Raw genomic sequence first — 131,522 nt, forward strand, 5'->3', positions numbered from 1 at the left:
AGCATTCACCACCAACTTTTGGAATACTCTTTGTTCGATTTAATAGTGAAATTTGTTTTTCATGTGTATAAAGCTACCATGATCTCAAACTACATAGCTCAGTTATTTATTTTTCTTCTTGCGGTAACAGGACACGTAAGATGGACCCGCAGACCCATAGTCCAGCACCATAACCACTGGACCACACTTGGCCTTGTCGTAATGACAACATGAAGAACAACATACCATTGGTCACAAGACACCATTATGTGTGGTATTTTATAATGACCAAAAATTATCCAAGTTACACTTTAAATGTAATACATATGCTTGCATTGCAATTTATTTTATCATGTGAATCACCTGAAACACCTTAACACCAGGTCTATTACAGTGTCTTAAGTGGTGATTGTTGTACATTAACACAAGGTTTATTGCAGTGCGTTAAGTAGTGACTGTCGTACATTAACACCAGAGTTATTGCAGCACTTTAATGATGGTTGTCGTACTTTAACATCAGGTTTATTATAATGCCTTAAGCGGTGATTGTCATACATTAACATCAGGTTTATTACAGTGCGTTAAGCGGTGTTTGTCCTAAATTAACATTAGATTTATTGAAGCACTTTAAGCAATAGAAATCGTAAATTAACACCAGGTTTATTACATAATAGAAGCGATTGTTAAGCAGACGTTCTCATACGTTTACGCTAGGTTTATTTAACTTTTTAAGCAGTAGGTGTCAAGTTTATATCTGTGTCGTTTTGATTTTGAAAAAGTGGTGAACATTTGGATTCTCATTGGTCTCTGTAACATTTTATTTACTTCGAGTTATAGTCACATCATGCTTCGTTTAAAATGGTATTTGTGAACTAGTTTTCTCTAATGACATTTTTATACAATATTCTTGTGCGACTGGACCGCCACTTGTTTTTAAGATTACTAGTAAAATTTCTAACACAATTTGATTCACGTTATTAATGAAAACCAATTTAGAACTGATGAAAAGTTTAGTGAGAAACCCACTATATATTGGGTTGAACCACTAACTATCACATTAATACTAATCGATACAGTAGCCAAATATTAAATAAAATATGGAGTATTAGTAGTAATACATAATCTCTAGTAAACCATGAGATACTTTTTGGGAAATTATGCTGAGTTTGAAAACCGAAAAACCTATTGGCGCTACAAATAATAATATGTTATCAATAATTTATCTAATGATATTTCAGAATGTAAAATGATTATGAATAAACAAAGAAGGCGTGAAAAGAGTCATTAGTCCACTTGTGTATTGTGCTAACAGTGTTGAACTCGACCGTAAAAATGGATAAGAGCTATTACCAATTTTCGTTTGAAGAACATGGCGTTTGCCCACCTTCGAATTGTGTATTGTGACGTTTGTTATTTTCTTTTGGAAACTCAGGTGTTTATCACTTCTCACGTGGATAATATCGTATTTGGAAAACATTTCATTTGGAGAATATGGCGTTTATCATTTCCCGTATTATGCCTTATGCCTACCAAGCCACTCCCACTACCAAAACTATTTACTTATCCACGTGTTTTCCACAACTACAGTGTTGTTTGCATCGCTTATAATTTGAACTAAAGATAAAACATAAAGTATTAACAGGAGCTTCTATAAGGTGATATATAGGTAACTGTTTTACAGCTTGTTTCTGTAACAAAATATACTTAAGAAAATGTACGCAAATTAATATCGTATAATAAACAATAGAAAATGGGCCCAATAGCTGACTTATTGTATTGCCTGTAGCACATATATCAAAGTTAAACTAGGAATAAAGCACGCATACTTCTGGATTTAAAAAAAAAACACCTCCCAGGGGCAAGGGCGCTTTCACTAGTATATTTTGCATTGAAGAGTTTTTCTACAGTAACAGTTTCACTGGATGAAATCGTCCGATAGAGAAGTCCTTGATCCATTACCATGCTAGTTTGTATTCCATCTTGCCATCTACCCAATAGTTAAGACGCTCCTTTAACTACTGACCAATAACAGAGAAGCAGTGTGACATCATTCCTTCCCGCCCTTCATATAAAACGGTGTAGGGTAAAATGGCTGAGCATTGGTCCAGGAAAAGGAAGAAGTAACTTTACTAACGTAGTGCGAGGAGCGTGTGAGTCAGAGACACAAGCTTATAGTCAGTGCACGAGATCTGAGAATACACACTGTGCATACTCTAAGCAAACATTGTGTCACCGGAGCTGGCACGAGAAGAGACAGTTCAAGTAAGTCTGTTATGACAATGACAGAAAGCTTTCTTAGTTTCAATAATTTTAAAAACATGTAATTTTGTCGTGAATGAAATCTTTAAATGTTTGTTTGTGACGTGGTGTCAGTTTCTCGTTATGTAAATAACTGCTCATTTAAAAGGCTTCAGTTAAAATATCATATCTTAAGAGTTGATCAAAAACAAGAAAGGGACGTCGTTCAGTTTTGACTATTCCATTTGAATGTCTTATTATAAAACATACAAAACTGTTTAGTTTTTATTGAGATTCTCACCACACTTGCTACTGTAAAAAATGTAACTTGTTTATCACAATAGAGATAAACCTTTCCCGTAACCTGTTTCTTAGCTCATTAGAATCGTTTTGAGAAAATTTCCCTCAGACGTTTCAAGTTATTATAATAGGCATAATTGCTGAACATGATCGCTTTCACCTGATTTTCAAGCATTAACACTATATGTATTTTCTTGAAATGAAAAATATTCTCTGATTTTTTAAAGCTTAACAGAATAATTTTCATTTGAATACTGTTGGTTTCAGCTTTCGGATATCTCATGCAGTACGTAAAATTCAGACCCTTAAAACGCCCGTTTTTCTTGTAGATTATTTACATGTTTTTAAAGCAATCTTTAGTGAATGGATAACAATCTTCTTCAAGAGCTCTTTTCAAAGTTTTTTGGGTTGTTTTACAACTTTCAGTATTTTATTTTTCAAAGCAATCGAAGTATAAAGCCTTTAGATTTGCTAGACGTATTTTATAGTAAAATGCATACGCAGTTTTGCAGCAAGTACAAACAAGTAATCATTTTAGGTTTATAAGTTTATCGGAAATATATTTTTCATATATTAAATTAGGAGAAGTAAAACACCTCATACAAATATGATATATATACAACTTTACGTATCTGGTATAATAAATAACAATATTTTTAAACGTTTTAGATAAATATACACAGTTATACTTTGTATTCATTACTATACCTTTGTACCAGAAATTACGTATATACAATGTGTTCAGAACAGTACCTATGTACTAGAAATTATGTATAGTGTGTGCTCACGATAATACCTTTGTGGAAGAAATTATGTAGACTGTCTATTCACCATGGTACCCTTGTGGTGGAGATTATATAGACTGTATATTAACGATGATACCTTTGTGGTAGTGGTTATGTAGACTGTGTATTGACCATGTTACCTCTTTGAGAGAGATTATGTTTAATGTGTGTTCACGAGAGTAACTTTCTACCATATATTATGTTTAATGTGTGTTCACGAGAGTAACTTTCTACCATATATTATGTATAATGTGTGTTCCCGACAGTTCTTTCATACTAGATATTATGTATAGTGTATACTCACGATGATACCTTTGTGGTAGAGATCATGTAGACTGTGTTTTAATGATGGCACCCTTGTGGTAGAGACCATGCAGACTGTGTTTTAATGATGGCACCCTTGTGGTAGAGACCATGCAGACTGTGTATTCACCATGGTATATTTGTGATAGAGATCGTGTACATATTTTTGTCTAAGTATTCAATTTTAAGATTTGCACTATTAGCGAAGTTCTTTTATACTGAATGTTGTTTTAAAAGATAATTATTTGCTAAATGGGGTTTGAAATTCGTTTTTATATATGTACACTAATCCTTGAGTTTTTCTATGATGAGTGTAGAATTAGAATTTAAGAAATGTTCAATGGGTTTGCAGAGATTCGTGTTTACTCAAAGAAATATTTTAAAAATTACCGACAATATATAATGAAGCCTAATAATAACGTATATTATAAATAAAATTATGGTTTTTCCTACTGCAGTCCACTGAGACTAAAGAAAAATATCTCCTTTTAGTTACTCTTATCAATCAAATGAAGGATAGTCAGATGATTTTAATATAAAGATTCAGTGTTAATATATTTGTAAAACATTTCCATCCCTTAAATCTTGTTAAAACTAAAGATATGCATCACCAGTTTCAGGTTTATACAACAAACTTTGCAATAAATAAGTATTAATAATCTCTGTAATCATTAGAGGCAGTTTTCAGAAATAAATTTATAGGCCTGAAATTTGCATTATAGGAGATTCGCCGTTTTTATTGTGCTTATGATTTTAGACTGTGACAGTTATTAAGCAAAGGAAAACAAAAGAGTTAAAATTGTTCCTTTGCAGTTTGTCTAAACACTGGGATTTGGTAAGTAACCTGCAACGTAAACAGGTTAATTAAACGCTCCACAGCCTGAGAAGTATTCTTGTGTATAGTCAGAAGGTATGTTATATGTATGCTGTTTTTAGATGTGTTTCAATCGCCACAGCGTGTATGTAGGCCGTGAAGAATGTGTAACAGTAGCGTTTCTAATTTATTTTTCTGAGTTTTTAAGGAGATAATTTAGAAGTTACGTTATCCAAATGTTTTAAAAATTAATTCAAAGTTTCAGTGTATCCGAATTATTTGTGAATGTCATGTATTTGTTTGCGTGATATAAAAACTAACAAGTATGTTATCATTCCGTGAACACCTGTTCCCCTTGTTCTGTCTCGCACAGAATGTCTTCTAAGAACAGGGATTAAAATATACTAAGACAAGAGGAGTCAGAAAGAGTTTGTCACCATGGTTACAGTAAACACATTCTGCAAAACAATAGTTAGTTTAATGAGAGCTAACTGTTTTCAAGGGGTGTTAAATGTTGAGCATTTTTGGTTGGCTAGAAAAATTGCATATAACTTGGCTGGAAAATTGTAACAAACCCATCGAGTCGATTATACACATAAATATAATTGTATACAATACCTGTGATGTTTATTATACATACTATAGGCAATGCGCGGCGTAGCTTGAGTGATTAACGGATCCGGACGAGGATTCATGGCTCACATCCCGTTGTCGCTTAAACGAGCGTTACAATTTGTGATCATGGATGTACTGTAAAGATTACAGTGAAACTCAAATATTCGGTTATACAAGATTAACCCACGTACAGTGGAGTTAAAATTATGGTTGAACGATCCAAAAATTAAATCATTTTAATTTTCAAGTCTCTCTGTTAAATAGTTTAATTAGACAATACAGCTGGCATACCCTGGCGTTGTCAGGCTTTTACTTAATTAGACAGTACAGCTGGCATGCCCTGGGGTTGTCAGGCTTTTACTTAATTAGACAATACAGCTGGCATGCCCTGGCGTTGTCAGGCTTTTACTTAATTAGACAATACAGCTGGCATGCCCTGGCGTTGTCAGGCTTTTACTTAATTAGACAATACAGCTGGCATGCCCTGGCGTTGTCAGACTTTTACTTAATTAGACAATACAACTGGCATGCCATGGCGTTGTCAGGCTTTTACAAAATAAGGCGTTCACAGTCCAATTGCTAATGAAAGTTTGAAATATAGTTTAAAAGACTCTAACAAATTAGACTGTATTTTTTTAAGTATTAACAACGTTCTACTGGCAAACCAGGCAAAATTAAGGTTAAATTTGCGATCACGTAGGAAGGCACTAGACGGTGTTACTTATACAGATTTACAATTAGTATAGATATATATAGCTTTCTGAATTCGAATCAACATCTATCCCTGTAGTCATTCTATTACATACTCCACGTGTACTAAACGTACTTTGGTTGAACATTTCCCACCTTGTATTTTTCATACATTACTGATATGACTTACACAGCTGGGAAGTAATAGTTTTATTGTTATTAACATTTTTTTAAACAAAATGCCTGCTGAATACGTATGAATAAGTTTCTCATGGAAAGTTAATACCGTTAAAAGAAAACACTCATTTCAAGCAAAGCTGCACAATAGGTTGTCTAACTAAATTCAATAAAACAACCGTCTTTAAGGCTGAAAACGAAGCAAGAATACCGACATAATCCAAGTCATTTTTCTCAATTTTGTATTATTTAAAGATGTGAAATAGATTTATTAGAACATTCTTAAATAACTATTCATGTTTAATTATACCCAGATATATAATATTTAATTATTACAAATAACTAGACGTTGACTGAATAATTTACGCTGTTAACTCAACTATACGTGTTTTGAAACTATTTTTTTTTTAAATGAATTATGTAAAAACCAGTAGTTGGTTGTTACTAGTCCAATGGATTAAGAGCCAAAACTCGGTAGGCCATTTTACATGAGAGATGTTTCTTATCCTTCTCTTCTTCTCTCACATATTACCATTTCCAAGTGAGCCTTTTTTGTGGTAATCTTACCGGGAAGCTTAAGTAAAACATTCAAACTTGTATTTTGTGATAAAATAGTCTGAGTCTGTTGGCATTTATATATATATATATCCGATGCAATTCTCTGGTCTGCACTGTTGTATCGATAATGCTTTTCGCTTTCATTTTCTTTACTGAAGTTTTATGAAACTCACTCTGTGAAACTCCGACTAGATGAGTTATTTTCCTCAGTCTTCTCTATGCTATACACTCCCAATGGCACAGTGGTAAGTGTGAAGAATTATGACGCTAAAAACCGGGATTCGATACTTGTGGTAGACCCAACACGGACAGTTCATTGTGTAGGTTTGCGTTTAACTACAAACAAATAAAATTCCCCTGTGCTTAAATTATCAGAAACATCGGTTTGTTTACTATATTTAATAGGAGTACAACTTGTTATTCCACTGCCTTCGCCGATATTGTCTTGTTCTTCCTTGTTTATTTTACGAAACGTTCTACTCTTCCTATGTAATATTCAGACAAATGTTACTACAGAATATCCAATAAAAAAGAGACGGAGGTTAAACAAAATTTCAATTTAAGAAGAAAGAGTGATTTTGAAAGACTTGATAATATCAGTTTTCATTTCTGAAATATTAAAAATCATTTTCTTATATCGGCAATATTATTCTTTCGTCAGATGATCCCATAACGTTTTGGTCACTAGAATGTATAAGTCAAGATATGGAATTACAGCTCGTGAATTAGTAAAATGCTCAAGTTTCTAATAAATGGAAAATAAAAGTATCGTTGCAACAACTTATTTTAAAGCAGGGCAAACGTGTTTACGATGAAAGGTAACATTCAATCCATTTTAGGATTATTAAAGAAGCTTATGTAATGTAATGCGACGGTCCCTAAGTTTGGACCTGAGAGCTGATTTATGAATGAGACGATGAAATAACTCATGGCTAAATTTATTGGACAAAGTGTAAGACAGATCATAGAAATTATGAAGTTGTTAAGTTCTGAAAAGAAAAACATGAAAAACAGATAAACGACTTGAAAGTGTTAGTAGATTACGGTGGGTAAGACTTGATATGTGTGGACCCATTGTGACGGCGAATGTGGTAATCACGTGGAAAATGATCAAACAAAATATGAAATGGAAGATGAATGGAGTGGTTAACATATAAGAGGAGTCGAAGAAGGAAAATGGAGAGGAATAATTGAAGGAAAGAGACTTGTGGAGAAGTACAGATTAACAAGAACTCACATGATAGAACTAATTCACGAAGGCATTAGTTTGATCAACCCACGATTTAAATGGGTTGTTTCAAACCGTGAAATATTTCATGACATATGTTGTGTCCTATCTGTAGCTGTGTAATAACATTTTTAGCAGTAATGTTTACAGCGGGTCTAACATTTAACATCCTGAATACTTCGTACAGGAGATAAATGCAGTGTAGGCTTAGTCTAAGTAACTCTTTATAAACATTCATGTACACCATAACGTTCTCGAAACATTATGGGTTCTGAAAACTAGTTTAATACGAATATACATTTATTATGGTCGTACAACCAACATTTCCTTTCATGTACAGCTTTTTAGTTTCAATATACATGTTATGACTACTTTAATTGACAAATAACTTAACTCTTTCTAAACTTTTCCTTTTTTCGTTTTAATACACAGACAAAATAGAACAAACTGATTGAAACACGGAAATGGCAAACAAATTAGCGTTATGAACCCTGTTACATCCGGTGGTTGACTCATACCACAGACCGGAGGTGATAATCAGGTTAACGCTATACAGTCTGCGTAAAACACTAGGCACAAATTTTGTTCCTTATCAATGTAGCAGTTTCTCTGCTTCAATAAATAAAGTATAACACGAGACTGCGCCTGACAAAGACAAGACGAAACAAAAAAAATCATTCTCTTTTAAATTGTAATTAATTATAATCCACACAATACAAGAGACTTTGATTTAATTAGGCTTAAAAACTTGAAGTGTTTTAGTTGTTTTTTTTCATACGATACTGGGCTTAAGCTACATCTTATTTAACATATATTTTGTAAAACTAGGAATCAGATTACCAGAGCGCATTCAGGAGATGCTGTTGTAATGGTTTTTTTGATGTTGGGTGAATTCTTGTGGGTTATTCGGTAATTTGAAATAATGCAAAGTTCAACTCACCTAACGGGAGCAAAACATTTCATTTATTCTATTACAATATATTCGGTTAGCTTAACTAATGGTCACCGATAGACCTGAGTTTAAAAGTAATACTAATACAACACTTTCACTTAATGATTTTTCTATACGCGGTGTTCCTCTTATTACTTCGTCGAGAACATAAACTCATTCTTGATAGTACTGAACTGACCAACAAACTATATAACTCTACAAATTAATTCACTCTAACAAACTCAATACAATTTACTAATATATTCAAAAATAACATCCTCTACACTTGTTCTTGTTTTATATTGCTTATGTCGTTCTTAAACTGTGGAAAAATTCCAGTCGTTACGCCATCATGCTGCGTCAGACCATTAGAAGTTTCTTGAATAAAAACAGCCAAACTGTGACAATATAACTCCTTTTGCTTGTTATATGCCCATTATATAGCATTTAGTTGTCTTCATTTCAAAATCATTAATATATTTTGTTAAACATCTTAAAACTTTTCAAACACTAATTTCAGAAAGTCATTCATATTAAATAAGAACATATAAGTTGCACTTCTGAATGAAAAGGGATTATAAATATATATATACTAAGTATATGCTGAATTAACAAATATTACTTTTATATAGCCATTTATATTAAACGATAACATACAAGCTGTACTACTTTTCATAGTACAGCTACACAATAGACTATCTGCCCACCACGGGTATGGAAATCCAGTTTTTTTTAGCAATGTGAATCCACAGACATGCCGCTGTGCCATTGGAGGGCACTTTATTACTAAATAAAATGGAGGGGTTATAAATATATACATGTACTATAGCATTATAACCATAAATTTTAAAGCCATAAACAAAACACATTAACACGAAACAAAATACGCTGCATATATATATTTAAAAATCCTAAGGTACAAGCTACAACGTAGAATTATAAAATATATTCTGGGTTCTGGAGGTGACTTAAGAAGTAGGACCCACGTTGCGGTAGGGATACACCGTCTATCAGTCTTTTTTTGGGAAAGGTCTTACTACCGCAGTCACCTCCAAAACCTAGGATACATTTTTAAATCCCACGTTGTAGCTTGTATCCTAGGTTTCTTTTTAGAAATATGCAACGTATTTTGTTTCATGTTAATGTGTTTTGTTTATGGCTTTAAAATGTATTGTTATAATATAATTAATCAGAGGTTGGGATTTTCTGTTTTTTACGTAGTCCTTCCTCATGATTTTGTTTATTCATTTGGCTTCATTTGGATATAATAATTTAATTTCACTAAAAAAATATGTACTGCTGTATATACTGTATTAAAAACATTAATTTTAGATAGTTATATATATTAAATGAGAATATGTAAGGGTTAATAAATATATATGTCTCTTGCAGTATATACTTTATTAATTAGTACACAGGGTTATGAAATTTCAGGCGGGAAGCTTATCTTGATATCGTCGATTTCATTAAACTGATGGTTTACGTTTTTTTGACCAATGAATCCTTGCAAATATGACACAATAAAACTATTGCTGTTCTAAAAGTTCTTGTATAGTTTCTATAGCGTATAATTATATATATATATTTGCAAATCGAATTATTTTTTGTTATTGTATGTAAAACTCGCTAAAACTTCTTACTTTTCTCATATTAACACACGTTCTACCTCTGTTTACTTAGGTGTAAAATAAAAACAAGCCTAAAATGGCAAAGTAAGTTTTCTGAAAGATATTTACCAAGCTCGTCTGTGCACGATGTGACTCTCCGGCGATAGTAGTAAACACTTCTGGTACCAAACGGGCATAGATTAGGACTAAAATGACATTGTTAGAATTTGATTGTACTTAAAATATATTTCTTAAGTAAACCCAAGTCCTTGAACCATAATGGACTTTTTATCTTTCATTTAAAGGGTTCTTAAGTAATCCGAATTGTTTAATCAAAATGTTTTTTGGATTTTTTAACGTGCAATTACAAATGTCGGACGCATGTTGGGTTTATTAATAAGGTCGAAGTGTTTGAACCATAACAGTCTTTTTTTAACATAAAGTTACGGATAAAGGATTTCTTAAGTAGACCAAAGTGCTCAAACCATAATGGTCTTTTCTGTTTAACACAAACTTATAAATAACACCTTTCTTAAGAAGGCTTGTTTGTTTGTTTTTGAATTTCGCATAAAGCTACTCGAGGGCTATCTGTGCTAGCCGTCCCTAATTTAGCAGTGTAAGACTAGAGGGAAGGCAGCTAGTCATCACCACCCACCGCTGACTCGTGGGCTACTCTTTTACCAACGAATAGTGGGATTGACCGTCACATTATAACGCCCCCACGGCTGAAAGGGCGAGCATGTTTGGCGCGACGAGGATGCGAACCCGCGACTCTCAGATTACGAGTCGCACGCCTTAGCACGCTTAGCCATGCCGGGCCGTTAAGAAGGCAGAAATGCTCCAAATATAATGAAATTTTAAATTACAGTTAAAAACAGAGTTTCTTAAGAAGAGCGAAGTGTTTGAGCAATAACGATCTTTCTTTAAAGAAAAGTTCAAAACAGTAGGTTTGTAAGAAAACAGAAATACTCCAACCATAACGCTCTTTTTAACGTAAAGCTAGTAATAACGTTTCTTAAGAAGCTCGAAATGTTCGAACCATAATGGTCTTTTTTTAACATACATTTAAAAATATTATATTTCCAGAAGAACCCAAAAGCTTTTACCATAGTGGTCTTTTTTTAACATACATTTAAAAATATTATATTTCCTGAAGAACCCAAAAGCTCTTACCATAGTGGTCTTTTTTTAACATACATTTAAAAATATTATATTTCCTGAAGAACCCAAAAGCTTTTACCATAGTGGTCTTTTTTAACATACATTTAAAAATATTATATTTCCTGAAGAACCCAAAAGCTCTTACCATAGTGGTTTTTTTTCCACATAAGGTTTCGATGTGTTCGAAAAATAATGGTCTATTTTAACATACAGTTAGAAAGAGTGGATTTCTTAACAAAGCTAAACTGTTCGAACCATAATGGAATCTTTTCGACATAAAGTTAAAAATAGCAGGTTTCTAAGGAGACAGAAGTACTCGAACCATAATGGACTTTTTCTAACAAAGAGTTACAAATAGTGGGTTTGTAAGAAAACAGAAGTGTTCGATGTCTTTTTTAACATAAAAATTAAAGATACCAGGTTTGCAAGAAGACCAAAATATTCAAACTATTATAACATTTTTATAACATAAAGTTACAAATAACGGATTTCTTAAGAAGACAGAAGTGTTCTAGCAATAATGGTCTTCTTAACGTAGAGTAATAAATAACGGAGTTCTTTAAAAAAACGGATGTGTTCGAACCATAGTAATCATTTTTTTTAGCATAAAGTTACAATTAGCAGGTTTCTAAGATTACCGGGTGCGTGTGTTTCTTATATCAAAGCCGCATTGGGCTATATGCTGAGTCCACCGAGAGGAAATCGAACCATTGTAAATCCGTAGACTTACCGCTGTACCAGCGTTCGACCTAAGAAGACTTACGTATTCAAATTTTTAGCATAAGGTTGCAAATAACAGGTTTCTAAAAAGGCAGAAATACTCGAACCATAATAGTGTTTTTTAACGTAAAGCTACAAATAGCAGACTTCTTTAGAAGACCAAAGGACTGCAACCATAAAGTGTTCTTTTTTTTAACATGAAGTTAAATATAGCATCTGACTTAAGAAAACCGAACTGCTAGAACCATAACGGCTTTTTTTTTTTTAAATATAAAGTTACAAATAATACCTTTCTCATGAAGGCCGAAGTACTCGAACCACATTGGTCTCTTTTTAACATGAAGTTAGAAATAGCATCTTTTTTTAAAAAGATCAAAGTGTTTGAACCATATTGGTCTCTTTTTAACATGAAGTTAGAAATAGCACCTTTCTTAAGAAGGCCGAAGTGTATAACCTTAACTGTCTTTTTTTTAAACAAAAAGTTACAAATAATGGAATTCTTTATAAGAACGAAGTGCTCGAACCATAATGGTCTTTTTTTAAAAAAAGTTTCAAATAGCATCTTTTTAAGTAGTTCGAAGGGCTTGAACCTTAGGGTTTTTTTGTTTTAACACAAAGCTAAAAATACTACCTTTTTAAAAAAATCGATGTATTTGAACCATAATGGTCTTTTTTAAACATGGTTACAAACAACACCTTTCATAAGAAGGCTGAAGTGTCGAAACCATAATAGTAATTTTTTAACATACATTTACAAATAGAAGATTTAAGTACTCCATTCGAAAGTTCTTTTTTAACATAAAGTTAGAAATATAGGACTTCTCAAGAAGATCGAAGCTGTTCAACCAAATTTGTTTTTCTTAACGCACAGATAGGAATGTTGAGCAGATATAGGGTTTCTTAAGAAGGACGTTTTTATTATATTTCCTTGTTTTGAAGCACAAAATGACCAACCACGGCTGTCAGTACTCAGAATATTGTGTTCGGACCATAATGAGGTTTTTAACAGACAGTTGTAAATAATCGTGTCCTGAGAAGACCGAAGTGTTCCAATCATATGTTTTTCCGTTTGATGTATGTTTGTGTTATACAATTACAAATAGGGAGCTTTCTAAGAAGATAGAAGTGCTCGAATCATAATATCACACAGTTACGTAACGCGGATTTCTTAAGAAGACCGAGATTTTCGAACCACAACAGTACAAATAATGTACAGTTGGAAGCAGCAAGAGGGTTTCATAAGAAGTTATCGAATTCAGGTAGTCTTTTTAACGTGCAGTTACAAACAAGTTATCTTTTTAATTCACAGTTACAAATATTAGGTTTGTTCAAAAGACCGAAATTGTCGAACCGTAATGATTGTTATAATACGCAGTTACAAATAATGGTTCTGTTAAGACAACCAAAGCTATTACACCAGAATGATCTTTTTAGTATACAGTTATAAATAGTTGTTTTCATAAAAAGATTGAGATTAGCTAACCATAATGGTGTTTTAGCAGGTTTCTAGTGTGTTCCGTGATCTGGTAGGGTAATGTTAAATCTAGGGCTCTTCTTCTTCACCAAGGTTCCTTCCGTGGTATGGATCTGGAAGGGTCAGTTTGACCGTTGACATTTTCTTCCCTCACAGGAGCTGTTATTTTGTTTTTATTGTAACAGGTAATAACCCTTGTTATGTTGTTACATTACTCACAGTATGTTAAATTTTGTCTGTGTTTTGCAGTTTTAATTAATTTGTCCTTTTCTTGTCACGTCCAATTCACAAGGCAATATTAATTCGTATATTTTCACTTATGCATGATCGCACTAATAGTCCGTGTTCACAATACAGTTCTACTTAGCAGTCATACATACACACATACATAATATTGTTTTTGCATATAAAACCCTTTCAAAATAGAGCTGGGATTCAGTAAGCCTTGCACTGTTTAGCCTATAAGCTTATGGTTCATGATCTTTAGAGCGGAGAGGTATTATATTTGTTTGTTTGTTTTGAATTTTCGCGCAGAAATGCACGAAAGCTGTCTGAGTGTTCCCAAATAATATTTCAAACATATATAAGTAAGTCATTGTCGATGGAGCGTTTTGTTCTGTAGAAGAGTTCATCGAGCTATAACAAGCTGAGATTCAAAGGAACTATTACCAAGTAAACATGCAGTAGGCTTGTGTTTTTGTAAACAAAAGTATAGGTATTGGTTCTATAACAGAATACAACGTATTTAGTTCTATGATGTGTCCATGTTTCATACATAAACCCTATATCAACATCCATAGATGAAAAACAACAACATTCCAACGTTCGTATTTTGAATGTCCTAATTACAAATACAACAAGCTCCCTCATTTCTCTTCCACATAACTTCATAGAAAAGTTTGTCCAAGTTAGAGGTAGTTATCTCTCTTAAACAAGTAAAAGCGTTTTTTCCCCTTAAGACAACTTTAACCCTCTTAAAGAACTCCAGGTGACATCCCAATATAAACATTCGTTGAAACCTTTCATACCTGAAAACTATTGTTTGGCCTAAAACCATGTTGACTTCAACGTTTCCTTGGCCCGGTTCTCAACACCATTACTATGGTATTGGTGTATATTTGCTTTCCATGTGCTTGATAATTCTTAAACACATATATTTAACTTCCTTGCACTTTTTCTCTGCTTTCAAATTCATTATTGAAACTTCCCCAGAGCTTAGTTCTCTTCCTTATTAATTTTTTTACCATTCTCTCTGGTCTTGTATGTGTCCTCATTTTAACTCAATATTTTCTCATATTTCTTCTAGTTGAATGTATCTTTGTTCTTTTTCATCTTTTTTCTTTGCCATAAATATGTTCTTTTTCCTACATACGTATTCCTACATCTATTCCTAACCATCCTTACCTTTTGTTTTCTCACTTGCCACTTTTATTTTGCCGATATTTTTGCTTGTTTTGTTTCAAATAGTGTTTTAACTTGTCTGTTTCTTTTTTAATTAAGTATCTTCAATTCTTCTGTTTCCCTAAAGTTTTATCTACGTCCCTCTCTTCTTGTTGCCTAAGTGACTTTATTCTAGTTTCACTATAATATTATATAGATGTCTGATTCTCCATCCCCAGAGAATCAACAAGTAATTGAACAGTTTTAACCTCCATTACTTTAGATAATAATTATGTATTTAATTAAACCACTAACTTGAGTAATATTCAAGGTTGTTTAAGTTTTTAGCTGTCACATAATATATGCGAAAATGACCTTTTATGAAGCTAGGCTTAAGACAGACGTGAAGCGGAAGACCTTGTACTAATATAATCACATCGAACTTCCTCGTGTTCAGTATAAACCCAATTTTCCTGTACCTGCTTTTGAATCTTTCCGACGTATAATAAGTGATAAATCATTTTGCACTGCATGCTTTGATAGCATAACTGTAATAATATGCTTAAATGTAACACGAATTTGATGTAAACGTTATTTATAAATGTATATAAGAAGAAAAAACCAGCAACGGCTTTGGGTTAAACCAGGTAGTGCCTTTTTGTTACACGTTGATTAGGGCATGCACCATGTATATTATTGGCTGACGAGTTACAAATAGAAAATTGGCAGACCAAAGTAAAAACTCTCACCTTCGATGCGACTTGTTTTGTTTGTTTCTTTCACAAAATTATGGTTTGGTTTGTTTTAAATTTCTTGCAAAACTACTCGAGGGCTATCTGCACTAGCCGTCCCTAATTTAGCAGTGTAAGACTAGAGGGAAGATAGCTAATCATCACCACCTACTGCCAACTCTTGGGCTGCTCTTTTACCAACGAATAGTGGGATTGAACGTCACATTATAACGCCCTCTCGGCTTAAAGGGCGAGCATGTTTGGTGTAACGGGGATTTGAACCCGCGACCCTCAGGTTACGAGTCGAGTGCCTTAACCACCTGGCCATGCCGGGCCAGGTTCACAAAAGAATACTTAGATATCGATCGCATTATTCGCTTTGTGATAATATTACGGTGGCTTACTAATTACCGTGAAATCAATTTACTTAACGAGTCAGAGCATTTAACGCGCGTGTGCTTTGAGGGGATTTTGTCACAGGAGTTATTTTATCTTCACTTTGTATTCAATGAAGTTTTCTATCCTCGAAGATAATTATCATTTTTCTTGGATATTTAAGAGAAATTTCTGTCTATCGAATTCTTTGCTTATCTTTATTTTTCCACCTTTTTCGGATCTCTTTTAGCCTACGTAAGGTAGAAGGCTGGTTACGAAATTTCTTTTTCAATCAGTTAACCAAGTTGCTGTCTTTCATGTTGCTTTATAAGCCGATTTTGTTTTTGTTTTTCTGTATTTTTTGTCTGTAAAGTAACTCCTATAAAATGTATTAATTTGATTCATGTTTAGCTTATTTTCTGCTATCTTTTCGTTCTTTAAACTTCATCCCGCTCTATGCGATGTCCACATTTTCAATTTATCATACTTCTGGTTTAGCCCCATAAACCTAGCCCAACTTGTTAACAAGAAAGAGCAAATGGAAAAAAATAAATTATGATGTTCAACTGAAATAGATGATGAAATAAACAAACTATTCATCATATACAATAATGCTTTAAATGATCCATAGCTATATATTATCAGCTTTAAAATTTTCCGAAATACTGAGAATGTACTTTAGTTGTTGTTGTTTTTTATTATTATTTTCAGAACTTTCCAGTAAAACTGCATAAAGGCTATTAACTTCCCCTAATTGTGAACTGATAGACTAGAAGGAACACAGTTACTTAATAGAACTCACTGCAAACTCTTGGTATAGTCTTGTTTGATCTAATACTGGAATTTTATAGTCGTTTTTATAGTATACCCACATTTCCAAAAGTGCGGATTGCATTTTTGTATGTTTTATTTCATTTTATTCTTTTTTTTTTTTGGTACAAACTACTGAAGTCTTTGTCAAAGAATTTTTTTGTTTTCTATCCAGTTTTTATTGGAATGCTTTTTACATAACAGCTATTCATAATAAAGATAAATAGTGAACATATTCGAGTAATTCTAGATAAAATAAATGAAAGCAAAGTGAAGTGACGTTATTTTTATGGCATTTAAAATAGTAAACAATATGTAGCCGCGCCTGGACTTTGTCATTTGTCCTAGTTCTAACAGACACCAGATTTCGCATGCTAATTTCTTATGTTACTTTAAAATTTTTGGTTTTCTGGGCATAAGTGCCCCTATGTTTTATCTGATAGATTGGAAAGCGGGCAAATATTCAGCAGCACCTATCGCCAATTTTTGTAATACCTAATCTTGGGATTTGACAGTCACACATAACCCCAAATAATAGAGCACGGTTCTGCGGCGACCAAAGAGAACCATGAACTCTTATTGTCCAAGCATGCTAACTAACCACTAGGCCACGCACGACTCTGTTCATTTGGAGATGTTATTTTGAAGAACATGTGGATATTTTCTTACTGAAATAGATACTATGAACTTGATTCATTAACCTAGCGGCAACGAAGAAGCTTCAGTATATCATGCGTGAATCGCTAGAGGTCGCACAATATGATCTTCATCGTCTAACAAAGAGACAAGGGTGTTTGCACTTTATTCTGTCATTCGTTTAATACCGAAAATTCACATCTTATCAGAAGTGTTTAATGAGAAAGACAAACAAAGTATTGGAGAACATTTCTGAGAATAGATACAATATGTGAAATATTCAACATTTCGGAACTTGGTTTTAGTATTACAGAAACTCAATACTTAAAACCAAATTATTTTTTTCTTTACTATGTTTTCTTAACATGTCCCATGAAAGGGCCCGGCATGGCCAGGTGGTTAAGGAGCTCGACTTATCATCCGAAGGTTACAGGTTCGAATCCTCTCACACCAAACATGCTTGCCCTTTAAGCCATAGAAATTTGTAATGCTACGGCCAATCCCACTATTCGTTGGTAAAAATAGTATCCCAAGAGTTGGCGATGGGTAGTGATGACTAGCTGCCTTCCCTCTAGTCCAGTGGTTCTTAACCTTTTTCAGTGTTTGCACCCCTTTCAAATCAGTAATCATTTCTCGCACCCCCCGGAGAAATATAAAGCATACTCTTATGTAAAAATATAGATTTGCTTTAATTATTCATGGGCATCCTCGCACCCCTTGTGAATCATCTTCGCACTCCCTAGGGGTGCGGGCACCCCTGGTTAAGAACCCCTGCTCTAGTCTAAAACTGAAAAATTAGGGACGGCTAGCAAAGATAGCCCTCGTGTAGCTTTGGGCAAAATTCAAAAACAAATAAGCAATCTCATGAAATATAAAAGAAATAACAGAGTTATATTGATCTAATATCATGACGGAAACTGACAATTAGCGTGTTATATTTAGTCAGTACTGTAACAGAAAAAGTTATATTGTTATATCTATCCAGTATCGTGACTGAAAAAGTTACAATACTATATTTAGTTAGTATTATGACAGAAAAATTATATTCTTATATTTAGTCATGATCGTGGCAGAAAAAATCTTATTGTTATATCTATCCAGTATCGTGACTGAAAAAGTTACAATACTATATTTAGTTAGTATTATGACAGAAAAATTATATTCTTATATTTAGTCATGATCGTGGCAGAAAAAATCTTATTGTTATATCTATCCAGTATCGTGACTGAAAAAGTTACAATACTATATTTAGTTAGTATTATGACAGAAAAATTATATTCTTATATTTAGTCATGATCGTGGCAGAAAAAATCTTATTGTTATATCTATCCAGTATCGTGACTGAAAAAGTTACAATACTATATTTAGTTAGTATTATGACAGAAAAATTATATTCTTATATTTAGTCATGATCGTGGCAGAAAAAATCTTATTGTTATATCTATCCAGTATCGTGACTGAAAAAGTTACAATACTATATTTAGTTAGTATTATGACAGAAAAATTATATTCTTATATTTAGTCATGATCGTGGCAGAAAAAATCTTATTGTTATATTTAGCCTGTATCTTGACAGAAGAGTTACACTGCTATATTTAGTTAGTACCATGACAGAAAAAGTTATATTGCTATATTCAGTCAGTATCTTTGCAGGAAAACAAACGTTAACAATGAATGAAAAAGAAAAATGCATTAAATATAATTAGCACCATTACAAAAACGTTACATTTTTATACGCAGTAGTTTTGTGGCATAATATTTCGTTGTTGTTTTTTGTCTGTGTTATTAAATGCAAAACTACACTGTGCGCTAGTCATACTTTGCCTGTTGCGAATATAAAAATTCGATTTATGATAAGGCCTCAGACGTACCGTTGAACCATTGGAGGGGAGAAAGAAAATTATATTACAATCGGTCAGTAAGTCACGCAAAATACAAAAGCAAAAAATACATACACTATCATATATAGTAACATGTAAGAAAAAAAATACAACTGTGGAAACGAATGTATATTCAGAAAGAATAGTAAGATTGTTATTAAAGCATAACAAGTAAGTTTTCTAGCACGTTATTTTTGTCAATTGTCAATTTCAAAATCCTGAAAAAGGAAAAGTTGCAGTCTTGTTTTGTTGTTTTTTGTCGAACCATCAACACAACACTGTAGCTACAGCTGTTATATTTTATATTTTCGGCAGTGAATATCTTGATATTATATCTTCTGCCTTCAGTAGTTTTTGTAATTGTTATGGATATTTTACTAATATAATTTCTACCTCTACATTAAATAGTAATTATCTTGATATCATTTATATTTTCAGCAATGCATATCATAATATCGTAAATTCTATCATAAATAAAGTCCTTAGCGGTAAGTCTAAGGGATTATAAAACAGAAATTCGAGGTTCGCTCCCTGTAGTGGACATAACAAAAACAGCCTTGTGCATCTTTTTTATTTAACAAAACAAATACAATGAATGAATGTTTTGATGTTTCAGTTTACGATAATAGTTTTCATTCTTTATTATCGCTGTTCGTACAAAATGAAAAAAAGGAAGCAAAAACAATCATTGTTTTAGTACCACCAAAGGGCCCAGCATGGCCAGGTGGTTAATGCACTCGACTCATAATCCAAGGATCCTGGGTTCGAATCTCGGTCACACATAACATGCTTGACCTTTCAGCCGTGGGAGCGTTAAAAAGTGACGGTCAATTCCACTATCAGTTGGTAAAAGAGTAGCCCAAGAGTTGGCGGTGGATAGTGATGACTAGCTGCCTTCCCTCTAGTCTTACACTGCTAAAGTAGGGACGGCTAGCGCAGATAGCCTTCATGTAGGTTTGCGCGAAATTCGAAAACAAACAAATAAACCACCACCAAAGAATAACCTAAATGCACTCGTTTTGTAAAGGCAGTTGTTGATAATATACACCAATCTTTCAAAACACTTCCGTATGATTGTTCTTCCTTACAATGAATCAAGCTTTAGTACAAATATGTTCCGTGTGATACGGTACACAACTGAGAACAACTATGAAGTAATGTATTTGCCAGTAGAAATGCACACAAATTTAGTATATTTTATTTCGAGTTAATGCGTGTCACACATGTGGTGATAATTTAAAGTTGTTGGTATTTCTGTGAATTTCGACACAAACAAACGTGTGCACATTGGTTAATAAATTTTAAAACAATATTATAAAGCAATGAGTATAACAAAGCACGTCAAAAGTGCTTTCCAAATTAATCTATCTTCACTATGACATAAGAACGCTTCTAGTCAGTAATTAGTGAATTAATCCCTTTGATTGATGATGAAAGATATATAATATAATTTCTGTATCCAATATGATGATTAAATTACTTATTTATGTTTTCATTGTTTTAAGATAAGGTAGTTTTAATTTGAATCATTTTGTAATGCTAGCGCATTCTGGTAAACTATACAGTAGCTGTGATGGCGCTAAACTACGAAGAATTAATATCTCATCCAATAAACGCTTTTGACAACACAAAAACACCAGAAGGTGCCATAACAGTTTTTCTTTTCAATAAGAAAACCAAAGCATTTACGTAAGGTTAACCTGAAACTTAAAACAGTAGCTCTTATTGACTAAGACAATATTTACAAGATCCTTACCCTTGTCCTAATTTTCTCTTAACGTTTTTTTGGATTGTCTTGAGTTTTAACTGTTACGTGAAGTGAAGGAAAGTTTAAAGGTTTAGTCTTTTGATTATTCACACACAAATAATTACAACAGAAAATCAAACTTCAAATAACACAGTTTGTTTTATTGGTTCAACATTCAACGAAATGATACGAAATCGAAACTTTTTCGAAGGACGATTAGTTCAGTTAATATGGACGTCTCTTAAAGTGTATTCACGAAAACAAGTGATTCACGTTTAACTAGAAGACACTGTTCATACACTCAAATATATTTTTGTTGAATCTCACACACACACACACAAAACGAATATTCGCTGAACAGAAAGCGTTGTACCAATAAACTACCACGTCCTGAAAAGTACAGTTTGAACTTATAATTTTTCATTACTTTGTTGTTACATAACGAAAACAAAAACTCACAACCACTCAAACTTATAAACTGAAAGCTATATATGAAATGATTAGTTAACCTTAATTTCAACATATATTCGAAAGATAATTCTTGTTTGCGTATTTCAATTAATACAGATAGTGGTGTACTAAGGGGAAGGGAATTCGCCCTGGGAAATAGCCAGAAGGGAGGTACCATCAAGAGAGTGGATATACCAGGACAATTTTTCAAACCAAATAAAAAATTTGCCAAAATCAGAAGAAAAAAATTAAAAATGTTCAAACTATTACAACATTTTAATGTTAATTTCCATTATAAAATAAATTTTTATTTTTATTGGAAATGTAAGATTTACAAACGAAAAATTAAATATTTGATAAAAAATTACATCGAAAGTCGAACGTTTTAGTCATTAGTTTGTTAGCTGCAACTGATATTCCAAGTCTTGTTCACTTGATACTGTGACTCCACATACATGAGGTTTGTTTCATTAATTAATTATGATAAAGTGTGAAGTGCTGGTGTTTCTAACAATATCATGGTACTTATACAAGTGTCCAGTATCTCTTGACAATGTGGTATCATAGCGTTGTTCAAGTGTTTATAAATGTACCGTCGTGATATTATACAAATTCATGTTTATGAATGGTAGTCCCTGTGACTAGTGGTGTTCAGTAAAAATATACAGAAATTCACACTTTGCACTAAACTTTAGACTTTTTTTCCAACAACCATAACTACTGAAGTAACAATGATGTGTATGATTGAGTGAGTTTTTTGTGATGACTGTTTCGTGATCTTACGATGGTGGTGGTGATGTGACTGCATGTTTTTTAATGCAACTACATGGTGATATTAAGACAGAGAGAGTGATGATATGACTTCATGGAAATGTGTTAATGCTAGCATGCTTAATGTAGTAAACACCGGTTCAGATTTACATCAACAAGTACAGTTCTATTCTATATTGAATTAGTACTAATATTTATTGACTTAGCCAAATCATCTTAGTTTCAGCAAATGTCCAATGTCCAATGTAGTATCATTGTATATTTAATATGTTGTTAATGCTTACTGCTTAATAAACAATGATATCAATTATAAAAGCTGACGTTATACCATACAATACTGAATCAGTGTCAATCCAATGGCATTGATAATTATTGTCTCTGCTTGTCTAGGTCAATAATTTGATAACTTAACAGGTATCTGGCTAGAAAAAATTGAGAACTACCTGTTTAAAGCTTTTCTGTTTTAATATATTTTTAATTATTTATTTACTGGATATACTGTCAATTTTCGTTTTTCCAGTGGTCTAGTTATTCGTAAATATTGCTCATAACAGTCATGTTTGCACTTAACCCCCTCCCAAAAAAAAAATCATAGACAGTTTGACATAGGATTTTTGTGAATCTCTGCCAAACTTGTCACTGTGTTTGAGATTCTTATTTGACCGCCTGCGTTTGTGTTGATTTATGTGAAAAAGTTTTACCAAATTGAAATTGATAACAAATTTCTTTCGCTAGATTACGAGTCAAACAAGATTGACAAATCTGTCTTTACTTTCAAGTGAACGTGAATGTGCAAATAAGGTGAATTTTGACGAGGTCATTGATTAACTTGCAGAAATTAAGGCTCAGAAATAGTGACTGTGAATCCTCTCAACTTATCTTTAAAAATAGGTTGAGCGTTGCGACTGGATTTCCCGAGTTTTTATATAAAATAAAATGCAGTATCACCTGTTCACTGAATTTTTAATGTCCTGTATTTTTCTTATTTCTAATTTGCTTATGACAGTACTGTGCTGTTTAAAAATCCACTTGCAAACATAATACATTTTTCTGTGTATTTAAATTTTAAAATTATTTATGGGGGAATGCAAAAGGAAAAATAACCTCCCGGGACCAAATTGCTTAGGTATGCCCATAGCAGAAGTAGTTGATTTGTCTGTTTTGTTGTTCAGTGCAAAACTACTCGATAACCTATCGGTGTTGTGCCCGCCACGAGTATCAAAACCTGAAAGCATTATAAGACTGGACTTAACGCTGAACTACTGGGGAGAGGTTAAATTGTTGTCAAAAAATTGAAAATACTTAACGTTTTGAAGTATTAATTAATTACCAGAGTGCACTAAAACTACTTAGTTTGCTGCAGGTGAAAGCTGCCATATCTTAGAGTGAAGAACAAACATTAAATTCTGATTAAAAAAAAAAAAAGTTAAATCGATATACGTCATCTTCACATCAAGTATACTTTTTCTGGTTTCTTTCCAATTTTAATATTTACCACTTTAGCTGTGTTAAACCAGGAAAAACTAGGCAAAAGAAAAATATATAAAGAACATTTACAACTTATAGCAGAAGACAAATAATGTCAATAGAACGTTTAATAAATTGTTTCATTTTACTTTTACCAATTTTTACGTAGTTTAAAGGTTTAAAACTCCTTGGTTACTTGCAAATCATTCATAGTTTGCATTAAACGTGTGATCTTCTCTGTTTTAAAAATAGCAAATCTCAGAGAAATTGGTGCAACAAATCTCAGAAAAACTGGTATGGCCCACACGTCAGACAAATATTCAGTTGTTGTTGGGTTTTTTTGGTGGTTAAAATATTTAAAGAAAATTTGATTGTTTGTTTTTGAATTTCGCGCAAAGCTACACGAGGGCTATCTGCGTTAGTCGCCCCTAATTTAGCAGTGTAAGACTAGAGGGAAGGCAGCGAGTCATCACCATCCACCGCCGACTCTTAGGTTACTTTTTTACCAACAAATAGTGGGATTGACCGTAAAATTATAAGCACCCATGGCTGAAAGGGCGAGCATATTTAATGTGACGGGAAATTGAATCCGCGTCCCTGAGATTACAAGTCGAGTGCCTTAACCACCTGGCTATGCTGGGCATAATGTTTTAGGAAGAATTTAACTGTTATTGGTTTACCCCATCATATATCAGTAGCTGCTATCATTTGAAGATTAAAAGTTCTCCAAAAACAATGCAGTGAACAAGAAACTAGTTCGATTTTTTTTCCTAATTGATATCTGCCAATACATAAGAGATATTTTAAATGAAATAAAAAAAAAACTTAATCATTGCAAACGATTGAACTAACATTTTCTTGTTTATCGTCTAACAATAATTACGAGCTAACAAATTCTGAAGGTATAAATTTACTTTTTTATAACAGTTCTGTACTTACACATACTGAAGGTTTGGAACTGTTATTTTTATTACAATAATTTTATCAATGCTAACACATTCTGAAAGGCTGAATAAACGATTTTACATGATGTCGTAATAACACATCCTAAAGGGCTGAATTGACATGTTGACATAAATGTTGTAACAACACATTCTAAAAGATTGAATAAGGTTTTGTGGTTTTGAATTAAGCACAAAGCTACACGGTTTTTAGCGTTGTAAGTTCGCAGACATACCGCTAACCCACTGCGGGGCAATTGAATAAGCATTTATGTGAATGTCATGATAACACATTTTGAAGAGTTAAACATACATTTTCACATGAATGTTGTAGTAAAATATTCTGAACGATTGAATAGATATTTTTACATCAAGGTCGTAGTAACGCATTCTGAAGGGCTGAATAGACATGCTTACATGAATGTCGTAGTAATATAATCTGAAGGCTTGAATAAATATTTTTTTCTGAAACTTTGTTACCTGTGTGGTGAATTTCATACGACACTATTCGAGGACTATCTGCGCTATCTTGGAATAACGCATTGGCCGTCAAATTATAGTGCCCTCATGACTGAAAGGTAGAGCATGTTTGGAAAAAGTATTTTAGGGTTTGTGTGTGTGTTTTCTTATAGCAAAGCCACATCGGGCTATCTGCTGAGTCCACCGAGGGGAAAGTATTTGAATCCGCAACCCTCAGATTGCAAGTCTTGCCATACTAGAACTAGAACTGTACACAAATATTCTTAATGTTTTCTTAGTTAAAATAAATAAAATAAACAGTGTCGTGGTCTAAGCCTAGACTGTTTCAGGCTTAGTCGACAGAAAAAGTAGAAAAATAATATATATATTTTATGCTTATATATGACAAGTCAAGCTCGCAAGATGTCTAATTCCTTAGTTTTTTCTTTGCAGTACCTTACATATGTTGCTAAAAGAATGGACATCATAATTCTATGTTGATATCTCAAACAACAAATACAAAAAAAAAAGAAAATGTATATGTAGAAGAAACTATTCGACCATGACCATATAGTGGACTTTAAGCACGGATAGAACTACAACTAAAAATTAAAACACAAATTGTATATTAATAACCAGCTGTCAAAAGAGGGTATTTGAGTCTGAGTTACACTTTTTTCTCCCATTTTTTTTTTGTAATCCACGTACACCTTCTCCTTGACTTGCTAAGCAAGCCAACTCACCAAGCTGCGCTTTTGTTGAAATGCCTAGAATAATCACCACTGGAGAGCGTCCATGTTGGTCAAGGCTGTTTGTTAGGCAACTCTTTGTTAAGTTTTGTGGCTGAATTCTCGAGAAAATGGAGCTCAACTTCTTTACGTCATATTTATTTTTACTGGTCTGTTTCTACTTCCCGACGTTGAATAGCATCGTGACAAGCCGTACTTCTCATGTATATTGTTTGAATATATTTATTAATATATTTGTGTGTATATATAAAACTGTACAGTGCTGTAAAAGTTGAAACTACAATTCGCTTTCAACCTACTGAAAATTAAATGATTTATTAATATCTATAACTCGGGAACGTTTAAACTACAAGATAATGCAGAAATTTCAACTCAACTTTGTTTTTAAAATTAGAAAATATCAAAATTGGAAATAGAACACAAGTTAACTAATAATTAAAAGTAAATACACCATCAACAATTGAATTATTTTCATGCTAAAGGTGTACTTAGTGATAAACATTACGTACAGATAGTACCTACCATAAGGCAAGACACAGAACATTAAATCTGAATAGTCCTAAAATCAAAACAATGAAAAAATAATAAGGAGGCTTGATAAAAAGTAAATGTGGGTCGTAAACTGTTTCAAATTTGTTTTATAAAATGTTCAGTTTTTAAGAGGGCGAAAGAAGAACTGAATTCGCTGATAAAACAGAATTTGGTAAAATAATGGATGTTTATAGCGGTAGAGTCGAATTATGTTTAGACTAGTGGCATTATGAAATCGTAAAATAAGATTATGTCGTGATAGAGTACACTTATATAAACATGTATATTTTTACAGTGGAACAATCAACTCATGTAAAAATGTAGATCTAATTAGGATCTCAGTAGACGCCTAATGTGATCAAGAAAGACTGTTAAACATAAATGAGACGAAACATCATGACATTAGAAGGCGTTGTTTGTACGTATTCAAGTCGCTTTAATATATACAGTTTGTAAATTCGCTCACATTTTAATTTAGTATTTGAAAATATGATCTCTATTTAAATACGCAGGATTGAACTTACAGAAACTTCATTGAACATACCGTCAAAATAGCTAATACGCTGGTTATATCAGAATGCATGTCTTAGACTTTACCTTCACACGAAATAATTACAAAATATCCCCAAACTTATAGATGGAAATATAGTTTGAAAAGCAGATAAAGAAATAAACAGAGACACAGAGCGTGATTGTTGGAGAGACATGAGAAGAATTTGCTGAATTTCAGTAGCAGCCATAAAAAAAGAGTCCAACAAGGACGCTTACCACAACATAATGTTTTCTAGTCCAGTTCGTTTAGCACTAAGATTTTGTTTGAATTTAATCTAACATTCTCCACTTTGAAATAAAACAACCGAATGAAAGACGCACCCACAGACGCAGACCACAATACATTCAACTCATTATTTTTTATTAAAATGAAATAATAATACATTCATTTTTTACGTCAGTTTAGTTTTCTTTGGGACTTCTTCTTTCTGAAAATTTGCATTATGTTATTATTAATTGTTTAGAAACTTTTGATAACACACCTTGTTAAAAAACTTACAAATTCTAATTTTCTCTAGGCAAAAGATCTAAATATCAAAGGATATTATATAAAATTAATAATTAGTTTTAAAATTCACATTCGTGTCCCACAGTGAAAAGTCTGTGGGTTTATAATGTAAAACACAAACAACAACTTTTATCCATCAAAATATCGTTAGTGAGTCATTAAAATGTTCTCGTGGTAAACAAACAGACTTTGATGATCTAAGGTTACTATAGAAGGGTGAGTTTCTCATAACTTCTCTTCAGTACAGATGGAGTTCTATGTGATAGGCCTGATTATGGATTTTTACATCACATAACAATATCTATAACAGAAGGCTTTTGCGCAATGCACAAAAATCAGTTTCACTTGTTACGAATTTCATACTTTCCATAACCAATCAACTGTACGACTCCTGAAGGCCTAGTTTAAGCACCTTAAAGGTAGAGAAGTCCTGAAGAAATGTATTTTATGATGTAAGTAGTGTGTCTGTGAACGGTATAACAAAAATTCCATTTTTTTCTCACTGAATTCTGTGTCTCAATGATGCCTTAACAACTTCGCATTTAGTTCATAGGAGAACAGTATTTAGTTTCGACATAATGATGACAGCACGTTGGTATAAACACAGCTGTATTTTTCTCTATTCTCGGAACATTCAATTCACTATGATAACTGTATACCCAAATCACCGTAAAAACATTCCCTGAAGATCTTTTGCAACTTACTCTGTACAATATTTGAAAAGTTGCAACGTCAGAGGACCCAAATTTTGTTATGCCTAATTAAGTAGGTATATGCTTCGTCCATTGTGAGGACATACTTCCTTTTGTAATATAGATATTAATCTTACAACTTTTAACAGCTAGTCTGCTGTTCGTTTACAGGATTTGGAAGAAGTTTGTGAAAAGGGCTTATATTTTCTGGCCACGCTCAAATCTGTGCGAAAAATTCTGTTTGTAGCTTTAAGGGAAGTTACTAGATTTAGTTCTAATGGATGTGTTTTTAAGTTACTTCAGATGATAAGTGTATAACTTTTATTACTACTTCTAGTACCCAGCTAATAGCTGATCTTGGAATAACCTATTTTTCCAAATTGGAATCATGTTGTTGTTTTTTATTATTATTATTTGAGCGACACACTACAAAACAAAATATATCCCGTGACTTGCATTACTTTATAACTGTGGAATACAGCAGCATTTCGTTGAAAAATCTTATAACGTAACTCCCTTAGAAGGACACTCGACTCGTAATATTAGGGTCACGAGTTCGATTCCCCGTCACACTAAACATGCTCGCCCTTTCAGCCGTGGGGGCGTTATAATGTTATGATAAAAGAGCAGCCCAAGACCTGACAGTGGGTGGTAATGACTAGTTGCCTTCCCTCTAGTCTTACACTGCTAAATTAGGGACGGCTAGCACAGATAGGCCTCGTGCAGCTTTGCGCGAAATTCAAACAAGAAAGACGGTTAATCTTTGACGACACTTGCGCTTGAGTTCTTCAATTTAAATACAACAAGAGGTTCTGTCATATCTACTCGGCAAGATACATAAATGATTACTATAGATATCATGTTACCTGCTAATTACGATGTACATTGTTTATAATAATACTTAAATAGTTTGTAACAACCTGATAAATAACTAATATTAATATTTGCAAATATTCTGTTTTTTTCTCTCATTGGTTTAAACTTGCAAAACAATAAAACATTGTACTAATTTGAAGTTTTCCCCTCGCTAGTACAGCGGTAAGTTTACGGATTTATATCTCTAAAATTAGGGGTTCGATACCCCACGGTGGACTTAGCAGATAGCCTGATGTGACTTTGCTAAAAGAGAGCATGCACACTAGTTTGAAGTCACCTGGTGGTTGCTAATATATATATATATACATACTGCGAGTTGGAGGGAGTAACAATATACAGATTCCATTCTCAATTCACTTTTGTTGGTTCTACATGGTGACAAATACCGAATTGAATCTATTTGTTTAAAAGCGATTTAGTAGTTGGCCAATAGCCGTGCTAATCATATAATTTGGATATTCACATCTAGTAGCACTTCTGTGGTCCATATAGACCATATTAGATTTTAGAATACATTTCGTTTAACAATGCAAGAAATTCCTTGTGCATCCATGACTTTGTTAGTTTTAGTACGGCAGTGATAGAATTTCTTATGTTTTTCATTAGAAATAAGGAATTCAACTGAATTTATTTGGTAAAAATGTTTTGCACCGGAGAAAATGTAAAATTACTCAACAAACATGACCCAGTATGTGGATCCCAGCAGTACTGTACAGTATGTAAACAAATCTGTAATTATAGAGTTAAAATATGCCGTCTCTCACAAACAGCTCTTGCTATGCTGCGCCTTTTTCGTAAGCTGATAAACAACAGTTTCTAGTTGTGAAAATTGTGCTTGTATCTATGACAATGCTACTAAAGCTATCTAACGTCGCACTTAAATATGAAGCTCTGACCAGATGGAAGGCAGCCAGTTAGCAACACCCTACCACGCATTATTTTTCGGAGAATATTTTGTTGTACTGCATGGATTCGAATTACCACAGGGTCAACCCTCGCATGCGAATTGTGGGATCTCTTGAAATATTATTAGAACATTACTATGTAATGATAACAAAAAAAACAACACAAACTTGCAGAATAATAACAAGTAAGGCTGTGTAATGAACATGCAAATGATAATCAACTAAATCCATATAAATAACAAAGATTAAAGTAACAAAAAATAGCTTGACGTCCAGAATTTTTAAAGCTTTGGAACTTAAAGTCATACTAAGAATTTTACTTGAAACACCACCTCCAAGAGAACTACTGACGAATTGTCATTTCGGCGAATCTAGTCTGTTGCAGCGAATGTAGAGAATAAGTTAGGCCTCTGCATCATCATTTCTTCACTGAAATTTACGGTTTGGTGTTGAAAAAGCATTAACAAATAAATAAGATAAGTAATCATTATTTCATGTTTTCGTTATACGCTCCCAGGTCACTAAAGCAAAGTTTGAAGAAAAAAATAGGTCTTTTCCATTTACTTTAGGCATAAGCAATTAAGAAATAACACTTTTTGCACAGAACAAGAAATAATAAAACTTTTGTTACAAAGTGTTATTTGTTACACACATAAACTCACTACAGCTATTACCAAAATATTCCAAACTTACTACGTACTACAGTAAATCAGTTAAAACATGGAGTTTAAGAATATAAATAAAGAATATGTACTTAACATTCAACATATTTTAATATTTGCTATTCAACAGAAGACTCAACAAAACGAGTTGTTGTAAGTTTAAAATTATTTCCAGACTAAAGAACTTACTTTACAATACTTCCCCTAATGGTGCGCGTAACATAATCACCGTTAGCTATAGATAAACAACTCGGACAAAAAGTGTATATAATATGGTATTTTAACTCTAATAATTGATGAATATATTATCAAATTATTTTGTAAATATTTCAAATGAGCTTCAAGAAGTTCAACATTGCATTGAACCTTTTCTTGTTTCGAATAACATTTTAAATGCCGTAACTTCCCAAGAAGATATCCAAGTTTCAAAAAATTAATAGGGTGTTACCTGCCAAGCTATATTAAAATATTACTACATCCTGAAACACAGCTTTATCTTAATTTAAAACGTACGTCACCAATCGTCATTTTACGTAAGGGTCAGTGTTGACGTCAAAGAGACAATTTGCGCCTACGCATACTACGCTGACATCTTTCATACGTTAGCCTGACGTTTCATGACGTAATAGGTTCCGGTTTTTCTTGTACACTTTTAATGTAAATGTAGCTCCCTCTTTCAGTGAGAAAAACAAAAACAAAAATAAATAAATAAATTACTTTAGAATGAACTAACACAATAGTGATGTACTTCGTACGAAAATTTATTTATTATTTATGAATCATAACACAGAAAATGTGACAGAAAATTTAATTAGTTTTTCGGATTTTGCTAAAGTTCTGGATTATTAACGCGGGCTTTCATTGATTATGGTATATTTTATGAAAATCATGTCATAAGGATAATTTTCAGGATTTCAAATTAATATATATATGCATATATCATGTACACCACAGACAAATAACGTTGATTTAAGATTAATGTTTCTTTGTTTTAGAATTCTTACACAAAGGGATATCCACGCGTGGACGTCCCTTAGTTTGAATTGTTATACTAGAGTGAAGGCAGCTAATCAACACCACCTACCACCAACTGTTAGTCTACTTTTGTGTGGTGAAATTAAGATTTGACTGTCATTCTTATGACGCACCTATGACCACAAAAGAGGTACATGTTTATAGGGCAAATGACCGCAAACCCCGAAACTTTAGATTCACAAACCAAGCACACTAGCCACACCTTGTCAAGGTCGACATGAGTTGTCACTCAAATAAAAAGGATTATCTGTGACAAATATTCCTGTATATTAACAATATAGTCTGGACACGTTTGTCATAACCGAAGATGTAGACCTCCTCTTGCACATCTGCAAACTACTCATAGAAAAATACCATTTGTTTATTTCATATCAATAAGCTTGCATTAAAGATATAAAACGTAATCTCTTCAAAATAATATACTATCCAAAATGTCCTCCTATAAGTTTACAAAATTATTTCTAGAAAATTTATATTATTCTTAAATGCTTGTAATCTTTATCTTAAAGTCCACGAATTTCGTTTTCAGTTTCAAATGTTCTTTATACCTATGAGCAATTGAACTTAACAAATAGCAGAGAAATCGCCACATGAATGTTTTTGCGAGTTAAAAAATCTACTAGGATAACATGTAAAAAAACATCAATGCACTGGGATAGCATGTAAAGAAGCGTCAATCCGAGAGAAAAAAAAATGTAAAAGAGTTATCCAGTTATCTTTAGCCACTTTACTCTTGAAATTATAGCAGTTTCTGCTGTTTCTTATTAAAGAATAATATATTATTTAAAAATATTTGAATCTTTAACATATTTTAAGCTCCAAATCACATATGTTACATGTAAATGAGAAAATAACAATTTTACCGCAATGGAAGAAGGTGAAATACGAGGATACTGATGCGTCTTGAAAGTAGTGTTAAAGAAGAGCGTATTAATAAATCTTACTAACTTTGCCTGCCGAGTTTTTAACTAAAGAAATCAAGTTTTGTTGAGCTATTTCAGTTCTCCAGTGTGTGAAGTCCAGTCCGGTTTCAGTATCTTGTAGTAATGGATTTTTTATACATGTATTTAGACCTACACCAACCGCCATTCTTTCCAAAACATCTCTTCCCGGGTACAGTCTGCCTGCCTCCTGGAAAGAAGATAAAAGTGTCATGGTTAATTAGAAGCATAAGTGACCTACCATTTGCCAGAATGAAAAATCGCCTGCTCTTCAATCACTGGGGTCAACATTTCGTTAACATTCGGGGCAAAAAGCAAGAACAACAAAGAAATATTATAAAGAGGAAGATAAGTCTACATGTGATCTATGATTCAAGCGTTTTGTTTTTACTTAGCTAGATAAATACATGGTGGTTTTTGTTCCGCAGGGATTACAATTTTGTTCAACGATTTCAAGTTCCCTCATTACAAAAACTGTCCCAGCATTAACAGAAAAAACAGATCTGGTTGATTTAGCCCACCTATGGAATATTAATATAAAAATACCAAGTAATTTTTATGCGCTAGGAATGTCTGAATCAGTCCATACTGCAACATTTATGCTCTGAAAATGTTTTCCCGTACTGGGTTACCTTTCAATACTTTCTGTATTTAGCGTTAACAATATCATAATACGCCTATAGGCTAAGTTGGGGTTAATACTGGTTATTTTATTGGGCTTAAATACTAATTGAATTTTATATTTATTTAAAATGTTTGTGTATTTATTTTTATGACTGTTATAAGTTACAATGGTATGTGGAAACTCAGCTCTAGCTCGATTTGTAGTGTTTCAGTGTTTTATTTTGTTTGTAGTGTTATTGGTGATAATCACAAGCGTTAAAGTATAGAATAAATAAATAGTTAAAAAGAAAACAGTGAATTATTTACTAATGTTAAATTAGAAAGAATTATAAAGTCAATAATCAAGTGTTTTTAAATTACTTTGGTTTTACCTTTAGCGTATTATTGTGCACATGCGTAGTTAAACTGCTGTCATAACGTAAACAAACTTTAATTATAGGGTTAAATTCGCCCACGTATACAGCAAAAACTCCTACTATTACTTATAAATAGGATAATAGTTGTTAGAAATAGCATTGAATATAATTACATGACGTAAATGAAACTCAGGTTAAGCGCCTGTGCAGCTAAACTGGAATTGCTGACGTCTTTAGACGTCACTGCACACACCTTGTTGACCTGACAGATCGGTCATTGATAGGTGGCGCTCAGTTTCCGGACGAGACATTATCCGCATATCTAGAGTTCAGTAGATCTTACTTCTTTACTATACGCGTCGCAGTTGAATTTGTTGAAATGTGATGAATTATGAGTTAGCGCCAACTAGTATATATCAAAATAAGGTTGTTTTTACTTTTTATATATCATTATTATATCATAATAAAGATGTACAAAAATGTTATACATATTCCTGATAATGATTTAAAAATTAACCAATAAGAAATTTCAGATAGTAAAAAACTTCTTTTGAAGTGTCGAATATTTTTGTAATATAAACATAAACCTTTAAATCAAATCAGGTTCTAATATAAAATAGATTATCCTTGTTCTTACTTTGTGGTGTTATTCATCTAGCGAGTTTTATTTCGGAGATTATATTGTATATACGTAAATCTAGGTATTATTAGGTAAATAATTTCTTGGTATCCATTCGAATAAGTTCAGGACCGAGTGTGTCTGATGATAAACGTGCTCAGACTGTCAATTAGAGGAAAAACGATTCGAAACTCGTTGTAGCAAAAATGTACTCAGAACTTTAGGATCGGTTAAATCTCGCTATTCAACCAGACAAAACAGCCAAAGAGTTGGCGGTGTGCAATGTTAACCCTCTATCTTCCTTCTAATCTATCGATTTAAAATTAGAAACGGCTATGGGAAGATTAACCTTTATGTGACTTTGCATGATATCGTGAAACAAACAAGTTCAACCTCGTTCGTTGTCACTTTAACTAAATTAAAAAAACAGCCTCTTTTCGCGTGTTACAGAAGGTTATCTTTGCCTTAAAGCTGCATGCCAGTTAAGGTATCAGCTGAAAAATTGTCTTTGTTGTTACACAATCCGGTAGTAGCACATGACGCATTATCCCTTCTCCAACTGTTGAATGCGCAAGTGGTAAAAGTGTACAAATCTCTAGAATGTAAAATAATATCCTTGACAATAAAAGTGACCGTTACTTTTAATTTAACTAGGAAGACAATGAGGCAGTGATAACATTCATATTGTTACATCTTTGTTCAATGTTTAAATGTGTTCATGCACAACCGTAAAGCGTATCTTAGCTTATGCATTTTTATATCTTAAGGCAGTTTCTTTTTCGAAATGCTTAAACGGTTTTTCAAAATTACACCACAATATTAGCTTGTTGTTTTTGCATGTGTTACATATGTGTTTTATAGCAATATTAATTACATATTTATTAATTTTTAAACTAGTCTTGTTAATGCTATAAGTTATCAAGATTAATACTTTGTAATTTTGTTTTAAAATTCGCATTTTCACTAAAAATTGCTGAACTTGTGGATATGTAGCTTTTCAATAAGATACTTGGTAAGCTTAGTTTATTCTGAATTTTCGCGCAAAGCTATTAAATAAGCGTAAGACTATAAGAAACCCCACCGCCAACTCTTGAGGTACACACATTATTGACCGTCATATTATAACACCCCACGAATGAAAAATCGAGCATGTTTAGTGTGACGGGGATTTGAACCTCCGACCATCAAATTACGAGTCTAGCGCCTTAACCATCTGGCCATGCCAAGGGTAAGCTTAATACCTCTTTTTCATTTTACATGTCCTGTATGGTCAACTTGGTGAAATGTATTAAATTTATAATGTGTTCATGTTATTTTTCACTCGTTCTGATCATATTTCTTTATAGTCGTTCTTAGAATTAAAAAAGACAACAACAACAAATAAATCACCCAAAATATAAAACATCAAAGTTCGATAAACGATAAGAAGGCATTTTAAAACACATTACCTAAACTTAAGCAAAGTTGTATTGTTAAACCTCATGACTACTATTGTGCCCATATCATATTCAGATAAAGTATTTTAAACGCGCTCAAAAGTCGGCCATTGTGTTATCATTATCAAATTCGCTGTGAAATGATGATAAGGAATGTCATATGCATGAGAACTTTTATCATAGTTTAATGAACTATGCTGCATGTCAATAGGAGATAATATATATGATATGAATTTTTTAAAGTTTATGTTTGTATTCATAACTCGGTACAGTGGCTTAAGAAATATTTAATTATGTAGTGAAACAACTAAATTTCATACTAGCTTTATATATACAGTGAAATATATAACACAATTAGACTTTTTTGCTACTAATAAACTTCAAGATGCCAAACAACTACATCTTAGCCCTTTCTTTAGTTAACGTTTTCTTCCCCTCCCAATAAATTACACATTACAAATTCATTTATAGATATTTTTAACTGTTTGGCTCATCCCCAAAGTTAAATACGTGTCTTTGTGGATTTCTAGTTTCGTAGTGTTATAGAGGGCGCTATGATATCATAGTTCCTAACAAGTATGAAGTGTTTCACAAATGTTGACAAACTTAACGTAACACTTCCATTCTATACTTATTCCTTGATAGAAGAGGACAAGTATGGCCTATATGTTAACGTATTTGGACGGTCAATATGAAGGATAAAGTTCATGGCCACTTACTCTAGAACTCGTTCTATATTGTCGGTTAGAAAGCAGTAAACAAAAGTTGGCGGTTGATGTTATGCACTAGCTGTCTTTTCTTTATCCATCACTTCAATATTAGAAGTGGATATGCGCAAATTACACTTTTTTCCATTTGGGTATGGAATTCAAAGAAATTCTCAAAGGAACAGAATATTACAAACCTTAATGAGTTCAAATTCGTTAACACCATCACAACTACTTCAATAAAAAGTGTTAACTTGTAAAATAAGTTAAGCTTCTAAAACAATTTATTTAAAAAACAAAACCTGTATCCATTTTTCAATGGGTCGGTAGTAGGCTTACGGGATCACAACACAAACCTTGAGGTTTGATTGCCCGCAATGACTGAATGGTATTTATGTATAAAAAGTCACTTGTTCTCACAACAAAAGTTCAGTTTCACAAAATGTGCTTATCACAACAACATATTGTTTTTTTCAATGTCCAACTGCTACATATGTATCAACAATGCCCATTAGAAAACATAAACTTTATATTTTTTTCCTATATAATTTTACAAACATTTCACCCATTTACTTATCAATACGCCCCCTGCTAGTACAGCGGTATGTCTAAGGATTTACAACGCTAAAATCAGGGGTTCGATTCCCTTCGGTGGACTGAGTAGATAGCTTACTATAAGAAAACACACACACACGCACTTATCAATAACAATATACGTTGCGCCATTATTTTGTTATTTCCTTCATACATTAAGTTTAAAACTTTGGTTATTTTTAAATTCTGAATATAAGATCACCATAACAAGAATAATAACCTATAAACCACATAACAGAGCCCAGTATTATTAACAAATTAAGTAAAATTCTTATGAATCTTGTAAGCTGGTCAAAGGTAATTTAACATTCACTTTTTATTACTATAAGTTTTTCCAGGTTCAGTCAGTGAATTATTAAATATCACGAAAAGCAGAGAGAAACAAAAACTTCTTCCTTGTCGGATATTTGTAAACACTCGAAACCTACTACGAAAAGTCCAATGTTTCAAGTACAGAAGCGTATATTAGATTCAAGTGTGTTTCTTCTTGCAGCAACTGTCATTTACACGTTCAGGATGATCGTACAGATTTTAGCGCCATCTTTTGGTCATTTTAATGTAGTATGTAACATCACAAATTGGAAACTAATATTAAACAATATTTCTCAAATCATTTAAAATTTTCACAAATATTATACAGATACGTTTATATAGCCTCATATCTACAAACTAGGTTTGTTTGTTTTTTTCCAGGTGACAAATGAACATTATGCTATGAGTAGTAATGTATATTGTTCAGTTGCATATTGAAAGTGTTAGCATCAAATGAACTTCTTTAAGATTGAAACAACCTCTGAGAACTTCTAAATATGTCATAGTTTCCAAAAGCAGTTTTTAATATTAGTAGAAGGCAAAGTTGTATCAACTTGGCATATGTCTTCTATTTAATTACATTACTTTAAGGTGTTTAAAAGTTTAAGGTAAAACATGCTCGTCGCTGGTATAGTGGTAAGTCTACGGATTTAAAACGCTAAAATCAGTGGGTTCGATTCCCCTCGCTAGACTCAACAGATAGCCTCATGTGGCTTTGCTACAAGAAAACAGACACACACGTAAAACATGTGTAACATATAACCATATAAAACATATAATCCCAAATCTTGATTGTAACCAAGTATGTTCAATCGCTTATAATCTTAATAAACTCTGTTTTTGCACTGCATTTATCAACAGGCTGTTTGTGATGTATTAGTTTCTTTACTGGAGATAAGTGCTGGACCTATAAAAAAATAGTTTTCAATTCATTTATATATATAAGAGGTCAATGTCCGTTTGCCCGCATAACTCTTCCCACAGGTTAAGTTCGATTTGGATGAAACCTTACATGATGTTTCAACATTATAAAGGGAAATTCCGAACAACGTTTCATCACAAGTGGGCCTCTTATAGAAAATAAAAATTAGTTGGCACATGTGTCCAATTTCTTTAAAGAAATAAATGAATAACTGCTTTATATCGCACCAAAATGATTTTTTTTATAAAATAGTCCTTCGCCAAGTTAAAAAATAATAGGACCTTATTTTATAACATTTTTTAAAAAATCCTATTATCAATGGAGAAATTATTTTTCTTTCCTATTAAATAATATACAATAATTTTTATGCATTTATTGTTATTATTATCAACAAAATTAGTATTTAAATAAAACTTCTAAAATTGTGGTAAAGTGAGTTTAATGTAGAATTTTAAAGTGAATCTTCCTATTGGAGAATCATTATTATAGTTCAAAAGAAAAGTAATTTTTTTTATGTTGGAGAATCTAAGAGTACGTACACTATGAATTGAATTCTTCTGTGACAGAAGGAATCGCAAGTTCTTTGTATAAAGTTTGTTATATACAAGCCTGATAAAATCTTGTAGTACCTCGATCTTCGAAAGTCACACAAGTATATTTTTACTTCAGTATGAGTAGAACGTGATAAAAAACATCAGAAATCATTTTGTCAAAAATTCCAGACGGCAGAGTAACTTATCACGGAAAAAGTCTGAAACTGGGAAATCCAATGAAATCTCTATATACAAGTTACACAAATAAAGATATAGGCTTACTCACTAATCATCTAAGTTATGTGGAAAAATCCAGCGAGTAAAAGTCTGGAACAAATTCGATTATTCGAAATACAGAAGCACATCATATTGCTCACCAAGATGGAGTTAAAAGAAGTCAGAAGTAATTTTGTTATAGAGAAGTATACCGCAAACTCAGCACGCAAAGATCCTGACTAAAGAGAAGCCCGTATCTCAAAGATACTTCTTACAGACTGCCTTGACATAATTCAATTTCATCAGCTCACCATACTCCAACCCTAGTTATTACTAGGTTCAAATAACTGTATACACAGTTCTGAGGTGACAAAGAGCTTGATGATGGACAGGTGTTTTCATTAATAGAGAATCTCTGAGTGAGAAACTACAATAATTTTATTATTGACCAGAGAGCTCTCCCACCTGTCTGTGACAAACGGTTGTTGCTCATTGCGCTGTTCCTTGACAATATCGTCTGTCACAAATAACAATACACCCAAAAAATTTGGTGGCTCTTTAAAGTTAGGCACTTATCTTCTTCTAACTCCAATGATTGTTAGTCCAGTATTCGTTTAGAGAGCATTTATAATGATTGCCCAACTCCTCATGTTGGAAATGAATGTGCAAACAAGATGATATTAAGACGTGATTGAACGTATTTTATGATAAGCATTACGTATATTAGATAATAATATTGTAGCTTTGTATCATGAGACAGCCGACTCTATAAGCAAGTTCCTCCTTCGCTTTCAATACTTTTCTCCCCATTTGGCTGAACTGTACAAATTGCACTGGTGGAATCAACTGCAAACGGAATGCTTTTAGGAATTCTTTATGGTAAACAAATTTTATGTGAATACCCGTGTGTCCTTTCGAAACCTCACACCACTATATGTGGAAAATCACTGGAAGGTTGGAATTTTTAGTTAACAGCGTTATATTTTTTGGAATTTTTGGACAAAGCTCATATCGAACTTAGTGATGACCTTCTTTATAAATGTGCAGCATGGAATTATTTATTTCCTGATGCTATTGTGGGAGACGTAGAAATTACGTCTTGAGGATAGGCAGAACCATAAAGTCAACGCTGCATGGATGGTTCAAGGTTTGTGACACCATCATTGCATGGAAATGCTGATAAAGTATTTTCGTTTTCACGCTGGTGTGGAACTGATATTTGAAGTTCGTCGGAAGTTTGTATCATTTGTTTAAATATGTTAAACCATCTATATCCGTACAGTCGTTTCTCAAGTTCAGTTTTCCTCCAAAATAGATTGTTTTCTAGTCTTTATCTCCATAGAGACCGCATTTTACGGCAACAAATATTAAAAAGTTTAAACTACAAAGCTTCATTCCTGTTCGTTTATTTTGGCTCGGCAGTATGTAACGGTTTATAGTGTCAAAAGGTATGACAAAGGTATTGAGGCAAGAAAAATCGTTTTCGGCATAAAAATTAATATTTTTCTTAAGAACTTATCGCACATATATATGAATTATGTTAACATGTATATATTACTTTAAAATAAAATGCTGAAAAATATATATTGGCCAGGTGGTTAGAGTGCTCAACTCGAAATCTGAGGGTCTGTGGCTCGAATCGCAGTCATACCAAACAAACTCGCCCTTTTAGCCATAGGGGCGTTATGAAATTCGGTGAATCCCACTATTCGTTGGTGAAAGAGTAGCTCTAGAGTTAGCGGTGGGTGGTAATAACTTGCTCCCTTCCTTCTAGTCGTACAATGCTAAATTAGGGATGGCTAGCGTAGATACCCCTCGTGTAGCTTTACGTGACATTTAAAAACACACAAACAAAAATATATAAATTCGGTTTTTTTACAAATAACAACGCATTGTTCGAATTTTTTTTAACAGCTGCTTAGACAAAAGAAACATTTGATGCAATCAATCGAAATGCCACTAAACGTCCTTTTCTACTTATTATATACTAAAACTGAAACTATAGGACAACATAAATGAAAAATGTCTGCTACTGAACAGAAACATTCCGATTAAGATTCGAAAGGAAAGCCAATGGAAACAATATTTTATGAATTCGTCCATTGTTCTGGCTTAACTTCACAATTTTTATCATTCATACCTAAATTGCTGCTATAATTCAGTAACGTTTACACAACAAAACCGATGTGGGCTCAAATTTTCAAATTCAAGTTAAGTCACTTCTAATTATAGTAGCAAGTATTGGAAGAGGAACTCTTTAGAAAATTTGTGCAGTTTGAAGCTTCCTTGGTAAAAGCGTCACGAAATAATCAACATATAGAAACAACATATTCCAAATTTTCAGAACTTCTGCCAAGTATTTATTGCTCTGTCGAGTAATTAGTTAAAGACTGCTTAATCTAAGTGAAACTTTCAAACGTTGATTTGATGAAGCTACTGAAGCAGATAAACATATTACATGTACTTCTTAACTTTACCTTGAAGATTATGTTATTTCCATAGTTTGTGGTAAGCATTACAGATATCAAATGGTGATATTATGAAGGGCTTGAAGATTGCGTTGTTTTCATATTCTATAGTAAGCAAGCTGTATATCAGATGATGATATTATGAAGGTCTTGAAGATTGCGTTGTTTTCATATTCTATAGTAAGCAAGCTGTATATCAGATGATGATATTATGAAGGTCTTGAAGATTGCGTTGTTTTCATATTCTATAGTAAGCAAGCTGTATATCAGATGATGATATTATGAAGGTCTTGAAGATTGCGTTGTTTTCATATTCTATAGTAAGCAAGCTGTATATCATGTGATGATATTATGAAGGTCTTGAAGATTGCGTTGTTTTCGTATTTGCTGATAAATATTATGCATATTAAGTTGTGATCTTACTACTCTTCAATTATGAAACTTTTTAACGTTAATGCAATGAACGTGTTATTCTTCTAATGGCTTGAGGTGGAGGGCATGACTTTGTTGGTTGCAAGGTCTCTATGTATTACACACACACATAAACAAATGTAAATTACCATCCATATTATAATTTATTCAAGTAATTACCACGTGGGGCCCCTATATATTTTACATTGGAAATTAGTAATCTATCTTCTCATTTTTTGGTCATTTCTTGACGTTGAGATAAATGCATAAGATGATATAATATGTGGTCTCCGCCAGTAGTGAGTGGTACAAAAACACCGCAGCTGTATTATAACTTTACCGCTGTATACCCCATTTTCTGCAGTTTCTCTCGACGTTTCCATTTCTTTGTGTATTTTTCTCGTATATTCCAAATCAACAAAGCTCGAAAACGTAAAAAAAAAATATCGCAAAACCAGGATTTGAAATGCATGAGTTTTCGCCTTTGTGGCGAAAGTGCGTTATTCGTACGTATGTCTAATAAATACGTTTTTTTAATCATTCAATAACAGATTCATATGGAAATAATGAAAAATAGGCCATATGATTATTAAGGTATAAATTCCCAAACTGTATTTATAATAAAGACTGAAGAATCTTTAACGCCTAATGCTGAAAAACCTATTTAATTTTGTAAAACTTACCACCACCCCAGCGAGGGACAAACGGCGTGATAAAGCTGCAAAAGCGTTTTAACATAACGTACTAAATTCTCTGTAAAATATATCTCAAACTCCAGTGATTACTTCTGCGGTTTATTGTTTTAACTCCCATCGCTATACATGTTCACCCTTTCAATCGTACGGGAGTTATAACGTTACAGTCAATACCATTTATATTAAGCTTAACCCAAATTTTGACGGCAAGTAGTTAACTACCCGCCTTCTTCCTAGCTTATCGCTTTTAATTTAGATAAAACTAGAGCATTTAGCCTTCGAATAGATTTAAGCGAAATTGAACAAATAAATGAATAAACCAGAAATCGAGAGAATAACGACTATTACACAAACGCGCGTTTTCTGCTTGGTAGGGTACATGGTTTTTGGGAGAGGTTTAAAAAGGTTGAATTTAAAGCAATGCTGTATGATATACAGTTATTTGGCATGCACCATAATCAATTGTCGAATATTATTGTTAGTGGGCTTGAGGTCTATCACTTACGACAACATTGGTTTCCTGTAACACACTATTTAATATGAGCGCAGTATTTCAAGAGATGTTACCCAAGAACTTTCTGAGATTTGAAATTCTTGCCAATTGGGACGAGGAGAATCGGTAAATCTATACCAAATGAGCCAAGAAGGTTAAACGAAAAACTAGTACTAGTAAGGCCATTCGAGTTAATAATTATTTCTCTTTTTCTCAACTTGTAAAACCGTCCCTTTAGTATCAAAGTTTAAGTTTATTTGTTTTTATCGCTTGGCACCAATTCAAAATATGTAACCAACAACTAACTACTTGTATTCGAAATCCACATCCAATGAGACAAAAATATTGCAAGCGCATTTATCAAAAGAACTGATAGTTGAATCTCTGTACGTTCACAAGAAACAAAATATTTAATATTTTACATTATTTGTATTTTGAACATAAGAAACTGTTGTTGAACTATGTTTTGGTGAAGAATCTGCTTTCCTTTTATTAGGATGTGCATGTTTATTTATAACAACATACACATGATAATACATCTCATACACGAGGTATAAGTGCACAACATACACATGATAATACATCTCATACACGAGGTATAAGTGCACAACATACACATGATAATACATCTCATACACGAGGTATAAGTGCACAACATACACATGATAATACATCTCATACACGGGTATAAGTGCACAACATACACATGATAATACATCTCATACACGAGGTATAAGTGCACAACATACACATGATAATACATCTCATACACGAGGTATAAGTGCACAACATACACATGATAATACATCTCATACACGAGGTATAAGTGCACAACATACACATGATAATACATTTCATACACGAGGTATAAGTGCATTTCTAAGCCATCTTGAAATTTCATATTTGTTTAGAATATACTAAACATTTTAGCGATGTTTCATTATGTATGCCATCGATCACCTTACCATACAGTCTCGATCATAGTTGATAACATGGTTCACTAACCCTCGTTTTTAACTCGGAGGTACCTTGGTTTCAATATTATAGCTGTAACATCTCTTGTGTTACAACCCTAAAGAGTATTGTGGTAAAAACCTGATGATGAAATCACGCTTATCGATACCTTTATCAGAGTTATATAAAGAGATTACGACGATTATGTCGTTGTTTATTGCTCTAACAAATTCAAGTAGATAATGTTAGGTCAAGCGGTTAACAGATTTTCTGGTGTGTTTTTTTTCAGATAATGACGCTTGTTGGATTTTTAAGCAGTGACTAATGATATTTAACGAGATGAAATTTGGTCAAGAAGCTAGAAAACGTGCAGTTGTAAAAGTATAACCCAACGGCTGGACCTTTCGTACATATCGTCGTTGTAGTTAACTTAGATTTCACCTTTCTGTCCATGTAAGCTGAAGCCATCATGTACGGCTATGATGCCATTTCGCCCATCTCCTCTGAATGCCCTATGTACGATCCTTGTGGCCCGTTTGGGACTACATACCCTTCGATGGACAGTCAAAATTATTTTAAAGAAAACGGAGTAAGACCTCACACCCCTGAGGTCCTCACCACGTTAATTGATATGCCTGATCCGACATGTTCTTACTTTCTAACTTCGTCCCCTCAGTCCATCGTAAGTCCGAGTTCTCCTTCCACCAGTTCCTGCAGCATCCCGTCCCCAGTTCTGAGCCGACCGCCCAGTGTCCAAGCTACCATGTCGCTACTTGTTAAAGAAGGGTTAAAAATGGCCATACAGACAAAGAGAAATATCCAAGGCAAGAATCATCTTGTGGTGGAATATCGAGAACCACGCCAGGAAAAGGCAAGTTTACAGTATTGCAACTAAATTAAGAGTAGAGTCATCTTTGCTAACTGTTTCATGCTAGTTACTTCAAGGCTTTAATCCTTATAGATTTAGTAAAAGGATTGTTACTTCAATCCCATATTAAAATTCATTTGACTACTGTGTATTAAACATTTGATATTAGTCTTAAACATTCTTCATAGGTTTACTGAAAATACCACAAAGTAAAACAGTAGCACTGTAAAGTCTTCCGGTGGGTTGGCGGTAAAGTTTACGAAGTAAAATCCTGAAACCCAGCCCACAGCCCACTGTGTATCTTTGCGTTAAAAATCATTATAAACAAGAACAGTATTAAAACTTGGTATCTGTTATGGTTGGGACTGGCCTAATGGTTAACGTGCACGGATGATGAATGAAGAACGACTTCCGAACTTTAGGATCACAGGTACGCTATGACAGTTACCAAGAAATTCGGGCAAATAAGAGTAACGCAACAGTTAGCGGTGGATGTTTTTGATTAGCTACCTTCCTACTAGTGTATCAGAGATGGCTAAGCGCACACTGTTGTTTGCGCTAGATTTTTTAAACAAGCAAAGATTCTATAGTTTAAGTTTAGTTTTCAAGATTCTTCTTCGAGCATTGAAGTCTTATTTTTTATTAACCTTTCTAAAATCTGTTTGCTCCAAGAGTGTTATTTTCGTATACATATAACAATTTCCATTTTATCTAGTCCACTACGACTTTTACGTGACATCTGATCAGTGCTTCTCAACTGAGTGAGTGATTCACCCAGGAGTTATTGAGATCAGTAGCAGAGTGAACGAGTATTATATGTGTACACTGTTCATCATGCCTCTTACCTATTCGTTTATCTTAACTCCTATCTGGCCCGGTAGGGCCAAGCGCGTTAAGGCGTGCGACTCGTAATCTGAGGGTCGCGGGTTCGCATCCCCGTCGCGCCAAACATGCTCGCCCTTTCAGCCGTGGGGGCGTTATAGTGTTACGGTCAATCCCACTATTCGTTGGTAAAAGAGTAGCCCAAGAGTTGACGGTGGGTGGTGATGACTATCTGCCTTCCCTCTAGTCTTACACTGCTAAATTAGGGACGGCTAGCACAGATAGCCATCGAGTAGCTTTGTGCGAAATTCAAAAACAAACAAAAACAAATAACTCCTATCTACCTATTAAGAAGAGAAGTTTTCTTATTTAAATTTTTCGATTTTCTGGAAGATGTAATAAATATACTGAGCTATTGTTTCGTCTTTTTCTTCTGTCTTTTTTAGCTGTTCTGTGTAATCTATTTAATAAGACTACATAAAGTAAATTTCGTAGACAAACAGTCTCCCAGTCAGCAGTGTGTTCTACCTTGACCTTTTTCTAGGGGAGAAGGATAAAAGATAACGTTATCTAAACGTGCTATAACCTTGAGCTTCTAACCTCCTCTTTATCGATGTCACATGGATAGGTAAATGTGCTTTTGAGTCACTCTTTCATTCCAGATAAATGGATCTGCAATATTAACATGCGCTTGTTTTTTCCTGAGTTCCAAAAACTTCATCCTCAGTCTTTAGCTTTATAAAATTATACATACGTAAATTTACATACATACATACGTATGTGATGTATAGACACGAGAAAATATATTAGATTGCTACTTAAAGAATTCCCAAAAGTGATTTTTTGATATAATATGTAATCTCGTACAAGATTAACTTGCGTTTATTTTCTTTGAGGCAATAAAAACAATAAAAATGTAATTATTACTAAAGCACTTGGGTTATACCTATTCAATATAATGCAATACCAAGTATAGTGTTTAGGATTTGTTTTAAATGGTGTTATTACAAATTCTGATCTGAATAATCGCTAGATATGAACATACGGACTTTTTGTCTTCTTTTTGAAGACCGAAGATCATAATTACTTTTACACTGGACCCGGCATGGCCAGGTGGGTTAAGGCTTTCCACTCGTAATCCGAGGGTCGAGGGTTCAAATCCCCGTTGAATCAAACATGCTCACTCTTTCAACAGTGAGGGCGTTATAATGTGAGGGTTAATCCCACTATTTGTTGGTAAAAGAGTAGCGCAAGAGTTGGCGGTGAGTGGTGATGACTAGCTGCCTTCCTTCTAGTCTTACATCGCTAAATTAAGGACGGCTAGCGCAGATAGCCCTCGTGTAGTTTTGCGCGAAATTAAAAACAAACAAACACTTTTACCCTAGTGGCTCAACGAAAATCCTGCATGTTTATAAAATACAAATCCGATTTTCGATATCCGTGGAAGACACAGCACTGATCGGTTATTATGTAACTTTACGCTTATTACAAACAAATAAAAAATATATAATCACTTTACATAACGTTTTAATATGTTTTGGATCCGGTATAGGTTTTTGATTGCTTCTTGTTAAATATACATTTAAAACTACATAAGTCTTCTTTTACATGTAAAGTGATGTTATGGAAAGTAAGACACTAAAATCAGTGTTATAATTGCACTTAGTTTTAGAAAGAAAAGTAACTGCTTAAAACAGTGTTTAACGTGAAGATAAAAATGAAAATATGGTTGAAAACTAAAAGAACAGTAACTACATACTCCAGCATTTATAAGAGCTATAAGTTTTGGAGCACGAGTAAGAAAGCTCTTCTGGAACAGAAACACATTACCAACGCTGCAAATAATATATATATATATATACATCAAGATGTTTACAACGATTTAAACTGTTGATATAACTGAAAAACAAATATATTATTAATTAATGGAATAATATATTTTCGAAGAAAAATAAACGACAAAAAAAGTATAAAAACATGATCGAACACATATGTATATATATATATATATAGCCTTAGCCAGAGCCCTAATACTTGGAACAATCAGTCTGGAAAATGGATACTTTACGTTCTTATTGGCTAATATTTGTTTGTTTTTATAAGAACGTGAAATTCTGTATAGGAGATTCGAGTAATATGTGAAATCAGACCACAAAATGTATAACATAATACACAGAAATATATCGGGCTGGTTCCAAGCATGCGTCGTAATCTGAGGGTCGCGGATTCTAATCCCCATTACACCAAACATGCTCGTCCTTTCAACCGTGTGGGAGTCATAATGTGACGGTCAATCCCACTATTTGTTAGTAAAAGAGTAGCCCAAGAGTTAGAGGTGGGTGGTGATGACTAACTGCCTTCCTCCTGGTCTTACACTGATAAATTAAGGATGGCTAACACAGATAGCTCTCGTGTAACTTTACACGAAATTCAAAACAAACCAAGCGTTCGAACTTTGATAAAATTTACTGAAATTTTGACTTTTCGTTTGTGTATGATAACGTTAGATAATACAGAGGTTCAATTGTGTGTTTTTTCTTTCCTTGGAGCTGTTCTCATCGCTGTAGGTATAAACCAGTTCGTTACGCTGCTGCCATGCCAACACTTGCCGACTTCACACTTTATGAATTCCGTTAATGAACCATACTGTCTTTTTCAGCAACGTTGTAGTCACCGCTAATCACTAGTCTTAAAGTAAAATTCAAGAGCGAGAAAGTCACTTCAAATACGGCAGATCTTTATATACTGAATTGTCATCCTGCTTTCATGTGTGTATATATTTCCTTCTCTCCAGTATTCAAACAAAAAGTGAACTAGATACTCGCGCTTGAAAAAAATAATACCCGACTATTTTTACCACCAGAAGATGTCGCTTTGTCAGCTGAGTGATTAATCTTGTCTCTTCGACGTACCAGGGTGCGCTTATATCGCATGCGGACACTTTCCGTTACTTTTGTGCATTAAAAAAAAATATTTTTTCTTCACCCTGGTTTTGTCTTACATTTTACCTTCATTATGTTCATGTTACAGTTTGCAGGACAGAGAAATAAAAGAGAATAACGATTCACATACACAAAGGTGATATATACACAAGCACGTGATTTCATAAAACAAATCCATTATCAGCAAGCTATACGTGTTCATATGCCCTCCTGCTAGTACAGCAGTATGTCTACGGATTTACAACGCTAAAATCAACGGTTCGATTCCCCTTGGTGGGCTCAGTAGATAGCCCAATGTGGCTTTGCGATAAGAAAAACACACACGTGTTTATATTTATCTCCTTGGCAACATAACATTTTAAGTCTTCATTACCTCATTATACAAATCCAGATATCGTATATAAGTGTTTCTTTCATTTAAAAAACACATCGAATTATTTAATGTGTTCACCGAGGGAAATCAAACGCCTGAATTTAGCTTTGTAAATCCCTAAACTTGTTGCAGTATCACCGGGTGACTCTACATGAGTAACACTATGTAACAAAATTTTTACTTTATCTTGTTTCTGGGCAGAAAGTGTTATTTCCCAATTGCTTATGTCTAAAGTGAATGAAAAAGACCTATTTTTCTCTTCAAACTTTGCTTTTGTGACCTAGATAATGAAAATTTCAAATTTACCTATTTTTCAGAACATTCAAAGTAGATTCAGTGCTGTGTAGCTGACAAAAAATTCAAGTACTTTCTATAATGTTGTAGAACTTACGAGAATTTTCAGGAACCTTTTATAATTTTCTAGAACTTTCCATAGTAATATATATACAGGGGCTCACCACTCAACACTTCAGTTTAGTTTTAGCTGCCTAAGTGAACATATAGACCTATCTGATTTTACCGGAGATGGCATCAAAAAGCTGTAAGCATTCTCCAGACTCATTCTGCTATGTATGTGGCCAATTTATCAAGACAAGAGCGAAAACGTATTCTGTGACAGCATCTACTAAAATGTGTGAAGCCTCCAAGGCATATTTCGGCATGCTTCTTGAGAATCAAGACAAACCATGAACACTTCATTTTACCTTCGAGCACTGCAAAAAATTCTAGAAAGTAAGACGGACAATTTTTGCTTGCTTGAATAGTAAAATTTTATATTATACAGATTTTAGACCTTTTAAAATTTAAATATTTTTCGGTGCACCTCAAAGAGGAATACAACAGCGTCAAGACCTTACTAGAATCCTTGACGTATGATGAGTATGGCCGGGAGGTTATCGGAGACTTAAAATAGTGGCATTTCTGATGGGTCTCCAAGGTGCCTTTACCAAGTTTTCCTTTGGGACAGCAGGGACACCGCAGCGCACTACAACAGGAAGCACTGGCCACAACGGACCGAGTTCTCTGTGTGAAGGCATAATGTCAAGTGTGAACCACTAGTAAACCTCCAGAAGGTGTTGTTCCCACCATTGCACATAAAATTGGGTCTAATGAAACAATTTGTCATAGCTCTTGATTATGAGCCTGCAGCCTTCAAGTACCTTCAAGACTTCTTCCCCAAGCTGTCTGAAGCAAAGGTCAAAGCAGGTGTTTTTGTTGGACCACAAATAAAGAACATTCTGGAGTGTACAGAATTCCCCAAGAACCTCAGTAAAAATAGAAAAAAAAGCTTGGGGCAGCTTTGTCGCAGTGGTTTGGGGCTTCTTGGGCAGTCACAAGGGCGAAAATTATGTGGAACTGGTTGAGGCTCTGGTGTGGAACTACGGTAAAATGGGCTGCTGGATGTCCCTGAAAGTTCATATCCTTGACGCTCATCTTGATATGTTAAAAGGGAACATGGGAGCATACTCAGAGGAGCAAGGCGAGCGCTTCCACCATATACTGGATATACTGGACTTTTAACGCCGCTACCAAGGAGAGTATCAGAAAACATGATGAGAGATTATGTATGGGGGCTGATACGTGAAAGTGATTTATATTACAGTCGCAAATCTCGAAAAACTACTCACTTCTAAACATTTTTGTGTAACTTTAGTATAAACAGATGTAAATCTTGATTCATATGTTGTTTTATTCAGACCTTATGTAAATGAAAATGTGCAAATTTGCCTGTTTTTACATAGAATATTGGTTAATTTCTAAATTTCATTATCCAGGTCACAAAAGCAAAGTTTGAAGAGAATAATGGCCACTTTCTGTAATTTTACAACATAATCAATTAAGAAATAACACATACTATGCAGGAACAAAATTTGTGTTACATAGGGTAATGACACTATTTAAAACAACTGTTTAAAACCTCTTTGTTCTACTTGTTGGTATATCTGTTAGATTTAATATCTCGGAGTTTATTTAACATAAATTATGAGTTGGTGAATTGCCTCTTCCAAAGACAGCAAAGTCGCTTCTATTTCATTATAACTGGTCCCACTACTGACAAAGTAACAGGTCAAACTGTTTCCTGGTTAACGTAGCTTATCTCTTCTATGTTTTTGTTTGTTTTTTAATTTCGCGCAAAGCTGTCTGTGCTAGCCGTCCCTAATTTTGCAGTGTAAGACTAGAGGTAAGGCAGTTAGTCATCACCACCGACCGCCAACTCTTGGGCTACTCTTTTACCAACGAATAGTTGGATTGACCGTAACCTTATAACGCCCCCACGGTTAAAAGGGCTAGCATATTTGGTGTGACGGGGATTCAAACCCGCGACCCTCGGATTACGAGTCGAACGCCTTAACCCACCTGGCCATGCCGGGCCTATCTTTTCTAAGATGACTTTTTAGGGCGCTCGACTCGAAATCTACAGGTCGTCGCGGGTTGGAATACCCGTCTCACCAAACTTGCTTGTCCTTTTAGCTGTGAGGGTGTTATAAAGTTACGATCAATCCCACTTCGTTGGTAAAAGAGTAGCCAAGAGTTGGCGGTGGATGGTAATGAACAGCTAGCTGCCTTCCCTCTCGTCTTACACTGCTAAATTATCGACAGCTACTGCAGATAGCTCTCGTGTACCTTTGCGCGAAATTCAAAACAAACGAACCTATGTGAAGTTTATTCTTAACTTTCAAGCAAGCAGCCCCCAGTTAGTACAGCGGTATGTCTCTGGATTTACAATGCTACAATTAGGGGTTCGATTCCCCTTGGTGGGCTGAGCAGATAGCCCTTTGTGGCTTTGCTAGACGAAAAACACACACACATTCAAGCAAGTCACCTCTCCATAATTTAAATATAAAAAAATACAACTGTATTCAATTAGGAATTTCTTATAATATGACTTGTAGCTTCTTCAGTTATATAACTACCCCAAACCATAATACTAAAATTCGTTGTTTGTTTTTGAATTCGCACAAAGCTACTCGAGGACTATCTGTGCTAGCCGTCCCTAATTTTGCAGTGTAAGACTAGAGGGAAGGCAGCTAGTCATCACCATCCACCGCCGACTCGTGGGCTACTATTTTACCAACGAATAGTGGGACTGACCGTCACATTATAACGCTCCCACGGCTGAAAGGGCGAGCATGTTTGGCGCGACGGGGATGCGAACCCGTGACCCTCAGATTACGAGTCGCACAACTTAACACGCTTGGCCATGCCGGGCCCACTAAAATACCTCACATTAAATCTTGCATTTTGAATTTCTAAAGAAGTAGGTTTGGCGGTATAGAAACGATGTTTAGTAATCATTCTAATTCCTTGGGACTAATTACATATTTACAAGTTCTGATTAGTAACTTACAAGTTTATGTTATGAATGAAAATATTTGTTGAATGGGTAATATATATATATATATGTAAATAAATTATATTCACTAATCTTCAGTCTCATCATATGTAGCTTACAGAAGAAGATGAAACAAGGAGGAAGAGAAGAAGAGAGAGGAACAAGGTAGCAGCCACTAAATGTAGGAACAAGAAGAAGGAAAGAACACATAAACTAGCTATAGTAAGTAACGTGCGAAATTAGAATAAAACCATCACGTATCTGGTTCAGCGAACTTTTTTCTTTCTTTTGTAACATACATAAACGTATACTTATTTTACATGCTCATATAATATTCCAGTTTTTTCTTAGTGAACACTATTGTACTTATATATGTTAATGAACTTTTGCACTGGTTGTTTCTTAATGAGCACTCGCGTACTTTACTTTAATGGACGTTTACATTGTAAATAGTGTTATGTTATACTATCAACCTTTTGCATATTAAATACTGTTGTGCTATAAAGGTTGCTTTTTAGAATACTAATATACTTGTACTTTAATGGGCCTTTACACGGTAAATACTGGCGTGTTATACCTGTTACTAATCAATGAATACTTGTGCTATACCGATTATTTATTGATAAATATCGGTATATTATATCAGCTTCAACTTAGTGAACTGGTATGCTAAACCGGATTTTGCTCAGCAAATATTGGTATTTGACACCGATTTGTGGGTAGTGAATGCTGAAATGCTACACAGGTTTATTTTCGATGAATGTTAGTGCACCTTACTGGACTTTTGTGAATTAGATGTGGATGTGTTCTGCTGATTTTTGCTTATTAAATGTTGATTTTTTTACTTGCTATACGGTTGGTTGAGCTAATTTCTCCACAGTGAAACATAACTTGCTCTGCCAGTTTCTGCTTGATGAAGATTAGCTTGTCGAACTTCACAGTTTGTTTTTATATATTTACTTTATATTGTAATGGTTTCTGCTTGATAAAGACTAACATACTGATTTGTGTATTTTGTTTCCCTGTATACTTTACATTGTACCCGTTTCTCCTTAATAAAAGCTAACACATGGAACTGTATATTTTGTTTTTCTGTTACGCAATGAATTATCTGCGCTCTACCCACCACGAAGGTAGAAACCCGGCTTCTAACGTTGTAAGTCAGCAAACATACTGCTGTGCCACTGGAGACTTGTTTTTCTGCCTATTATATAGTGTTAAAATTTCTTCCTGATAAAGACTAATACTCAATTTGTATATTTTGTTTTTTTTATTGTAACTCTCTCTGTGTGTGATTATTGAAACACTTTTATCAATTTTTGTCTCAGGAATTACTTAAAGATGTTGTTTTTTTTTGTATATTTGATTTTCTGAAAAAAGCTAGAGTACATATATTTTTTTGGCTATAGTATGTATGTATGTATGTATGTATGTGTGCGTTTTCTTAAAGCAAAGCCACATCTGCTTATCTGCTGTGTGGGTAATCGAACCCCTGATTTTAGCGTTTCAAATCCGTAGACTTACCGTTGTACCAGCGGGGAACGTTTTTGGCTCCAACTTTATATATTATGCAAAATATGCATCTTGACTAAATACTCTTATCGTCAAAACTTAACTCGGTAATTTCAACTTAATAAAGCTTTAAAATCTTCATGCTCATAAAAAAAAAAAAAACAATTTATGTTTAGTGTCAATACAAATAAGTCTCCCGCTGGAACAACGGTAAGGCTTCGGAATTACGAGCCTAAAATCAATAGTTAGATTCCCTTCGGTGGGCACACCAGATAGCCCAAAACACACATAGAATACAAGTAATGTACACCTTTTTTTCATCTAATTGGTACTGTTTTTTTTTCTTCTAGGAATCAGATCATCTTGAGGTAAATAACGTTGCTTTAAGAACGGAAATACACAACTTGGAACTGGAAAGACAAGAACTATTAACATTGCTCACAAACCACCTGCCTCGCTGTTGCCTACCTTCACAGCAGAATACATGTGCGCAGCCGCACAAGTCTTATCCTTGCCCTATAGTGTGAGCGTATACATCACCCAGAAGAAGAAACCTGGCCTAGAACTTTAAAAGAGAATTTGTCTTTCTAGTACTTTTTCATGCTTTGTGATACCTGGTGATGGTATAAAACGGCAAAATCGTTTACAGTATTTATTAGTTAACTTACTCTGGTGGCGGAAAACATGACGAGGGATTTTATCTTTTCAAAACCATGCAACGTAAAGAGATGATATGAAGTGACTATTTCTATTAAGGAATCAGATAACTTATTCTGGCGCTTTTGGAAAGGTGACAATAATTTCTCACATAATAACGCTTTTTGTTCGGTGGGATTTTTATTTCATTTCATTCTGGAAAATAACAAACAAATACCTAAGCCTTTCCTGTAAATGAGCATTAAAAAGCTATTGAGTTTGGTGTTTTGGTTATATTAAGAACTAAAGAAAACTCAATGCTATTAAGAAACTCAGCATGTAAAAAAAAAAAGAGAGGAAGCTGGTTTGCAAAGGCATGGACATTGGAATATTAAATCTAACAAGCGAATGCCCTACTTGACTAAATTGCAAATGTAATTTGAAGAAAAGACTTTTAACCGTCTACAGTTTTGGCTTGAAAAGAAACTTAAATTAGTCCAAATATTGGTTTGCTTTTAAAAAGTAATTTTGTTTCTTCAGAAAAAAACATTCAGTTTCAAATTTTAATTTTTTTTATATATGAAATTATTAATTTTATCTTGGTCGTGGAAAAATGGATCTGATTTGAGCGTTTCCGAAACGATACAGTTTCCTTTATATCGTAACTTGTCTTTTTGTAAAAAGTTTCATTCCACGAAAGCATGCTGGGAATTGAAAATGGAGTTGAAGAAATTGTTTTAATTGCTAAGTAAAGTAAATTTTTTTTCTTTGATAGGAAAGGATCTATTTTTTTTGTGAAAGTTGTTTTGGTGAAGATATATGCTTCTTGAAGGCATTTTTTGGAATGTAAGACATATGTTTTTATTTAAGCTGTAGAATGAATACATTTTTTAATTAAGCAAAGAATGCACGGTTATTTTAGGATAACTGACTTATAAGCACCTGTAGCAACTCTCATACTTAAAAAAAGATTCTCGGTGAATGGACAGATCTGAGTTTGAACTTGAGTGGAACTTTAGTGTGTGTGTTGTTGTTTTTTGTGGTACAAGAACAGTTACGATGGAAATGAGATTTCGAGAGATAAAATTAAAGATAGTTACGTTTCGTTAAAATGTTTTTGTTTAACTAATTACGTACCTTATCAGTTATTTTTAAAACGTTTGATTTATTAGCAATGTTCAGCAGAGTTACAAAATATATTTTACAATTTTTATTTTGTTATCTTTGTTAGCAACTGATATTTTGTCTTGTTTCTCATCTAAATAATTATTTTTATGTTTTTGGCTAAAGATGTATAACTTTATCCTGTTATGGCTGCTTGCATGTGTGCTACAACAACAACATGAATGATGCCTCGTTAACCTTTCATCGTCAAGTTAGATATACCTATGATTTCAAAATAGTTGTTTTCGTGACGAACTTCCTGTACGTTTATTAAACCTGAAGATATGTCAAAACTGAGCTGTTGATGTTTTAACATTTATTTTCAAACCTTATTCAGGTTTTCAGGAAAAAATATGCTGTTTTTCTTGGAGGATTTGACTTTGAAGTTGAAACTTTGTTTAGGTTTTTGCGAAGCTTTAAGTTAAGTAGACTTTCCTGTCAACGCTTTCAACATCATATTAAAATCTTATTCAGGTTCGAGAAAAGGTTTTCTGGTTTGCTTTTCCTGATGAACTTTGATCTTGATGTTAAGACCATGTTTAGGATCTCACGAAGGCGTTGTTTCTTGATAATGTTTATATTAAAACCTTACTAGGGTTGTAAAGAAGAAAGAAAAACAAACGAAACACAAAAACCATGATAAATTAGTGAAGGCGAATTTATTACAAATAATAAAAATGCTTCAAAAAACTATACCAGCCCAACTACTGGTTTGATTAAAACTGAAACGTAGATCTAATATTACACACTCATGTCCTAAATCATATTGTTATTTCTAATATATGCAGACAGAGAGGAACACACACACATACATACTGTAAGCATACTCATTCCACTACTTCTTTTAAACTCGGTAAATAATTAAACGTTATAATACGGTCTAAGAAAATTTGGCTAAAAAGTCGTTCCTATGTAAAGTAACTTGAATGCTATGTAGTAAATTCACAATATTTCTCCAACCATAAGAAGAAATACATGCACACACACATAAATGTATATATGACAGAAAGTGAACATTAGATTATTTTTGATAGAAAATAACCGGTTTTGAAATCTTCCAAAGGTGTTTTAGGTTAAAAGGAGAACATATACTAATAAAATTAGCTCAAGTAATTCTCATAACATAATTAGAAATATAGGTGCATGTAGTTTAGTTTACTTAACAACAGAAACTAACATAATGTAAGCAAAAGTTTTGTTTTATATATCTTTATTTCAAATACCAATGTCAGAAATTAGATTTTGTGAAGCTATACTTATCTTCTAGTCTCCAGAAATTATTGGCATAACTGTCATAAATTAAAGAACCATTTAAAATTTATATTTCCTTTTCATTTCAATAATACATTACTTTCAAACTGCGGAGTTCTGTCATAAGAGATATGGACCTGAAATACACTCTAATGTTTCAAACCGTTTCTGCTCGGAAAGTTAAAACTTCATCGCCTGTGATTTGAATAGAATTTTATGTAACGTTCTAGCTCAAAGTGACCTGTGTTTTCTGAGTTGTTCTAGTCTCAGGATTTGGTAACCCTGTATGGATGAATATCTACCAGTAGCTCGTGGTGAGAGTGTTTTAACGTCGTCGTATCAGACCAACTCTTTATAATGTTTCTCTTAGAATAAATAAGTGAAAATAATCATTAATTAGCATTTCGATGAAACTTTTCCTTTCTGCATTATTGACATTACTTAAGTCCTTTAAAAAAAGTCAGCGCTTCCTAGTTTCAACTTTGCTATATCCGTAGACATCAGCAATCGTATGAAAACAGGCAAAACAACATGATTAACTAGAGTTTGAAAACAAAAAAGGTACAAATAAATCTTTATGCCTGATGAACCTTCCGTTATGTCACTACCAGTGTTGACATGAACACGGAGGGAAGTTTGACAAAAATATGATGACCCTTAAGTGCCAAATTGTCAGCAAAACTCTAGTGTTCATTTTATCGTTGACATAAGTTTAATTGAACAACTCGTCACTGACCTACTTACATTAGCGTTAAGAGGATGATCACGTGATGAGGTCTAAAATAGGATAAACACAGTAAATGATGACCCACAGTGGTGAGGCTGATCCGAAGCTAAATAGGAAAAAGAAAGCCGTAGTGATGAGTCAGGGCTAGGTTCAAATTGCTCTGCTCTTGGTTTCACGATGCTCTAGTTAGTCGAGTGTGTTTGCCTTGCCAGCACTATTGCGTATTGTTGTGAAATTCACTGTGATAATTTAGACTACAGAAGACGAAGTTGGTCTTCCAACAGGCCTCCGGGATTGGAGTTGAAGATAGAAGACAGAAAGAAAAAAAAAACGTAAATATAGGAATACGAGGTGGCGCTCAAGCTAGCTACACGTGTGTGTGTGTGGTGTAACACCTACTGGGTGGTAATTTTGTGACATATGCTTTGATTTTTGTTTATCAGTATTATTGCCAACTCTGTTGCAAGCGATGTTAATTTTGTCTACTATGCATTATAACACATGCAACTTATAAAGATATTTTGGTAAGTTCAAAAGTTCAAGTATTGGTCGTCTTTATATTTATTGGTTAAATTTCAACATAAATTACTAATCCGAAATTTGTACCTGTTAAATTGAGTTAATCAGAATTATTTGAAAAAGTATTGTCTTTCTGGTCTTATTGGAATAAATATTGTTTGTTTGTTTTTTTTTTTGCTATGAAATTATTGCAATGGTGCTCAAAAGTGTTGTTTATAAAATCACTCCCAATAAATTTTCACTATAACGAGCGTGTTGCTTCACATGTAAAACGACTCTATAAAAGTACTGAACTTTTAACATGTAAATAATTACAACATTTACCTAAGTTATATATTATTTGACAGCGTTTACTCACCTTGAAAATGTAAAATGCTTCAACAGATGATAAAGAAAACAAGATAAAAAGAACTCGTTTTAGCAGAAACCTTTTGTTTGTTCACAAAGTTACACAATTATATCCCAACTACAGGTATCAACATCATACGTTTAGTATTATAAACCTATAGACTTATCGCTAAGCGACTGGGGACACTGCAAACATACCACTGACAATGGGAATAAATTTGGTCAACCAAAAACTACAACATGAAAATAAAAATAAACGCCATCTTGAGACAAAAGTAAATTAAATTACAACGGTGGTTTAGCGGTTAACATGAAGGTTTACAACGTCAAAATGTGGAATTTGATACATGCAGTGAGCACAGCGCAGGTAACCTACTTGTCAGCTTTGTGCTTAACACGTTTTTGTATTTTCGTCAATTAACTAATTTACGGAGTTTTTAATGTTATTAACCTCAGTTAATTCTGCAAGTTAATCACGTTATTTTTTGTTAATTGTTTTGGAACAAGCATGGTAAAATAGTTCGAGAAATCCACTGTTGCTTCCGTAATACTAACAAAGACTAAGTCATTAATATCCTTCATATCTTACAACAGTACCATTAGTATTTTTGGATAATTGTACCGAAATTAATTAACTTTGTACAGATGACAAAATATCATTTTTCTCGTAACTGTCAAGGAAAAGTTTTATGAAGAATGGTGAACGTTTTGCCACATCGAAAACGTTAATTAAAGAAAAAAGAAAACAAAAACAACTCCGTGCTAATAACTTTACCTTTGGTTTGAATTCATTACTTTTGTGAATTATTTTAACTCTCTCCATAGATCAGAATAATTCTCTGTTTTACGTATGAAAAACTAATAACAATTTTGTGTAAATATTTTTAATGGCCAAAACGAAAAAAAATATATTTTTTAAATTATATTTTGCCATTATTGAGGGATGTGAAGGAATATTAGCAAAAATATATTTTAAAAAAAGAATTATTTGACGAAACAAGTAACATCTAGCTTCGGTTGCGAATTTTTATTAATTTTATTTTATGGTGGAATGTTACGTTTTAAGGTGAATCATGATATAAATGTGGTGGTAATAAATGGAAACTTTAATTCCCATACCTATACGATGTAAGAATACTGCATTTTACTTATTTATGTTTGTTTACATGAATAAGAGTGATCAATTGATCACACACTTTTGATAAGCGCTATTTGGTTTTAATGTACGTATAATGATGTATTTTTATAGATGGTATAAAAGAGTGTTGTTTTTAAAAGTTCATGTCTTAACGCACAACTTTGACAACTTATGTGTTTTTATAGTCGTTAGTTATATTATTTGAAGAGTTTAATTTTCCTTCTTTTGTGTTTCTGTGTATAATTTCTCTACTATTTCATATTGAGACTTAATTGGTTTTTTAATGAACTCACATTTTCTCTTCACATCTGAAGTTACATCTTCATAATTTTACTGCATTGTACATAAATGCTTGATTAAGTAGTCCTTCCGTTTAAAGATACAAATATTTAGTCACAAAGCGAGCCACCTCATAGTGAACATATTAACAATGAAGTTTTCCAAATAGTATTGTTTTACTTTCCTATCTAGGATTCATAACACTGTAGTATTACTTCTTACCCCCACCATAACACTGTAGTATTACTCTTCCATCTAAACTTCTTACTCCCGCCTTAGCACTGCAGTATTATTTTCCTATAAAGAGTTCTTGACTATGACACATCACTATTGTATTACTTTCCTATCTAGACATCCTGAAAGCACTATATCTTAAACCTATTTGCTGTGGTATTAATTAAACTTCTTAACACTACCTTTGTATCTAGTCTTACTAGTTAGTTCTTTCAAACGACTCTGATCTTACTTTTACCTGGACTTTATACAGTAATTTTACACCACGATCCCTGATTTGGTTTTTGACACATAATACAGCTCTTTTTTTTGAAAAAGTGCTTCTAAGTTTAGATTTTGTTTCAGCAAGTTTCGCAGATTTGTAGTTATAAATGTTTTTTTTTTTTTTTTGTCGTGTTGCCATTTCATATACAAAAATGTTTTTTCTTATTTTGTCACTATGAGATAAAGAAAAAGTGTTGTACAAAATGAAAATGAGTAATTCTGGTGTGATCTGAATTCGGAAAGTTAATTAGTTATTAGCATTTCTGTTTCTGCAATATACCAGTGAAATTTACCATGAAAGAATTATAGATTCTAACGTTTCGCTTTATTTTTGTCTTTTTTTTTCTCTCCACTTATACTCATAAACTATTAATGTAAAAAGAAACCACTGGTAAAAGGTACAGTTTTTATTATCGTTGTTTCATTCTCAGTAAAATGTTCTTTTCTAGTTCTTGGGTGAGTTCTGATGCGACTTGTTGCTATTGTTAATGTAAATAAAAACTTTGAATCGATTGGTTATTTACATTTACTTTTTTTGTACCAGTTAACTGACAACAATATTTTAGTTGCATGTCTTATATATATATATATATATTACGTAACGTAATTTTAAGTAAAAATATTTGTTTTATATTATGCGTATTTGTTTCTCGATTAAGTTTTTGTTGATATCCGTGAGTAGTTTATATTTGGTACTTTCAACCTGAACAGTACCTAATGCAACTCATGGGCTAAATGATCAAGTCAGATACCCTAATCAGATACTAATCAGAAGAAAGACAATAAGTTAGAAGCGCTCTCGTTTTCACAGTTCTTATTAACGAAATAACGGCATTAGTTATTACTAGTTATAAAATCCAAACAGCTGAAAGTGTGGAGTATACTCAACGGCATATTGCAACTTAAACCTCGTATCTCGGAACCTCAGCTCGACGAGTTAACCAACACGTCCCTACAGGCCCGTGATGTTTGCAGGAGTTAGCGTATTTTGGTGTCTTCTTTCTCATGTTATTAATAAAACTCTATCCAGCCGCAAGAACGCACATTGTTCTTAACTCCCTTCCTGTGAATTAAGTGTGATTTGAATTTTGTTGAGTGTAGAATGTTTTTCAAATTATTTGATTTTTTTCGGACCGGTGAGTTTATAGTGTTAAGGACAACTTCACAGTTTAACTTGTGTGATGAAGTTTCCCCTCCACTACTATTTGACACAAAAGTTTTAAACACATGTATTACTGACTTTATATTATAACAGTTATAATTATTAGAGCACAATTATACATAAATCTACATAGCAGGATATTTTTATTAACAGAATAACACCATAACTTTTACTAAACATTTTATATGTGAATATAATATTAAAACTTCGAAACGATGTAAATAAAAACAAATATTATACTTACGAATAAAGGTGATGTTGCTACAACCCTTTATTAAACGAAACTCATCAGTGTTCTTTCTTGGCTGAGCAAAATTTTATAGTGTTACTTGACATTGAAAAGTTGTTTAAAATTAAACAAAGCTTGTGGAATGTTAGTAATAAGCAACCAGTTCTTATACTTCAAATTTATTTCTTACTTAGTATGTTGAATACAAGCAAAATCTTTCACAAATAGGTTCATTTACACGAAACGGGCAGAACAGACATTTTAGCTGGAAATGTTTCACATGTTAATAAATTAGATAAATAATATTTTTCTTTTTCACTAATTAGTAATCATTTATTTATTTTTTCATACAAAATCAAAAGCTTTTAAACCCGAACAGTTGTACTCAACTTTTGTAACCTTGTTTAAATTATTCAAAATAATTATAATTAAGGGTTTTTTAAAACAACTATTTGTAAATGAGAATATGGCGTAGCTGAAAAAGTGTTCTCCAGGAAAAATTAGTTAGGTCGTTTTTTTTTTAGAAAGGCTGTTTACAATAGTTTCATGTACTATTTTCAAAGTCTGGGATGGAAATACATTTTTAGATATTTTTAGATTTAAAAATATGCATCAGAAACTTGGCTATTTATTATTCTTTAAATCTCGTTTTGATTCCTTGAATGTCACTTCTTAGAAAGTGGCCATTTTCACGACAGGCGCAATTAACATTTGAAAAAAATGTTTCGTGATTCCGTTTTTGAGTTCTAACATTAACTGTTTAAACATATGTTTAGTCAACACTAGGTTTCCTCTTGATTAACTGTACTAAGTGAGTGAACAAAAAATAATCTGGTTTAACTGTGAAATTTTATTTGATGACCAAAACTGAACAGAAAGTTAAAGACTAAAGTTAATAGTTTAATGAAATCATGTTAATTGAAATGAGCACTAACACAACAATAAAAGGGTAATTAAAAAGCGAGATAAACTGGTTCATTTAATTTTAGGCTTAACGCCGAGAAAAAGTAAAAAAGGAAGCAGCCAAGAATATAGAACAACTGTTTTGAGGAAACGCTAAAAGTGATAAAATATAACTGAGAAAATGTACTTCTTTACTGTTAGTTTGGATCGGTATACTCAATTACTGAAATGATAGTAGAAAAATTAAATACATTGCTGGTAAACCTAACATTTTGTAACGTCAGTTTACAAACGAAAACAGTTTTATTTTACTTAAATAGATGGCGTCTTGTTTTTTTGATAAAATATAATTAATCATCTCGACGCACCCCCTCTTGTTTGTCTTTTGACTTCTAATGTTTTTTTATTATTTAATTACACCTTGACTACTCTTTTTCTTACAATATTTGCGTAACTCTCAGCTGTAGTTAGTATTCTGAGAGGTTTTTTGTTTTATTATTACTGTTATACTACGTGAACTTTCCTATAGACATGTATAATATATTAATTATTACCATACCTTATTTCTGTGTTGTTGTTTTTTTCTATTTTATTTTGTAGAGTGCTTATACTCTTTAAATTTTACTAAGATATTTTGTTTAATATTAAGATGAAGAACTAAAACTTGTGTTTTTATAGTGATAGTTTTATAAAATGTTTGTTATTTGGGAATAAAGGTTTGTTTTTAAGAATCAAAATAAAATTGTGTTTTGAATGTTTTTTACTTATCGAAACCCCCCTTCGCTAATACATCGGTATGTCCACGGATTTACAACGCTACAATCAGGGGTTTGATTCCTCTCGGTGAGCTGAGTAGATAGTCCGATGTGACTTTGCTATAAGAAAACACACACACAAACTAATCGAAAAATTAAAATTAAAATTTTACTCCTCTCCCCTCGACCCGGCATGGCCTGGTAGTTAAGGCACTCGACTAGTAATCCGAGGTCGTGAGTTTGAATCCCCGCCACACCAAACATACTTGCCTTTCAGCTGTGAGGTCGTTATAAATGTGACGATTAATCCCACTATTCGTTGGTAAAAGAGTAGCCCAAGAGTTGGTGAGGGGTGGTGATGACTAACTGCCTTCCCTCTAGTCTTACAATGCTAAATTAGGGACAGCTAGCACAGATAGCCCTCGTGTAGCTTTGTGCGAAATTTAAAACAAACTAAACCACCTTCTCCTCCTCTCCAGTGGCTCAACACTAAATATTTAGGCTTATGACACAAAAAATAGGATTTGATGGCAGAACTTAGAGCCTAACAACAAACAAATGTATGTTTTAAAATGCTACTCAAATCTACATTTTAGATACAGTTTGAAAACTTGTTTTATTTGTTTGTTGATAAGATGGCTAAGATATTAAACTCCCACGTAGAGCTCTCCGGTGCCCGGTAGCTCAGCAGTAAGTTTGAGGACTTATAACGGTAAACAATCAGCAAAAATAGCTTATTTTGTAGCTTAACACCAAAGAAACAAATATCGAAAAGCCCATTCAAATTCATGTTTTAAGTAACACGTAATGTTTGATTAAATACAATGTAAAGCAATTTCTCAAACTATAGGTCAATCGGGGAGGTCACAAGCTGTCTGCGCGCTCAATAAATATTTTTCAGCCCTCGAGGGGTCTGAGAGATGTATATATCACCATTGTTATGAACAATGGCGAACTGCGATAAGAAACATCAATATTGATTTCATCTTTATAGAGATAATGGGTGGTCGCGACGACCAAAGTCCGGATTCGGGGGTTGTTTAAGAAATACTAGTGTAAAGTGTCCTGCAGTGTGTTTTTTTTTCCAAACGTTAAAGTAAATTTTATCTGCTGGTCATGCTGCCATAAAATGATATATATTTTTACATATTCTTCGTCCTAAAGTTATGCTTAACACGCAGTCTACAAGTCACTGAGACACTTTCGGAGGGTTTGATTTCCTATCAGAGCTTTCCAGTACTCTCTCTCTCGTTCTGGTTTTATTATTATTTCTGAATAGAGATTTAAACTCCGTGTGATATCTAGATTCTAAAATGCATATGGTTTTGAAGGAGTAAAACCCACACCCGGATAAAAAAATTCCACATCATACATGGAAGTAGCTGAACGTGTTACATACCACAAGATTCCTCAGTTCCATGAAACCGTTTTCTTCGTGGTTTTCGCGAGTTATGTCGATAGCGTTGTTGTTTGAAGTTAATCACAAAGCGAAACAATGGGTTATCTGTGCTCTGCCTCCACAAGTATCGAAACCCGGTTTCTAGCGTTATAAGTTTGCAGACATACCGCTGCGCCACTCGTTAGAGATAATCGAGGAAGCTTGCATGTTATTGTAAGGCAGTTAAGAGTGATATCTTCTGAACATGAACACTTCTACTAATGTGTGTAAAAGGAACTCACTCTGGCCATTCCCTAAATTCTTCATTTCCGTGACTGAACACTATTGAGAAGTTAATTCATTTGTGAATACATTGTGGCTTTCTTCACGTTAACAGATCTGACTCTATATCGGAGTACGTTTTTAGTTTGTTTATTTGATTCCAACTTGAATACCTGAATTTGTGAAACCCTTCTGTAGCATACCGAAGCGGCCCGGTATGGCCAGGTGGTTAAGTCACTCGACGTCGCACCAAACATGTTCACCCTTTCAGCCGTGGGGACGTTATAATGTGACGGTCAGTCCCACTATTCCTTGGTGAAAGAGTAGCCAAAGAATTGGCAGTGGGTGATGATGACTAGCTGCCTTTCTTCTAGTCTTACACTGCTAAATTATGGACGGTTAATGCAGATAGCCCTTGTGTAGCTTTGTGCGAAATTCTGAAAACAAGCATACGGAATATTTTTATTTTGCTCTCACTGACCCGCAGACTGTGTGTTAATAGTGCAGATTATGATGTGAATTAGAAACCCAGTTGTGAGTAAACCTCGTTTATAACAGTAGAACGATGTTTATTGTTTCATAGTAAAAAAGACAAATTTTGATTAAATATCTTACAAAAAACTATCTTAAAAGTATATTACAGCATGTTGATTTACTAAAACACTTTAAATCTGTAGTAATGTACGGCTTAATAGTTCTATAATTATGCATTTAAATTATTCTGAACTTGCAGTTAAGTGAACTACATGCATACAGTAGAAGTAACAGATTTTCTTCATCAATTTAACGTTAATATGTCATCACTTGGCCCAGAGGTTCTGAGTGGCTGGGTGATTAGAGGAAATTCTAAGAACTTACGACTGCAAGCAAAGAAAATGTATAACATTATGTCAGACACACTGTATCTACTATATTCAGAGTTGACGAGACCTTTCGGACAATACCAAAGCTCACCAGGCAAGGTGGATACGATAGACACGAAAATTGTCAAAGAGCATGAAGAACAGTTTGTTAAAGTGTGAACAGGAAAAGGAAACTTGTAATTTCCTTTCTGTATCTGTTCTTTTAAATTTATATATATTATCATAATTAATAAGAAAATACTGTATTTCAAAAGACTGGAGACTTTTTTTCAGTTATTGTATGGTGAGTTTGCGAAAGAACAATGAGTAGGAAAGAGTTTTTAACCTACTTAACACCTGCACCACCAAGATGTTGTTACATCTTATACTCTCAGTGAAGTATACATATTGCATCATATTGTGTAAGTTCATATTTTTGCCTGTTACAGCATTCAATGTAAACATGTTTCCAACGGTCATTAGTAAAAGTGAGGGAAAAATATGATGATATTTTTCTTTAAATAGTTTACGAGTATCTAACTGAGCAATTAATATGTTATTAGGGTCTCTCTGGCCAACAAACAGTTTGACTAATAAGCATTTAAGATAAACATATTTAAAAAACCTATAGGGGTCCCAACCCTATAGGAAATGTTTTGCGAATCTATTACAAAAAAGGACTGTGATAACTACAACATAACATTGGATAAAAGAGAAAATTTCAAACGTAATTCCAAACTAATTACAATCTATTACATTTTTAGTTTTAATGTATGTTATGATACTTGAAAAACATTCGTCATTTGTACCTTTACTTTGCATTGTTTCTTCTAACTATGGTAATGTTTGTTTCTTTAATTTTTATATTTTCAGTGTCTAATGGATATTAAATGATGAAGTTAGAACACCGTGTCTGTGCTGAAAGAGCAACAAGTTCATGATTTTACAACCCTATAACAAACGTTTCTATTCTCTTTGGTGTATACAGCAAATATGGCTTTTCTATAAGAAATCACATAACAGTGTGCTTTGCAACATTTATTTTGCTAGATGGTTATATTTTCAAGAAGAAAATTTTTTCTTGGCGTGCCTTGTATTCTTCTAATTTTTTCCAAAATAGTATTTATAGCACATTGTATAACAACTTACTTTATATAATAAAGAGCCATCTAGTGTCAGAAATGTAAACCATCAAAGATTGAACTTAAGCGTATAACGGTGTTTATAAAATGTATACAAATAATTCCGATATTACTTTCTTTTTATAATATATACCTCAACTCAGTTTCAAACAAGTCTATAATAATAGCACATTGTACACTCGAGATAAAAATAAAATATATAACTTACAAAAGTTGACTTCGGTAGTAAAAACACCGAATTATGAACCGTACCTTGTCATTTTTCATTTGGTCGTACAAATGTGAACATTTTTGTGTAGCTCATTTTAGTTGTTTTTTTTAATTTTCAAATCAATCATCAAATAGGAGAAAGGTAATTACTATTTTGATTCATCAGCATGAGTCATATAAAACGAACCCGTTAAGTACTGTACTGTGTATTTACAAGTGAGCCTTGCTGTACGCTACTTTTCACCTGCTCGTCTAAGCTGGGGACGTGAGTTACGATCGTTAATCTTGGAAGCTGCATGTGTTTAAAATGTCATCCAAAGCGAAAACAGGCGCTCGTGCATTTCAACTTGTTGCTAAGCAGCATAATTGAGACGTCTTATAAAACCTTGATCATTTTATCCATTTTGTTCTAAATATACACTGAACATGCATTGTTAAAGATACATTGAATATGATATATTTAATTGCTTAAATGCATTTCTGATACACCCTTGAATTTATATTTTCTATGAGATGAAAAACTACAAAAGCTGAACTACTTACTATTTCGGGCCCGGCATGGCAAGGTGGGTTAAAGCGTTCGACTCGTAAACTGAGGGTCGCGGGCTCGAATCTCCGTCGCACCAAACATGTTCGCTCTTTCAGCCGTGGGGGCGTTATAATGTGACGGTCAATCCCACTTTTCGTTGGTAAAAGAGTAGCCCAAGAGTTGGCGGTGGGTGGTGATGACTAGCTGCCTTCCCTCTAGTCTTACACTGCTAAATTAGGGACAGCTAGCACAGATAGCCCTCGTGTAGCTTTGTGCGAAATTTAAAAAAGCAAGTAAACTTAATATTTTAAAGTATTTTATTTATACACTGGCAAATTGCTATAATTATGTTAGTCCGAGCCGAAGTAGAAATGGAAAAACAATTAAATTTTAACTGAATCGGTTTTGTGATTTTAACTTTCTTGTTTTAATACGTTTTGTAGCACTCAAACTTTGTATATTACTACAGCTAGCTAGGTTGGACGGCCCGACATGGACAGGAGATTAAGGCACTCGACTCGTAATCATAGTCTTACACTGATAAATTAGGGACGGCTAATGCAGATAGCCCTTGTGTAGCTTTGCGCGAAATTTAAAACAAACAAATCTAGTTTGGTTAGGTATAATATCGGCCCACAGTTGCCTTTATAAAACTAAAATTTTGTCATTATACTTGTTTGTTTCCGTTTTATTAGCTATATTTTTGTGCAATATCAAGCGTGGGACGCGCAATACCCGATTCGATTTTATAACTCTGTTTTGAAAGTTCGCGCAAAGGTACACGAGAACTATCTGCGATAGCCGTCCATAACTTAGCAGTGTAAGACTAGAGAAAAGGCAACTAGTCATCACCACCCACCGCCAACTCTTGGGCTATTCGTTAGTAAAAGAGTAGCCCAAGAGTTGGCGGTGGGTGCTGAAATGGCGAACATGTTTGGTGCAACGGGGATTTGAACCCGCGATCCTTGGATTACGAGTTGAATACCTTAACCATCTGACCATGCCGCGTCATTTTATAACTTATCAGAATCTCCAGTAACTTACCATTAGCCAGTATTGTGAAATAGTCGTTATTAATATTCAGACAATTTAAAGGTGCTTTTAAAGGGGTGATTTTTATGGCAGCTGTTTTCTTTCATCACGATCCCTATTACTAAGTACTATCGTACTTATGCTCAAAGTAGCGCATCACCAGTTTTATTTATATATATATAAATTTAGTTAGTGAAAATAAATACATTTTAATAAAGTTAAATAGTAAAATAAGCGAAAATCACAGGGAAGGACTGCGTTAAAAACGGCAAATCCAAACCTATGACTAATTATATTAGTTTGTTATAACTCAAAAACAATTAAACAGTTAATACAGTTTTTTGTTTAATTTGTGTTTGTTACGGCCTGTTTTGGGGTTCTAACAAAATAATATATATATATAGTTAGTTAGTTATCACCATTAGATTCCATCTAGGAACATAGGGCCGCAATCGCTTGCGGATTCTTCAACAAGTATTTAAGTGAGTAGGTTGTTAGCCCACTGCACCGAGCCGTCCCTAATTTAGCAGTGTAAGACTAGAGGGAAGGCAGCTAGTCATCACCACCCACCGCCAACTCTTGGGCTACTCTTTTACCAACGAATAGTGGGATTGACCGTCACTTTATAACGCCCCCACGGCTGGGAGGGCGAGCATGTTTGGCGCGAACCCGCTACCCTCGGATTACGAGTCGCACGTCTTACGCGCTAGGCCATGCCAGGCCTGTATATATATATACTCGTATTCTTTTCAGAACAAGAAATGAATCATTGGGACACTAGAATAAAGAGTTCAGTCAGATAATTAGAGAGATAAAGTTCGGCTCTTTTTTTGTACGCTTTTCAGAGAAAGTCATTTACTTCTTTACATAAAAATTCGACGAAACAGTGAAGTTTTGATTCATTTCATAAATATATATATCGCGATTTAAATGGCTTTATAAGTACAATAAGCTTTAGTTTTGTTCAGCCATTTTAGAATAGGTGGTTTTAACCAGACGATTTTTTATGGGCGCCATTTGGTTTAATGACGAATCCTACTATTAAGTACTAAAGACCAAATTCTACAAAGCAAAATGTTCATTTTATTGATCAGGAAATATGTTTACTGTTGAGATAATGTCAGGTCTGTGGATTTGTTTTGCTGGTATTAACTTTTGTAAAGAACGTGCAAGCTGTTTGAAACCAATTAACTGAAACTTAAGTTTGCAGAGTCGTAATATTGTTTCAGGAAAGCTCGCCCAGGCTGGGATGGCACAGGTCAGGAAAGTTTTACGATATGTGGTCAAAAGATTGTGGCGCAAACATCAGGTCACAAGAGGATACACCGGAAAACTAGGGTCGAAGAAGGGCTAGAGGTGCTATAAACAATCGATATCCACGGAAATTAGTTCTTAAAAAATAACTAGCAGCGCTAAGGACCTCAGTAACAAATTTCAGCAAGCCACTGGGGTTAGCGTATCGTACTCAACCGTTAGGGTACCACTTACAACCGGTGCACCACCATCAGGGCGTAAAACAACACGGCTGGCGATTGCTCAGGAGCATGTCACCTGAACTCTTCAGCATTAGACTACTGAATTATTTACAGATGAGAGCAGGTTCTGTGTGAGGGTCTGAAGATGTGTAGAGGAGCGATATTTGGCTTGTAACGTTGTCCACCATGATGTCTTTGGGAGTGGCTCAATTATGGTATAGGATGGCATTGAAATGCAAGATCGTACAGATGGCAAATGGAAGATCCCTGAGAGCAAGATGTTACATGGATGGAATTCGGATATTCATTATTTGCCCTTTTGTCTCGCTGTTGGAGATGAGTTTGTGTATCAGCAGTTTAACGCCTGTCCTCACACTACCAGGATCACGTAACGGTTTTTCAGAGAGAAGAAAATGAAGTAGTGAATCGGCTTGCTAAGCCGCCGGACCTAAATCTGATTGAGCATGCGTAGGACTTGCCAAAGAGAGCAGTTAGAAAGAGACAACCTACTCTTTTAAGTGTCTATCAGCTCAGAGCTGCACTCAGCAAGGAGTAAGTGCATTGTGCTGTCCCAGCACGTCATCCGAAATGTTATTAGCAGTATATGGAACAGGTGCATAGAAGTCATAAGTAAAAGAGTAGAACCTATTAGCTACTTAAGAAACATTCTGTTAATTTTATTAAATTCGATATGTTATATTTTCTCTGACACTTATAGAGCCAAGTACTGTAATTTTTTTCATTAATTTTGATTATTGGTTGTTTGTAAAGGAGATTTGATTGGTATTTATAAATCTGCAATATTTCTAATAGATATACTTTGTCAATACTAAAAGTCTCTGTATTTTTTGTTCAAATTTTGACAAAAACATGTCAAAACCTCATTATACTTTAATTTTTGTAAGTGATATACTTAATACATCAAACAGTAAAATAAGTATGCTTTATGTACAAACAATACTAAAATAAAGGTTTGAGGTGTTGAATCTCCAAGATAGAAGACCACCAAATAAACTAAATAGAAATGATGCAATAAAGTACCGGTGTTTTGCTAACAATTATTATCCTAACTGAAGCCTTCTGAGAGCTTTATGTTGTTTGGTTGTATATAAGCTGTGATTAAGTTTTTAGGATTGGTTGAGATAACGTTAATAATTTTTTCAGTAATATTTCTTTATGCAGTGTGAAACTTCACTAAAGTCGAGAATACTTCATATACCAAGTTAGTTTTCTTAACATGTTACACACCAAAGTAACGTCGTTAAAACTCTTATAATCTGTGTTAAGACCATTAAAACTTTACTTACTGAGTCAAATTTATTAATACAGTATTCTATATTAACTTAACTGATTTGTAACACAGTGAGTTAAATTCGCTAACATGTCACGTGCTGAGATAATCACTTTTTATATTCTTAGTTCAGATAAAAAACACATTACTGATTTAACCTTGTTAACACTTTATATTTCCAGTTCACTTACAGTTATTAACACTATATTTTGAAGCAAACTAAATACCGTCAAACTCATAGTTAATTTTATTAACACTTTATGTTCTGAGTTAACTTAAATAACACTTAACTCGTTGAGTTAACCTAAGTAGCACCAATTGTCTCATTAAGTTAATATGGGTAATATTTTAAGGTGTGGGTTGTTATAGCTCTGGATTTAGGGGCTAACGAGCCGGATTTGCATCTATGGGATACTCTAAAATATTTAATTAACTTTAAATTGAGGGTGTGTTATAAGAGTGACAAACAATCTCTTAACATGGGTAGCAGGGTACTACTTACCAACTGTCTTTCTTCTGATCAGTAGTTCAATGTTAATGATTGAGCCAGATAGCCTTTGTATCTTTGCCGTAAATACGATTAACATCGTACATTGTGAATTAATTTAAGTGATACATAGTCCACTGAGTTACCTTAAAAACATTTTATATTCTGAATTATTTACAGAGTTCGTTTTCTGGACACATGATTTACATGTATATATCTTTGCCAACTGTTTGAAGATGTCATTGTTGTCGTTCGACCTTTAGTTTCACATTTTTCAGCTTAATACCTCATACTCATAGAATATGGATGTGCAAACACAAATTTTCATTAGCTATTTCAATCAATGTGCAAATTTGTTTAAGCAAACACGGCGACTGTAGCAAACAAACTTTAATATGCCAACAGTTCATTGATCAGTAAATCAAGTTGTCTTAGAAATTATTTCGAATATTAATATTTTCAATAAAGAAACGAGTGCAAAGTAACTACATAACCAATTGGTTTCTTTTCACGTTTAATATATAATTTTTAGAGAAAAAAATACGTTAGTTCAAAAATAATTTCAGCTGAATATATTTCTCCTTGAGTGTTCGCATGTGTTCACTGTTTGAAGATAAAGACTGATGACCCTAATATTTTACAGCGCTCTCTTCGTAACATCGTAGATCTAGCCTAACTAAACAGTGAGCACCGCAGGCTCACGATTGGAAGCTAAATCACTCCGTGACGCCTGTTACCAGATATAAAATGACACGTCAGACTGTAACTTTAATAAAGTTCGCGGTTAACCGCCCCGACCGCCGCCGCCTAACTGTAACACCTCTCACATATTTGCCGACCACGACGCATTCGTAAAAACGAACTGTCAGCAGAATGTTCGTGAGTACTCATTTAAAGCAAAGGGAATGAGAGAGATGGACAAGGAAATTTTTTTTTTATTTCTTATTTTACTTCAGGACTCTTCTTAAAAGCTGTTTTTCGGTTTCTCACTTTTCTGGTAGTTGATGGAATGCTTGTTGTCACAAACCAGAAATGGACATGAGTCTGAGAAAAAGAAGACAAAAACAGTGGAGTGACTCATGGGCCGTCGTGGGGGGTCAATCTGTCTCCTTTTATTTCTCTATTAGACCATAAGGAAGACCCGACGGAGCCAGCAATGCACACTGAAAAAAAAAGAAGTTTAACTCAAAACAGTCGGTAGGCGAAGTTGGCACTAGTGGCCTGTACCCCACATAGTAGCAGTAGTGGGTGGTCTACCTGAGTGGGGCTACAGTTAATAGGATTGATATAGTAACAGACAAAACGATTAAGATTCCATCCCTCAGTTTTGTTAGCTATTTGAGCTGATTGTTCCCCGAGATATTAGTTTAAAACTACGACATCACAAGAAAAACTTGAAAGAGACATACATCGGTATTCTTTACACTTGCAAAAGACAAGCACTAGTGGTTCAAATATAATCTTCACAAAAATCTCATGTGTGGACAGATATCCCGCTGTTTCTGCAGTAATATGACTCATTAACGAAATACCTATTTTTGCTTGCTTACATAACACTAGTAATTAACACCCACGCCTTTCTTTAAATAGAACAAATCACAATAATAATAAATCAGCCCTCTTAAGTGCACTCGTGTAAATAATTAGTATGTCTGTGAATAAGGTATTATTTTCGTGAATGTTTTTATCTCAGAATATTTGCTTGCTAGTTTCACTTAGAATCGCGCAGGGATTGCTGTGACAGTAGACCAATAAGATTCTAATTAGAATACCATTTATAATCTTTGATAATAAACAGGATCATTGAAAGCTATTGTTGAAATGCACGCCTGCTTGGTGAATAGACAATGTGATGTTTCGAGTTACTTCATTTATCTTCATTAGATATGATGCTGCTTTTAAGTTCTTTAAATTAATAGACAAACACGTAAGTATGACGCCTGATTTATTACCATCAGGCCTAATGAAGATATACAAGGAAACGTTTAAGATACTTCATCTGATCGTCATGGAAACTTTCAGATGAGCTGTTTTATTATCCTCAGAAAAGGTTTAAATACTTCGTCTGATAATCAGTTTGTAAGTTTTAACAACAACTCTCAATTGTTTCCTATCTTTGTACACCATTTCCCGATTTGTTTTCTGGTTGAACGGCGTAGCTGAGTGTAAACAACAGTTACACAATAAAGATTCTAGTGTTATGTAGCAGATTTCTAACCAATGATCCGAATACTGGTAGCGTTACTTTAGTTTTACCTAATCTATATAAAAGCCAGTGTGTGTCTTGTCACGATTGGTTTTTCGAAATAGGAGGAGTCATAAAAGCCAAAATACATTTATCTGAATAGACTGGTTGGTTGTTTTAAATTTCGCGCAAAGCTACTCTAGGGCTATCTGCAGTGTAAGACTAGAGGGAAGGCAGCTAGTCATCACCACCCACCGCCAATTCTTGGGCTACTCTTTTACCAACGAATAGTGGGATTGAACATCACTTTATAACACCCCCACGGCTGAAAGGGCGAGCATGTTTGGTGCGACGGGGATTCGGACCCGCGACCCTCGGATTACGAGTCAAACGCCTTAACACACTTGGCCATGCCGGGCCCTATTTGAATAGAATAGTTCGATTACTGTCTGTCTGTTACGATTTTAGTGACAGAGGTGCAAGAGAGACGTGAGGGAGGGATGCCTTGAAACCCTATAAAGGTACTAAGTGTTGCTGTGATAAACTTAAAAGTAAAGACATAGTTTGGAATCATCTAGCCTAGAGCAGCATGCATAAAATTTATGATGAAAATAAAAATATCGATTCAGTTTTAAACTTAAATCCCTCCTGAATTAAGTTATTTTCTGTTATATCACCAAAGTGTTTAATTAAAAAAACAACTTTTTAATCAGTGGGGACTAAATTATGAAATCAACACAGACAGTTCTTGTCTATAAAAACCTATTGTTTTATTTGTCATATGTTCTACACTCTAATATTTTAATAACTGTTTAGTTTTTTAACAGTTTTGGATATCGTAACATGGAGACTTACGGGTGTAAAGTTTTTTAAAGAATGAAGCAAGTAAGTAATTTGCAATACTGATCAAGTATTATGGCGATAAAAATATCGCGAATATGAAATGATGTAAATATATGATGGCACAGTTGTCCACACTTCCATTAAAGTTTATTTGGTTGTACGTTAAAAGCTCTGTAAGCCAGTAAGACACTTTTAAAACTCCTGTGTTAAAAATATATTAAAATAAGTGAATATGAATATGGGGTTTGATGGAGTTAATTAACGCGAACCTATGAAACACCCTATTCATATCGATCTTTGTAAATTTTTAACATTGATATTTTAATGAAAAATGCCTTACTGATTCACAAAGGATTTAACATACATCTTAGTAAGTTTTAACACAACAAAAATTTCGGAGTTAACTACTGAGTCATCATATATTTACTGTATTACGCATTCGCGACATATTTATTACTCTAATGCTTAACCATTTCGTTAAATCACTTACTTGCTTCATATATTTTCGAAAATTTATTGTTAATTGAACGTTTTATAGTGCAAAGCGGTCAGGCTTGGACAAGAGGTTAGAAAGCCTGGCAACAGATCTGAAAGTCCAAGGTTCTAATTGCAATATGTCGCTGAACATGCTCCGCGTATTTAGCTGTATAGGAATGCAATGAAAGTGGCAGTCACTTCTACTATTCAACTAAAATTAAACGTGTAGGCGGTGGGTGCTGCTGATTGGTTGTCTTCCTTCAGATCAGTAGTTCTAAGTTACAGATGGATATGTCTGAACCTTAGGTACATCTGACCCAGCAACTGTAGCGTATAAGGTGCTGTTCTGGCTAAACGTATTTAATATTATAGACGAATAAAACAACATAAAAATCATCCAGAACGAAAGAACAGCGTAATAATTATAAATTAGCAGCACCTGCCGCCTACACGGCTACTCTTAAGGGAATAGCAGAGCTGTATAAATAGATTGACTGGCACTTTTATAACGCTCTTACAGCAGTTAAATATGCATGTACTTTATTGGATAATATTATTGTAGTAGTCAGTTTGAATAGCTAAAACTGTCTTACTGTAAGTATTTAGTGGATAAACCTCGTAATGCAGTTGGTAGGAGTCTTAGTTTGTCAGTTATTCCTCAAATCGAATTCTCTTTGTATAAGTACTAAGATAGTACATCTTCTAAAAGAAAATAGTATGTTCACACACTGATAATTTATATGAAAAACGAAAAATTAATAAAAGTAATAGGTACTTATGATAGGGTGCTGTTGGCGACTATCCTATAGTTTCCCTGTGTGGTTATTTTATTGTTTTTAATGTACTTAATGATATCTAAACCCGTCAAACCTTTAACAAACGTTAGCACTAAGATCTGACTACTAATTTTCTCCCATTTTTAAGTTGTTCTCGTAAGGAGTGTTTGTGGGGTTCGAAGCTAGGACCTTAGCAACAACCCAGTCCAGTCGATAACACTTCCGTCTCCTGTTTCTTCGAAGAATACCATTGTTTAAGGTACTTCCTTTATTGTGTTCACGTATAATGTCGTAAGTTATCCAAATAACAACGCACAACAGGAATAAGGAATAATTGTTTATTACTGTTTCAATAAATAATACATTTATATAATATGAAAAACTAACACTTTTAAAATATTCTATGGAAAAACGTGCTTTAAGAGGAGTGAGAAAGGTAGCAAGTACTTATTTATATTCTGTTGTGAAAAGACTAACTTCAAACCCATATTTTGTTTGAGCCCCATCTAGTATGAATATGTAAAATTGTAAATCACACCTTCTCAAATCGACGAGAGAAAATACTCGTTTTTGAATAATTTAAGAACATTCATGACTTTAAACCGTTGAAGCAAAATCTCACCTCATTTTACTAGCCAAATACACCATCCATTAGCCTTTTAAACGTAAGTTTTCTGATCGATAACACAACGTAAGAATAAAATTACTGAGACAGAATTGATGCATAGGAGAAATAAGTTAATAATCTTTATTAGAAGACATCTTTGATAAACATTTATTTTCACACGTTGTTGTTGGATTTAATTAAAGGCTTACCTTCGAAAATCAATATATGTTGAGTCTAATATTCTGTTGTCATGTATAATCAACATACGTTAGCAACGTTTTAATTATCAACATTAGTGTAATTATTACGTGTTCGTGCTAAATAAAACCTCGTCCTTTTTTGAATTGTTTGAAATATTAATATACAGTAATTATAATGAAGCATTTTAGCCAGCTTTTATGATATTTAATAGTTACTTTGTATCTTTCATAAAGTGTAGGATTTTGCAACCATACCATCAGGGTTTATTCACATAGGTTTTGAAATTTTCTCCGAGAAACCTAATATTCATAAAGTACTACATTTTATGATCATTTTAAAATAATCGATTTTCATTTTTCATCTTCTCATGAATACAGCAACATGTTTTAAAATTTATTTCGTTCAGCATAATAATTTAACTGACTAGTTTGTGTATGTTTACACTTTAAAAAATAAAATAGCTCAAATAAGCATCGAAAACATATTTTTGTTAGACACTGCTCTGTAAAATGTATCAACTGTGCAGTGTAAAACATTTATGATTTAATACATATCACTTCAGCCTTCTTAGTAATAATCCTCAATATTTAAGAATGGACTCACACTTGATTGCCACAGTTGTTTATATTTAATTAGTGTATATCACAGCCACATAAGGAAAATGTAACCTAAGTTATGACTTTCTCAGTTACTCGAAAATCTCACTAGATCACAGGTAGTGTTTGAGCATAGAATTGAAGTAGGAACTCTTCCATAAGTGTATTAAGCCAGATTAACTTTCATTCATGCAAATATTAGAAACTATTTATTAGGATCTTATTCAAGTGCAATAAGTTGACTTAACTTTAACCCAAGCAAATATTTAAAGTTATCTGGATCTCCTTCAAGTAAAGTAAGTCGGCTAAACCTTCATCGAAGGAAATATTAGATGTTTTCATGATTGGCTGAAGTGCAGTAAGTAGTCTTAGCTTTCAATCCAGGCAAATACTGAAGTTATAGGGGCTTTGCTGCAGTGCAGAGAGTAGGCTTAACTTTCAATTCAAGCAAATACTAGAAATTATCGGGGCCTTGCAGCAGTGAAATAAATAGGCTTAACTTTCAATTCAGGCAAATGCTATAAGTTATCGGGGCCTTGCTGCACAGCAGTAAGATGTGTTAAAAAGGTGCGTTTATCCTGAACATGAATATATGTAAATTAATATCAAAGGTTACTTCTTCAGTTAAAAAAATATCACTGTCATTAGATGCCAGATATTTTAATTTTCAGCTATACTTATGTACATCCTCAATATCCTGTATTTTAAACTGTTCTTGATAGTTAAAACGTGGTTTAGGAGAGTACAAATAACTTTCAAAGGATACTTTACACCTGATTAAAAATTCTAAAATCAACGCTTAAAATGAAAAATCCAACACAGTTTCAATAAAAATGTGCGCTGCAAATTTAATCGTAAATACAGTAGATTTCTGTAATAAGCAACTCTTGTTCACTTCGTAGCCGGTAATAATGGTTTGACTTAACAATAACTTTAGAAGACGTGTGTTTCAGAAGCATTAATAAAATTAATTATAACTTTACTTATCATAAAGTTATTCAGCTTATAGTCCACTTGTTTACAAGCATGTTTGCTAAGCATTTTGTGGTTAATATTTTAAAGTTAGAAATAGTGAAATATTTTAATTAGGATAAAAACAGCTCTACGTGCTTTCCGTATATTATGCTTGTTTTTGTTACCTACAAATCTTTTTTTATTCTAGTCATTTTTAGCAAGAGCCACGCCATAACGTAATATATAGAATATAATGTATAATTAACAGTTTAAAGAAGAAATATACAAATAAATTTCATAAAATGTATTATATTACTCTTAAAAACAGTTTTCAATCCACATAACAACAAAATCATATAACTGTTCATTTTCGTGGAGATTTCGTTCATACGAAGTATACAGACTCCGTTCTTTGTAGAAAGCACCACAGAACATAATTCTGAATTTGGACAATTATGCTGCAGTTGATATTGAAGGCAAACTGAAAGGATTTTGGAGTTGAAAGATTTTTCAGGTTCTCATACAGTCTTCATGTTGTAATTTAACCAAGGCCTACATTGGTGATGAAATTCTAGTGAGAACCTTGCAACTTTGTGTGCATATTGCGGTGCAACTTTCTATTCCTGGCTACTGGGAAGGGTCTCAACTGCGACCTAAATAAAAGAATTAAAGTCTGTCTTAAAAGCTTTTTTTCCTTTTAATGCGTTCTGATGGAAAGTCATAAAACCCAACTATTTAAAGCTTATTTGTGTTTCTAAAAGTTAAAGAACCTAGAATGAAAATAGGACCAAAGTCAACTAATTTTTAAGAGCTCCACACTAGGTACTAAATACCAATAATGAAAGAAGTGGAGATATACATAGCAAATAGGATAGTAATAAGAATATCCAAGATACATATATGTTTGCTACTGAGGATATAAAGATATCGGCATAGGATCAAAATGTTTAAATCCAGTTAGTCATTTCATTATTCATAACAGTATTCTATTTAAATATGTTTTCATGTAAATCCAGTTAGTCATTTCATTATTCATAACAGTATTCTATTTAAATATGTTTTCATGTAAATCCAGTTAGTCATTTCATTATTCATAACAGTATTCTATTTAAATATGTTTTCATATAAATCCAGTTTGTCATTTCATTATTCATAACAGTATTCTATTTAAATATCTTTTCATGTAAAATTTTAGTTGATTGTATTGTGCATATGTTGTTCAATAACCAATAGTTAGGCTCTGAGCTGCTGATCAACTCTTTACTTAAAACTTAAATAAAGTTCTCGCTTTTTATGTATACGCCATGTTAGTTCCGCCTTCGTTACATGTCGTTTACAAAGAATTCTGAAGTTCGTTCAAATTCCATAGTTAGTTGCATCCTAACTTCCAAAAGGTAAAGTAAATCCATCTTAAATATATATTTATGTAATACTTTCAAAATCAGGTGCATCCCATTTGTAAAAATCAGTTGTGTCCCAACTTTTTAAAACCACTTCTATTCCTTCCTACCTGTAACCAGATGATACAACAACACTAACCACATTAATTCTTGATGACGAGAAACCCACTTGAAATAAAAATGTATATCAGAACGGCTGGTATGGGTATTAACACTTCTATTGATAAGGAGAGAACAACGTTTCGACCTTCTTAGGTCATCTTCAGTTTAAGATGACCTAGGAAGGTCGAAACGTTGTTCTCTACCCACATTAGTAGCTAAAGAAACTATTTCTAACATGAGTAGTTTTTACTATTATGAAAAGAGACTGTAGACTTCTCTTAACAAACAAATTAACAGAGAAAGCAGACATGCAAGTTCTGCGTCATAAAACTACTAGAGAATACAGACAAGCAGGTTCTACTCCATAACAAACTATAAGATAAAACAAAGAAGTTTTACTCTATAACAAACTACCAGAGAAATATAGAAGCAAGTTCTACTCCATTAACACACAGACACAGGGGAAACAGTTTTTTACTTATAACAAATCAATGAAAGAACACAAAAGTTCTGATGTATAGCGAACCAATTTGTTTCGTTATATAACAAATAACTGTAGGGAACATAATCAAATTTAACTTAAAACTAAAGAAAAACTAATCGAAAAGTTTACAAATAGGTTATTCATTCTTGAATCAAGCTAAGCGAAATATATAAAATCATATAATGTTATTTATCTCACTCGCCTTAGCTAGACGATCTCGTTAACTAGTTTTGAATCATTGAAAACGAAGAACTAGGATTTAATCATTTCTGTGGTCGACATCAAGACCGTTAAGAAATTCTGACAACAAAACAAAAATGTCTGCTTAGTACAGAAAAGACAATATATATATATATATTGCTTTCTATTTCAGAAAGCTTATTAAATTATAAACTCAGAAAAAAAATACCGTTTCGGGAATTTCCTTCTGTTCCTCATCTTTCTGCCCTTGAGGTAGTATATCGTTACCGTCTAAATCCTTAGACGTAAGAATGGTCTGTGGTTGCTCTTCTAGCCGCTAAGGGATTTGAAAGTAAAATGTCACAATATTGAGAAATCGTCAATAAAGCTTACAAATATATAGATTAACAAAAAAAAAATGTACTTAGGTGCTACCTAAGTGTCTTTCAACCATTTTTACGCCAAAATTTTACTAGATGTTTTTGGCCTTTTTTAGCCTTAGTCGTCTTCTTAGTATTGTAACTATATTTACCGAAACTTTTCAAATCTTGCAAAAGTTTTATCGTTTTTTGTTATATGATACTAAAAAAATACCAACAAGGAAAGAAAAGTCATTTATTAAAACTACCAAATGAAGAACAGTACAAATCCTCCATTGTTGAACTCTTTGTCCATTTTTATCAAAACGTATTTTAAGAAGCTACCTATAAACGTCTTTAGTAAAACCTGCTAAAAAAGAACCTTTTTTACTTTTCAGTAAAACCTGCTTATAAAGATCTAATCTGTAACATTTTAGTTTCACCCACTTATGAAGAACTTAAATGTAACTTTTTAGTATAACCCATTTATAAAATCCTTAACTGTAACTTTTTAGTAAAATCTACTTAACTGTAACATTTTAGTAATATCTACTTATGAAGACATTACCTGCAACTTTTTAGTAAAACCAACTCATGAAAAACATACCAACAACATTTTAGTAAAACGTACTCATGAAGAACTTACCAGTAACTTGTTAGTAAAACTGACTCATGAAGAACTTACCAGTAACTTTTTAGTATAAACTACTCAAAATAACTTACCATCAACATTTTAGTAAAACCGACTCATAAAAAAACTTACAACCAACATTTTAGTAAAACGTACTCATGAAGAACTTACCAGTAACATTTTAGTAAAATCTACTCACAAAGAACTTACAAGTAACTTTTTAGTAGAAACTACTCAAAAAAACTTACCACCAACATTTTAGTAAAACGTACTCATGAAGAACTTACCAGTAACTTTTTAATAAAACCTACTCATGAAGAACTTACTAGTAACTTTTTAATAAAACCTACTCATGAAGAACTTACTAGTAACTTTTTAGTAGAAACTACTCAAAAGAACTTACCATCAACTTGTTAGTAAAACTGACTCATGAAGAACGTACCTGCAATCTCTTCGGAGGATGTTTCTTAACGATACTTTCACTTTCTTCTGCTGGGGCCTCCGGTTCATCAGATGTAACAACTAAAATTATTGAACATTTTTTTAGAAATATATAGATTTTATACTTTCTCTAAAAACTCAAGAACAGGGAGCACGAAATTTAAAAAACGAAACGTATCAACTCGTGTTAGATAATAAAACGTATACCACGACTGGTTGAAAACCATAATTTATAGTAATATCATTGTCACCTAGCAGAGATGTTATAGTCCTTTAGGAAAACAAAGGCTTTCTTTGATCTTTAATTCTGAAATGAGCTGCCCCAGTTGTACCTTGAAACATCTGAAAGTTTATAACAAACGACTTTCAATACGCGTGGTGAGCACGACACAGATGGCCTACTGTGTAACTTCGCGCTTAACAACAACAAAATAAATAAACTGAAATAGATTAAGGGGCTATTGTTAAGCTTTCCAATTAAATTTAACACTTATGTTTTCTTCAAGTCTTGTTATTAGAATCAAAAAAACAAAATGAAAAATAAACTCCTAGTAAGTTGCAGCCAGCCTTTCGGAATGAAAATACATGTATGTGTAAAAACCATACCAAATATATATATGTAAATTATATTTTATGTAGTCTCACGCACACAATCATTTAATGATGCTTTGATCACGATTTCAGATACAAAATTATATCACCTTGCACTTTTCCCAAGGAGTTTTATTATTTTGCATATCATAAATAATGTTTAGATACTGTTTTAATAAACATTTTGAGTAACCCATACTTCTCATGGTGTAACTTTCGATCATTTTTTCTCGCAAGGAAACATATTTATGAATTACAGTTACAAATAATATTTGTTCATGTTTCTCTAGTACGTGTATATCAGAACTGTCGAACGCCATTTTTAAAGACTTTCTTTCAGAATGATAACCATACAAAGAAAGTAGACAGAAATGTCAACAAATCGATGTGGTTACTAGGATACTAAATGTAACAAATGGTTAGCTAGCAAGTGAACACTCATGTTTTACGGTAGACTGGATATAGTTTATTCCAATGTTCAAAAATCATTCACTATCTTTCGAGCTTGGCCTGGCATGGCCTAGCGCGTTAAGGCGTGTGCTTCGTAATCTGAGGGTCGCGGGTTCGCGCCAAACATGCTCGCCTTCCCAGCCGTGGGGGCGTTATAATGTGACGGTCAATCCCACTTTTCGTTGGTAAAAGAGTTGGCGGTGGGTGGTGATGACTAGCTGCCTTCCCTCTAGTCTTACACTGCTAAATTAGGGACGGCTAGCACAGATAGCCCTCGAGTAGCTTTGTGCGAAATTCCAAAACAAACAAACAAATAAATCTTTCGAGCTATAATTTAAATTTCGTCACAGGGTCGTCTTTTTTGTACGAGGCCTAAATAAAGCTCTAACTGTGCACATCATCGAACGAATCGTACAGATAGATTATTACACACAAACCGACGACGGTGTAACAGATTATATATTGTGTCTTTATTTAAGTTTTAAATTTTTAAATGTACTTCAGAAATGATAAATTTAATTATTTATAAACATTATATGCGCTGTAATACACAATACAATAATAAAGTAATTGGAAATTTAACTATGTCATCTCAAGTTAAGGGTGAGAAGTATAATTGTACTCTAATACGAAGAACATTCATTATATAATCCTTCATTTTGCTTAACTTTACTGTCACAAGGTATTTAAAAATCATAATTTTTCTCCTCTTAATTACCGTTCAGTCTTCCTTCAATGTTGTTCTTTACCACGCCATCTGTTTTTAAACGTAATATTTTGCCATTTTATTTGTTGTTTTTCGATGTTTTAGTTTGTCATATTATCTAGTTTCAACAGTTAGATTAATTTCGTTTCCTTATCTTTTTTCTGTAATCCCTAAAATCAACAGTTAGATTAATTTCGTTTCCTTATCTTCTTTCTGTAATCCCTAAAATCAACTCTTTACTCCTTTAGTTATTCTCTTTTCACCACCCTTTTCTCTCATTTATTCGTCAAGAGTGGCCTAGTGGATATGTGGAATCAGTTGGTGAATCTAAAAATTTGTGGTTTGGAACCCGTTGCAGCAAACGCATGATCCTTAAATTAGAGTCACGAGTGCGCTATAAGAGTGACAGTCAAATCTCAGTATTCTATCAAACAAGATTAACCCAAGAAGTGGAAGTAGGTGCTTCACTCTAGTTTATCAGGTAAAAGTTAGGAGAGGCTATGCAAAGATAACTTTTCATGTAGTTTCGTACACAAATTCTTAAAGAAATATTCTTTAATATCCTTTATTTGTTTTTCAGTTGTCCATCCTTTTTGCTTTCTTCTTATATACTCTGTACCATACCTATTATATTTTGAATTTTAAACTGTAGCTATATCTCTATCAATTATGTGACTCAACTCATAGTAGTAGCACGAAATCAAAATAGAAACAAATAAAACAAAAAATCTGAAAAATAATAAGTTGTAAAGAACACTTAATATAAATACATGTAGATAGTACACATATGCTGAAACACATAGAGATAAAATTATAACATATAGGAAAGCAATCATTTAAACGTATAGTCAGTGTGAATATTTATTAAACGTTGTTCGCTCTTCTATGTAAAGTGTTTTCTCAGCCCAAACGAGCCGTTTTTGCATATAAATTTCTCAACAAGTGGGTTTCTCGTCATCACTGATTCACTTACCCTCTTCTTGTTGTTCTGAGGTTTCTTTATCACCCGCAGAGGGCGCTGTATCTGGATTTATTTCGGTAGTTTTTGATGCTGCACAACCCATAACTGTAAAATATAAAAATATATATATATCAACAGTTGTTCAATCAAGTTATATTATTTCGGCGAATCTGATACCAATATAAACCTCTATTTTGTGGTATAATATTTAATGCATAGCTTTTATTCTAGTTAATGAATCCTATTTCCTGAACTAAAGAGTAATAGTTATTCTAAGCTTAAGAAAGTTTACTTTATCGTCTAATACTTAAATATTAAAAAGTAGATCTTATTTACACTTAGTCCTTTACTTATAACAAACGGAGCAAGTTTTCTTGATTTTTATTAAAATTATCACATTAACTAAATGTAGTAATAACACCTTTTACAAAACATGCACAAACGTTGTTCTTGCAAAGACAGGAAATGACCTACTGTTTGTAAATATAAACGAATAACTTGTTGTAAAAGCAATATCATAGCATCATTCTTTACATGGCAGACGTTTTTTTTAACTTATACACAGCTGTAGTGACGAAACAGTTTCTTCCTTCAAGAAGTTTTTCCATTCAGGCTTCTGTGGTCATAGTAAAAGAAGCTGTTCGTTATACAAACGATATATTTGGTATAACTGTAGCAGATGGAATTTGGTGTTAACTTCAATCAGAATTACACTTTATACGGCCCAAATTAAAAAAACCCATAGACATATCTAACTTAAAATTGCCTATCAGAAAGAGGGCAACCTGTCAGAAGCATCAGTCGCCAAACAGCGGGACCGACTATATATCACAATTATAACGCCCCCATCCCTTACACACGTACACTGAAAATGTGAAACATGTTCAGGGATATATATCGCGTCTGTAGCCTCGAACCTCTAGGTTCGCAGGCTGGTACACTGTTACTAGGCCTAGTCCACTAATTCCTGTAGCACACAGTTTGAATGCATTGTTCGCAGTAACTGGTTGCTTTGGAGAGATGACACAACCGGTATTTTTTATCTGTTTGTCATAACAAGATTAACGTTTCCACAACACTTATAAAACATAAGCATTTGCAACATTTTTGTGACAGCAATTCTTCATATAAAAATGAGTTTTAATATGGTTGACTTTGTAAAACGTTTAGGACTGTGGTGTTGAAATACCTACGATAACATTAAAAAGAGATTTTACGTGACATATAGTTAAACACATCATTGAGATTGATTCACCTTTTGGTTGGACGTGGTCTGGTTCTCAGTGTATACGAAGTGTTAATTCAAAGGTTCACGCTTCGCGTACTGCTTCAATACGTGTTAACAAGCATAGAAAACCCGAACTTTCAGCCAATTCTAACTGGTTCTAAATTTAAACTTATTTCTTTCTTTCGCAGAGAACGTAGTTAATTACACATCTAATGTCAGCCTATATACTCCATTTAATTATTAGCAGCATTGCCATTTTATTCTTATATTTATTTATATTTTATTGATTCTATTTTTGAAAAGTTTTTCGTAATACGTTTCGTTAAACTAATTAGTGTGTTTCCTTATTCTTCCGTTTCAAAGCTATACGTGTGACATCAACTTCTTGTCACTTTACAACAATCACATGTAGTTTCCGCAGTTCATTGTTGGAAATTCTTACTGTATCGTAGAGTGCAAGGCTAATGGAGTTCACTTTCAATTTCGCGTTTTAGTTATTATTCACTTAATTAATTAAATATTACTATTGGTCTCACTTACTTATATAATTGACTGATAACGTCACGACAACTATAATTTAAATTTTCAACTAAATAACTTAAGTATGTGTGCGTATATAGATAAGTGCAATGAAAATATGACGTCAGCTTACTATATAGAGATCAGGCACTTCCGGTGTGAGCCACAAAGTACACACAGAATAAAAGAAATTCAAAAAAAGCCAGCAAGTTTATATACAGACGTTCATATATTCTAACATACATACGTGCAAAATAAAAAAATACACGTTAAGAAAAGTTGCAGTTTCTGCTATAAATAAGTACAGGATGAAACAGTTTAGTTTATTAAATATTATCTGTTGTGCAGATTTATTAGGTAGTAACTAAAATATCCAGTATTCAGTTTCGTTGGTTAATTTAAAAACTAGTTAGAAGTTTAGTTCGTATAAAAGTTACTCATTACCAAAAATGAAAAATATCTTTTTATTTTTTTTCCCTTTGAGAATATTGTTATATTCTTTTCAAATATTATTTTGATTTCTCGTTTCATGTTTTCACATCTTGATCCAACGTTTATAACCATTTACGCCGCCAAGCGTTTAAAAGTTAGAAAGTTCGGGCTCATAGGAACGGAAATTTTCGACGTTTCATTATGGTATCATAACAGTTTTCTATTCTAATTTTTTCAAGACACTTACTAGGGATTCAGGGCTCTTGTGCACATTAATCAGTTTAAAAGCTAATAGTTCATCAGTAAATTTTCAAATAGGTTCTCGTAGTTTCATTGATGGCGACTGGCAATATTTTTCAACCTTCAAGAAACATTCACGTTCCACTTTTATCCCCCCCCCTCCAGTGTATGTGTATAATGAGGAGAAAAATCCTGTTGCTGTTATACATTTTAAAAGTATTTAATTTTTGTACAAACCTATGTTCATGCCTGATATATAAATTTACCTTTACTTTTGCTATATTACTTCATTTTCAAATGAATAAAATAGTAAAATAATAAAAATACAAAACATCATTATTAAAAAATAGTATGTTTGTGTTTTGGTAGAGAATGCATTCGAAATCCAAGAAACCGAGAAGAAATTATAACATATAGGAAAGCAATCATTTAAAAGTACAGCCAGTGAGATTATTTACTTTATAACTCCATTCAAGTAGCTTTTTTCGTTTAAAAATATATACATCTCTTATGGTCTGCATCTTGTAACTCAGCAATGACATCAGTTTGTCCAGTTATCCATCAATGCCATCTGTATTAAAGTATCTGTTAATACTGGATTGTTCAAACATAATATCAGTATTGCATCTTTCTAAAAGTACTGTAAAACACTGTTACCCATCAACCACTATCCTATACTAAAGTATCCACTATACTGGATTAATAAAACCTAACCGTATTAGCATAACATCTTTTCTTCTTATATTCGAAAAAATTCTAAAAATAGACCAACACGCAACGATTTTTTAAAAATTTCTTTCAAATTAATATTTTCTGCGAATACTTGGAGCTCAATTAGTCCAAATAGCATAAGAAAGAAAATAGCTTTCAGTTTAGAATAGGATCACTGCTTTACATAATTTAACCACAAGCATTTAGTTACACTTTATTACTCGTACAGGGCAACTTTCTAAACCTAACAAGACCACATGTTTCACATAATATAACCACAGACACTCAGCTTAACCATACACTGTCTTTTCAAAACAAGTCAACCATGGGAGCTATGTAAGTCAGAGAAGTTTTATAAATTGTCCGGTAGAATTAGTTAAAATTACTTATGTTATATGTGACAAGCTGGTGTATATTTTTAAACACGATGACTTTAAAATGACTAGCAATAGTGTCAGTAAAAACTGTTTAAAGAACATTTGTTTTTCGACAGTTTAGCTTGGTCTCGACAATTAGGAATGAATCAGAGAAAAGCATACCTCCAAAACTGGCTGGAGTCCAATACAGAGCGTTGCTTGATTAAAGATAACTAAATAAAAAACCTGTAAGCCTCTCCCACATCACTCGTTGTCACTCCGATGAGAAACAAAAGAAATTATTCTTCCCTTGAGTAAAACGAGCCTGCGAGCGAGTTTAAGCTATGCGTTACCATGACACCACAAACCGGAATGCGTAAACAAAGACTAAATAGACTCTCTAAATATTCTGGCAAACAACTACCGTTGTTCTCAAATAAACCACATCGATATATAAATTTAAACTTCTTAAAATAATGTATCAAAAGTTAGTAAGTAAAAGTTGAACAATAACACAATGCCACAGTTTTTATGAAATTTTATTATAGTTTATCTCATTAGTCACTGTATTTAAATACATCTGTTCAATAAAAATTATGTGGCCGACATCTAATTATTGTTAAACAGCTGTAATGAAATACACAAAACAGCTTTATAGTGTTGTAGTCATTAATGATAACTATAGTATAATACATTTGTTTCATGAAGAAATCTTTACAGTATTTGGGTATTCACAATAGTCAGTAATATAAATATGATTCGTCACAACAGTCACTGTAATAGACGAGTTTCGTCACGACAATTCTACCATGTTTTATTTAATTACAACATAATCACTTTTATTGGTAGCAATAACCAAACTATTTCTGAATCCCGGAATATCAGAACTTTAATGGTTAAAATACGGGATTAATTAAGAATCGCCATTGTGTGAAAAAGATAAAATATTTCAGTGACGTTCCTTTAGTCCGGAAGAGGTAAATACTTTCCGGAAATGTGAGAAACATCATTAATACACGGTATCCAGGAATTACAATTTCTGTAATGCGTATGTTTTGTAACGTAACGACAATTTTTTGGAGTTTAATCTAATTACCACAGAATCCGTATAATAAATTTGTTTCATCACGACAATTTTCCAGCTTTAACTAGTCACCATAGAATCACGTATAATAAATCTGTTTTGTTGCCACAGTTTTCTACTTTTAACTAGTCACCATAGAATCACGTATAATAAATCTGTTTTGTTGCCACAGTTTTCTACTTTTAACTAGTCACCATAGAATCACGTATAATAAATCTGTTTTGTTGCCACAGTTTTCTACTTTTAACTAGTCACCATAGAAAGACGTAATTGTCTTTTCTTTATAACCTATCAACCCAAAATTATGGACAGTTAAGCGCATGTTACCCTTGCAAAGCTTTGTGCGAAATTCCGAAACAAGTAATCTAGCAATTTTTTAATTTGTTTTTATTAATTATTAACTGTTTATGCATATTCAACAGACAGAAATTTCAGAATAAATTCGTTTTTAGAATTAATACGAACTTCTGATTAGAGCACGCGAAACTAAAGATCAACATGGTAATGTAATTAAACATTAAATATAACTTTTATTACGTACTTCTCAGGGCAGGGGTTCGATTACTGTCAGAGGACTCAGCAGAGAGCCGGCCCGGCATGGCCAGGTGGGCTAAGGCGTTCGACTCGTAATCCGAGGGTCGCGAGCTCGAATCCCCGTTGTACCAAACATGTTCGCCCTTTCAGCTGTGGGGGCGTTATAATGTGACGATCAATCCCACTATTCGTTGGTAAAAGAGCAGCTCAAGAGTTGGCGGTGGGTGGCGATGACTAGCTGCCTTCTCTCTAGTCTTGCACTACCAAATTAAGGACGGCTAGCGCAGATAGCCCTCGAGTAGTTTTGCGCAAAATTCAAAAACAAAACAGCAGATAGCCCAATGTGGCTTTGCTGTAACAAAACATTCACACACACTTATAAGGATTAGAATACATTGCTTCCCTACTTAGACATACCCGCTGTAAAGGACATTTTCAGCCGTGAACCAATAAGAAGCCGAGTGAATGTTCGTTTTAAATAATAAATTTCAAAACACTAATTTAAACTTTCCGTTGAGATCATTGATGCCTTGATAACGGAATCTTCCTTTCTAGCCTAAAAGTCACATGTTTTAATATTAAAAACTTTGAAACTTGTATAATAACCACTTATATCGTAAGGTATGTCATACGCTGATATCATTCATGATACTTGACAATGATTTCCCGCGTACCTTGTTACATGGTGCGTAGAAAAGTGATACTGGAATACTAATATAATTTAAACCAATTTTATGACGTCTCCTTATACTTATAAAGATACCCATTCAAATTTTGGCTTGACATTACTTGGTGTTTAGGGCAATTGACTCGTATTCTGCAGGTCGCGGACTCGAAACCCATTCCCGAACATGTTCGCTTTTTCAACCACGGTGGCGTTATCATCTAATATTTAATCTCCCTGTTCGTAACTTAAAAGTTGGCTGTAGGTAGTGTTGACTGGTTTCCTTCACTATAGTCTATAATTTCAACATTAGGGATGACTATAGCAGTTAAGTGGGTTTGCACAAAATTCAACAAGGTAACAAACATTAATTATTTAAAAACTATTAAATCTGAGCTTAGTTGATGGAATATGATTAGAAGTATCCCGAATTCCCACTTGGTGTCTTGAGAAATCAGAACATAAAGTTATGATCGCTGTCATACTGATTTGCTTAAAAATTCCCGCGCTTATGGGCTCGAGTCCCGAATATTTTAAGTATCTGATTAGAGGATAGTCTTCTGTTTTAGCAAATAATTTGTTTGGCTCTACAGGTTTTGATGATATATAACTTTATACACTTTGACTTTAAACACATTTCAGTACTTCCCCTTCCGCTTGTTTCACTTTTGGTTGTCATCTTGACAGAAATGTAATGAATTAAGCCTAAATCAATGATTGCTGTTGTTAGCGACCATAACAAGTTTTGTTTTTTGTAGAATAACTTACACAGTGTTTGTTTGTTTTGAAGATGATTACAAAGTTACACAATGGGCTATCTGTACTATGCCTATCACTGCTAGAATCACCCGGATTCTAGCATTGTGAGTCCGAAGACATACCTCTGTGCCACGGGGTGCTTTTCTAATGAGTTCGAAATGAAATAAACTAAGAAAAAATGCTATTCTAAAGAGTTTTGCATATCAAGTTTAAGCTCATAGTACGCAAAAATTTAATTTTGTAATAAAATTTACTGTCACCCAAAAAATGGAACTGGTTCTAAACAGAATGAAATCAGTTTTATTAAATATGATCGACATATCTTTCCCTTTGATTAAAGATTGTTTGACAGGACGGTTACAAGTGTTATGGTTGGTACAAAAAAAAGCTGTTACATATCATACATACGCAAACAAATGTATAAATTAGTAAAATTTTAACAGACTGCTTCTTTATTCGATAATCGATAAAACAAATTACATGTGTGGTATAAATGAGTGAAACTGGATTTTTTTTAAATGTCCCGGATGTAATTTTTCGTGAAAATTTGAGTGAACTCGTTCTTCCATTTTGTTCACAATATAATTTTTTTCGACAGTAATATTTGTAAATTAATGTAACATAATTGTATATGATTGCGCTTAAGAAATTTATTTTCGATACATTTCCACGAGAGGGCAGCACTATTCTCCTTCCTTCCAATCTCACCAGCGACACCATGTTGAGAGAGACCTTGCTTTTGCAGCTCGAGGCCCGGCATGGCCAAGCGTGTTAAGGCGTGCGACTCGTAATCTGAGGGTCGCGGGTTCGCATCCCGGTCGCGCCAAACATGCTCGCCCTCCCAGCCGTGGGGGCGTTATAATGTTTCGGGCAATCCCACTATTCGTTGGTAAAAGAGTAGCCAAGAGTTGGCGGTGGGTGGTGATGACTAGCTGCCTTCCCTCTGGTCTTACACTGCTAAATTAGGGACGGCTAGCACAGATAGCCCTCAAGTAGCTTTGTGCGAAATTCCAGAACAAAAACAATTTGCAGCTCGACAATTCTGCCACGTTCAAACTCTGTCAACTTTTTAGCCTTTGTCTTGTTTTTACCCAATGTAACACAGGAGATGTCAGTGGGAAACGTTGACAACGCTAATACTTGAACACAAATGACTAAATTTCGTTTCGCGTTTCCCGATTAATGCTTCGTTTCAGTGTGGTCTTAAACTTTTGACCAGCTAGTATTTGGGCTAATTTCGTAGTGTTTACATTTTCCCTATTAAATGCTAAAAAAGATTTTTATTTTTATTTTCCTTTTTCTTATTTTCATCTTTCGAAGCTCTACTCAAATAAATGGTTGAATCTAACAACTAACAAATGTATATTTTTTCTTTATGTTCATTGGCCTTAAGATTTTGGCCAGCAGTGTATCATTCAAATGAAATATTAGCTACACTACTGGATATTTATAAGAAGAATGGAAAACTAATAAATTTAGTACAAATAATCTAAAACACAGCGTAGGAAAGCCAGCTACATACAGTTTGATTTTGACTTACTTAACTACTGTTTGTAATTGTATTGTTTCAGAGAATTAAAAACTTTCCAGGCACAGTATATGTGTATTTTTGTATGAAAAAGTCACATCAGACTATCTGCTGAGTACACCGAGGGGAATCGAACCCCTGATTTTTAGCGTTGTAAATCCGTAGACTTACCGCTGTACCAGCGGAGTACGTTTTATAGTTACAAGTATGATACCGGTTGATAATTTGTTTATTAACACTAAGCATTTAAAATCCAATTAATTAACCTGTCCAACAAGTAATGATAGCACGTCACACAAGTTATAAGGAAATGTAATTGTAATTTTCAAATATACACTTGTACTTAACGACCAGCCATGTAGAGGCCCTAAGGCTTTAGACATAGTTAATCCTAATTTTTAAATTATAATCAACAGTCATGAAAAGGGTTTTACCCAGCTCTATTAACCAAATGACAGAACTCATTGCCATTTTTATAACTCGCATTTGGCTGTAAACGAAGCTCTTTTATCAGTCTGATGTCCAGAGAACCCTGAAATCTTTTGTCCTAGCGCAGCCCGAATCATTAACGTACACTCATTACAGTCACAAGTACAGCACCTGTCATTCATCATTTAGTAACATTAGATGGCTACACCTGGCCCTATTTTCAACATAAAAAATATAAATAAGCTAAACTTATTATTGATAATATGACACAAAAACTGCTTGGTAAAGACCATTTAAAGTTCTTTATAAGTAAGGTTTAAGTTTTATAATTATTATTCACAGAGAATTCGCTTCATAATTCGTAATCGACCGTAGTCCACTTATCTTTCCGGGTATATTAAATATAACATATGCATTTATGAAGAAATGATAATCACCAGTTTGTGAGTACAGATTGATCAACAAAGTATGCTGGTCAATCAGTTTACTATTAGCCGAAACATTGTACACGATTTTAACTTTCAAATATTGTGGAAACGCTGTTGGTACAAAACGATGCGATAGAACAGAATAACCTTCAAAACTATTGTATATGAAATAGGTCCTAACCATTTCATCTGTTTATCAAGTTTCAAAATTCTCATTCGTTCCCAATTAATAATATTTCTACATTTCCTCTCCACTGGCACAGCGGTATGTCTAAAGGCTTCCTACTACACTAGGAACCACCTTTCAATACCCATGTTGGACAGAGTACGCGGAGCTCCTTTTTCGTGCTTAACTACAAACAAAATTTCTACATTTGCTTCATGAGAACTATTCTTACACATTGAAAAAAGAAGAAGAGCCCAGAACAAGATCTTAGAACTAGAGGGTCAATGGGCTTAGGGGACTCTAAAATACTAACTAGACTTAACAACTTAGAAATTGGGATTACCATACAAGAAGCCGTCCGAAACGATAATTTAATTTCAAATTTTGGACGTTTTTAAACTGGAGCTCTCACATACAGGAGTTAAAAGGGGTCTTAAAGCTACACCCCCAGATTTACACCAAAATCAAAATCGGTAAATAAGAAATAAATTAAAACAATTGCTAATTTTATATTTTCAAAATTTTATACTGATGACCCCAAAGGGTATTACAGATGTATTTAAGAGATGTGTTTGTTGACTACACGGTTTCACACATTCAAAAAACACTCGTGAAAGAAGGAAACCCTTTAACAAAACACCATTTTTGTTTTTTGTTGTTTTCTTTTCTCTACAATCCAGTAAAGAGATGTCGCAATCTATACGAGTTGTTTCGAAGCTGTAAGCTCAGACCAAATATTTAGCTAAGGGTGGTGGTAAATACGACGCTGAAGAACTCTAAATGTTATCTCATAATTACCAATATCAAGATCAGGTTATATTCTTGATTTTGCTACTGTAAACAGAGTAGGCTATTTTACACATGAACGATTAGAAAGAGATTAATCTGGGTCAGAGTTATTTCTCTTTTCTGTTCATGAGAAATGAAATGGTTGGCATATTGTGTAGCAACGGAGGCAGAAATATTATTTTCTTCACAGTCAAAGTAAATATTGTAGAATGTTACATGTTTAATTAAAAGGAAAGAATTTTAGCGATCGACACTTTAAATACAATACTTGTTCGTGATTGCATATAATTTTTATTGACCATATTTAAGTTCCTGTTAAAGTTTACGTAAATAATAAGTTTTCATTTCTAAAGTCTTTAAAGTCTAAGATGAGTAAAATCCGTCAAGTTTTGACGAATTTCTTTTCTTATTTCGATTATATTTATCAATGGCATAAGTTCCATGAATTGTATTAATTTTTACTGGTTCCATTCATCTGTTAGCTAGATTTCAAATGTAGACTTATATGTAAAAGAGGTTTCTTATTGAACAAAAGTGATTCATTGACAAGAATTGTTCTAACATAATTAGAATCAACAAGCATCTTGCGACTCACCCCTTATACAAATAATGTAGCGTCCGGAAATAATTAGAATTCCAAAACGCTATTCATTCTGGCTGGTTTTGATCGTGATGTTTATAACGTTAAATAGTTCTTTAGTTTAAGCATTTTCACAGGGTGAGGGGTATATACATAAAGATAATCGCGATAAACAGTTTACGTTCTTCATCATCACAATACCGTAACTTTTTCACCGGATACGAACCTGTACAGACAGACATTTTTATTTATGAGCAACAACACAGGAATCAAGTTCTCGGTGATGTTATTAAACTATTCTCGTGTTCCTTTAAAATAAAATCTGTAAATAACAATAACAGTTCAAAATTCTTTTTCTTAAATAATTTCCATAGTGCCACCTATTACAATATATTACTTTTTATTTTATTTTTCCTGATGTTAAAAACTATTTATCACTGTTTATGCATCTCCTTAAAGTACAATGACTGGCTGGCTGAATTCAGAGAGTCTGTTTACACTTACTTGCGAAGCTTACCTTTTGGATTAAAAACATATCTTGTTTGATATTCTTGAAACACTGCTCAACAAAAATCAGTTTTAGAAAACAGTATATTACTACGGTTAATCCAAATTAAAGTAACATTTTGTAAAAGTAAAACGATTTATTCGAGTACTTATTTTTCACAAAGTAATAATGTGTACTTAAATAACGTCATCTATTAGGACATTTCTTCCAAGTATAATAATAAAAGATAATAACCACATCTACTTCACAAAGATACAATCCACTTAGAAGTGGATACCTTCTTTCAGAACAGTCTTTATACTTGCTTGGAAGATGTTAATAGCTCATTCTTTGTTTATTCGTAAAGCAGAGACACCATATAATCACAGATGATGTAAAAAATTCGAATAAATAGAAAAATAATCTATATTTTTGACCTTACATTTTTCTTTCTATCTTTTTTTTTTTTGTGCATATTGACTGCTAAATAAATTTGCTAACAATAAAACTTGCTATTAATTTGCCATCAGTTTTACTTGTTTTATTTTCTTCCTTTCATATTATTTCTTACATAATATATTTTTCTACTATATTAATGGGGAATGTTTCTCTCCGAAAATGTTATCTAGTTCTATAGCTGGGAAGGTATGTTTCTGATATTAATTTATCTTATAATTAAATACAAAGAATGTTTCATATTTGCATATGGGCGCTTTCTAGTTGTTTTAACCAGAAAGGTTTCATCTCCCATCATTATGTTCCCTTGTCCAACAGTCAGAAATACTTCAGTCTTGCAGTGTTATATAGCTCCTTATCTTGAAACTTTTTGGAAATTTCAATGTGTCATTCTCTAGTTTCACAATTAGGAAAGTTTCGGAGTTTTCAAAATATCTTTTAGCTCCATAAATAAGAAAGTTTTGTTAATTTCAACGTATTTAGCTTCATAACTAGGAATGTTTTGATTCTCTCAACATGTTCTCCAGCTTCATAAGTAAGAAGGTTTAATCTACCAATCTCTTTTATATATAATTCGTAGGGTTTTGGTTCTCGAAATATTCTCCAGTTGTATAATCAGAAATGTTTTGGTTCTTGATACGTAACCTAAATTTGTGGCAGATTCTCGAATGTAAAAATAAATAATATATGTTTTACGAAAGCGTTAGCTGAACGTTTGAGAACCTTATCGTAAACTTTATAAATCAACGCGCCAAGAGACAATTTGATATTGTTGGTTCGCTACAGTCAGTATACTATAAACATCAGAAGCTACAGTTACGAGAGATAGTGTTCGTACCCCTTCTATTAGCCTACTCTTGATACTTTTTAAGTTATGAGCAAACAACCAACTACTCGTGATGCAGGGGTGCGAACACTTTCAGTCGAAACTGTATGTAATTTTGTACATCATATATACGTTATACAAGTTAAGCTGGCACGTCAGATTTTGAAACGTGAGAATATTGTCAGTAACACTTATAAAGAAATAATTAAAAAAAAACTAGTCTGATTTTGAAATGAAGATTAATGCTGAATTCTGTAAATTTTGAAATAACAAAAAATGGTTTATTGTAAAGATTGACTGAAATAGAGATGCAATCTTTTTTTTCTATAAACCCTACATTGTAAATGTTTCTTAACATGTATATATTGTGATTTTGTCTTGCATACAGTGGTACTATTACAACAGGTATCGTTATTTTGTTATGTATACAGTAGTACTATTACATGTGTGACATTTTGCCGACATATAGTAATACGAGGCCGTAAAATTCAAAAGAGTTGGTAGCTTTGTATAGTATTTAAGAGTTGTTACTATTAAATTCGTTAGGTTTCAGAATATTATTTTGTTTATGCAACAAAATATAAATGTTTGTAATCCAATAAGTTTGTTAAACTAAACAATTACTAGATAAGCTTTTAATACTGTAGAAAATAAAACTGTCAGAATGGGAATGAAACCAAGAAAATGTTTTTTATAATACACATAGTTTAAAACAGTGGTGCTGATTATGCACCACAATATACAGAACAAATAATATAATTCATACCTAACTATAAATTTGGATATTTGCTGTTGAAAAGCTAAAAGTTCATTATTTCATTATATTCATTTTTAAAACAAAAATCATAACTTTATCATCGACATAGCATATCTAATAATTTGGCTTAAAACTAATTGTGTATTTTTCTAACCATTAGGTTCTATGGTAGCTAATCAAAACAGCCATACCACTTGCAAGTTTGATTCTATACAAACTCCATCAGTTTAACCAAAAATAAATCAAAAGAAATACTATCATTATATCCAAAGTTGAAAAAAAAAAACGTAAAACTAAATACGGTTTGGTTTGAATTTCGCACAAAGCTATACGAGTGCTATCTGCACTAGCCGTCCCTAATTTAGCAGTGTAAGACTAATAGGAAGGCAGCCAGTCATCACTACCCACTGCCAACTCTTGGGCTACTCTTTTATCAACAAATAGTGGACTGACTGTCACGTTATAACACCCCTATGGCTGAAAAAGAGCATGTTTGGTGTAAAGGGGATTCAAACTTGAATTAAATATGGATCAGTTGTTTCTTGTAATGAAATATTTGGATAAAAAGTTTTAACCTCTCTTGAGTATAATAGTACAGTAATACAAAAACTTAAATCTCATTCTTAACTTTCTCAGGAATTTTATATTTTTTTAAGATCAACTTGTACCTTGCTTTTATAAGAAAATATAATAAGGAAACTTAGCATATTTAAAAATAATCCTGTTTAAATACATTTGAGTTCAAGAGAATTACATTAGTTATCTATAACCCTAAAGACAATGCATCTTTAAATGATATTGTAAATAAAAATTGCTGATAAAAAGTTCATTTTTTACTTACTAAAAATTTAGATATCATGATTTGTGAAAATAGATAATTTTCCAGAATTGTGCTTATTTGAAATATAGGTAGCATGACTTATGAAAATGGACGTTCTAAAAATATAGATAGCATGAGTTGATGATTTTCCTGAATTGTATTTACTAATAATACAGTTTTGAGGATTTGTGAGAATTGATTATTTTTACAGATAAAATTAAATGTATAAAACAGGCTTTGTAATAAACGTTAAAATATTCAAGAAATTAATTATATTTTTCTCCATTATTCAAGACACTTGATGGAGAAGACATTTTTTGAGAGATGACACAAAAGGTGAAGATGGTAAAGCACAATCATGACATCAATGACTTAAAATCTCCAAATAGTCTAATGCTGTTTTGAATTATTAACAAGTTTGGTACATTGTTTATCAAAATTAACTGTCTTTGTAACCCTGTTACTTTTACAAAATTTTAACCAAACTCAAATTCTTATTTAGAGTTTATATTTAATGTAATTTACTTTTTCTTTAAATTCTTTCTGAACAACCATGTTTTTGCAAAAGACAAAAAAATTACTTATATGTAATTTAACAAAAATGAAGATTATTTGAGCCTGTAAACAAACTTCTTAAGGGAAGAAAAAGTTAACTGATAGTTTTTGAAATAAATATTGTTACTGCTTTAAGAAGATGTAATGAAAGCTGAGAAAAAGGATTGTGTTTTGTGTGGTACTTCATTAAAAAAATTAGCATTTTAAAGTGTTTTGTAAAAAGAAGAAATGCCAAGTTTTAATTTGTTATTATCAACTGAACCCTAACACATCTTATTAAGATATGTTTACCCATGTTTTGTTTCATTATAAACAAAGTATATACTTAATAAATACATTAATTATAAAACATTTGAACTTACAATTAAAAACAAAATGCCAAAGCCCTAATATGGTGTATCTTCGAATGTTTGTCATTCTGTAATAATTACATTATTTTTCTTGCTTTTACAGTTTTCTTTTTGTTGGCAGTTGTGAATATCTGTTGTAAAATAATTTAAACTATGGATCTGTATGTTGCAAAAATATAAAAATAATCCCCTTGTGATAATTCATTGTCACAAAAATGAATGAACAATAAAGAATTTAATGAAAAAAGTGATAAAAGTAAAAAGATATAGTAGTGACATTACCACAGTAATATTTTCCACATGAAAAGAATCTTTCTGGAGTATATGAGGAACAAAAAATATATTAAAAAGATTGTCAGTAATGAAGTACTTGGTTTAAATAACTGTGGTAATTAATGTTTGTATGTTAAGTGTATATTCAAGTGCCTAAAATTGTTAATAGTTACATACATGTATACAAGTGTATACATACTTTTTTTGTTACTACTTGTGAGAAAAATTTCAGTTACAAGTTCAATTTTATGTTATTTATACACAACAATTTTTTATACTCTGAAATTACTACTGAACAAAAGTTTTACAGTCTGCAAACTACTACTGTACAACCTTTAGTAGTCTGAAAATTGCGACTGTATCAAACTTTCTTATAACCTGAAAACTGCTGTTATACAATCCTTTGCTTACATGATTGTATACTATCCTGTAAACTGTGAAGTTGTGTATTCTCACTTTATAGAATGAACTTTGTGCTCCAGTATTTTTGTGTTCTTTGTTTTTGAAAGAATGGACTATGAAAGAATGCAATGTGCAAGCTGAAATGTGTTTTTGAAAGAATGGACTATCTTGCAGGGTTTAAGTTGATGTGTGTGTTTTGTTTTTGAAAGAATGCACTATCATGCAGTGTTTAAGATAATAGTTGTTTTTATTCTAAAAGACCAAACCATCCTGCAGAGTGCAAGCTCTTTTGAACATTATGATTTCAGTAACAGATCTTTATATTATAGTGTAAGTTATGTTTATTTTATGCTTTAAGAAGAAAGATTATTGTACAAGTTGTAACTTTTGCTTTCTCAGAGTAGACTGTACTGTAGAGGAATGTAATAATCAAGGAAGCATCACCATGTTGTAGGACATCAGAACCTTTTACCATTGTGTTAATCATTCATACCAGTTAAATTGTAACTAAAAATAGAGAATGCCACAAACAATTTGTTTCTATTGATATATTTTCATTGTAAATGTGAATTGTTTACATCTAGGAACAAAACAGAATGATGTATTGGCAGTAGCACTCATAGTTGACAGCTTCATGACTTGCATTGTACTGTATCTTTTTTAATAAAGATATCATACTCGTCACACATTGTTCAGTGGAGAGGTGTATCTGAGTGAAGACGTTTTGAATCACTGGCATTACCTAACTAGATAACACCAGCTTAGTCCAAACTGCAACAAACTTCGTCAAGCTGGACACTTTCTTTTGAAACTTATAGCTAGAACACTCATTTATAAAATACACAAAACTAACAAAACAGGTTGAATATTTCAATCTTTCAAAGAAGAAATCACTATTTGTGCGCCAATTGTAACGTAACTAATAATGACGTTTCTATCAGGATACAGAAAGTTTATTAAACAATAAAAGTTCTATAGAATAATAAGAGTAGTTATGCTGAAGTTTGTAAACACAAACAGTTGTTAATATGAAAACAATGTTAAAAAAAACACCAGGAGAAAAACTATTTCATAAATTTATTTACAATAATAATACTAGACACTTATCATGAAAATAATGTTAAATCACAAATATGTCAGGAACGCGCGTTTTAAAAAAATTATTATTCTAGTCATTACAATTTCTCAAATCTCTAACCTATCAGCTCTTTTTCATTCGTTATCTTCATCATTCCGGCTACACGTCTTAAGCGTTTTTATTGTCTTCCCAGATAACGAGATTACACATCATGTGATTAACTACTTAACATTTGTTTTATATAACACTGCACAACAATTTTCTCAAAAGTTTTGCATCCTGAAACGTTTTGGTTGATTGTGACAGGTACCTGGTGGGTATGCACAAATATAGTTTTGATTTTTGCTTCATTACGTAGGAATGCTGAGAAATAGGCAGTTAACTGTTCACCGGCAATAACGTATTTAATTGCGTTTATGTTTCTAATACACCATTAAGTTCAACATAATTAAAAGTGTTTTGCTCCTGATTTTCGTTTGTATTCAATGTTCGGTGCATCACGTTACAGTGTCCAACAGTGGTCAGCAAGCATTGAAGGATTCCAGTTGTCCTGGTATCGTTTTTACATCTTAGCAATGTCCTGGTGAAACCTTTCACTGTGTTCATCACTGACAGCACCGAGATTTGTGGGGAAGAAGTCCAAGTGTGAGTGGAGGAAATGAATCTTGAGTGACATGTTGCACTTCATTGCTTTGTATGCTTTGCGAAGTTTGTCTACCAGCTGAATGTAATGTGGGGCTCTGTAACTGCCAAAAAAATTGTTCACAACGTCTTTGAAGGCTTTCCAGCCCAGCTAACAGATCTTCGAACTGCTTGTCACTCATAACATGTCTGATCTGAGGGCCAACATAAATGCTCTCTTTGATCTTGGCCTCAGTTATTCTTGGGAACATCTGTCTTAAATAACGAAAACCTTCACCTTCTTTGTTCATTGCTTTCACAAAATTCTTCATAAGTCCAAATTTTATGTGAAGAGGAGGCAAAAAAATCTTTGCTGGGTTGACAAGCAGTTCATGCGCCACATTTTTCTGTCCTGGAACTAACTTTTTACGGAGTGGTCAACTCTCTCTAGAATAATGTGACTTTTTGGCACGACTGTCCCATCCACAGATGAAACAACAGTACTTTGTACAGCCGAGCTGCAGTTCCAGTAAGAGACCAACGACTTTCAGATCTCCACAGATGTTCCAATTGTACTTGCTGTAACATTTTCATGTTCTCGTAGATTTCTTTTATGTGTGCTGCATAGCCATCAGGCATTGAAGGGAGAACATTGTCATTGTGTAACAGAACAGCTTTGAGGCTTAACATTAATGAATCAATAAAGAGACGCCACTCTTGCGGGTCATAGTCACACCCCAAAGCAAAGAACAATCCTTCGATGTCAACACAAAAACAGAGACTGTCAACTTGTGCAAAGAATTTGGTTATATCGTCTTGGCGGCTTCAAAAAACAGAAATTTTCGAACCTGGTGACAGCAAACACCATTTCTGCAGTCTCGAACCCAGCAATTCAGCTTTTGCTTTTGACAGACCCAAATCTCTGACCAGATCCTTTAATTCTGACTGTATTATGAGGTGTGGATTATCTGAGAAGCATGGTTCAAAATCCGGATCAATGTCACTGCCAGTTCCCTGCATTGCAGTTTCTTCATCTGTTTCGTCTAAGGTCCATTCCTCTGGTGGTTTCAGAATTGAATAAACTAAATGATAAAATGAATAACAAATGAATGTTAAACAAAACCATAACCAAATATAAAAACATAATTTATTTCACAATATGTATGTTGAGATTGCATCAATCATTTGTTGGTGTAGTCTCTTTCATGTACTTTTGATATTTACATAGTTGTAATTATGTCACATAAATAACAACGTAAAAAGAAGCCATGTGAAAAACTCACCAAATCATCCTCTTGAACCACCAAATCATTCGTAGGAGGATGTTATGAAATTCATAATGATTTACTACATTCATATTCAGATTTTTTATAACTAATCTCAATATGGGCTCAATCAATATGACCAACCATGTGACCTCTTTTACCTATTTAGAATCTTTTTAGATTTAATACTTCCAATTTGCAATATAACGTGTATACCTTCACAACATATAGCAGTCTTTCTGTTAATATTATGTTTTAACATATAAAAACTCATAAAATGCTATGCCTTTTGCATGTGGAGGATATCAAACAAAATTTTTTTAGGTTTTATATATTTGCAGTTGATTAACCTAAAAATCATAAATAACTACATTAATACTATGATATTCCACTATAATTTAATAAGCTTAATAAGTAAGGTTTATTTAAATTTTAAAGAATATGAACTTCGAGCGGACTAAACACACAACCCATCTCCTTGAAAACTTGGATTGAAAGAACTCAGTAGCTTTTACAAAGATAAAAAAGTCTGAGAAAACCACTTCATGGACATACTGAGCTGCTGATTTGCTATTCAAGTCATGCAAGGGACCATTTAAAAAATTGAAAGGGGCCACCAATTTTTATTCAATACATAAGCCATATCTCAGCAAGATAAAAAGATGAGGTTTTTATTTTATATTCTAGCTTGTCAATATCAGTAATATAAATTCATAATTTATATAAAATTATAGACTTCGTATTTTGACGTCAGAACGTCTAATTTTAAACTGATGCATTCAACATACCATGTGACTCACTAAAATATATTTTTAAATGTATTATTTTAATATTTACTTTTAGATTTAAAAAAATTAACTCGTACATAATATTAAAGTTTGAATTATAATTTACAATTTGATTCCAAATTTGCTAACATAAATTCATAAAATAGTAGTGCAATAAAATTTTTAATGCAAGTCAACAAGTGTGATGACATGGCATTTTAACCCTGATTCATTGCAAAAGGGGTAATAAAATAAAAATTTGTCCATTAATATAATGAGTATTTGTTTTGACTAATCTGTGTGCAAAATCATTTCCATGTTAAAAAAAATTAAAAACATTCCTTATTTCAAAATTTGTAAATTTCCTTTGTGTAACTCCTAATATTTCCTAAATGCATTTTAAACATTTTTTAAAAATAAAACTTTATACTTTATCTGTTATTTTATCTATGCTATCTCAAAACGATATTGGTCAATTTGATGGACCCCATAACCACCAAAAAGATTGAAATAAATCTATATTACCCTTTTTTCTTTCTAGAATAACTTCAAATTGTAACATAACTATATTTGTTTATCCCAAATAGCTCTTAATAGGATACATCTGTTTATAACTAAATTTTACTGTTTTATTGTCCTTTTAACCATGGTCCACACCATTTTAAGTTGTAAATCGTTTAGGACATGTGTAGCTCATGTTATGCTATTGAATTATGTCATCCATGTTTTAGAAGAACTTGCAGACACAACTTGTGTGGGTGCCTCATAAAACATTTTTGTTATATGCTATTATTTATTTGATTTAATCTCATCTTAACTAACCTTAAAAGGTCCATATTTTTACATTTTAGTAACTTCTATAATTATACATGAAGAATAAGAATGAAAAACAATAAAGAAATAGCATACTTACTCAATCTTCATTTTCTTGCTCTCAACTGTTGAAGGACGTTAACCCTAATTTTTTTAGACTATTCATAGCATTGCCCTTAATTTTTATTTGATTAAATAATGCACCAAATGATATAGATTAATAACATGCAAAGAGTAAAAAAATTCCCTTATCTCTCAAAACCTTTTTGGCTTTCTCATCCTGCAACAAGAGTCATTACAAATTCATCCAAGCTAGTCATTAACATTCTCACAGTAATGATACTTGTACTCTGAGTGAAACTGACATTTAACTGTTCAGGGGCAAGGAAATGTGCCATATGATGGATGAGTCCCTAAGCTAAAGGTAAGAGACTGGATGAAATACATTCTTTCAAGGTTGTTGGAAAAATCAGGAAGAGGTAACAGCAGAGGTTGTTGTTCCAGTAAAGGCCAGAGCAGATGGAATCATATCTGAGCCTGCTAATATGGAGCAACCAGCAGATCATGAAAAGGATTTATCAGGATAAAGAAAATGACTCTGTAGGAGAGTCTGACTGGAGGGTAGGCATATAAGTAAAGACCCCACCAATCTCAGCTGAGGGCATTCATCCCCAAAGCTGAGGAGTGATTTTTGAATTTTGTAATTTAAAAATTTTTGAAGAGGTGATGGATAAAACAGAGAAGAGAAGATGCTTAGAAAAAGTGTTACACTTGGGGAACTTCAAGATTTTTTAAAATTTGCACTGTACATTTAACACCTTATAACTCAAACTTTTAAAATATTGATTATTAGTTGAAACTTTATGCTACGCTGTTTGGTTTAATGTAGCCAAAAAGTAATTTAATAAATTTGGAACATAAGATATTAAAACTTTGTGTCATGCACAGTGAAGGATACCCAGGGCAATAGGATCATATCAACAAATTTGGAAACAAACAAGTTTTAACAACGATGGTAACCAAACACAAGATGTTAAATTGATCTGAATTTGTGATCAAGCACAGTCAAAATTTTGTGACATGAAGAATTATTTGATACATGTGTCCATAAAAGAGAAAGCTAAGTCAGAAAGTGAAGATAGTGCTGGAGTAGTAGAAAAAGCTAGCAATTTCAGTAACAGAATATGACTGATGGAAGGTAGTCACATGATAAGGATGTGTTAGGAAATAGTGAGAAAATGATGGAGTAGAAAAGAATGGTGCACTGATAGCAAACGTGTTTATAGCAATTCTTAAATGGGCAAACCATGATTGAGATAGCTTTGGTTGAGATGAAGTAGTATTGTTTTGAAAAAAGACATCAGTAGAAAAAGATGCTGCAATGGTTTAAATTAACTTACCTCTACAACTGGAGTAAAACAAAAAATTAATACATTGACAACCACAGAAATCCAAAGAGTGGATTTCAAATAACTGAAATACAAAGTCGATAACTTACCACACAGTAAATAAATATGTGCCAGCCAAGGACTTGAAATTAATGTTAATGAATAGTATAGTAAAAATTAATCTACATTAATAAATGAATCAGGAAAAAAATAAAATAAATTCCAAAATAACACTGTCCCATATATTTAAGCTACAAAATCATTAACTTTTAGTAATAATCAATAATAGTATTCTTCAGCTATAACTTGTTAAAGTCAATGTAGGGTTTTCATTCAAGTGTTAGATTACAAGAGTACAAATCATGTGATTGTAATTTTCATACATCACCAATAAGGGAAACTGATGCCAGTTTCATAATACATGCATATTTATTCAAAACAAACATGATAATTTAGAAGGTGAGCAAGCACTTTAACTACAAAGTCATAGATAAACTAAATGAGAGAAGGGATAATAAATGAATGCTAAATAAAACCATAATCAAATATGAAAAAACATAATTTATTATCTCACTAAGTGTGTGTTCATATTGCATCAATCATCTGCTGGTGTAGCCTCTTCCATGTAATTTTATTTTACAAGTCACAAGATTGTAATTATGTCACATGACTAAAACTGTAAATAAAATCATATGGCAAATTCAACAAGTCATCCTCTGAAACCACCAAATAATTTGTAGGATGTTGTTATAAAATTCACAATAATTTATTGCATTCATGTTCAGATTCTTTTATAAATTCTCTCAATATGACCAAACTACATATGTTTGTACTCATTTAAAGTATTTTTAAATTTAATACTTTCAACTTTGGATATAGTGTATATACCTTCAGAATATTTGGTAGTTTTTCAGTTAATATTATGTTTTAACATATAAAAAAATCACATTTTGCACATGGAAGGTATCAAACAAATATTTTTTTTTTATGTTTATATATATATACACACACACACACACATTTGAACAACCAAAAATACCATAAATAGCTACACTAATACCATAGAATTCCACTTTTATTTATTAAGCATATTAATAAGTTTTATTTAGATTTCAAAAAATATGAAACTTTGAGCAGGCTGAGGACATAATGCACCACCTTGAAATCTTGGATCAAAAGAACGCAGTAGATTATAATGGCTGAGAAACCATACTGGGGCATTCTAAACTGTTAACTGGTTATTCACAAGTCATATACTGTAGTAAGAGTATATAAGAGGCTGTTACAAAAATAGAAAGAGTTGAACAGGATCACTAGCATATTATAAATATAAAGTTGTCAGTAATAAAAAATTAGTAAAAATAAATGAAAAATAATATATTACATATAAAACATCAAAAGCAAATATCAATACAGTCTATCCTCATACACTTCATCTTCCTGAATATCCTTGTACAGTTTTATATATCATTCTTCCTCACATTGTTCATTCAAGTGTTGGATTACAAGAGTACAAATCATGTGATTGAAATTTTCATACATCACCATCAAGGGAAACTGATGCCAGTTTCATAATACATGCATATTTACTCAAAATAAACATGATAATTTAGAAGGTGAGCAAGCATTTTAACTACAAATTCACAGATAAACTGAATAAGAGAAGGAATAATAAATGAATGCTAAATAAAACCATAATCAAATATAAAAACATAATTTATTACCTCACTATGTGTGTTCAGACTGCATCAATCACCTGTTGGTGTAGCCTCTTCCATGTAACTTTATTATACAAGTCACAAGGCTGTAATTATGTCACATGACTAAAACTGTAAAAGATCATCAAAAGCAAGTGTCAATACAACCTTCCTTCATACACTTCTTCTTCCTAAACATCCTTGTACAGTTCTAAATATCTTTCTTCCTCACATTGTTCTTCTAATATTTTCCTAGCCTCTGTTAAACCTTGGCATTATTCAAAAACGTTTATTCACCACTTCCATTATTAAAACCATTTCTGTAAACAATTTATAACATAACTCCTAATAACCTAAGATTTTGAAACAATATGAGGCCTATGGTCCATCTTAGTTGTTTCATCCTCTAAACTAAAATAAGTAATTACAGAGAAGAAAACTCTTAAAGCCAGCCTTTATCATTTATGTACTTGTAAAACTTTTTCTCAAACTTACCGTCTCTATAACATACAATGGCAACCGATTCCAAAAGCCACCAGCCCTGTTAGAAAAATTATACTGTCTAAGCTGACAAAGACTTTTATGTTCCCAACATTTATAGTTGTGTTTCTCAGTCCTGCTATTCTCACTTTTAAATATGAAAAATACAACAGAAAAACATCAACACCATCAATCAGATCCCTCCTAACTCTTCTTTTGTTTCACATGAAAACAACAATTTGAAAGATTTCAGCCACTCCACACATAACAACCCCTTCATCCCAGGCATCATTGTAGTTTCCTTTCTCTAAACCCTTTCCAAAATGTTAATGTATTTCCTTAGATAAGAAATCTTTCCTGATATAACTCTTTACATCCAAGGTATCATTCTAGAAGCCCTCTTCTAATTCATTTCTAACCATTCAATGTCTTTCTTAAGGTAAGGAGCCCATAACTGAATATTTGAAATGTGGCCTAACTAATAACCTGTACAATGAAAGCACAACTTCTTTAGACTTGTATTAAATACTTCTGTAGATACAACCTAAAATCCAATTTTTCCTACCAAAATACTAAAAAAAAAGAAGCTGCAAGTGCACAGATGAACTTGTGTTTACAAATGGCTGACTAGTATGCCACGTAGATTTTGTGCTCAATGTAAAGTTTATATTAAAGTTGGTGATAAAGCCCTTCATTGCTTTGGTGAGTGTCAAAAATGGTATCATTTAAGATGTAAGAACTTAACTGAACAGGATTTGGAATATTTAAATGAAATTGGGAAAAGTTATGAATGTGATTTTGTATGAGAAAAGAAAGTTAAGCCTAAATAGTGAAACTCCATTAAGAAGGACTGTGTCCATTTCGTTAGAGGGGGAGACAGTTAATCTTGTTGAGAATAGTGAGCTTGATTTAAATATGGGGGAGGCAGATATGAAGTGGCTTAAGACAAAAGTTACTGAAATTTTGTCAAGACTTGATGACTTTCACTTAATTAAAGTAAAGGTCGAAGAATTAGTGACTTCCTTTCAATATTATTCAGAGAAGGTAGAAACTATGAGTGAGGATATCACAACTTTGAGAGCTGAAGTTAAGGAGTGTAAACAGGAAAATAAAACATTAAAGCATGAAAATGAAGAATTGTGGAAGGAGATGGCAAGTTTTGGAGGAAGATGTGTGAAGCGGAACAATATTCTTATAACTATAATGTTTTGATTGGAGGTATTCCAGAGAAGCCTGATGAGAATTTGCAAGAAGTTGTTCAGAAGATTACAACTACTTTTGGGGTTGACTGTGCTCCTACAGATATTGACACTGTTCATCATTATAGGAAAGAAAACAACTGAAAATAAGAGTCCGAGACAGATTGTTGTTAAGTTTTGTCGTAAGCAAATTAAATTTGATCTGCTTAAACTTAAGAAAACTAAATTTCGCTCTCTTAATACTAATGATATTAAGGTCTGTAATGAATCTTATCCAGTTTATGTTAACGAACATCTCTCCCATATTATCGTGATATTTTCATGCAAGCAAAACGAAAACAGAAAGATCTTGGCTATAAATTTCTTTGGGTATCGAATGGTAATATTCTTATTAGGAAATCAGAAACTACTCAGCCCATTGTTTTACGTTGCTTGATTGATCTTAATAATTTATAAATACTGCAATGGCTGATGATTTTGATGATATTGTTGGTGTTACACCAACTTTGTCTTCTCTTTCTGATTTACCAAATGTTTTTCTGTTGGTCATTTAAATTTAATACATGTTAATATTCGAAGTCTTACTCAAAATTTTGACCAATTTCTTGTTTTTTTACAATCAAGCGTTGTTAAATTTCATATAATAGCTTTTTCTGAAACTTGGTTTGTTGAGGATGGATTTGTTTCCTTTTCGATTCCAGGTTACTCCTTTTATTCTTCATCTTCTGGTCTAAATAAGGCTAGTGGAGTGGCAGTTTTGTTAAATTTGAGATACTGACTATGATAAAAGAAGTGCAGTACATTAAGTCTGATGCTTTAATTTTATTTTGTATGATTCAAAATAAGAAATTTAATCTCTTTGTTGTTTATCGATCTCCTAGATTGCCTGTATTGAAATTTATTGATGAGCTTTCATTAGAATTGAATTTATACAAATATGATATTAATATACTTGTTGGTGATTTTAATATAGATGTTTTGGCATTTGATGATGTTTGTTATAAAATGCATATTTTAAGTTTTTGTCTGAGAACAATCTTACGATTATTATTTCTTCTCCTACACGGATAACCAATGTTACTAATTCTTGTATTGATCATTTTTTAATTAGTGGAAATACTATTAAAAATTGTTATTCTTATATTGTTGAGAGTTTTTTTGACCGATCATTTTCCAATTATTTTATGTATAGACATTTTATCGGATCTAGAACATGTCTCAAATGTTCAAAAGATTAAGTTTAATGAATTGAGTTCTTGTTTGAATTTTTCAGATTGGTCCTGTGTTATGAATTGTTCTGATGTTAATGTTGCTTATGATAATTTTGCTGAAGTGTTAACTGATTGTATTCAAAGTTGTACTACTACTGTTTCTGTGTCACGAAAGTTTAGAAAAATTAAGCCATGGATTACCAGTGAATTGGTTTTGTTAATGATTAAAGAGATAAGTTAAAAAGAAAGTACATCAATTTCCTGATGATATTTATCTAAAGATTAGATTTAAGTGTTTAAGGAATTATGTTGTTAGCTTGACCCGTAAGACTAAATGGACTTATTATCATAACCTGTTTAAGAATGCTAAAACTATTAAACAGAATTGGAATATTGTTAACTCTATTATTGATGTTAAAAAAAAAAAAATAAGAAATTTTGTAATTTTGGTACTACTGATTTATCTGATTTGAATTATTTTTTTGTTAATGTTGCTAAATCTACTTGCTCCAATCCTAAATTTTGTTCTCAGGGCATGCCTCCTGCTCCTTCTTCTTCTTGTTATCTATATCCTGTTACTGTATCTGAAACTATGAATAATATTTTCTCCTTATCAAATTCAGCTTCTAATGGTGTAGATGGTGTTTCGGTTAAGATTTTGAAAGCTAATGCTAATCTTTTGCACCAATTTTGACTTTTTTAATTAATTTATCTTTTACTCAAGGAAGTTTCCTAATGCTTTAAAGTTATCAATGGTCATTCCTATTTATAAATCTGGTAATATTTCTGATTTTACGAATTATAGACCTATTTCCTTATTAATACATTTCTCTAAACTATTTGAAAAATCTATGAAGATTAGAATTTTATCATTTCTTGATAGACATTCAGTTTTGTCTCCTTCTCAATTTGGCTTTCGGCCTGGGCTTGGAACGGAGGTTGCTGTTGCTAAACTTGTGGGAAGTATTACAGAAGCTTTGGATTCTGATCTTCATCCAATTGCTGTTTTTCTTGACTTAGCCAAAGCTTTTGATTCTGTTAATCATAAAATATTGTTAAATAAATTATCTTATTATGGTTTTAGAGGCATTGTTTTTGATTGGTTTTTTTCTTACTTTCACAATAGAAAGCAATCAGTTTGTATCCATAATAATTATAGTGATTGGCTTACAATTAATGTTGAGTACCACAAGGTTCTGTTCTGGGCCCTTTATTATTTCTCATTTATATAAATGATATTCTTTACCAACAGTTTTTTGGAGATATCCAAGCCTATGCCGATGATATTGCTGTTGTTTATAGTAAGCCAAATCTAATTAATGAAGCCATTATTTCTAGTGATCTTAATAAAATTAAAATTGGCTTTTCTGTAATGACTTATCCTTAAATATATCTAAATCTTTTCTTCTTCAGTTTAACCTTTATGGTGTCATTCCAGCTTTTCCTTCTATTTTTTTATCATTCTAGTGATTGTTATACTTACCTAATTGTAAGTGTCCCAAATTGACTCAAGTTTCCTCTGTTAAATATTTAGGAATTATTTTAGATCGAAAATTAAATTGGCAATTTCATATTAATTCTTTAGTTAATAAATTAAAATATAGTTCTATGCTAATTTTTGAACTTAGTCATTGTGCTCCTTATCATATTTTGTTAAGTGTATATTATGCTCTCTTTCAATCTTTCTTACAATATTGTATTTCAATTTGGGGTGGCACATATAAGACTTTTTTAATTCCTATTCACAAGTTGCAAAAAAGTGTGTTTTCTCTCATATTTTTACTCATAGGCTTGATACCGATTTCAGTAAATTTAACTCCCCTCTTTCATATGATAAACTTTATTTATATTTTTTAGCTTTATCTACATTGCATGTTTCTTTTAATAGGCCTTTTAAAGTCACTTCATATTTTACACGACTTCAATCTTTTTTTCCAATTAATGTACCCACACCACGTAAAACAGTTACACTTCATCAATATCTTTATTTGGCACCTCGTATTCATAATTTTATTCCTTATAGTATAAGATCTTCTATTAATCGTGTTAATCAAAAGAAATACTTAAAACAATGGATCTTAAATACTGATGATAATATTCTGGGAACTTTATATTGATTTTGTAAGTTTTGATTTTACATTATTATGTGTTTAACCATCACAGGACGAGTTAACTCTTTGTTGATGGTTTTATATTGATATTTGATTTTTTGTGTCTAATTTATTGCTTAATAAATTTATTATTATTATTATTATTACTAGCAACAGTACATTCTTTGGATTGCTTTAAAGGATGATTAACTATTACTTTGAAATCCCTTTCTTTCATAAAACTGTTAAGGTTATTCTCATTAAAATCATATTTATAATTCAAATGATGGTAAGTCACAAGCATTACTTTTCATTTATTATAATTAAAACTCATCTTTCTATTATTTGCCCAACTCAATGAATGATCTAAATCCTTTTGCAAATCAGCAGCATCCTCTTCACGTCTAGTAACATACAATACCTTAATAACTCCTGCACATTTAAATAATTTATTGACTATTCTTTCATCTATTTCACTGATGTAAATAAAAAAGATGAAAGGTCCTAAGACATAGCCATAAGGTCTATTACTTATGACATTAATATAGTTTGAAAGAACTCCATTTGTAACAACCTTCTGCTTTTTCTAATTACCCACCATTTCATCCAATTTACTAACTTATCCCATCACAAAAATAGATAATTTTTACAAGCTTTTTATGTGAGCCCTTTTCAAATGTTTTATAAAAATCCAGGTACACCAAATCTACATGTTCACCCTCATCTATAGAAGTAGTAACCTTTTCAAAGTATATCAAATAATTTATAAGGCAAAATGTTTCCCCAAGTGAACTCACGTTAACTATCTAATAAAATTATGAACTTACATGTAGTTTGGATATTACTTATAGCACACCACAGAAACATTCACAGTATATTCACATTCAGTCTTTTAAGTATATCAAACAATTGTAGTAATGCAAGCAGACGGAGTTCTGTTTCAGCTTAGCCTTTGGAAGCTTCAACTAATACTACCTGGTACACATTTATTTAAGTGGTGTTGCAGTGAGCAAATGGAGCACAAAGGCACTAACTTGAGGCTTTACAGTTAAAACAAAGAAAAATTTACTCAAGAGACCAATATTCCAAACATAAGCACTTTATTAGGTTTTCTCCAACTTCTCAAAAGTTTGATTAACTTCTCATAGTATTTGTTAAGCAAACACTTTTATAACAAATATTTCTTGTACATTCAAGTTAACTTTTCTTTACTATGTTACCCAATGCTGGAAAAGGTATCAATAAACTACTTACAGAGAGCTAAGGCACAATAGAACCAAAGGACTTCTAGTGGCAGTATTCATCATGGTATAGATTTTTCCCCTCATTACACGAGTTTTTACTTGATTTTTCTGTAGTGTTCTTGCGATCTGTCAAATAGTATATACAACTACCCTCAAGTAGTTCCAACACTTAACTAGCCATTTCTCTTACAATCGTGATGCAATAACCACAAGCAGAAACAAAACTACTTATTCACTGGCTGCAGATGGAGCCTATAAATCAGCAGTATCTATGCACACATCCTTGTTATTGATCCTTCGTCAAAGAACCAACTCTCTTCCTTTTCTGATAGTTTTATACTTGAAAGTTATAAATCAATCTCAACATTCTCCCATGCTTTGGTATCTCCAAGATACTGAGCAATTTTATAGATCCATCTTGCTAATAAGGCCTTCGTAATTTCCCATACCCTTTTATGACCTTGATTAGCACCGTCTTGTGGCAGTATAAACATTTCAGCACAAAATGTCTCAACATGTTCTCCTTCTAAACAAACATCATGATACAGCTTAGTTCATATCTTCATATGTGTATACATATATATATATATATATGTACTTCAATTTTCCACAAATATTCAATACCTGAAGCATTTTAAATTTACAAAATGCTTCACAATATATTAAAACAATATATTCACATCTATTTGTATGAATATTTCAAACAATGTATACAAGATTAAACACCCTTCTAATCTCCTAAGTGTATATTTATATACTTACTGGCAGCTCTTTATAGTTCTAGATAATAAAATATAATTAAGTTAAAAATAAACAATATATATTTTCCATTCTTTTAATACAAATAATAAGTTGTTTTTTTTCCAAAAATCAATAATACATTAGCCTACATTAGAATCCATAAAAACAATTAAAATAAAAAATACAAAGTAAAATAAAAGTTTCTTGGATATTAACACAGATATTTGCAAATAACACCTAAAAAGGATCAACCATCATCATCTGTCACTCAATTCCTTAAGGAACACAGGACCGCAATCACTGCGGTTTCCGTAACAGGTTTTTAAGTGAGTAGGTTGTTAGCCCACTGCACCTAGCCGTTCCTAATTTAGTAGTGTAAGACTAGAGGGAAGGCAGCTAGTCATAACCACCCACCGCCAACTCTTGGGCTACTCTTTTACCAACGAATAGTGGGATTGACCGTAACATTATAACGCCCCCATGGCTGGGAGGGCGAACATGTTTAGCGCGACGCGGACGCGAACCCGCGACCCTCAGATTACGAGTCGCATGCCTTAACGCTCTCGGCCATGCCGGGCCAAAAGGATCAATAAGTAACTAAAATTAAATCTGACTTTTTTTCTGTAAAATGTCTTCATAGAACATTTTAATTGTTAATGATGGAGGAAATTTTATGTTTGCAAGTTACTAACCATTATAAATGTTTTATAATTCACAGGAATATTGTATTATGATATAAATTTAGATATCAAAGTCATTATACTATGCTAAAATAAGAGGCAGTAGTGCTACATATGACTGAATATCAAAGTAAAATAACTGAGCAACTGAAAGAAGTAAACACTCTATAAAAAGTTACAAAATACTATTTCAATGTTGAAAGTATAAATTTAGCATTTTCAATATCAACAGCGAGTCAAAAACATCAAGTGTAAATATACAGCATCTTTTACTTAGAATGATGACCCAAGGAAAGGCAGTCAATCAGTAACACCCACCATTTACACAGCTAATACTCACAGTATTGTGAAATGGACTGTCTCTTTGGCTACACATCCACTGCTGAAAGTGCAGAAAAAGTGCATTAGCATATTTTGGGTTCAAACCTGAGACCTTCCAATGCCAAGTCCAGCATACTAACTACTAAACTATATAATAGGCCCAAAAAATTACAATATATATTAAAATGGAGGAGGATATACAACTTTGATACTAATTAGAATATAATTGATAAATATATTATTTTTGATGTATATTAGGAGTAATGTAACAAACTTGAACTGGTATTTCATCACTCATGCATCATAACTTTAAAATAACAAAATGACCAGTTTTGATACCCCCAAGATGGTCATTTTCAACAGACAAAATATTTTCAGTTTTTTGTACCTATAGGTTAAAGATGGTCCAGTAGAATTGATATTCTCCAACAGCTGTGAAGTTTAAAATTAAAAACTAATTAATAGAAAAACATTTCAAATAGAGTGCAATTCCAAAACAATTTCAATACCTGCAATGTTTGTTTTTTTCTCTATTGTTAAACATTTCTTTGGATTCTCCATTTTGTTCAAATTTAATTTTGTGTGAAAACATGCAGTGCTAAACTCAATTTTTCAAACACATTACAATGCAGTAGCCTCCTTCAACAGCTTGGGTAACACAGTAAAATGTATGTGTGTGCATGTAAATGAAATATTTAAACAAAAATGTGGATATCTTGTCTATAGATATAATCTAGTTGTAGTCTAAAGCAAGTGTCCCCAAAGTGGTCAATGAGATATTTCTGGGGGTTGGTCAGAAATTGTTAATATTGTTGGTCAAATCAACATATCATGCAGAAAGCAAGAGTCATATAATCAAGGAAATGAAAATACCAACTGTAAATTAACTGTACAAAAACTGTACAAGTTGTAAAGGACTCTCTGTAGCATAATTGTAATTAATAACTCACCAGGAAGACTAACAGGTAAGTTCAAAAACCCCCATCAGCCACCTAAAGTTGGCCCTTCCAGTCCTGGTTCCAAGTTATTTGATGTTATGGCCGCTTTCAGAATGTAAAGCAATAAAAAAGGTTTAAAAGACTTGCAGCAAAATTTTAATTATAAATTACCAGGATGACTAACGATTTTTTCAAACAACAGCATTAATCACCTGGAGTTGGCCTTTCCAGTCCTGGTTTTGAGTTATTTGATATTATGGCAATTTTCTAATATCAAATCAAACTAGATGTACATTGATTCTTAAAGGGAATTACATTAAAAAAAATGTCTAATTTATAACTTAAAAAACTTAAATAGCATTAAAAAGATTAATGGCCTTTAAAAAACTAAAAACATTTCTGAGGTGAACAGTGTCACCATCACCAATAACACTGTCTAACGTTATGGATAAACCTTGGGACAGAACATGTTTAAAATGGATTAACACAGTGCCAAAACAAGTTAAAAATTACAAACAGATAAAAACTCATTACTTACAACAGTGTACAAAGTACATGAATGTGGCCCTTACAGAAAGTGTAGAGAAACAAGTGTACAAAATAATTTAAGCCATTAAATTCCACAATAACTACATAGATTTCTGTGGGAATTTGATATATGAACCACCTTTACCTGTTTTTTACCTATTATTAAAAGTATTAAGTTGCCTGGGGGCTAGGCTAAGTGGTATTGATTTACGTACAGGGAATTTGAGTACACGAAGAAAAAGAAATCGCCCAAAATAATTTCACCTCTTGAATTTCACATTAAATATATAGCTTTGTAAAGAAGTTGTTTTTTAATTTATTTCTTAATAATGCAGTAAATCCCGGCACAGAGATAGCATAGAACATGTTTTTAAATCACATTAAAACACATAATAACATTTACTTCAAACCTCATGTTTAGATGTTTAATTGTAAAATGTAGAAAATAAAAGGTATTTTTGAAGATCTGGGAATCATTTTTATCAATAAATTGTATTGATTTATATACGAGTTGTGGGATTAAGCCCTTAAACAATATTCAGAGAATGAGTATCCCAAAATAATTTCACCCCTTAAATTTCACAATATATAAAGGATTTAGAAGGAAGTTGGTATACATACCATATATGCCTTCTTTTTTTCACACATTAAACCCATTGTTTGCTGAACTAAATGTTTATAGCTTTCATAAAAGATGTACCCTCCTTGAATATTATGCTAAAAAAGAAGTTTCTCAAATTAAACCCTTCGACATTCATAGGTTAGTGATGACCTATGTATAGATGTAAATAAAAGGTTGCTTAAATAAGAAGCCATTTTAGCTAGTACACAAAGTATTCTTTGTTTTGGACATACATGAATGCTACAACATTTCTAGTTTAACATAAGAACAAAAATTTACAGTAAAAAAGAACAAATTTTCACTTATTACCAAAAGTCAACCACATGCCACTGTTATAATCAGCAGATGGCAATTAATTAAAAAAAAATTAAAAATATTATTTTTCTTTCTCAAATATTTACTTAACTTTCTATTCTTTCTTATCCATCAGCCCACACAGCAAATTATCCACCTCTAAAGTTATGATTTCATAAACATACAATGATGAATCTATACCATCAAGAATCTGTTGAAGTTAAATGATTTGGAATGCTACAAATCTGTTAATGTCCCTAAACTGAGAATAATTTTCAAACTGAATATCAGAAGACAGGATAAAACTCTTACCAGAACTTGGACCTTTGATTTTCATTTAACTACATAATCTTTGGATGGAACTACAACTGAACAAAAGGATCTTGGTATATAAATGGATAAGTGCCTCAAGTCATTAAAGCATTGCCCTGTTGCTTTAATGACTTGAGGCACTTATCCATTTATAAAAGTGAAAAGCTGCTTTTCACATAACTTTTACAAAATTAGGGTATATATTTACATACTAATAAGAAGTTACATTTGGAATGTTTTGTCTTTTGGTATCCTTACTTAAAATAATACCGACTTACTGAAAATAGCACAAAGAACAGCTACTAACATGATTTTATAGGAACAGATTAAGATCTGTTTTCTTTTCAAATGAGCAAGAAGTAGTCTTATTGAAGCTTATAAGATTATCTGGGTGATTAACAAAATAAAAAACCATCTGATTCCACTGATATATTTTAAGCTAATTCCACAACAAGTCACAAGTTTAAGATTTGGAAACGACTGGCTAGGCTCAGTTAAAACACTCATATTTTTTAAAAGTGTAATATGAATTGTGGAATAAGCTGCCATTGACAATAGCACTTTTGAAGAGTTTTAGATTGGAATCTATAAGTTACTAAAAAGTAAAAGTTATGTTCAAAATATTTTTTTCAAGGGTGTGTGTGCATATACAGGCTTGAAAGATCATCTGTATATATGGGAATGGATGGATCGTTTGAAAGATGTTCAGCAAATGAAGAGTGATATTTCCAATCAGGAGTATCTGCCTTTCTCAGATGACTCAGAGATAGGCCACAGTTGGCGATAGTAATTAGCCATGGTAGAAGAGGGCGATTTACCGATACTGCTATTCAAAGACAAATCTAATTTTCCTGATTGTGCCTGGAAATGAAGGTTAAAAGGAACTATGGCAGAGTTTCTGCTATAAAAAAGGTTGGCCCACTGAGAATGGAAAACACAACCACAAGTAGGATCCTGTGGTAAAAAGCAAAGTTTGGAAGCATACATAAGAGACAGTTGCAACAACAAATATACAGAGGGGGTTCATGGGACTCCATGTACAAACTTTGGATTGGAGAAGTATGAAAGGCCCCAGCGCAAGGCCCCATTAATACAACAATTTATATATGTAAAAATGGCTGGTATGGGTTGAGAAGATTTTTTATATAGAGGGCCAAACAACGTTTCGACCTTCTTCGGTCATCGTCAGGTTCACAAAGAAAGAAAAAGATAACTGACTGATAGCCGACCACACGTTTGAAGGGGTTGTGTAATTGAGTGTAGGAATGTAGAGGGCGTGCTTAGATTTTTCTCTACAAGTGGGTTTTCTCATCATCACTGATTAATACAACAATTATTTTGTATAATGCAAAGTACCTTATCACAAGTATTGTCAAGGTTTATATACTAAGCATGCCCTTTTAACTGAATAATGTGCCCAAATATAATATTCATCTAATTTTGAAAGGTTAAACTGAAGAAAATATGTCTTTTACACTTCAGTTGTAAATATTGTATTGATCAGTTTCTAAATACAGGAAACAACTATTGATGAATTATATTTTTTGGACATCTTTCACTGAAATTTTAAGTGTCAATTTTACAAAAGTTATTCAAAAGTTTATATGCTGGGTTATACTAGTCATTCATCTTCACATAAGTATTTGTCATTACCAGGAATGTTGCTTCCACCAGATTCAGTGTATTCATTAGATTTGCATCCTTGAACCTTTGCTTCATCCTTATCTGACTTCCATAGCATGCCACTCATTCCATCCACTGCACTGGATATACATTTTTTGAAACCTTAATTACTGATTTTCAGTGGTAGTTTTTTGTAAAATACTTCATCAAATTGAATGTGTACAAATATGCATATACAGTATTCATCTAAAAACAATTGTTTCTGCATAAAATTCACTTTGAAACAATACACTATTTGTACAGTCACATATGAGCTCAAAAATACAAATTTATGCCAAGGCAGATATATAAGTATTGTCCAACCATGACTATCACCTGATGCATTATTTAAGCAATCATGTTTGGTTGATGTGGAGCTTGAATATACCAGTTGAAAAATGCAGTAACTTGGTGATTTAATGAATGGCCTTTTAAATGCCAAACCTCAACGAAATTGCTGCAAATAGTTGTTTGTATACAACAGTTTTACAAACTTAGAAACAATACTGAGTTTTATAACCAGTCTAGAACTTAATATTTTATTGATGAGAAAATCAGTTCTGAGTTATTATTGTCATGCCTTGCTCAAGCTGGCTGACTTTGCACTGAGGAAGAAATACTATATTGCAAAGGTAATTTACTAAATTTTAAAAGTTTGTAATGTTTGAAATTTATAAACATTCTTGGTCAAATTCTGTAGCTTTTTTATTAATAGGTGTTAAACACAATTATGGCTTCCAAGGCATATAACACACTGACTGTAGCTGCTCAATAATGTTCTTCTATTACTGTCTCTCACTAGTTGGCCTTATATGAATTACAAGAGTTTCACGAAGTTTAAACAATGTTGTTAGAAAATGAGCTAGGATTTGCGTTAAACAAATATATTTGATTTTTACATTGTGCTGAAGACTGCTGTGCAACCACAGCAAATAGTGAAGTCGTTTTCACATTTTCTGAGTTAGTGGTATAAAAACATTTTAAATTCTTGTTATGTATACAACAGTGTAGAAGTTCAAAGGTTTATCATACATATGTATTTACTCATTTGAACCATATAATATGTTACATTATTCTGTAGTAGAATGTTTAATTCTTTTCATATTTAATTTTTTCTCCTTATATTTTAACATACATGCTTTGATTTTTGCTAAATAATACTTTAAACTTGATATTAGTGGTTCCCTTTCCATTCAACATTTGTTTTTAATAATTAAAACATAAACAGAAATGTTTAATTAACATGTATAAAACTACTGTGTCCAGTTTGGATTATTGTAGTGGGTTTTATGTCTTAAAGAGAAATATGCTTTAAGACTTTATTGAAATAAAACAGTCATTTTTTGACCACTGATCATTCCTTGCCTAAAACCTTATTACCATCTGCATGTTTAATGTAGCATTTGTCTAAGTTGTAAGACTCTTTTTGTTTCTCTGTTTATTTTGGAATTTATACAGTTTATTTAATTGGATGCTTAGTATAAACATACTGTGTTTACATGTATATTTTATCAAACTTTTCTTGGGAAAATATCAATAGTTGTTTCACTATGGTTCATTATGTTACAAATGGTGCTTTGTTACATTATCTACCTGATTCATAGATTAAATAAAATCAGTGTGTTAAAGATTTCTTATTGGATTTCTTTGTATTTTAGTAGTTGTCAGCATTTATGAGGGCTTTTAATCTTTTCATAAATCTACAGTTTTAAATTACATAACAGTGACAATGAATAAATACACATTATGTATTATAAACTTTCAACTTTCTTTTGTAAGTTAGATAGGTCAGCAGGTTCAGTATTTAATAACTCAAATTGTATAAGGGTGCAAGAAAACTTGTGTCAAATTTAATATTTATCATGACACACCAGTTGCTGGAACATCTGGTTGAAAAGATATTAATTTTCTATTAATATTGTTAATAGTGTTTTCACTTAACTGTCATTGTATTTCTTGTAAGAATAAACAAACATGACCTGATTTACCAAAAATATATATCAATATTTAGTCAGACTATTAACTGTAATGATTAGACGATATTATATACTACTTAATAGAACAGTATTCATTAATTTTTGGAATTCTTTATCTGAAATAAGCTTTGAAGTTACTTAAATTTATATACAGTACATACCAAAAATATATATTCATCAGAAGTCTGGTCTTATTTAAGAACATAAATATTATATACTTGTTTTATGATTATGTCTTTTTTGTAACTGGATATCTATATGTGTAGCCATGATGTTACTTGTTTGCTTTTTACCTAGCAGAGTTAATCAGGAATAGAAATTTTATAGATTCAAGTTAAAACTTTAAATTTTTATCCTTTTGATAATGTCTAATATGAATTGTTTGTTTCTCTCTGTTTTGTTGACAGATATGATGCTCATGGCTACTTGTATGACTTGAAAAGGTGTGAACCTAAACCTTATATTGATCCCCTAAAAGGTTTAACAGAGGCTGAGAAAATAGTAGAAGAACAATGTGAGGAAGAAAGATGTTTAGAACTGTACAAAGTTGTTCAGGAAGATAGAGTGTATGAAAGTAAGTTGTATTGATATTTGCTTCTTGTGTTTCACATGTAACGACTTATTTTTCATTCATTTATTTTAAATAAATTTTTATTATTGATAACTTTATATTAACAACATGCTAGTTTTCCAGTAGTAAATATCTTGAAATCTGTAATGTAATGTCCTGTAAAATGGTTATTTTATAAATTGCAAATTGACATTCTAATTAGCACTTCAAAGAAACATAAATTGCAAGTAAAATAAAACACCTTCAAAGTCTCATAAAATAGAAAAAGGAGGTCTCACCCAGTGTTCTAAACATCATATAAATGTAAAAACATTACACTAGTAAATATCAAACCATCATTCATTTATGTTCAGATTTTTTAGACTCAAAAACAAAAACATCTAAATTCTGCAGCTAAGAATGGTTTTCCTGATAGTATTAACACCTTTGATGTTTAATGAAAGGGGAGTTGAAAAAGAATCTCTATATATGACATTGTAAACAAAAAATAATGGTGTGTGTAACTTTTTGTTATTGATAATTTAGTATTGTTATGTTACTTCCTATTGAACTATGTTGAGACATGCTAATTAACTGTAACTATCCATTAACAGGATTAAACAACATATTTCTCTATCAGTTCCTGTTGAATAATCAGGAATATGCTGGACTATTCAACAGGACCTTACTTAGAAATACATCATGCTTAACCCTGTTATCAGGTGGTTACGAGGTTAAAAGTAATATAACGTTGTCAATTTCTGTTCAAAAGCCTATAGATATGTTACACAGTTTTAACCAAGTTTAAACATTTGTTCCTGTTGTACAATCTTGAGAAGATAAAAAATGCTATGCAGCTAAACATTATTTCTTTTAAATAAATATGAGACATACTAAACAACTGGTACAAAACCTAGACATCATTTTTTATAACAAACTTTACATATTTAACAGTGTGAATAAGGATAGCTAAAATAACTAAATTGTGTATAATATTGAGTCATCGTGAGTACATTACCATAAATGTCTTGCATCTAATGTAAGATATATACACTTTTACATTTTAATTCAATATCAGCAGTCTGAATGAAAGAAGTTTAAGAAGATGAACTATTGTGAAAACGTCATGATAATCTGTTATATCACTGCTTCATGTATTTATTTGTTGTATTATTTACTTGTAATGCCTTTCTTATCAGCATATGCTGAAGCCACGTGGAAGTAATTAAAATATCAAGGCTACCCTTTCTAGGCTTAGATATTTTTAACTATTGCTAAGTGTGGTAAAAAATCAATTCAGCTTCTTGAAGTTACTAAAATTAAATTATATTTACAAGTGTTATGAATATTGTAAGTTCTCTATGAGAAATCTATATATTATATATATATATATATTGACTTCACAAAACACTGTTGTAATGGGTTTTAACTTGTTATTTTTAATAAAATCATGAATTCTTTGATAGATTGTGTTAGCTGTATTCATGATGAAACTTTGAAGAATGGACAGTAACTGCCTGTTGTAGAGACACAATGTAGATGACAACGTTTTGAAATGCGGAAGACTTTCGAAATGTCATCCTCTTCACAAGTGTCTCTACAAGAGGCAGTTGCCATCCGTTCTACAAAATTTCATCAAGATTATTAATTGTTTAGTCATTTGAGTGTAACTCTTTTGAGTAAAATTTAACACTTCAGTGCAAAATTCTTTGTTGTATTTAAATCCTATTTTGAAACATTTTCCTAAATTTCACCACAAGTGAAGTTATATTGTGTACTATTCTCATTTTTAATCTGTTTTACTCAAATGAGGAAGGAGTAAAATGGTTCAAATTCTCATTGTCATCAGGCAAGGCATAACATGAAATTGGATTTAACTACAAAAGTTGAAGATAATGATGAAAGCATTAAGTTGGAAGAGAGGAAAGGTATATCTTTGGGTTTTCACTGGCTCGAGCTAATATGGAATATTTTTACATTAATGAGTTGATGTACTGGAAATATTCAACTATTGTAGTTACTACACAGAGAAGTGTGTATGTATTTGTGTACATTTTTATATGCATATGAAGAAGTAAACAGCTATAGTAATTTGTGGATTCTTTCCTGATCTGAAGTGACAAACTGTTCAAAATTGTTTTTAAAAAATTTTAAAATATTAAAAAATCTGATTTATAAAGCTTACTTGATTTAGGTAATAATGAAAAATTGCTAACATCAAAAAGTGGACTTATTTCGAACAAAATAAGTGCACCAGTTCTTGTTTAACAAACTTCAGACATACAGTTTGTACTACTTCTAACAAACAATTACTGTTGAACAAAAATTACACATTAATCAGCTGTTACAAAGCCCAATGAATAGGCTAAGTGGAAAAAGAAGATCTGAGAAACTACAGCAAGTGCACAACAATTTTATGAGAAAATGTAACTAAAATCATGAAAAGTTCAGGTATTTATGAATGTTGGTGTTAAAATTGAAATTTGAGATCATATTTGAACAGGCTTCTTTGAGTGCATTCTAAAAACATGTAGTTTTATGTATTTTTTTCTGTTACCTAATAAAAGATTTAACAAATTAACATTTTTAAGGGGAGCTTCTTTTCTTTTGTCCACCCCCTATATATATATCACATGTAGCCATTAGAAATTCATAATTTTTGTCAAAGAAATGACGTATAAAGTTATCTTTTGAACAGTTAAATGTCAGTTTCACTCAGAGTACAAGTATCATTATTGTGAGAATGTTAATGACTAGCTTGGATAAATTTGTAATGACTCTTGTTACAGGATGAGAAAGCCAAAAAGATTTTGAGAGATAAGATAATTTTTTTACTCTTTGCATGTTATTAATCTGTATCATTTGGTGCATTATTTAATCAAGTAAAAATTAAGGGCAATGCCATGAATAGTCTAAAAAATTAGGGTTAACTTCCTTCAACAGTTGAGAGCAAGAAAATGAAGATTGGGTAAGTATGCTATTTCTTTATTGTTTTTCATTCTTATTCTTCACGTATAATTATAGAAGTTACTAAAATGTAAAAATATAGACCTTTTAAGGTTAGTTAAGATGAGATTAAATCAAATAAATAATAGCATATAATAAAAATGTTTCATGAGGCACCCACACAAGCTGTGTCTGCAAGTTCTTCTGAAACATGGATGGCATAATTCAATAGCATAACATGAGCTACACATGTCCTAAATGATTTACAACTTAAAATGGTGTGGATCATGGTTAAACATGGTTAAAAGGACAATAAAACTGTAAAATTTGGATATAAATAAATGTATCCCGTTACGAGCTACTTGGGATAAACAATTATAGTTATATTACAGTTTGAAGTTATTCTAGAAAGAAAAAAGGGTAATATAGATTTATTTCAATCTTTTTGGTGATTATGGGGTCCATCAAATTGACCAATATCGTTTCGAGATAGCATAGATAAAATAACAGATAAAGTATAAAGTTTTATTTTAAAAAAATGTTTAAAATGCATTTAGGAAATATTGGGAGCTACACAAAGGAAATTTACAAATTTTGAAATAAGGAATGTTTTTAATTTTTTTTAACATCGAAATGATTTTGCACACAGATTAGTCAAAACAAATACTCATTATATTAATGGACAAATTTTTATTTTATTACCCCTTTTGCAATGAATCAGGGTTCAAATGCTATGTTATCACACTTCTTGACTTGCATTAAAAATTTTATTGCACTACTATTTTATGAATTTATGTCAGCAAATTTGGAATCAAATTGTAAATTATAATTCAAACTTTAATATTATGTATGAGTTAATTTTTTTAAATCTAAAAGTAAATATTAAAATAACACATTTAAAAATATATTTTAGTGAGTCACATGGTATGTTGAATGCATCAGTTTAAAATTAGACGTTTCTGACGTCAAAATACGAAGTCTATAATTTTATATAAATTAGAAATTCACATTACTAATATTGACAAGCTAGAATATAAAATAAAAACCTCATCTTTTTATCTTGAATCAAAATTGGTGGCCCCTTTCAATTTTTTAAATGATCCCTTGCATACTCTAACTGTAGTATATGACTTGAATAGCAAATCAGCAGCTCAGTATGTCCATGAAGTGGTTTTCTCAGACTTTTTTATCTTTGTAAAAGCTACTGAGTTCTTTCAATCCAACTTTTCAAGGAGATGGGTTGTGTGTTTAGTCCCCTCGAAGTTCATATTCTTTAGAATTTAAATAAACCTTACTTATTAAGCTTATTAAATTATAGTGGAATACCATAGTATTAATGTAGTTATTTATGATTTTTAGGTTAATCAACTGCAAATATATAAAACCTAAAAAAATTTTGTTTGATATCCTCCACATGCAAAAGGCTTAGCATCCTATGAGTTTTTATGTTAAAACATAATATTAACTGAAAGACTGCTATATGTTGTGAAGGTATACACGTTATATTGCAAATAAGAAGAGTTAAATCTAAAAAGATTCTAAATAGGTAAAAGAGGTCACATGGTTGGTCATATTGATTGAGCCCATATTGAGATTAGTTATAAAAAATCTGAATATGAATGTAGTAAATCATTATGAATTTCATAACATCCTCCTACGAATGATTTGGTGGTTCAAGAGGATGATTTGGTGAATTTTTCACATGGCTTTTTTTTTATGTTGTTATTTATGCGACATAATTTCAACTATGTAAATATCAAAAGTACATGAAAGAGGCTACACCAACAAATGATTGATGCAATCTCAACATACATATTGTGAAATAAATTATGTTTTTATATTTGGTTATGGTTTTGTTTAACATTCATTTGTTATTCCTTTTATCATTTAGTTTATCTGTGAATTTTTAGTTACATTAAAACGCCAGTTCACCTTCTAAATGGTCATGTTTATTTTGAGTACATATGCATGTATTAATAAACTGGTATTAGTTTTCCTGGTGGTGATGTACAGATATAATTAAAGTTGTATGAATGAAAACCCTACACTGAGTTTTAACAAGTTAGTTCACGAGACGTAGCTGAAGAATATTATTCTTGATTATTACTAAATGTTTGTGATTTTGTAGTTTAAATATATAGAATAGAATTATTTTTCAATTAAGATTTTTTTTTGCAATTCAGTGATTGTTGGAATACTTACAAACCTGGACTTATATATACTGTACTGTTCATTAACATTATTTTCAAGTCCTGGCGTGGCACATATTTATTTAATATGTGATAAGTTATCAAGTTTGTATTTCAGTAATTTGAAGTCATCCTTTTGATTTCTGTGGTTGTGAAAGTATTAATATATTTTTGGTCTACACTGGTTGTAGTGACAAGTTACTTTAGACCATTGCAACGTCTTTTTCTTCTGATGTTTTTTTTTCCAAAACAGTACCACTTCATCTCACCAAAATCTATTTTGATTCTGGTTTACCCTCAGAGCATTGCCATGAAAATTTTTGCTATCAGTGCACCAGTTTTTCTACTACTTCATTTTCTCACAATTTCTGAGCACATGCTGATCATGTGACTACCCTCTATTGGTCATACTGTGTCATCTGTTACAAGTGTTGCTAGCTTCTCTTACTACTCTCGCACTATTTCACTTTCTCAGTTGGCATATTGTTGTATCTATAGCCATGTGTTTAAACCATTCTTCATGTCACAAAATTTATATCAGTTTTTACTTCTTGCATTTGATTTCTATTGTTTATACTTGTTTGTTTTAAATATATTTGTTTTTTTTATTTCTTCATGTGAATTTGAGATTTAACCCTCTTGCCCTTGGTATCCTTTACTGTGAATGACACAAAGTTTTAATATCTTATGTTTCAAATTTATTAAATTACTTTTTGGCTATATTAAACCAAACAGCATAGCATAAAGTTTCAACTAATAAGCTACATTTTGAAAGTTTGAGTCATAAGATGTTAAATGTACAATGCAATTTAAAAAAAAATTTGAAGTTCCCCAAGTGTGACACGTTTTCTAAGCATCTTCTCTGTTTTATTCATAACCTCTTCAAAAATTACGAAATTATATTTAAGTTACTCACAATAAAATTGTGATTGCTGAGACAAAACATAATTTTTATAGTGTTCAATTTTGTATGTTTACAGGGCTGTCAAATAGAAAATCAGATCCATCTTGCTATACCCACTTGTCACTTCCTTTTTTTTCAGGATTTGTTAATTAGTTAACATTATTTTCTCAAATAATTACAAGTTTTCTGGCTTTCTAACAATGCAACAAGAGCTGTTACAAATTCACCCAAGCTAGCTGTCATGATTCCCATGGACACCAAAGTTGTATTTTAAGTGAAACTGACACTTGTCTATTCAGACATAACTTAATGCTAAATGTCATTGAATAGCTTATTATGTTATTCAAAATAACACATAACTCCTAAAGGTGTTTCAGTTAAAATAATTCAGAATAATAATAAATGGCAATCTGCTGCTAAAACTTACTGTGAGCACACAAGATAATTTTTTCAGAATATTGTCTCCAATTTGGGCACACATTCTCAAAAAGGTTCGTCATCTCTGATGTAGGTAATTGTTACCATTGGCTAATTTTGTGGGTTTGTTGATTCGTTATTTTTGTTTTTTTTCTCATTATCAGTCTCATATATTCAGATGCTTCCTTGGTTGATTGGGAGGCTCTTCAATTTACAAGAAATTTTGGATTCTGTGATAAGTTGAGGAGGCTACTCTTGATATCAACATCCTGGAATTTTAGGCTGTTCATCGGGCTGTGTGTCATATTCTTGCTCCTCAGCTTTGGGGATGAATGCCCTCAGCTGAGATTGGTGGGGTCTTTACTTATATGCCTACCCTCCAGTCAAACTCTCCAACAGAGTCGTTTTCTTTATCCTGATAAATCCTTTTCATAATCTGTTGGTTGCTCCATATTAGCAGGCTCAGATATGATTCCATCTGCTCTGGCCTTTACTGGAACAACAATCTCTGCTATTACCTCTTCCTGATTCTTCCAACAACCTTGAAAGAATGTATTTCATCCAGTCTCTTACCTTTAGCTTAGGGACTCATCCATCATATGGCACATTTCCTTGCCCATACCACTTGTCGTTCCTCTTGTCTATGTACCAAAGACATTGGTTTTACTTCAAACTTTCCTGGTGTGTTATATGGCTTGTGCTGCCTCTTTTCATGGTTATCATTCCTGTCTATTTATCCCATGGTATCTCCCTGATTCCTGTGATCTTTCACCTGTTATACTAACTACCTGAGCTTGTAAACTCATACAACTGGCATAATCTTATGTGACTGAGGACAGTTACTCTCTACATTATGTTTCTTTGTACCAGCTTTGTCATCTTATTATATTTTTAGCCAGTCAAACTGCTGTCCTTTGGAAGAGATCATTCAGGGTGGTTTGTGGACAAATCGCAGTAAATTTGTTGCATATTATCTGCACAATGTAGCTGTGTTTTTCTTTAGTGGTCTTCATCTTCCTCCTGTTATGTTTCAGCATGCACTTGTTCACTACTGTGCTCTTTAAAATTAGGAATTGCAGACACCCATTGCTCTGTTTCCAGTGTTTCATTTGACCAAACTCCCCTACGTATCCCCCCTCCATGTTCTCATGGAAGAGAAGAATCTTTACCACTTCTAGTTTTGAGCTTTAATTACTTTTAGTTTGCCATTATTTGGATTTAAGAGAAAGAGTACATATGTAAAAACTGCAAAAAGATATGACCACTAGTGGGCAATATGCAATAATGCTCTAAGTTGGCAAATAATATTTTAAACAAATATTTTAGTAAGGAAGCATATATGTTATATAACAACTGGTAGGCATACAGTGATTTATATGCTTACATAAGTTTTATTGATGGTGGAAGATACTAAATATTTCTGCAAAACATTGGTCTTTTACTTGTGAACAGGGAAGATCAGTGTTTTGTCAAAACATGTAATATGTTCCATTATCAATAAAACTTCCTTGTACTTGAAAATTATTGTTTGCCTACCAATTGTTAAACAGATGTTACAGAAGTAGGGACTTTTGTTTTGAAGTACGTGAATATTGGAAATGCATATTTTAAACATTGGAAAAATGCTATCTAAAGAGTTGTGAATGTATCATAGCTGTATATGTTTTACTTTTTTGTGTATATTATAAATGAAACTACTAATAAACTGTCAGTGGAATATATAACACTTTTTATTTTTCTTATACAAACTGTTGAGGAATCTTTTAGTGGTACAAGTGAACAGTAGCCAATTTACTCATCAAGATACAAACCAATCAACAAGGTATGTTTTTTTGGTTCTTGAAAAGTTTGAGTTGCAGAATTAAAACAATTTAGTATCAGAACTACTTGTGAGTTGTTATGCATAGTACTTGGAAATTCATAAGAATACTGAGGAAATATCACTTAGAAACTCATATTTGGAGCTAAACATGAGTTCTTTCTGGGCTGAAAGTAGAGACTGTCTCAGTGCTCAAAATTCTCTCAGCAGAGTTTCTCCAAGTTCAAGACATTGAAGTTGTTTGATGCAAGTTAATTTGCAACATCTCTCAATCAACTAATGGAGTTAAAGAATTAAAGTTAATTGC

General features: G+C 32.6%; 2 protein-coding genes and 1 long non-coding RNA gene across 6 annotated transcripts; 1 reads left to right on the forward strand and 2 right to left on the reverse strand.

The window, feature by feature from the left end:
* Window positions 1–2,059: 2,059 nt before the first annotated feature.
* On the forward strand, window positions 2,060–101,147 carry LOC143254401 (cyclic AMP-dependent transcription factor ATF-3-like). Of its 2 annotated transcripts, XR_013030183.1 has the most exons (5): window positions 2,060–2,241; window positions 44,308–44,889; window positions 52,472–52,579; window positions 54,220–58,171; window positions 99,178–101,147. XR_013030183.1 is itself a non-coding variant. In XM_076509510.1 (4 exons), exons 2-4 carry the CDS (start codon window positions 44,488–44,490, stop codon window positions 54,394–54,396), a joined length of 687 nt encoding a protein of 228 aa, XP_076365625.1. In that variant the 5' UTR covers window positions 2,060–2,241; window positions 44,308–44,487; the 3' UTR covers window positions 54,397–58,351. The 2 variants fall into 2 exon arrangements, 1 of the variants encoding a protein (XP_076365625.1); XM_076509510.1 differs by lacking the exon at window positions 99,178–101,147 and having other exon boundaries at window positions 54,220–58,351.
* LOC143254358 (uncharacterized) lies at window positions 76,752–96,284 on the reverse strand. 3 transcript variants are annotated; one of them, XM_076509430.1, is made up of 5 exons: window positions 96,055–96,284; window positions 85,103–85,195; window positions 82,384–82,463; window positions 81,181–81,288; window positions 76,752–79,438 (listed from the first exon to the last, which is right to left on the reverse strand). In XM_076509430.1, the coding sequence occupies exons 2-5, from the start codon at window positions 85,191–85,193 to the stop codon at window positions 79,403–79,405; spliced, it is 315 nt and encodes a 104-aa protein (XP_076365545.1). In that variant the 5' UTR covers window positions 85,194–85,195; window positions 96,055–96,284; the 3' UTR covers window positions 76,752–79,402. The 3 variants fall into 3 exon arrangements, with proteins under 3 accessions (XP_076365545.1, XP_076365535.1, XP_076365552.1); XM_076509420.1 differs by lacking the exon at window positions 96,055–96,284 and adding an exon at window positions 88,760–88,931; XM_076509437.1 differs by lacking the exon at window positions 96,055–96,284 and adding an exon at window positions 86,346–86,411.
* A 378-nt stretch (window positions 101,148–101,525) lies between the features above and the next one.
* LOC143254406 (uncharacterized) lies at window positions 101,526–115,097 on the reverse strand. The gene is made up of 4 exons (XR_013030184.1): window positions 114,327–115,097; window positions 108,588–108,720; window positions 108,120–108,224; window positions 101,526–103,244 (listed from the first exon to the last, which is right to left on the reverse strand). It is a non-coding gene; the product is annotated as an uncharacterized LOC143254406 (long non-coding RNA).
* Between the last annotated feature and the right edge of the window lie 16,425 nt (window positions 115,098–131,522).

The sequence above is a fragment of the Tachypleus tridentatus genome, chromosome 1, assembly GCF_004210375.1.
Source record: "Tachypleus tridentatus isolate NWPU-2018 chromosome 1, ASM421037v1, whole genome shotgun sequence".
Classification (NCBI taxonomy): domain Eukaryota; kingdom Metazoa; phylum Arthropoda; class Merostomata; order Xiphosura; family Limulidae; genus Tachypleus; species Tachypleus tridentatus.

Bases quoted from the DNA above. Each gene is read 5' to 3' on its own strand.
- LOC143254401 (XM_076509510.1), top strand. From the start codon at position 44,488: ATGTACGGCTATGATGCCATTTCGCCCATCTCCTCTGAATGCCCTATG. The intron at 44,890-52,471 runs GCAAGTTTACAG...CATCATATGTAG, and splicing joins GAGAACCACGCCAGGAAAAG to CTTACAGAAGAAGATGAAAC. The intron at 52,580-54,219 runs GTAAGTAACGTG...TTTTTCTTCTAG, and splicing joins GAACACATAAACTAGCTATA to GAATCAGATCATCTTGAGGT.
- LOC143254358 (XM_076509430.1), bottom strand. From the start codon at position 85,193: ATGGGTTGTGCAGCATCAAAAACTACCGAAATAAATCCAGATACAGCG. The intron at 82,464-85,102 runs GTAAGTGAATCA...CAATAATTTTAG, and splicing joins CTCAGAACAACAAGAAGAGG to TTGTTACATCTGATGAACCG. The intron at 79,439-81,180 runs GTATTTTTTTTC...TCTTTTATTTAG, and splicing joins AGAAGGAAATTCCCGAAACG to GTCGCAGTTGAGACCCTTCC.